Genomic DNA, 144,179 nt, shown 5'->3' on the forward strand with positions numbered 1-144,179 from the left:
TATTAAAATTGCTATGACGCATTTTATTTTTTCAGGCAAAATTATATTCCGGAGGGATAATGAGATTATAGATTATGAGATAAATTAATAATTGCGAATAGCCGAACTGACATCAAATATATTAATCTGGTATATTTGGGAAATTTCTTTTTTAGATAATTGATTTGACTTTAACCTAATATACTTATTGCATACATACAGAATTCATAAATATGATTATATCCTTTTATATAAAAAAGTACGTCCTCTAACCTTTTCAAAACGTTTGACATTAATCGTTAATAATTACCACATAATAATTAGTATATTTAAAATGTAAAAAATAATGATTTTAGACACATTAAAAATGCTTACTTTAGAGGAAGGAAAAAAATTCAGTCTTCCTTTTAAGTTTTACATTGTTATTTATTTGTAAAAAAAACTGCCGTGTCAGAAGCGTCGTCTGTTATAACTTTCAACATAAAGTACAATGAATAAAAGTTTGGTTTAAAGCTATACATCATCTATTTGAGGTATTTTTAAAACCATAAAATATATATCAAGAAGAAGATTTTAAAGAATTGCCAATTGAATATCTTTGACAAGGATGATAGGAATTCAACTTCAGCGAAGCATTTGAGAGAAATCGTTCCACCTACCGTGCTTCTTCATACTGTCAACTCACTGGTTTAAAGTTTTTCTTAAAAGAAATTTTTTGTTTTGTCTAAGGGTTTAAAATTTAAAATCAAACTTCCTACTTCATAGGAACCATCTGATTCCCGGCAGGGAGGTTTTTTGATGGAAAATACTTTAAAAAGTACCTCTCTGCATTTGAAACCATTTTAATACTTATTTTTATTCAGAAAAGATGTATAAATTACTGAAAAATGGAGTTCGTCAAAATTCGTCAAGTATTATACAATTACATTTTTATTGTGATATGAATCATTGAAGATCGCTAAGAAAAGTCACGAGCCTATTTTTAAATTTATTTTTTTAGCTCTGAAACCAAAAGTGTTGCCTGACTTCCTTGATTCAGTCGAAAGTGCAAATATTCAACCAAATTATCTGACTTGTGAAATTCCTCTCGAAAGCAGAAACATGAGTGAAATAGAAAGCCAGCTTCATTATGTTTGGTATAAAGACGAAATTCCGATCTCTGTGGACAGTCCCATCTTGCAGCTGGATTCATATCCCGATCCTGTGAAGCAGCTGTCTTCATCCGCGATTCGCCAAGGCACTTACCGCTGCGTCGTCACGGTTGAAGGAATGAATGATCGCTTCTCATCTCAAGACGTGAATTATTTTCACTCAGGTATGCCCGTCACTATTTCTGAAACATAACTGGAATAACAAAAGTACTGCTATTGAATGCCAAGAAGAAAATGTAAGTTACAGTATCCTCTCTGAAGCTAATTATGCTTTCTGTTAGAGCGGTTGGCCTGCAAACTTATTAATTTCATACGCAGGTGTGGTTCTTCCGCGAACATACAGCGTTTCAAAATATTTCATGACGTAGCTTGCAAAGCAGCCTTGTCTATTCGATACATATTTTTCAAATGACCTAGATTTCATTCATACTGAAATACATCTTCTGTATGCTAATTTAACTTGAGAGAATTCTATCATTAGATCCTCATTCTGAACACTTAAAAAAGATTTGATTATAAAGAAAATCATCTATATAATTTGTGCATTGCTGATTTTGTTTCAGTGTTGCAAAAGCTGTACAGTAATAATAATAATAAAAAAAGATTTTGAATCAACTACACCCTTTCTGTTAAAGGAAGTGCTGTTTCTAGTTTATATTATAAAAATATCATAGAATTATGTCATTCTAACAGTACTGCAATACAATTGAAAAAATTGTAAAAAGAATGATATCAAATGTTCATATATAAGATTTACATCAAGTTTGGAATATTACCTTTGATAACCAGAAAGATCAGTGTGGTACTGTTGCACTGTATATTAATTTTCGCGTTGTACTATATGCAGGGGTGGAGATAATAATGACATTATCTCCACCCCATCCCCCACATAAAATTGGGCAAAGCCCTGAACGCCACGAGAGCTCAGATTTTTATTTTCAGCACCTCCACATGGCAGCTGGGGGCTTCATAGTATAGAAAAGAAAAAAACCTTGTGTATTAATCGATACCATTAACGAACAATGGCTATGGAAACGCTTATTCGAAACAAACTGGCGATGAATGCAACTGGAATGCAATTAATTCACAAGAAGGACCCCATCTTTTCCACCCATTAAAAGCAAAATTTGGCTTAGAATCAAAATTACATATCAAATTTAATTTATTTTTGCGTTTTTGAATGGTCGAATCTATGAGTGTACAAAAGTATAGACTGAAAGACTTCTTGATAAAAATCTTCTCAAATCTTCTTCTTCCAAATCTGTTCAGTATCGACACTTTGGTAGTTAAATCCGTCTATCAAATTTTATCCTTAAGACCGTCTTTGTTTTGTAATTATTCCGTCACTTTACATTCGGACAACCAGATTTTTTTTTAATGAATTTCGTTCAAACTTCGAAAAAATGTACAAATTTGGTGTAATAATATGCGAAATCTCGTCCAACTAACTGAAAGCATTTTACAGTTATTGTGTTGTTCACAGACAGACATAATTTTTTTTAAAAAATGTATTTTTCTAATTCAGAAAGATCCGAAATGTGGAGATTCGACGAAATCTCAAGATGGATTTTATTCATAATTTCAATCTTTTTATTTCAGATTAAATAATTAGTAAAATTAACGTAATTCTCTGTTAACCAACTGATTTTATATTTCAGTTTGTTGCACAAATAATTTATTTTCGACCAGAAGATTGAAAGCATTTTCAAAGAATGTAATTCCATGATAATTGATCATGCCATTCAGTCAATCAATTACCATGGCCGAATAACTGATTCTCTAGTTACTTAGTATTTAGTTTATAGTCATTATTTTGTATTGTATTTATTATATTATTGTATTAATTTTTTATATTATTGTATTAATTTATTATATTATTGTATGTATTGTATTAATTTTTATTTGGAAGATATTGCAACCTACATCGTCTACATGCAAGCAGATTTAAAAAATGTGCTAAGCGTAGATTTTTCCCATGGGTACTTTCCGGCATTCAGGGAACTTCTCAACACATTCATGGCTGCTATAATAAAAGATACCATGCAGTACGTTCGTAAACCGAAATGGGATTATCAAATGTCTTGGTAAGTAGCTTGATTCTTTTCATCTTCTAACTATAAGATCTTTTCAAGGTTTAAGTCAAAATAGATTTGTGCAGTTCACAAATTTTCTATCATTATTAAGATGAGAATGATACACATAATTTTTCATATGTTTTCATTAGGCACATCTATATAAATTTGAAATACCATCTTTAAGAACTTCAAAAAGAAGTGAAAACATCATATTCGGAAAAAAAAAATTAAAATAATAATTTCAAAAATATCATTCATATATAATTCAGTATATGTGAAAGATTTTCCTTTATTCTCATATCGTTTAAGCATAACACATAACGACGGAAGGAAAGAAAGGCGCAGTCATTGTCCTGGCAACGTCCGTTCTGCGTTCGCACAAGAGGGGCTATTTAAGAAAAAATGAAGTTGCATAAAAATCCAGCCATTTGCACTGCTTAAGCACTGATTAGGCACTCACTTTGAGGCTTCTGACCGCTTGTACATTTTTTTTTTTTTTTTTTTTTTTTTTTTGTCTTAAGAAAAACAAAAATGCACAGTTAGTTAGGTTTGTTTCCATTTCCATGACTATATGAAGATGTAATGTTAATTCTTTGTATTTTCACCAAAAAAAGAATGATTTCCATTTGGATTTATATAAATATTTGTGATAATGTATAATAATCGAAAATGTACTTGTTCTTTGAGCTAGACAGCAAGAGCCAGTGTAAATAATGCGACGCTCAATAATCTCATACAATCAATTGCATCTTTAAAAATGATGACTGTTTGGACAATTAAAAATTTCTGTAAGTATTTAAACCATGTTCTACTTGCATTTCTACATTTTTTAAAATCTAAATTCGTTCGTTTCTAAGACCATATATGAAACTAAAGTTGGAAAAAATTGCTGTGAAATGAAGAAAGAAAATTTTAATTAGAAATTAAATAAAAAATTTTATCAATTAAAGTGCCCCCATTATGTGACCATAATTATAAGATTTTGTGGCCTTTAAATTTGTTAGAATCCTAACATCAAACTAAAATAAAAATGAAATAACATTTAATATATCAGGCGAATTGTCAAACCAGTCGAGAGATTCTCTGCTCTACTGACGAAATCTTCATTTTCACAGAGCATCACCATTAAAAAGACGCGAGTGCCGTTCAGAAGATTTGCATAAACTTCATGTAAGTGAATCGAAAATAACACTAATAACTCTTTTTAGTTTGACCACTATGTTTCCGTCGCATGAAATTCCATGGGGGTCGGCGAATAGTTTGAGTCCACGAATCAAAAAACTGAATCCATTATTTGATAGTGCTTCCAATTGATCAACATCAAATGATACCGAAAATTAAAATCAAATTCTGAAGCCTATGGACATTATCTTTAAGTTTGTATTTCGATTTGAATGAAGACGTGCATGCTTTCGATTGTGTAGCTGAAGTGGAAAAGTTACAGTTCCGGTACAAATAACCGAGTCAGCAATCCTCGTTACTTGCAGCGCAATATCTTTGTCAACTTGTTTAGTGAAATTTCTGCATTGAAATAACCAGTCTTCGTATAGTTGCATCTATCTTCTCATATGTAGAGGTGTTTCGCCCTCACATCGCGAAGACGAACCAGTGTGATTTCCAGAATGTCGCATTTTAAACGATTCAATACACTACATATATACTATACAGTCCACTGCTAACTTAATGGAAGAATACCACATGAAACAGAGATTGAAATAAAATCCAACATTAAATTCAAAGGTGAAGCTAATAGAAAATGGAAGCTCCTAACGATTGGCAAGTAAAAGCGCCTCTCAAATGAACCAAAAAAGTTGGGAGAGGCACACTTTCTGGGAGAGTAGGGAATTTCGAATATTACCAGTGCCGGTCTTAGGAGGCGAAGGACATTTCTTAAACGATACTCGAGGAACTTGGTTTCCAGTAAATTTGTATTGTAGTTCCAGCCCCCTTCCATTCTTTACGCATTTTTAAATGTGGAGGGAATTTTAAAAAATAAAATCTGTAGAGTTAAAAATAAAAAATAACTCTGAATAAAAATTTGTTGCGTGTATTTATTTTTATAATATTTAAAAATGAAATCAATCATTTTATTGCTTTATTCATCGTGTAATCTGTGCAAAGAATTTTTAAATTTTTCTTTTAACAATGCGCGGATAAATCTGAATCGGAAGAAATAGTTTAGTTAAACCAGGGACCAAGAATCGGCTGTAAAAAAATACTTTTATCTATTGCCAAATTTGGATTGAAATAAGTGTTAAACATTCTAAGCATTTTGAACTAAGAAAAGGAAGTAGGGAAATATAATTTTCCTAACAGTTTCGAGCCTCGCGTCATGAAAACCCCACCCCACAGGACTGAATCGAGATGCCCAGTCGGGAGACATCGGTTTCAGTCTGTCCCGAACACCATTCACGGATGTGGAATGACGCACATCCAAGTTGCACCCGAGTTCGGCATCTGCTCTATCAGTGTCCCCCGGCGATACATGAAGACTTCTCTATGTTCTATGCAAGTGTTAAAACCTCCGAAAATTATGTTGTCGATGCTTTCTTAATACTTGAGTATCAACCGTCAAATTTTAAACGACTTTTACCATTTTCTTTATAGACATTTTATGTACGCATGACGAACATGAAGGCAATCTAATAAAATAAGCAGATTATTATTTTTTTCTAAATTTGGGGGATAATTAAACTAATTCTTTCAATAACGTCACTATGAGAGACCTATTATATTAAACATGTGGCATCAAGATACTTTATTTTAATTGCTTTTTTAGAAACAAATCATAAAAAGTACAATAAAATAGTCAATGAAAACGTTTTGTAAAACGCTCGTTTCGAAGGCAGAATAAGAACGGATTTCTAACCCTTCAATGAACAGCCATTAATTTCATTTCAAATTTGATGCCCATTTCTACTATTATTTCATTACAAGGTTGAATTTTCATGAGCAAAACAACCGTTATCCTGTTGAAAGGCATATATAAATATTTGATCACGTATTTAATACTTCGCAATGGAATTAATTTTAAATATGTTGCCTACTCAGTTTATGGACTTTCTTCACGAACTGAATATCAATTATTAATCAGGAATTACTAATCAGGTTTTGATGTGTTCCAAGGTTTTATGAAGGTCCACAGAAATAACTTAGAAAATGCGAAAAAAAATAAAGGATGGTAAGCAAGAAGATATGTCAGCGATTAAAAAAATTAAGTCAATGGTTGTTCACCTAAATATTATTTTATAAGGGCAACAATATTCTGAGAAATTTAAGAAACCCGTTCTTCTTTTATTCTTTCTTTCTTTAAAATTCATAGAGAAAAAGTTTTAACTCTTAATTTCAAGAAAAAAACTCTTCCACATCAATTCTTTATATATTTGCTGTTAATAATCATGAATTTTAAAATATCAGTAGTTATACAAAAGTCATACACTGAATTATGCACCTATTAATGAATATTTAAAATTTCTTATAAAATTATCATTTAATAGTAATTTTTAATTTATAAAAGTATTAAAACGTTAAAGATATTTTTAGTCATTTTATAAGAGTAGTATAACGGTAATTTGATGTTTTGTACATTGATATCAAATGACTTTCGACTTCAAAATAGCTTTTGCCATACGAAATAACTTACGATAGTTGATATACTAAACTGTTTTTGAATTTCAACATTTATAAATTTTGAAAGAATTTGTCAGAAAATTCATTTCATATGTCATTTAATTTCATTCATTTCAATTATTTTAATGCTGTGAATTTTCAGAAAAAATTATTTTTCTTTGCAATTGTACGATTTCTTATAAAATACAATAAATTAGGCCAAAACAAAGCATATTGGTTCTGTATCTTCTGCTTTGTAAACAAAAAGAAAAAAACCCCATCTAAAATGGCAAAAAAATGTCATCGGTTTCGGTAGAGGAAATACAGCTGAAAAGGCGGTCAGCATTATTGTTATTCATCATAAGTATACTAATTAAGTAGTTCTGGTCATGAATTTATCGAAATACTTTCAAAATTTACTCAAAGTTTATTTGTTGAAATTTTACAAAAAAAATTGTTATTTTAAAATTTTATAAACAAATTTTATATCATTGATTCTTAATCTTTTGCCTTAATTTAGCTAATGTTAATATATTACACGCTATTTTAGACTTTTCAAACTTGCTTCTTTTTCTTCGTCCTCCTGATCTTTCTTTGAAATTTTCTTAAAAATATCTGTTTTCAAACATTAAAAAGTTTTTTCCATTTTGCTAATTTATTTTATTTAATTTATTAAGGAAAAATGAGGAAAATACAACTGTCCAATTTCTTCTGTACATCAAGAGAAATGCTGCTTATCATATATTCGGTTGGAATGAAACTCAGTTCTATAACAGGATAAAAAAGGAATTTAAGGAGAAAATATTAAAGATTTTAAGTGACAATTCCAGTGTCTCATTAGAGCTAGGCAGTGCGGGTGAGTCTTCATTTCTTTTTCCTTTCATATATCTGCACTCAAATAGAGAAAAAAAAATTGATGATGGTTTTTGACGATTACATCTTTACTGATACCTGTACTTAGATGTGCTAGTAATGTCTTGCTCTGTGGCAAGAATTTCACTCTCTGAAAGTTAGACCATCACTGTTTCATTACATAAATATAGATTATATAAAAATGGACCATAGTATACAGTTCAGATACTGTATGCTCTCAAATGAGAAATAATTCATTGAGAAAGTCAGTTGTTCTAGAAATCTTTTATCTAAGTGAAAGAATGGCACGCAGTTGTCCTTTAGTAAAAGATGCTATTCCTCTTATTGTAATGCAATATAAACTGTACTTCGAATTCCTCAAGCAGCTATAATTTTAGTTATTGTATACGTGTTGGGAGGTACGGATGTGCAGATTCCTTAGGGTAGGAATTCCACACATCTTTTCATTTTAAATAGGTAACGAAACGAACAATCTATTCGAATGATAATCTTAATTTCCGAATAACCCATCCATAGTGTGAATCTGCTATGGTATGACATTATCAAACATGAAAGGCAAATATTATCTAAAAGTAACTCGTAATAGAAGGTTACAGGTAAAGATTATTTCAGCGATTCTCAACCTGTGGGGCGCGAGAATATCCAAGGGAAAATATTATTTTAAAAAATTGATTAACTGACTGAAAGGGAAGCATTCATACACATAAAATACGAAATACATTTCGACATATTTAATAACTTATTAAAGTAAAACAATTTACTTAATCAAAATATACTAAATTAAAAACAAATTTAATAACTATTAGTGACTTCCTTGGGCCTGTCTTGCAGAGAAAAGTTTTTCCAAGGAAAGCCTAATGTTAGAAATAATCACTCTCAGCTCTGTTTCTATATTTAGCCTAGATCTATATTTTGTCTTCAAAGATGCTACAGCAGAAAATCCAGTTTCACTAAGGTAGGATGTTGAAAATAAATGGTAATGGAATGCGAAATACACTTGTTTTTAGTGCCGAAAAATCATCCTCTACTCCTGTCCAAAATTAAAATAGTGATTTATTACTAAATTGTCTTTTAGTTTCGCCAATGTCGTGAAGTCTATGAATTTTTCTTCCTCATCAATTGAGAGTCCTTCGGGAGTCTTATGAAATGGATCCCTAACCCACTCGTAACTTGCTATCAGTTTGTCGTTAGCAAGAAAATACTTTTTAAAATTCTTTGCTAGCATGGCTAAATGATTTTCAATGGTTACAAAAACAACTTTTAAATGTTCTTCATCAGCCTTGTAAGTTTTAGCACAATCATCCACATTTGCAAACATTGTTTGGATTTTTTGCTTTAAATGTCTGCTCCACAATTCCTACAATTCCTATTTTCTACAAAAAACATTAACTATATCACTCGTATCCAACATAAGTGTATTTGCTCCTTGGAGTTGAAGATTCAAGTTATTTAATTTTCGAATATGTCGACCAAGTAGCTCAATTTCATCACACATAAACCATCGTAAAAATTCTCGGCCTCCGTTCTGTTTTCTTCTTTTAGGAAAATGGAGATTTCTTCTCTTAATTCATAAACACATTGCAAAAATTTCCCACGCGATAACCATCTTGCCTCGCAATAAAATAGTAACGCTGAATGTACTGAACCCATGTCTTTACAAAGTGCAGAAAAGATTATCGATTTCAGGGGTCCCATTTTTATATAATTTACTACCGTTACAACCGTAGTGAACACAATATTCAGACCAGGGCTCATTTCTTTCGAAGCCAAAGCTTCTCTGTGAATCATGCAATGTGTTCAGACGCACTGGGGAGATTTTGGTTTTACAAGTGCTTGCATACCTTGGAATCTTCCAGACATTGAACAAGCACCATCGATGCATATTACGACGCAATTTTTCAATTTTTCCATTCTATGTTTGCCTCGTTCATAAAATCATTTAAAATAGCAAATAATGCGAGCGCTGTTGTTTTGAGTTCTATTGGTTTGTAGAAAAGTAGTTCTTCTACTACTGATATATTATCACAAAATCGAACATAGGCAATTAAATGAGCATCTTTATTACTATCTGTTGCTTCATCAAGCTGTATTGAAAACAATTTGTCATGCAACTTCGATAAAAGCTGATACTGTACATATTCAGCTATATCACCAATTCGACGAGCAACAGTATCATTTGAAAGAAGTATAGACTGCGATTATTTTGAAAAATTATCTCCAAACATAGTTTCTACAATCTCAATTGCTGCTGGCAAAATAAACTCTTCACCAATGGGGTGAGGTTTTTTACACCTAGCTATTTTATGAAACTTTGTAAGATGCAATTAAAGCTTTTTTATTCACAGACAAAGTTTTAAAAAATGATTTTTGCTTTTTATATGATTTTAATTTTAATTCGAAGAATTCTCTGGGTTTGTCGACGTACTCACTATGAAGCTTTTTCAAATGTCGTTTAAGTTTATTAGGTTTCATGCTGTCTGCGGCTAACATTTTTGTGCAAATGATACACAGGGACTTTTCTTCTTCATTTACTTCAGTACTGGTAAACCCAAAATTTATGTATTCTTGAGAATATTTTCTTGATTTTATTTTGGGAACCACGCTCGTCTGTGTACTTGTTGATGCTTGACTATCATCTATAGCTCACTTACTTTCGCTTAAAAATTTATCCATGAGTCTGCATAAATCTGCTGCCTTGAATATTTAATATGGTGAATTGCAATTAACAAGAAAAAATATATAACATACACATTCAAGATAGATTGGATAGAGAGAGAAGGATCTACTCGAATGAGACTGGCTGGAATTAAAGCTTGCATTATCGAACATTTTCATCGTTCCTATGAGAAAACATTTGCTCTGCGCATGCTGGAGACGGCATCGGTAGTGTAGATTCCATTACACAAACATTACTTTTTTTTTTCTTTTGTTTAGTCATGTTTCTGCTTTATTTTTTTTTATTATTCGAAAAACTGTATTCCCAGTTTCTAACCCCTCAGGGGCTCACCTACTATAGGTGAGTACGGGTGTCCCAATCCCGAGGTACCCAGGGATCTTTACTTCCCTTATGGTTTATTCTCCCCTATGCCTTCTGCTGTTTACTGTCGTTCTTCCTTCCCTCGACGGCAAGCGAGGGAGCTCTCCATGAGAAGCTGTCGCCGCTCTGTTTGCTTCTTGCTTCTCATGGACAGCCAAAACCCCACGTGTTGGCCGTGCGTGGCAACCCACTAGAAAGACGGGTGGTGCACTGTGGTCCCCTGTGCATCAATCGGCTGGTAGGTAGTCACCTTAGTGGCTAGTCTGCTAGGGATCAAGCGAAGGGGTTACTCCTTGGGCTTGGCGTTAAGGGTGGTCATTGTCCCCGGGGGTAACTCCGAGCTTATAGGTACCGATTAGCACTAGGGTGGATGCCGAGGCTGGGAATGACTAGAGCCGGTAATTGCCTTCCCTTGTTGGGCTCCGTGGTGGGCGGTGCCGTCGGGCCCGAATCTCTTTCAATGTCGTATGGGCTCTTCCAAACGTGGTCCATTCGGTGAGTGTCGTATCGTACCAAATACCTTAAATATTCCAAATCACGATTCCTTTTTTGTTGTCAAACATGTTTCCGAGAAAAAGGAAAATTTTAATTATGTGTCACCATTTCTCGTACAGAGGGCACTCACAGCAACCGTAGGCGAAGTTTTTTCAATCCGAAAAATGCATTCTGGTGACTTGCTGGTTGAAGTGAATTCAAAAAAGCAAGCCCAGCAAATATTAAAATTGAAAGCTTTAGCTACTATTCCCATTACAGTCAGTCCACACATGTCATTAAATTATTCTAAAGGCGTTATAACCTGCGGGGAATTGTTTAATGTTCCCCTTGAAGAAATATCTGCAGAACTAAAACATCAAGGTGTCAACAATGTACAACAGATCTCTATACGGCGGGATGGCCAAATCCTCCCCACTAAACATTATATACTCACTTTCCATAGTCCAAGTTTACCAGAATTTATTTATGCAGGCTACATTAAATTACCAGTAAGACATTATATTCCTAACCCGTTGAGATGTTTTCAGTGTCAGCGTTTCGGCCATTCTAAAGCCAACTGCCGCGGGACTCTCACTTGCGCCCGCTGTGCTGAGAAAGGGCACGATAGTCAGCAATGTTCAGCACCTGAAAAGTGCGTAAACTGTGGTGGCAGTCACACTTCATTTTCTAGATCGTGCGAACGCTGGACACTTGAGAAAAAAATCATTACAGTGAAAAAAAAAAAAAAAAAAGAAGCCTTATCTTACCCTGAAGCCAGAAAAAAAATTTTATCTCAAACACCAACTCCCGGTCTGAGTTATGCCTCCGCCGTACAGAAATCATTTTGCGTAAACTGTACGTGCCAGAACTGTCTCAAAAATTCTAGCAATTCGAAAACAAATACTAAAACATTGGATTCCGATTCTGAATCAAACACCAACACCACTTTAGAAATTCGTAGACCAGAAAAGACCTTAACAAAATCAAAATCAAAATCTCAAAATTCCCTGAAGTTGAAGCTTTTTAAACGGGGCCTCTCAAAAACAAGTTTGCCTTCTAAGTTGAAATTGTCTAAAGGTCAGAAATCCGTCTCCTTGGGACTTGCGACACAGGGCATAGTCCAAAAGAACTTGACATCTATTTTTGGTGAAGCACCCAAAAGTCCTGAACTTATCGCGCTTCATCCGTCTGAAGAAGAGGATGAAGAAATGATTTGCGATGTCTCGCAACACTCAAACACCGTCTCCAATACCTTTAAAACCAAAAGAACCTCTTGATGGGTACTTTCCTTTCATGGAACTGTCGCGGCCTTCGCTCCAAATTACCTGACATCAAGACAATTATTAACAAATTTCATCCTGTCTGCATTGGTATTCAGGAAACCTTTTTGACATCAGACATTCCTGTTAAATTGCGCGGTTTCAACTGTGTGCGGAAAGACGCAGATAATAGTCATCATGGTTCTGGAGGTGTATGTATTTTTACCTCAAATCTTTATCCGAGCACACCTCTCACTTTGCATACTACTCTGCAGTCTGTGGCTGTGCAAGTTCATACATGAGCTTTGGTCACAGTCTGCTGTATTTATCTGCCGCCCAATGATGCCATTTCTCAACAGGATCTCGATAATTTAGTGGAGCAACTTCCTTCGCCTTTTATTTGGTGATTTCAACGGCCATAGTACATTGTGGGGTGCAGATAGTACAAACTCTCGTGGGCGGCAGATTGAACAGTTTATTACTAATAACTGTCTCTGTCTGCTCAATAAGGACGAGAAGACATACTTTCATGCGCCACGCTGTTTCCACAGTATTGATTTGGCCATATGTTCTCCTGAGCTCATGCCGTTGCTGACTTTCGCAGTAAGTGAGGATCTTTATAATAGTGACCACTTCCCTGTTATGGTCTCACATGCTGATAGCGACGGTATGACATCTTCTCCTCCGCATTTTCTATTCTAGCGGGCAGACTGGTATACTTTCAAACATTTAGCACAAATCACTGAGAACATGATCAATACTTGCGACATCACTGAAGCAGTACAACATGTCGTGGAGAGCATAATAAATGCCGCAAATGCCACCATTCCAAAGAGTTCTCCACGTTGAGAAAATTTCGCAGACCATGGTGGAATGAAGCTTGCCGCGATAGTTACAAGAATCAAAAGATACTTTGGAACAAATTTAGGAGGTACCCAATGACGGAGAACTTAGTCGCTTTTAAAAAATCCAAGGCCCTTGCACGTCGTATACGTCAGAGGGAATCCTGGATTAATTTTGTCTCGTCCATTACATCTTCGACTCCAAGTAAAATGTTGTGGAATAAGGTCAAGGCTGCTAATGGGATTTATCGTGAATCTACCATTCCTATTTTAAATACAGGAAGTACATCATATTCATCCCCATTTGACATTGCCAATATTCTCGGCCAAGCATTTGCACAAGTTTCAGCAATTGATTCTTATAGTCTAGAATTTAAGGCAATTAAGAATCGCGCGGAAAGGTTGCCATTGCGTTTTAATGCCCGAAGAAACTTCCCATACAACTCTGAATTTAGGATGTCGGAATAGGAAACAGCCTTGTCTCGAGCCCATAATACAAGTCCGGGACCTGATGGTATCACTTACAACATGCTTCGCCATTTGAGCAAAACTTCCCTTTGCAGCCTTTTAAGGTTATTTAACAGAATTTGGATTGAACAGGCGCACCCTGCACAATGGCGGGAAGATATTGTGATCCCCATCTTAAAACCTGGCAAGGATTCATCAAACCTTCTGAACTACAGACCAATAGCTCTGACAAACTGTCTATGCAAGACTTTTGAGCGGATGATCAATGCACGTCTCGTATACGAATTATAGAAACAAGGATGCATCTCCCCGTTGCAGAGTGGTTTCCGTCGAGGTCGATCTACTTTTGATAACCTCGTTTTACTGGAAACCCAAATTCGCAACGCATTTGTAAGAAGGAACCACCTTGTCTCCATATTCTTCGATATTGAGAAAGCTTATGACCTTGCATGGCGGTATGGTATACTTTTAACACTTTTTCATCTTGGTTTTAGAGGAAACTTGCCCATTTTTATAAAAAACTTTTTGTCAAATCGCACTTTTAGAGTTCGAATGGGGAACTTTTATTCTAACAATTTTATTCAAGCTGAGGGTGTTCCTCAGGGAAGTGTCCTCAGTGTCACACTTTTTATTGTTCATATGAGCCAAATTTTAAATCAACTGCCATCATCTGTTCATGGAAGCCTCTACGTTGACGATCTCCAGATTTCATGCCAAGGAAGTAATATGCATTTAATTGAAAGACAGCTTCAAAATGCAGTCAACAAACTAATAAGATGGTGTGATGAAAACGGACACACTATCTCTCCAGAGAAAAGTCGGTGCCTTCATTTTTGCAGAAAACGTAATATTCACTCGGAACCTAATATTCATATTCGTAATCATGCTATTCCAGTTATTGATGAAATACGTTTTTTGGGGGTCGTATTTGACCGCAAACTCACCTTCATTCCGCATGTTTTGTATTTGCGAAGGAAATGCGAGTCCTTTCCAGAACTTCTTGGGGAGCAGATCGAGCCTTCCTAATCCGTATTTACGAGGCAGTCATTCTTTCCCGTATCGATTATGGGTGCATGGTGTATGGATCTGCACGCCCTAGTGTTTTGCGCAGACTGGACACTATCCATCATTCTGCATTGAGAATCTGCTCCGGTGCCTTTCGAACATCCCCCATAGAAAGCTTGTATAACATCTGCCACCAACTACCTCTCTATTTAAGGCGTAAAAAATTACCGCCTTGTATTACTTCCGAACGCAATCTCTCCCGAAGCACCCTACATCAGAATTAACATTTCCAGCTAGTCTTGAGAGAATTTATGATGCTCGTTCCTCTTGCATTCCACCATTCAGTGTGAGAATAAAAATGCTTTTGCAGGACTCGGACTTTAATTTAACAATTAAGTCTACTAATCTCTTTTGCTCTGCACCATGGGATAAGCCAGAATTTTCTTTTTTAAATCCATTTTCTGGATTTGATAAATCCACAACAGCATCTGTGGTTTTTCAACAGATATTTCTCTATCATCGTTGTCAGTATTCATCTTTCATCCCAGTTTTTACAGATGGCTCGAAATTAGATGGACATGTCGGCTTTGGCATTGTACTTCCATCTGGTACACTGAGCTATCGTTTACATACCTATTTTTCTATCTTTACTGCGGAACTAATGGCAATTTCCTCTGCCCTTCAGGAAATTTCGATGTCTACTTATCGCAGTTTCATTATTTATACTGACAGTATGAGTGCTTTAGAGACGCTTTCCCATCCCGACAATCAAATGCATCCTGTCGCCTTAGAAATTCTAATTACTTTACACCTTCTTCGAAATAAGACATTTAATATTTTATTTTGCTGGGTACCAAGTCACTCGGGCATTTCTGGGAATGAGGCAGCAGACTGTGCTGCAAAAGCTGCTTCTTCATTTCTTTCACAAAATATTCCTTACTGGGATGCGAAGAAGTTCTTTCTTTGTCATCTTTATTCCACTTGGCAGGCAAACTGGAATGAGCAAGTTTACAACAAATTGCATACCATTAAATCTTTCATTGGATTATGGCCTGTACTCCCTGTACGGGGGTTGGATGTTAAATTGACCCGCCTCCGTATAGGGCAAACACGTCTAACTCATAAACATCTCATTTGTGGAGAGAGAAAACCCATGTGTCCTACATGCAGTACAGATTTTACTATGAAACACATTCTTATTGAATGTCCTGATTTTAAATCCCATCGTGAGTTGCATTTCCAGTCATCGTCTCTAACTATGCAGGACTTGGTGGGTGAAAAACACCACCCAAATATTTTTAACTTTTTAAAAGCCTTTCGCTTTTTTACATGTATCTAATAAATCGTCATCTTTGATAAACTTTATCCTTTTTTTAATTGCACTCCCCTTTTTTATCAGCTTCTTTTTTTCCTGCATTTGAGTATTTTTTTATATTTATAGTTCCATTGAACTTGTGTTTTGATTTTTAAATCTTATTGCTGAATAAGATTAGTTTTTAACAATATGTTTGGTGCAGTTTAGCCAAGATAGGCTCTTGTGCCATTAAACTTCATAAACCTAAACCTAAACCAGTTTCTAAATTTAGCTCACCCCATTTAGGTTAACTTTCATTAACGATTTTTTCTACTTTCATATTCTTTTAACGTTATCTCCCTGTTTGGCTTTCATTTCAAATATAATATTTAAATTTCTCCACTTTCATTCGCTTCATCTGTTCACCGCCCGCTTGACAAAATGCCAAATGTGGTTTCTCGCCAACGTCGGCTTGCTTTTACTCTTGTATTGGCAGTTAGTTAAAAATAATTTAAAAACAGAATCCAAAATACTCAATATGCATTATTGCTGTATACATTTTATTGTAAGCGGGGGGGGCGATGAAAATTATGATTGAAAACTGGACCGCGAATACTGAAAGGTTAAGAAACGCTGGATTATTTGATATCAAGAGTCTTCGATGATGCTTGTGGGTCCATCAAAATTATAGAAATGAGTCACATAAAAATTCGAAAAGTTAAAATAATCTTTCTAACTATCTGTTCTCATTGAGATGAAATTTAGTTTTCCTTGACGTCCAGAATTATTCAGTTATCAGCTCATCAGAATTACACAAAATTATATTATTAGTTGTCATCCAGATACATTCGTTACCGAAAGGCGAATCTCATATAGGAATGCATCCAAGCCCTGTACACCTACTACTAAATCCAATTCGAACAGAATAAGGACAATTTTGACCATGGCACTCAATTATCGAACAACTTCGAGGGGGTATCGTATTGTTACCAATGCTGATAGGGCAGACTTCCGCTGTTGAGCAGACAGCAACAGCAACCACATCATTCGGAACTCCGAGCTAACTTTCGGAAGACTACTGGTCACAACAGGCTGCTACACTAGGTATACGGCTTCTTCGTTTACTGGCGATAATAACTTATTTTAAAGTTGTATGGAACATTAAGAAAGGAAAGTAATACCGAATTTAAATAAACAGATGTTATTGTACTAAATTCATTTTTCCAATCTGGTTGGTATGGCATATTCACTTGTGGAGATTTTAGATTTACAATAAGAAATTATTGCTGCTTTCAACGCCAATAGTAAATTTTTCAAAAACTTTTTGTTTTTAATTTCTTTGGTTGATTAAGGAATTTATGGGAAAGTTAGAGGATAACTCTAAAAATTATTTCGATTTCGGGAACTATTTGTAGGAAAGGATGCAAAACATAGTTGTGTAAGCGAGTTAGAAAGCACAGAAAAATATTTACACTAAAACCATAATGGATGCCATAGGATTACAATTCAACCCTTCAGAAAATATAATATACTGATTTTGCATTGAAATGTCAACTCAAAATTAAAATATAAATGAAAAAAGATTGCATAGAGTCAAAATGTGGTAGCAGAAAAAATTGAAATTCACTAACTAAAAGAAGATAAAAGGAACAGCAGCGTTATAAGACTCGATGATTCGGAACCGTTTTGGGAAGAAAAAGTTTAAGCGGAAATCTATTAATCTTACATATGGATGGAATAGCGAACTTATTGGTTTTCTAAATTAAAAGTTTTCTTTGACCATAAACACCCTTTCCTGGAGGTGGAAGAAAAATAAATTCATAAATTTGACGACCAAAAGCAAAATAAAATAAAGGGAAAGCGCTATATCTTATACAGGGGGTTATAATTAATGTGACCCTATTCAAACCCATCTAAAATCTGTTCTTCCTGATGAAACATGGTATATAAGTTATATGGACTATGGAGAAAATACACCTGCAATAAAAAAACAGTTCAAATTTTAAGCACCAGGGAGAATTGGGGCGTATAAAGAAAGATAAAAAAAATTCTGACAGAATCCTTAAAATTTACTCATTTACAGAATGTGCTCAGTGTGTGCTCTAGTGAAATCAATTACATGTTGAAAGCTCATTATAGTGTTCTCAATAGTAGCGCAAAGAAACCCTCGAGGGATCGCAGCAGCATGGCGTGTAATGCTAGCTTTCAACTCAGGTAAAGACTTAATTCCTCCTACCTAAACAGGGTCTTTTAGTAAAACCCCAACAACCAGAAATCCGAGGGATGTAAGTCGGATGAACGAGGAGATAGAGCATGTTTCAGGACATTGAGGAGTGAGAGTTTCAAAGAAAAATGGTTCTAGGATAAAATCAACATTAAATAAACACCATGCTGTCACGTAATCAGTTGTTGTTAGTGCCGGGAATTTGGAGGTGAAGCATTCCATACGAGGCAATTTTGACTATTCACAGCTCCATCTACAGAAAAGTACACGCGTCATCAACTTCCGTTCTTGCGAAAAATCGGCAAAGAAATTCATAGCATGTTTGGATGCAGCATTAGCGCCATGTGGATCGTATACGAATACCATTTTAAAATCAATCGCAGAATTTTTTGTATTGTCGAACAAGGAAGGATTCGTCAACTCACGTGACACCGACCGAGCACCTGCCGAAGAATAGCTGAAACGGGAGGCTCTTTTAATCACAACAGTAGCGACATCTTTGACTGTTTCCTTCGTAACCTGTTTTCACCCTCTTCCTGATAGTACACTCAAGTCTCTACATTTCATAATCATCTTCATGAAACCGTTATTCGACATGGGCCCTTTTCGCAATCCCTTGAAACCACGATTTTCACGCTAACATATCGCTGTTGTTTTGGTAAACCAGTTTTAAAAGTAGAACACGATCTTTCTTCTGAAATATGAAAGGATCATCTGTAAGGATTAATGATGAGAAAGGCAAGCAAAAAGGTTTTCGGCTTGTGAATGTAAGTCCCTTTATAGAATTCATTAATTTGTATAAGGAATTTTTGAAAAAGGTCCACTGGTGGTTAAAATTTGAACTATTTTTTTTAATTCCAGGACATTTTTCCTCGTGATTCATATAAAGTTTACCGGCAAACATTTTAATTTTTTTTGAATATTTTAAAACCTCTTCAGTTTTCACACTATAGACTTATATTAAATTAAAGAGTATAAATTTCCTTATATTTTCAAGCTTTTATTTTTCTGAAAGTTTTAATATATTTGAAGATAAAGGTTCTAAACTACTTTTTCGTTTTCAATAAATTACTACCCCCTGGTTCATCAAATCGGCATGTTACTTACATGAAAAATAGCTTTTAAAATGAGCTTTCACTTAAAAAATAATTCATATTTGAAACACCATTTATTATTTTTTTATTAATTTTTTACAGTTTCCAACAATTGTCCGACTCTCTATATTTTTGCAATTTTCACCCCCTAAAAGTCGTTTGGGATCCCATGTTGTATGGTGATTCTTGATTCTCTTGATGACTACTATCATCCCTCTGAGTTTGTCGGTCGAATTCGGCAACACCCTGTATATTTCAGGTGACTTATTTAAATATATTTATTGTGATATAGAGAGCTGAAAGCTTTAATCTTGCTGGACAGGTTTATAATATTTTTTTAATGGCAGATTCGATGGGAAGGAGATATTTTTCCATTTTTGTCACCAGAGAATCCACGAAAACTTTTTTTGAACTTTTTCGTATTTTTGAAAAGGACAAAAAATGTTTCAAATAAGTGAATATAATCTTGTTTTTGAAACAATTTTCACTACCTCATTCTTCATAGTGAATATCAAAACTGACTTCATATCCTTTGTTCTGATAGCATTAGTCAAGTAATGAGCAGCTACACTTTCCAGAAAATTCAGAGAACAAACGGTGTAAATTGGGCTTTCCTTCACTAGTTAATACCACGGTCATTAATAATTTAAGACTTTTCCTGTCTTCTGTTATCTAAAGTTCGGTTCTGCAAACTAAGTAAGATAATTTATCTCCTAATCGGGTCTCTCGATGGTTGCAAACTCCGTCAGTTTATCAGCCATTAAGAAATACCAGCTGTGTTGGATAATTTCCGCTTCTTATTTCGTGGGAAAGCTGCAAGTTGACTGACTTTCACATAATTCGTCAAACCGTTTGTAGAACTAAGGGCTTCAAATTGAATCTTGAAATCCTTCCATGATATGCCTTTAGCAATTGGTCTAGAATATACCAGTACTTAATTTGCCGTAAAATTTCCTCCAAGACCACTAAATTTCCTCTCAGTGTCATTGCACTTCTTTTGAATTTTACTTCTTATACCTCTTCACACTTTTGATATCATCGCCTGTTTTTCCAATTTCGACTTTTACTTCTTAAATCCATCCTTTCATCCACTGGGCATTTTTTTTTTTTTTTTCGCTTTTTCCTTCTGTGATTTTATTAACATGGTCTTTAATTCCTTCAATATGACTCTCGCCGTATGCTTTCATTTCCTTTTTTTATATCTTTTTTTTTTTCATACTTCAAGCAGTTCTTTATTCTTTCTTGCTGTGATCTCATTTCCGCGCATCCACCTTTCATTTTCTTCTTTTTTTCTGGTCCTGCTTCCACAGGTTTGTTAGCTCTGCAGGCAAAGCAATCAGATTGATGTTTACAACTGATTTTCTCGACTGACCTTACATCGACACGATCCACTCACGACGCCAATAATCACGAAATCGTTCGATGAATGCACGATAGAAGAAGCTAATCTCGTTGGATAAAAGAAAACGGCTCTTTATTCCCCAAGAACACTAGTAAGGAAAATACAATCGAGGCATACACAAAAAATAACATCTGTAAAAATTTACCATATAAGCAGATAATAGATCATTAATTCGAAAACAGTTATAGCGCCCAAAAGGCAAGCTCACTCCTCCATCAAGAATACTTCTTTTGTAACCACCTGGCTTTCCACAGGTTTTTGACAAATTGTTCTCCCGGAGTAATCTGCAGAATCTACTCCTAACTGAGCTGCAGACAAAACGCCGGCATTTTCCAAGACCTACATTTTTATATCCGAACTCGCCGACTTTGTCGTGGGATCATTGGACTGGAAGCCATCCGGCACTTATTAGGATTCTCTTGCCATTGTGCTGTTGTGGAGGCCAGAAGGAAGTAGACCATTTCGTATTTGATTTTGTCTTTTCACAATCCTACCAAATAACGAAATTCAGGTTTTGAAATGCTCTAAATAATACATTATCTTTTCTAATAATCAAAAAATATGTGTAATTTTTAAAAATATTCGCGAAGAAATGAAACAAGGATGAGGAATGAGCGTGTTTTTGCAATTATTATTATTATCTTTTTCTGTTTTCTTTTCTTTTTAACGCATTGTATTATTTGTATTGCTTTTCTCCTTTTCTCCTGGGATTGGCTTATTGTTGCTGCTGTACGGTTTACGGATATTTAGAAGAGATTTTTTTCCCCCTATAACGCTGTTTTTAAGCTACAGCGTCATTTTTTTAGTACTTCATCTATCTTCAAGTGAGTTGCTTGGGTAAAAGTCTCATTGCTTTGTATGCTGCTTTTCTACTTTGTTTACACATATTGCAATTATTGATATTTGTTTGATACCTGCCAGCATGAACGATGAACAGTTTTGCCTTTTTTATTGGTCATTGCATGCGTTATTTCATCATATTTGTATTTATAATTTTTATATAGTTGATATTTTGTAACATCAAAGTGACCTTTCTATGATTTCTTAATTTAATTTCCTAATGAACTTCATAACCATTCTTAATGTTTGTTATTTCCTTAGGTATGTAAGTATGTTTTGAGTTGGTTTTTTCCGCGTTCTTTGTTTAACAGCAAGTTTGTTCCACTTGTTTCCTTCTTGATCCTATCACGGGAAATTGTGTGTTGTACTTTGAATTTTATTATGTGACGAGGTATTTGACAGTATTTTTTTAGTCCCTCAACTCGAAATTTTTTTATCCTAGTGATGCTGTTTAAGAGAGATGGGTCCAGCTGCCCTTCTCAAGTTAAGTGACTGGTTCTCCGCTTGGCAATCTTTTTATCTCACACCATAACGGTGAAGTGAGTCGTAATAAATTGTGTAATATGCACATTTCTTTTTATCTGATGAAAATTATGCTTTTTTGTTATGAACTGTGAGCTAAGTATAATGTATCTCCAGCAGACGATTTATACAATCTTGATGTATGCCTTCCGACTATTTGTTTAAATACTTTTGAGACTTCCTATCAAAATTTTGGGATCGAAGTTCAATGTGTTCAAATCATGACATCTGATGATATTTAGAGAAATCGACAACAATGGAATATTTATTCTCCTCAGTCAGAATATATTAATTTCTTGCTTCATATCACCGATGGAAATAATGCATCTAATCTTGCAGTGTTTTCAATTCTTATGGTGATATATCTGACTCGGTGTCACTGCAAGAGAAAATACTTTACTATCAACCCTGAGAATTGATATTAAAGTATTCATTTATTATTTCGATCGTCATTCTTCATCTTCTCATTCTTCTTACATGGGGATCGAAATTTTATTCTAAGTATATTAATTATTGCTGGTCATCAGTTCAATCTCGAGTCTACCGAGTTCTAAAGATGCACCGCCACATTCGTTATTTACCAAACATGCGTCTGCAATTTGAGGCGCTTCCTACGGCAGGCTTTCAAGAATCTCGAATTTTACAGGTTTTTCTCGGACTGACGATCATTCAATTGATCGTCAGTCAGGTAGAAGTATCCTTTTTTAAAGGAAACACAAAACATTGGCTATTATTATGGATAAAGTCAATTTGAATTTTTGAAACAATTAAAAAAACACATTTTTTTAAAATAATTTTTTTTTTTTTGGGTTCATTGGTGTCTTTTCATAATGAACGCAGGTTTCATTTTTTAAAAACTCACATCTACTCCAAAATTTTATTTACAAGTAAAAATAATGTTTTACAATATAAAAGGAGCTCTGCAACTATTAAAAATGAGAGATGAAACTTTTCAGTAGTGCAGGATGTCAATCAAACTTTTCTTGAGGTCCTTCATTTTCAACAAATCGATGATAATTTTTATCTGATTTTCCTTGGCGGAAGGAAGTTTTAATTTTTTTCTGCCGTAGAAAGAATCAGTGTAAAAGATGTTAATGCTGACGCTGCATTTCACTTCACACTGATCTTTCTCAATGAACTTTTATGTTCCTGCAGATGCATTCCATCCATGAAAAATATCACCTAAGCCTAATTTTTGCAATCCTCTGACCATTAAGATATAAAAATCTAGAATCTCATGAGCAGTGCAACACCATCCCTACTTCCTCATTCCAAACCCTTCTGTCATTGAATGTAGAGAACTTATCATTACTAGAAATGTTTAACGAATTTTCTTGAGTTTTTTTTCCGTTTCAAACAGAGCCCTCAAATGCACAATTATAATACATCAAGTGTTTTGTTTTATTCCCGAATATAATGAATTTTTAGATATTTTCATCAATTTTGTCTTGAAAGAAACTCAAAATTATCGGAAAAATCTCTTTAGATCCTCTCCTTCTTTCATCTCGTTGGTTCGCAAAACGTGTTATTTTTCCATTATTTAGATTCTGACTGATAAAAGCATTAATGATCAACTGTCGAAAACCAAAAATAATTTGCACTGGTAGAAAAGCAAAAAAATATTTATTATGAAAACATTAGGGTTTATACAAAAACCGACTTTTTGAAAAATCGGTTTTCGAATTCTATACTTCCAAAAAAACCGGTTTTAGCCTATTTTCGAATTTTTCTAAAAAAATGGTATAAGGAAAAATATTTTATTTAATTTATATAAAAATAACAAAAAACAAAATCAATATCAAAGTCAAAATACTTAAAATAAATTAAGGATTACATATACATACTACTTACACAAAATAACGAAAACTCAAATAAAAATTTAATAATATTTATATTATTTCCACTAACTTGAATTTCTCCTAAGGAAATAGGATTTTAAAAAACATAAAATATCCACTGAATAGTAGCTAAGTCTTGTTCTTATTTTGGATACAACATTGTCTGAAATCGAAAATACTCGTTCATTAGCTACTCAGCTTGGTTTTAAAGTTTTCATGGCATCAAATAACAAATCTAAGTTTTTTGTAATTTTATTTATTGCCTTAAGCAATGAAAATTCAGCTTTCAGTGTCTTTGGATTTGTAAGTTTTTCTTTAGGGTTTTCAGGAAACTTATGAATTGATTTTTCCATGGCTACTTTAAAAAAAAGCCTTACTCTGATGAGTAGTTACTTTGATTTGCTCTTCATCAGAATCGGTTTCCCCATAAGAATTTGGAAATATTCCAGACAACATTTTTCCAGATAACTTCATAATTTCGGTGTTTGAAACTAAAGAAAGTACACTAGATTTCTTCGCTGAACTAGAAATGTTTAGTGGATTTTGCACATACAGCAAAAGAGTTGATAATTCTACTTGTCTTCTATCTTGAATTCGTTCTTCTAAAGCATATAATAATTTCAATCTTATTTCAATTATTAAAATTTTTTAGTTCATTTAACTGAAATTCAAATATACCTTCACTTGTTACTAAATTGGCATCTCGTCGCTTTAAGTCTTCAACTACTAGACAAGTCGGACACAACCGATAATGTTCTTTTTTTTTTTCTTTCTTTTTTTTTTTTTTTTTTTTTGAAAAGGAAGAAGAAGATGAATATCCAGACGTTCCGGAAAACCGGTTTTCTTAATTTAAAAACAGGTTTTCATATGTGACAAATTTACTTTAAAAAAACTGGTTTCCTCAATTTAGAAACCGGTTTTCAAATGTACCAAATTTACTTTGAAAAACCGTCCAACAGTGAACGAGTCCATGATTCGTTGCCATTCAGTTGTAAATACGAATTTCAACCTTACCTCAAGTCAAAACAGTTGATCAAACACCTTTATTTCTTGCAGAAAAAAAAAGTGTCTTTCTCTTTAGCAATTTATCTGCAAAGTAATTAATAATAATAATTTGTTCTTTTTCTATAAATAGAAATACATATATATTCTTAGATTTTAGATTAGATTAGATTCTTAGATCTTAGAGATCTTCTTAGATCTTAGATTAGATTCTTAGATTATTTTTCAGATACTTGCTTTGAAAAGTCTGCACCTTCCTCTAGTACTTCTCACAATGTTACCTTCCTATGGAAAACCACTCAGCAAACAAAGTCAGCTGTATCCGAACCTATGTGTCTAAATGGTATGTACAATTATTTTCTACATCTGATTTTATGACTTAATAAATATTACTGTTTAATAAAAAATAAGTTCAATTTCTCCTGGTTTTAAAATTTTTTATTGAAATATGAATAAAAATTTTGAAGAATATTTATCTAAATATTTAGAATTACCAGAAGAACAAATCAACTAGCACTATCCCTTGGTGTAATTTCGTCACTTTTTGTTTCATATTAAACTTATGGCCTCCGATTATTCCATAATTTTTTTTTTTTTTTTTTTTTTTTGAGGAACGTTTCAAAAACCTTACTTTACTTCACATTCTCTAAACCTCAAAACTTTGAAAGAATCTGATGATGACAAACAATGAGACGATTGCGAGAATTTTTGTTTCGTGGAATTTTTGTGATCCTTAGGTACATCATGAATAATAAGCCTGTCCCCACCCGCAAACCAGAGCTTTTCGAAGAGCTCCATACATTAATAAATGGATTGAGTTCGCCGATTTCATTTAATCTGTTTGTCTTTTTGCAAACATTGCTAACCAACGACGGTGCTCTATGTTTATTGCTCACTTAGAATGAAGCTGAAATAACGCTCTCTTCTGCTGTGATGAGATGTAATTCGTCAAGTTGGGTCGAAATGAACAAATTGATTGCTAACAATGAGTTCGGTGAGCTTGCAGTCCTTGAAGATGACTAGTGATAGTAACAATAATAATTTCAAGAATTTATACTTAAAAATTTATCTGCTGCTTTTTTATAGAAAGAATGCATTAAAAAAAATCAATAGAACCCAAACATATCATAAGCATAAATTCAAATTACGGTCCTCAAAAAAAAAAAAAAAAAGTCACCTAAATTTGTTCTGACAACGTTTATATTACAACATAATAAAGATAGTTTTCGAAAGGAATTGATGCACTCCTAAAGGTTTTTTTTAATCAAAAATTTTATAAGGAGTCATACAGATATTGAAATAGGAACAAACTTAAAAATGGCCAATGGCAATCGCAGTTTTTCTTAATCAAATTTCAAAAATTATTCCCTGAAACTAATTTCCTTAGTCTGGGTCTATTCCTTTCGAATTTATGAGCTAACAAACGTTGACCTTTCAAGGTTAAAATAAAGTTTTGAACCGTTCACATTTTTCAATATAAACATATGTTTTTTTTTAATTCATATCTTGTAGAGTTATACTGCCATTGACTTGAATTTTTTATAATGGTTCCATTTTTCTTATAAGTTGCTCTATGCATTTTTCACTCTTATTTATCGTTTAAAAGTATATATTCAAAATGGGATATAAATTTTAAGAATTGTAGTTTAAAATTTTTTGAATAGAAACACATCTATATGTGAGCATAAAACAATAACAAATCCATTCTACGGGAGCATGCAGATCAGTGCTGCCAGTAGTTTTTCTGTTACTTTAAACTTTCTGCATCACTTTTAATACCGTGCATTTTGGAGCGCATTCACAAATTTCTAACATTAGATGGTTTTTTATTTCTCATTCAAATTCATACAATTGTTGAATCAAGTATAAATCTCTGAGTGGTTGTAATACAAAAGTTTATTTAGAAAATTCCTCAGTGACAAAAAAGATATGAAATTAAAGTTTAAAAATGCTTTTCGTTGTCCCAATATTTTATTAATAATCGCTACTTTCATATCTGGCGGAGAGTCTCTGTTCTTCGACAAGATAAAATTTTTAATCGTGGACTCAAATAACGTCTTTAATATAATATTAGGAATGAAAGAAAAAGTTAATTTTGCTTCCTAATAAATACTCTAACAGTTTGATTCTACAAATACGTGTGCCAAATTAGTTCTCTTTATAATTAACGCGTAATGAATTCCAAATTTTTAACAGATTCCTTTGTGTTTGTGTCAATTTTTTGATCCTTGCTTTATGTGTTTCAATATTTCCATCAATTTCTCAGATTTCATATAATTAATCTGCCGCAGTTGTACTATTATAGCTTAGTATATAACAATAAACGGAGTAAAAAAATTCAGGTGTCAAAACATTATTAAATAGCACATTTAATATTAATTTTGAAATGCAAAAAGCGTTTCAAAATTCCTTTTTATACTTTGACAATTCCTTAATATAATATAATGCCGTTCACTGAATAATGGTTTCTTCCTAAGCAGCCGGTTTCAAATATTTTATCATGTGATAGATAGTATTCCCATTCGGTGCAGTTTCCTTTGATGTACTCGATATTTCACGGGATTGAAATCCTTTCAAGTATAGTATCCTTAACGCAGAAACTGCTTAATCTTACAATATATAGGATTCCTTTCATGGGCTGAAATTTTTAAAATTTGATTTTAATTAAAGTTAGAAAAGCAGTAGAGATAGACAATTTTTAAGAACCTTCGATAGCTAACTTTTTCCATAACTATTTATTATATTAATATTTCAAACTTTATTCAGAAAGGTTGTCGTCATTTAAGTGGCAGAGTGAAACTTAGTATGATTGAACCACTACTTTAAGACCGATTAACGCACTCTGAAACACAGACGTATTGCAATGAAAAAGAAAGAAAAAAAAAACAGTAATTGAGAAGTTTATAAAGGACAAGACTTATTCTTTAATTATTGTGCTTTTAAAAGTTGATAATATTATCTGTAAGGTCTTACGTAATATGTGTGCAAAATGTTATTGAATTCGGTGCAGTTGCTCCGGAATAGGTGCGCAACATGTGTGCATAGAAACGATGATTTTGAGATTTTTGAAAAGTTGATGTATTTCAATATAAATATAACTACTTTTAACCGACTTATAACTTTTTTTTCAATTTGTTGCTTAACAACTGTAAACCAATATAAGTGCTTTATTAAATTTCATTTTTTTTTTTCACATTTACCCCTCCAACGAAAGATTTCTATAGGATGAAGTCCTTATTATGTTAAATAAACTTGATTTAACAATTGTAAAAACAAATGTCCCAAATTTACACACTTTTAAGATGTTCACTTTCCGATCAATTTGGAAATGTTGTATCAATCCTCTTCCGAAATCCTGAAATTAAAACGAATCACAGATCTTCACCGCAATAGTGATTTGAAAAACAAACGGGGAGAAATCTGCTTGATCAGGCGGATTCGATTTGTTCGCTTTAACGATTTTGAATTTGAATTTACTTTCAGCTTCCGAGTCTCTGGGATTTCGAGATGTTCACTACTAATTATATTTAATATTGCAGAAAAAAAATATATTTCATATTTAACATGATGGAAAAGTTTACAGTTTTTAAAAAATGAATTTCTTTTTCAAAGTATTTTCTATAGAATATTATTTTTCAAACAGTCATTATATCTGAAAAATATTCTTTCTTGTTACATCCATCTGTCAGTTTTAAAAATATTGACAAAAGTTATTTTGCTCTGAAAATTAATGAACACAACGAAGAATATTATGTGGGAAATATATTTATCATAAACAACATAATAAACTTCGTGGAAGGAAGCCGATTATCTAAATTTTTATTTCAAAACAAATTTTGTTCCGAAATGACCTTCTTTTTGAAAAGTTGTGCATACGAATGTAAAACTCATTATAAAATTTTGGATTCATTTTCATTTAAAGTATTTTTTTGTTAAAAGCATTCTGATTTCAGATTGGAGACTGATTACCAGAAAATGCCGCCCTAGCGTGGTTTGGGGAGCGACGTGGGGACGTTTTGATGCTTCAAAATGCACTAAATACCAACATCAGGTTAAAGGTGAATCATTTTTACTTAAACGCTACCTATATAGAAGTAGAATTTCTCCCATCTTTTAAATCAAAATATGTTAAATAGCTTTTATTAAAAGTGCCTTGAATTTGTACATACAACTTTAAATGTATGGCCGTTAAAAATTATTCTCGAGATGACAATGTCCATGTATGATCATCATTAACTCTAATTTTTCTAGTGTTAAGTATACAAACCTTCATTTATTTTAAAATGAATGACGGGAAATTATATTTAAATGAATGCTGTTAACATAAAAATCTTCTGAAATTGCAATCTTGAATTTATTGGTTTGCCGATAAAGTAACTGCACTCATTTCCAACACTGAAAAGGATTTTTTCCCTAAAATGAAAGATTTATAATGTGACACAGTACTCTTTATCATTAATTATTACTATTATTATGTTTTCCCATTTTCTGAGAAAATTTCTAATTTGATATTTGCGACAATTCTTATTTCTAATTAGTAAAAATAAGTGTAACACGCTTGAGAATTTTTTTTTTTAAAGAAGGTTTTGATATTGTAGGGGATTTGCAGAGAATAGAACAGGAACACATTTGGCGGAATGCTTTGCCAGGATGTTCTTCCTATCAATTTTGGAACGATTTTTTATTTGATAACTACTCATTATATTAGGGAAAGGTGAAAATAAGAACTATTGTTCTTCTGTTCATCCGGCTGGCAACAATACTCTCGCACAATAAAATTTTTGAAACATTATTTTGAATCTTACAGCATGCTCAACTCAACATTAATTGGAGAAGCATAGCCGGGCTGACTCCGCGTTTATTGCTGCGAAAACCACAAACTTTTCATCCCATGAAAAGTCCCCTTTTCGCAATTCAAAAGTACATCAGTAGATTTTAGTTTTTTATTATTATTGATGTCAGTGAAATGAATGAGAAAGATTACTTTAGTAAATTACTAGAGTTAAGAGATTAGACTTAAATCAGTGTTTTTTTACATAACTTTAAAAGTTTGGTTTGGATAATTTAATATTTTTAGCAATATCTTGCTTCGTATAATGTTGATTCAATTAAATCATTTTTCCAACTTTGGGGATTCTTTCTCACAAAACGGTTTGATTCAAGAACAACAATTTCACTTTGATTCAATCGCAGTTTTAAATGATTATTACCTTAAAAACGGCATAACATTTTGCATGCCATTATAAAAATTTCGAATGATTTTTTTTATTTGAAATCGAGACTAAAAACGTCACTTCGAAATCATGCGGTTTACTTGGATATAATATGAAAACTTTCTTACCTATCACGTTTAGTAATAATTCCACGAATTGTGATGAAAGTTAAAATAATCGATTTATTATATGTCCTTATGTCCATCGATTAAAAATTGAGGCATTCATTTTGGTCAAACCAAATAAACATGACCATGCATTATGCATTTTCTTTTATTTAAATTCAAATTTTCCTTGAATGTCATTTCTGAAATAACTCATTTCAAATATGCCATATAAATGCTTTCCAAACTGTGAGTTGAATCATTTTAAACGAATAAAAGCTTCATGCCTGCTGCTCAAGAGATGCAAGCTAAAAGTAAAATAAAAATGGAACGCATGTTCCATCTCACTGATCAAAAATATGGTTGTATGACAGATGCGTACAACCATTTGCGTACAGCTCATAAAAAAGCCAATAAATCACGCGTAGCTCTTTGAAAAAAGGGGGTAGGGAGTAATTAGTCTAGGTTTGCTAAAACATACGTTATTTGTTGGCAAGAGTATTTGGAGAGAAAATGTATTGGTATTTTAACTAAATTTTGATGCTTAAATACAGGGAAAAAACTTTTGTCTCTATGTGTATATGCTGGCTCTGTACACACCTTGCCGTCTGCCTATCAAATTTGGCAAATATATATTTTGGAGGGTAGGAAAGTGATTTTTTGAATTTTTAATTAGAATTTTAATTTATCAAAAATAAGAGAATTATTTGATAACTTTCTAAAAATTTACAGTAAAAAATAGTTTTTACTTCCAAATCATATAAATTCTCTGCATTATTCATTCAAAATCAAAGTATGCTAAATATAGTTCTCATGAAATGAAAATCAATAAACTTTAAAAAAATCCGAAATAGAAATTCCATTCTAAAAAAAAAAAAAAATACACCTGAACTTAACTATTACCATCACAAACGATTCCCATTGTTTTAAAATAAGTGGATGATTTAAATGTGCATTTCAGCTAATTAATAGCACATAAATCAATAAGAGAATTTCACAGTGATAAATTTACTACTATTTGAAATTAAATCTGTTCAAAGCTTTTGAATTTCTGGAACTCAAATAAATAATTCAAATACACATAAAATAAATAATTTAAGAAGCCTGATATAATAAAAATACATCTTATCTTATATTTAAAAATCTAGTATTCTCTTTTATGTGAAAACTTATCTTTTCGTACGTAAATATAAACGGAAGATCTTGACTATAAAACATACATGCTATCTAAGATCTGTATTCTTTTTACAGAATAAAATTAAGCAAAGACTGATAAACCAATAAAATTAATGAATTTTTTTTTAAAATTTTAAGATAATTTACGTAAGACATAATATTTTTTGTATTAATATTTTTAAATGCACTGAATTGCATATTTTTTTCTTCCAAATATACGTGTGTTAAATTTAGTATCTCTACGTTCAATGGTCGATATTTTAAATAGAATGATAGACGCATATATATACATTCACTTTCATTCTTGGAAGAAAATCTTATTTTGTTAATTAAAAATTTTAGATTAAAGTCTGAATATTCCACACTTTAATTTTTGAATAATTTTAAACGAAAAATTTGGAGATATTTGTGAAATTTAAAATATATGCTTCCGTGTTAAAAGCCAATTTTTTCCACCCTCCCCCCATCCTTTGTGTGTGTGTGCGTATGTTATTAGGTAATTTTTTATTTAAGTTCCTAAAACAGTCCTTATTTTATTTTATGAATTAAAAATAAAACTCAGGATATTTTAATGGAACATTACAAATGGAAATGGAATAATAATACGTAAGAAAGCATTTTTCACAATTTTTAAACTTATCCCGCATTTACTATTTATTTGATTTTTATAATATTGCAGTGTATTGAATACTATGACCTAAGAAATCATTTAAATTATTTTTTTGTACATAGTAGCATTAAAAAATTCATGCTTTGTGAAATATTCCTTCAAATCCAATACAAACTCACCAAACTTTTAGCCTATATTTAGAAAAAAAATTATAACTGTTACATAAGTATTATAATGCAGTTTTTTTTTTATTTAGCAATATACTAATAGGAAATTATTTATTTTATTTTAATTACAAGATTGCAAATTTCTATAATGGAATACTGAAGATTTAATCAAAGTTTCATGTATTATGAATGAAAGTAAATTACAGAAATAGAAGTGAATGTTCACTTATATAGTTATGAAGAAATAAAACATCTCTTTAAAAACTTCTTTAATGTTACAGCAAGAGTTTCTTCAGCAATGTAGTAAAAGAAGTCTGACTTTATTTTTTTAAATAAAGAAACTAATGTTCTAAATTCATTTGCTCTTAAAATCTTATATGGATCTCGACTGGACTTCTGAAAACTATGGGCTCATTGTGAGATAACCAGACTTTTTCCATAGCAAAATATCTGCAAATTGTGCGTTGTTTTCACGAAAAAAATCGCTTAACAACGTCCGAATCAATGGTAAAATCGAAAGATGCCCTTGAAGCCATTTCTATTAAATATAATTAAATTCCCAAGAGATTTGAATCTACTATACAGGAGCTGTTATGTCAACAGTCCAAAAAAATTATTTAAATGATTCTAATCTGGGGGGGAGGGGACAAGATTTTTAAATAGGTAAAGTTGGCAATTGTCAAGGAACCCCTCAACTCTTGATAATTTTTAATAGTTGTAGAAAGGTAAATAGTTTTATACTTTCATTTAATGACAGTGGGCCGTGCAGTCAAATTTATTCAAGTTATAATCAAAATTATAAATTAATTTTGAGACTTTACTCTAGTAATATTTCTAATTACCATTTACTCGTTATGCTATTTTATAATTCTAAAAAATTTGAAGCTTTACAGTTTAAAGAAATATATTCCCTCCTTTTACAATATTGTTTAGAGTGTTATAGAAAGTTTTCTTTTGTTTTCGATATTTTGCTTAAAATTAATTTTACGTCTTGACAGTGCACTTTTTTTATTTGTACAATATTGAAATGGACTTTTTAGAAAGGGACTTGCGACTTCAGTTTTCAAAATTTACTACTTAAAATTGGTGAATAAAAATTAAATTAAAATCAATAAAAAATTTGGAGGGAAAAATTGGCTTTGAGATTTGCATTATCTCAGGGCCCCAGGAAGGTTTAAAACGGCCATGAATTCTTTTGAAATTAGAAATAATTACATTGTTTAAAATATGGAAAAAAAACGCATAGCTAATAAGTAAACATTTCAATAAAGGGGTAGATGTATATTGTTGAAGAGTATTTTACCAGAACTTCATTCAACACTATTTTTAATGACTTTTTGTACATATAAGAACGATCTTAATGAAATTAAAGTTTCTGAAGAACATATACTACATATATTAATGTAAAAATCCTTTTTCTTAATTTTGTTTTATATTTAACAGTAGATTTCGATTATAGTTTAATGAATAGAAACAGAAGAAAATTAAATTTGAATTCAGCTAATATTTCCTACAAATTTTCGCAGGTACAAAGGATCAGTTAGCAAAATATTAATATACTTCTGATTTAGTAAGCTGCTTATTTTACGCACCTTATACTTAAAATATTTCATACATAAAGTGCAAAGTCCTATAATGAACAAATAATTTATCTTTATCAGAGTACAGATTTTTGAAAAAATGTAACAACATTTAAATTAAATCTACGATGATAAACAGAAAAGTTTAAATTTTAATGGCGTTCTACTTTGGAAACTGATTTTTTTAAAACAAATACAAATCCCTCCTTACAAATCCTTCCAATTCCACTAACCTCATTTAATTGTACTTTAAATTTAAGAAATAATTTTTAATTGCCTATATTTAAATAACGAACTTATTGAATTAAATAAACGAATCAAGAAGAAATAAATCAAAAATTAATGAAACGCAAACTCTTTCGTTTAATGCAAAACGTTATATTTATGTAAAGTAATGCATTTATATCTGAAACCTAGAAAAAATGATTATTATTTCAAAGTGGGTACACTATTTATATGAGCAGAAATATCTTTCCCCAATGTTTTTATCTTACATTTTTAAATATATACATTGAAAAGCAATCCATCTTTCATAAAAAGCAAGTGGAAATTACTCCTATAGTATTAAAACGCATGAAATTATATTAATGAACGTATTGTTAAGTATTCGAAATTGTGTCAAACATCAGGCTAACTCTCGCCAAATATGACACTTTTAGATAACGTTTAAGATGTTGTAACCTCTTCTAGAACTGAACCTTCTCAGTAACACAACCGCATTGTAAACGAGACAACTGGTTGACAGTTTTATGATTCGTACGCAAATGGTTGTACGCATCTGTCCCACTACCCAAAAATATCTTCTTTTTCTTCATGTTGAGTCTCTTATAAGGCTCTCTGTCACGGCACTTATTTAACCGTGGTATCTTACGATGAGTCTTTCTTAGTTTCACAGTGAAACTGATTGCCATATACATTTTTATACTGTTTACGGAAGAACATTCCTCTTGCAGCGACGCTGCAATCATCCTTATTGCCATTTCCTTCTGTAACTTACATGTCACAAACGTTTTCTGTATCGAGAGAAATTTCATAAACGAGTTATTGCCCTTTATCAGTTTTATCCACGTGAATGAATAGGTACAAATATTCCCTGCAAAATATAACGAAATCATCATTCACAGTGACCGTATTTATATCAGTCCGGCTTCGCTGCGTCCAGAAATGAAGGCTACTCGAATAAAACAATTTAGTGTTTGGTGGCAACTGGGAAAAATCAACACTAAGGTCAAAAAACTCGTCTGTGCCTCCATTTTTGATGGAAACGTCGTGAATTAACGTGTGAATCCAAATCTCCCAACTTCAACCGAAACCTCAATTCTTTCGTTTATCGCTCAAGATGTATTCGGGGACAAAACGAGATTTTAGTGTCCTCTCGACAGAAGATCACACGGATCTTTTTGAATGTGCTGCCGATAGGAAAAATGCACATCCGCAGTCATGTGTAGAGACGGGAGCTCAGATTGGAAGAAAGGGCAGCGAAATTTCAAGGTATTGCAGTACGATTCAAGTCTTTATCAAATCCATGATTATGAAAAGGAATATTATTTCTGCAAAATATAATTTCGCAATTTTTTTTTCTAGAATTCTCATATATGCATAATATATTTTTTCATTGTCTCTTTTCCCATCTCTTTCAACAGAATGAAAGCTCTTGTGTCCTGAAGGCTTCAAAATCCTGGGCCCAAATCTTTGCTATGCTATTCATAACGAAGAGAAAACCTTTACAGAAGCAGAGGAAACGTGCCGCAATCAGTCAAGTCTCTTGGCGGATTTAAAACAACTTAACAAAGGAATTAAATTCTTACATTTCGGTAATTATTTATGCTTTCCTAATTGAAAATTCAGATATTTGAAAGAAATGATAATTCTTACGGTCTAATTTCTTTGAGGTGAAATCATACAGAGTATTTTTAAAAGCTGAAACATGATTCAGTTTTTTTTCTGTTAGAAACAAGCAGGTTTTTTTTAGATTACATACATTTATTAAATTTATAAAAATGTTCCATTATTAATTTTTGAAATCAATCAACTAAATTTCTGTGTAACTTCTTTCGGTAAATTTGATCGCATAAAGATTTTTCATAAATAAAGAACATTGCATAATAACTGTACATTTGTGACTTTCAAATAGACCGCATTGCAGTGATGGGGAGGATTTATATTACTTTTTCTTAAGATTTCAATGTTGATCTATTAGTAAAAATTAAGACAACGTGCGAATGAAAGATGCATTCCTTAAATAAAAAAAATCAGCCATTGTGTCAAAATATTAATTGATAAAATGTTATTAAATTTTTCGTAAATTTATAAAAATCTCTACCTTGCTCTTGCAAATTTATATCTTTTTTCAAATTCCTTTGCATGTCTATGGTTTATGAAAATATATTAATTGTAAAATGTATTAACTGAAGGAAGATGAATAAGAATTAAAGACAAAGATCGAAAAGAGCATTGCATTATTTATTGTCTATATCAACCATAAAAATGAAAGAAAAAATTGCATCAACATAATATGCAATGTATTTTTCAAATGAATCCTTTTATATCATCTTAAAAAAGTATTTCTTCAAAGAGCAATTATTCAAGAATTTCGAGTTAAAAGAAAAAATCTTTTGAAAGGTACATTTCTAAGTATTGTTTGCCCGTATACCTCGATGTTTACAGAATTTTTGCATCATTAACGAGAAAAGAAAAAATTTTAATATGTGAAATCTAAATAATCAAATAATCTGTCATGGAGAATCGTAGGAATTCACGTTGAAAATTCGATCATTGAGTATCTACAGAACTTAAGACGAAAGTGGTTTGAGCTTACCTCAATTTATAAAAAGTTGATAATGATTGATATAGGAAGTGGATAATAACTTTTATCCATCATTTTATTTTCCATGTGTATACACATATGAGAGAAAAATGGCGATTAAAAAAAATCCAAATTTTTCCACTCGTTTTTGGCTTTTATCACGCATAGCTTTCAAAACATTTGCCTTAAATTTACAGAATAGGACACTCAATTTTAGTGAAATTCGATATATTTACTTTGTATGTCCGAAAAAATATGAATGTTCACAGCAATAATTTTTAATTGTGAATATGTGAATCATAACAAAATATTTATTTCATCATTTCGAAGGCAGATATAAAGGGTAGCATATGTAAAAATTCGAGTTGAACACTTCTAATATTCAGAGTGATGCTAACATTGCGATCTGTCAGTTGTCAGTTACTGTCTTAAGAAGGATAAAAGATAAGTTTTGAAATCATTGGTGAAATTTACAAATAATTATCATCTTTCTATGAAACGGATTGAGTCCCAACCATTTTCAACTTCGCCTTTTCTTTTTCGGCCCTATAAATAAATTTCCTAATAGTGGAATTTTAAATGTGAATCCATGTAACAGCGCCCTATAAATAAATTTCCGCACAAGTGATTGCAAAATATTGCATCCATACTGTTATCAGATTTTTCGTACTTATGGAATTCGGTTGACCTTTAGTACATAAATGCGTATTTACACAAAAATTCTTTAAATTATTTGCCTCATGAGAAAATGCAAAAAACATGCAATCCTAATATCGTAAAATTTCAATCGGTGGTTGAAGTTTTGTATATTTGAGGATGCCAGAATTCTTTTCCTCTGCCTTGTTTTCTAACATTTAAATTTGACATTCTATTGAAATGAATGGTATTGAATTTTTTGATTTTCGAAATATTTTTTCTTTCTCTCATTGGATGATGAGCATTCGAGTTTGAAGCAGGTACATTCTTTGATGCTCACTTCATTTTTCTCATTAAACCAGACTACATAGATTCCAAATTCTATCTATTTAATTAAACGGTCGAAGAGAATATTTAGCTATTTCTAAATTGTAGCAAAATGCTTTGCTGTTATTTTTTTTAACTTCTGTAATGTGTTTCTGATATTTCTTTTCTGATGCTGGGTTACATCTGCAAATTTCTCTCACTGATTTCTTCCGTAAACTTTACAGACCCTTTCAAGTATTGGCTGTCGAACAGAGGGAATCATACAAGAGAACAATGGTAAATAATGCCCTTTTTTATGTCTTTTGGATCATTATGAAACAAAATAATTCGGCATTTATATTATTATAAATAAATCCCTTGTTTTCCTATTTAATGAGTTCCATTTCAAGCTTTTTCGAACGTTTCTTAAATTAAAAATAACATAAAATAAAAATTCATAGAAAGAAATAATTCAATTTCTCATATTCATGGATTACTATATTTATAAAGTTTTCATATCTGTAGTAAGAAATTCATTCCAATGTCTTGAAATGAAATGTGTGAAAATCGTTTTGTATCGAAACAATTATTTCATCTGTAGGTCCGGAAACAACGGCACAATAGAAAGAAGGAATCGGACTCTCCTCTGCGCATATCGGGCGGAATTCTTCTCTTGGTTCCTTCCGAGAAAATGCAGTTCTGCTGAAAATCATCCCTTCGTTTGCATTTATCAACCATTTTTGCTGTTGAATAGTAAGCATTACGTCAAAACTTAATTGAACAAACGCGCATATCAAGTGTGATATATGCAATCTTATACAAATTCTATTTATTCTATCCATTTTTTTAAAAAAGTTATGACAGTACATTAAATTTAAGAATCTAATGAACTTTTAAATTCTATTCAAAAGCAATTTTAATTAGGAATTAAAAATAATAAATTGATTTAAAAATTTAGTACATTTTTTATTTCATGATTTCAATTTTATGAAGTAATTTTAATTTAATTAGTAATAATCGTTAGAGGCATTGAAATCGGCAGATGTGGGTGTGTGTTGGAGGTTTTTTTGTGTGTGTGTGTGTGAAAATAATATTGCAAGGTTTAGAAAAGAACCAATATCTGGTTTTATAACATGGAAAAAAGTACTTATAAAATCGATTTGGAGTTATATTCTGTGTGGATTAAATAATATTAAAAATCGTTTTGTAATAATCAAATAAGAAAATAATATGAGAGCGAATATAGCAATCAATTTTCAAGTATATCTGTCTTATAAGTATAAAAAAGCATGTATAGTTTATATCTTGCACTAGTAGAACCATAAAATACATTGATTTAAAGAAAATAGGAAAATGGACAACCAACATTATGACTGAAGTTTACTCTAAAGTTTTATTGGGAAACAGAATAAACGAATAGATAAAATTTCTAATGTAAGTTCATCGGGGAAAAAAATCACTAAATATTAAAGGCGGATAATTTTTCAAACTAAAACAGAAAGAAATTACAAGAAAATGTTATATTACAGTTGCAGTTATGGCATTTGCTTGTTATAATTGCAACTGCAAACGTGACAAGCAAGTAAACAGATGATTAGCGTTGTACAGGAACAGAAATAAATGAGCTTGCCGAGCAGGAAGAAATATTTTATGCACAGGCGGCTTCGATTACTCATAAAAAGAACACATTTTTCACCTGCTGCATTTTATGGATAGAAAGGAATATGTGTTAAGGATAGTTAGAATTACTAATTACTTCAATGAAGTAGCGCCTTCATTTTCCCTTTTTTGAAACAATTCCATACGCCGCATTTATATCATTGCAACCTGAGTTGCCTCTTCTACAACCCAACTATTTGACAGAACTGAGGTTGCGACATGCGGTCCAATCTGGGCGAACGGCCAGAATTCGGCAACTTTTCCCTACAGAATAATCATTGTCAAAGATGAAGTGTAAAGGCCGATTATGAATATTTCGCAGCATGTCGTTCATCACAGAATCTTTGGTATTTATTTTTAAAGCACAAAGTTATCTGCTTAGTTAATTATTATGAGGACACCCTTAAAAATAATTTTTTGGGTGGGTGACAAAATAAAAAAACATTTCAGGTACTCCAAATTATTAGTATTAAAAAAAATTTGAGTGAATGTGTGAAGGAGATGCTAAGATTCATTAAAAGTGTACACAGCTGGCGATTTTAATTCCTTGATATTTAAAATGTTGTATTAAGTATCTCTAATAAATCTTTTAATTTTAAATTATAGCCTTTACTTTTTCAAAACCCTGGTACAAATACTCTCACAAGCGTGCGAGTTATTATGTTGAACACTTTGAAAAAAATTGGCACGATGCCAATATATCTTGCCATTCTTTTCCTGTAAAATCAACACTTGTGCAAGACATCAGGAGTTTGGAAGGATACTCTTTATTCAAAGTTCTTCTTCGGCAATTGGATCAAGACTCAAAAGGTAACTGCAACCTTGTTGCATCTGCTTATCGAAATCTATCAGAATCTCAAATTATTACCAATCATTTATTGTAATCATAACAACATTTCTAGGATTTCGGTTAAGCTTGCACAAATTTTTTTTAAAAAAAACCTTCTCTTTACCTACAAATGAAGCGGAAGCACTCCATCAAGCAGTCATATTTCTAAATCCGCCATTCAATTCCCGAAAAAGAAATGAAACAAGACCAATTAACTCAACTCTTTTCTCTCACATCTGTGAATTTCATTCCTGAAGAAAGCAATCACAACTATTGATTGATAATTGTTAATAAAAGCATGCAGTAGGAAAATATTTGCATTAATATTAAAAAAGTGTTATAAATTAATACGTGCGGCAAACAACAACATAAATCGATGTAAAAAAACTATTCAAATAAAATGCTTGTAATACAAAAATTTTATGTAAGCACACGATTAATACTATGTAAAAATCGTTCAAAGATTTACGAATAGCGTCAATGGAATATGACTTTAGCTTCATTGTCTGAATTAGCATTACAACAGCCATCAGTGCCAGTATCTTTAAAATATGAAACAAAATTTATAGTATTTACTAATAACCCGATAATGCTTAGAATCCAAATTTCGTCGTGTGTCCCTCCGCTTCTTTTTCGACAAATGCTGTCACTAAATTTCCCCAACAAACACAAATCCTCTTTGAGTCCCTAATTGTTGCATTAAACATTTTAAATCTATGAATAGATTTTGTTGTTTAATGGTTTATCAATAAATAGACTTTTAAAAACTTTAGGTTATTCTAAATGCACTCTTCCTTTCACTGCAACTGATGTCAGATGACTCAGGAGTTATTTCTCCCCATCAAATGCAAAACAAATTCTCGACATCCACCCATCTCTCACTCACAAAGATCAACAATTGTTATATTCTGAAAAATATTTCGTTGCGCCTATAATTTGTCAAACAGTGTGTTAATTTCTAGTTTTAATCTTATACGATAGCTTTATAAAGAGAAAAATGCATTTTTAAAGCAAATATTACATGAAAATCAGTCAAGAATTTGATAGTTATTGATATTTTTCTATTGACTCAATACGAGTTTAAAAGAACTTTATCGGTGTTAGACTTAACGGTCATACTGAAAATTCAGCTGATCGATTGTTTTCCTTTGGATTGCTTTTTCAGCGTTTCCCCCCTTTGATATTTGAGCTCTAAAACACAGTTTAAATTGCAAACTTAATTATAAGCATTACTGAGCTTTAAACATTTCCCTGTGAATTGCTAATTCTTATACTAATTTCAATGAAACTGGGTTGGCAACTAAGTGATTGTAGATTTTAAATAAGAAGAAAATTCAAAATATTTACCTTCAAGTATAATTATTAAATTAAGTATTGCCTGTTTTTGAAGATGACCCTTCGCCATCTTTCAATCATGATCACAATTCCTTGTACATGAAACTTTTGGTTTTATTCAACAAAAAATTGAATCGAATGATCAGCAGCCTTATTAAAAATCCTAACATTAAGAAATTCCAGCTTTGAAACAAATAAATGAAAAAAGCATTGTTTTAGTATCATTAATTTAATCCAAAAAGACATCTTAAGATCAAGATTGCTGAAAACATAATGCTTAAAATGCACATCTGCTTGCGATACCATGTTGTTTGTAATTTTTAATCAAGAAGACTGTGATTCGAGCCCCACCCCTTCCCCCGCGGGTTACATCCTTGTACTGGTTGTCGTAAAAAGAAGAGCAGATAATTCTCAGATTTTGCAAAATAACTTCATAAAAAATATATCAACTGAATACAATTTGAGGACCGAGTACAAAATTTGTGTATTATTCAAATACTCACACTTGTTTTTAACTGAAGCAAATAGCTATAAAAGAGATATCATCTCGAACTTATGTCTTAAAGCTCTTGATTATGCAGCACTTTAAAAAAAATGGATGTGTGAGATGGTTCTTCTTTATGGTGAATGTGGGCATAAGTTTACGATTGGCAGCGCGGTTGTATCAGCAACTTTCACATCCAAGCCTCCCAGAGGTTCCAAAGTATTTAATAGGCAGAGTGATTATCAGACCTCCGGTTAAAGTAGAACGGGAAGCACAACCGGAAGATGTATTATCTACCATTTCTCACATATCCAACCAGCAGGGCAAGAGATATGAGCGAAAGCAGCGGCGTCTCAGAGAGTCCCATTTAAAAAAAGATCTAAAAAAAAAGTATTTATCGTTTTCTCCAACAATTCATTAGGCAATACTAGACAGGGAAATGTTATATTTGGTGAAACGTTATCATAAATTAAATAGAAGTCCAGCTAACATTGGTATAATGTGGACGAATGAAGCACACTTTTCGCGGAAGGAAATACTCAGTAGATTTAATACCTATTACCGATTAAGTATTAGAAAATCCAGCATGCTGATGTCCGACATTAAATGTGATTTTCGGTTAAGGTTTGTTGCGGGATTAGTAATAATTGATTTATCGGCTCAGTATTTCACCGCAGTGCGTTAATGGTCGCACGATATTTAGAGCTTCTAAGTGGTGCAATTCTATAATTTGTTGTTTCAGCTCCGAAACACTCGATTCCGACGTGACGATGCATTTGCTCAAAATATCTCCAGCGAAGCAATACGCAGTGAAGGAATCAGGAGAACAAATTATTAGTTACTGTGGCTCAAGTTCATCTGACACGACTCCATTTCTGTGGGAATGTCTCCAACAGCATGTGTTCCACCAGCAATGCAGAATCTTCAGCCACGCTTTACGGATGCTTGTGCCAACAGGAGATTCGCTATGCAACATGACAGAGAGAAGTTTGGCCTCTTGTGATAACTAATTTTTTTTTCTCCTTTCAAAGAGTGTTTTGTCACGTGTCAGTGCAGGACATCACGAATAAAGAATTCTGTTCTAAGCATTTATATCTGCAAGATGTCTCTCTGTACAAGATCGATCATGCTTTACGACGTTGTATTTCATTTTTATCCCTCTATTTCATGTCGTTTCAAAAATAACAACTCCACCGTTTTCCACCAGGTGACGCTGTAAAGGGATTCATTCAGTTGGGCGTAGCCACGTTATCATACTTAGACACTGCTCTTATGAAGATAGCTTCAGCCATTCGTAGTTATAAAGGTGGTAATGAACCCGAGTGGGTATGTTGTGTGGTTAAGAATAATATATCTTCCTACCGGTCTATTTATTCCAAAATTAGTCAGCACACGAAAATTCTATTTTCTTGCGTTTCTGAATCATCGTATTCTTATAATCATGTAAAGACAGGCACTTATTCCTTTCACGAATTTGGTCTCTGATTTGACACTGAACTACAAATCTAATGCTCAGATAAGATACCATATTTCAAAGATCTAGATCGCTCCATTGTCGAATCCATATCACATTGATCAACAGAATTTGAGGTGGTTTTTTTTTTCTGGACTTAGGTACACTTAAAAAGTGTACATAATCTCAAGGCGAATGTTTTGAGGACTTATAGAATGGAAAAATGAAGCTTTTTTTAATCATGGCCAATCACTCCGTTACCACAAAATATGCGCCGACTGGTAGATTGGTCAATCAATCAACTAGCCAGCGCACGGTACTTATAATTACGAAGCTAGTGGCATTTAAGATTGAATGTTAAGTGAAAAGTTAAATCAGTGCTAGGAAAAGTGATTTTCAAAGAAATTTTTATATCATCTATCAATACCAATTTTTGTATTGATTGATTTAATTACCATTACCTTTTAAAACGATAAATCATCAAAAACGTAAGCGTGGAAAGCTCTGGCTTGTCTTCGACTGGTGCTCACACATGATTTTCAAACCGAGGCACTTTCAAATTTTATGATAATGTTTAGTAATACGCCGATAGTTAGAGAAGGGTATTTTTTTAACAGTGAATTGTCATTCGACAGAAATGATAGTCCTGGGAATTTAATAGTCTTGATTTCATAAGAGAAATGCGATATGGTAAATAATTACAAAATAAAGAAACTTGTTGCTGCAGTTGCTAAACTTACTTTGAATGTCATACTTCCAGAATTCTCTTGGTGGATGAATTTGTTCCAAGATGGAGATTCTTTGAAATGGCTCACCTCACCAGGAGAAAGCCCCCCTTTCGTAGACTGGGAAAGGCACACAGATTTCAGCATGAATCGATCTGCCGGCGTTCTTGGCGTTGCTGAAAAGAGCTTTCGGTGGTCCCTGAGGGATCTATCTTCGAAACAAGGCTCTATATGTGAAATGCAAGACCTCAAGGAATCTCGTAAGTATGGAAGTTATTTAATTAAAAAAAAAATGATTTTTTCCAACTTATTATGAACTATTTATCACATGAGTTTTGGGCCGGATGAATTGCATTGTATATGTTTAGTGTTTATTAATGTTATCTGCCTTTTCTGATCAGATAATTGGCGGGAAATATTAGATATTTGGGCATTGGTTTAATTTAAAATTTTCATTTTCATTATTGATTTATGTTGAATTTACAACATTTTTCTCCATTATATATATAAAAAATATGTAAATGATGCTGGGTTTTATTGACTTTTTTGCTTTGTGATTGGTAGATAGCGAATCCAATAACCCATGTCATTTGAGGTTTGTGCTACGAATAGTGTTTTAAATATTGTTACAAACTTGTAATTTTGCTTCCCAGCGCGAATAGTATCATCATAAGAAAGACCACTTTACAGTCATCTGTATTGTATGCTGTCGGATGCCGAGCCAGTAATCCCAGAGCTTGGTGACCATTTGGTGACGGATTTGGCGACTTTGGCGACAAAATGGATAATGCTTCAAACTTCGAAGATTTTGTCGATCCGGCCATTTGGAAACGAGATACACCTGATTGGTCTAGAAGCTTCCAACCTCGCCACCCGCGAACTATAAAAGACCGGCACTCTCAAGCTGTGTCGTCGGGAATCGTCGTCGTGAATTGAAGCATAGTAACGAGTCTTCGAGAGGATAGCAAAGCAACAGCGGAGTGCCAACGTTACGTGGAGCTATTGCTGATCTGAGCTGTGAGCATCGAGTCCTGTTGTCTACAGTGGAAGCAGTGTCGTATCTTGTGTGTAGTAGTCAGTTGTGAGAAGTAGGGAGTTGTCAGCTAAAGCGAGGAGACAGTGAGAAGTTCAGCTGTTTCGGAGAGACCGTGGAGCGAAGCTCCGTGGATCCCCTCTCCTGCTGGATTCTGTCTGGCCGCTTCGTGTGCTGTGGACGATTACTACTTGTGGACTATTGTCGTCTGTAGTGTGCTGTCCTGTGTTCGTCTCGGCTGTAAATATTTCTCGTCTCTGCATTCGTCATCTTTGTGTACTCGTGTCTTCATGTAAATAAACGTCGTCGTCGTTTTCTACTGCCGCCTGCTGATTGTGTTCTCTTCACCATACACCCACTATCTAAACGAACCTGGCGGTGAGGAAAATCCGTAACAATAGTTAATAATAATTATTATTGCTTCGTAGAATCATTTTACATTTATATTGTCCTTGACAGTGAAATGGTAAGAAAAAAAGAAAACACAAGGCATTAATTAAAGCCAAATTAACAGCAATTGAATTTAAAACAATATTATTTGTTAATTCTACTTCCATACACACCGTTTGTGGCATCACTAATGAATAGCTTTCCGGTTTGTTTACCATTTTCGAGTAAGGGAAAAAAAATTTCTCTCGGTTAGCATTATCTGAATACCTAACCAATGCATGTAAAATTGAAATGCAAACAGGTAAACTAGCATTAGTAAATTTAGGTAAAAGTAAAGGTACTTTTGGTGAAAATAAAGATTTTAACAAACGTTTTGAAACAATTAATAAAGTAGTTACTTTTTTATTAATAAAAAGAATAAAAATAAATTACATCAAATGTTTTTCTTGATAATTTATAAATCATTTGCTTTTAAACTTTTTTTCTTATGCTCTTCCTGAGTTTAGCTAATGTATACTGGCAATAGTTCTTCCTATGTGTTATTACTGTTCAACAATAAAAACTTTTCTTACAAACTATGTATGAAATGAATTTTTAAAAATGAAAAAAAAAATCGAAGGGAAATAAAGGGCATTGCCAGAAACTATTTTTTTAAAAATAAAGTTCAAAAATAAAATAATAATAATAATAAAATTATTAAGTCTGACTCTTTCCTAGCAACAGGGCATCCGCAAATTCATTAAAAAATCGCTTCCATCTATTTAAACATTAGAAAAAAAAATGAAAATTGGCGAACATTTTTCGGAAATTAAATTGATATCATTGAAAAGTTGAAATGTGGTATTTTAAGGCGAATAGAAATATTTTTGTGAGTTAATGCGGCTCGAAGTTATTGTGAAAAAAAGACAAAATAATGATTCATTTATTATTCTGCACTTCGAAAAGTTCGTAGTTTTCTTTCTCTTATTTTAAAAATGTGTGCGTAGTGTTTGATAGATTTCGAACCACCTGTTTAGGAGGAACATGCATGCGTTGTCATTGTGACTTTTATTTATATTACGATTGTAGGCGACGAACTATGCGAGAACGATAAACTCGATCTAAAGCGATTCGAGCTCATTTGAAATGATTCGAGATCTCAGTTTGAGTTGCAATGAATGCTCCAAAATTCTATTTTACGATTATTTCATCCAAATACCGTCCCACTAAATTTTGCTTTTTTTAATAGATCGCACTGTTGTTTATCTAGAAGACAGGACAAGTGCGCGTGGAAAGGAATCCAATGACGTTTATGGAGTAGATCTGCAATGCATACCGAGCGGTTGGTTTGTATGGAGCAGTGTATTTTGGTTTAAAGATGGTACGAATATTTATACAAATACGTCTCAGAAACACTTACATTTGACTCTGGAAGCCCCGATTAGAATGGCAGAAGTATCCGAGTTTCAAGGTTATTATTATTGTTCGGCTGACTCAGTTAATCCTGCCGAGGAAATTTATTCTCCTAAAATGCTGATCAAATTTCCAGGTACGCATGACTTTTGTAAAATCATCGAAAAATTTTATCAACATCTATAATAAAATAAAAATTGAAAAAAATGTGTTTAATAATAGACAAAACTCTGGGAAACCGAGCTTCGCACGGCATTTTTTTTTTTTTTTTTTTGGTAAAATCGTATTTTTTCGGAGAAAATATTTAGGTAGATTCACATACTGATTGCATATGAATATAGAATTGCTCGTTTAAATTTATAAGATAATTAATTTTGTTTCAATTTAAAATAAATTTATTAATTTATCTCAAGTAATATAATTCTGTAATAACGTTTTATGGTACCATTTAGAATTTTATTAAGCTAGGAAATTGCTCCTTTAACTTTTAAATATTTTAAATTCTTATTTTAGTAACTGAATAACTAAATTAACAAAGCATTCTTAATTTAGAATTTAATATTAGTTCATGATTAACGAAAAGTGGCGTAACTAGGTTGGAGCAGGCAGTCAGGGTATTCTGTGCAAAAGGAGCAAAATTAAATAATCTGTTTGTTACGATTATGAGGAAAGCGCTTTTCTTCTTTTACTCTTGCTCCTCAGATTCTTAAAAATTAAAATGATCAAGTGAGAGAGAATGGAGAGAATACAATTTTTTTACAGCCTGAGATAGAATTCAAGGTGAGTTTCGGAAAACAAAATAACATCGAAGTATTTTTAGTAGAGATAAATTTCAACTCTGAAAAGGTGATCCTATTCAGAGACATGACTCTCAGTGGAAAGGGAAAGTAAATTTGACCATTATAAGAGCTATTTAGGAAAGGAAACGTAATACTTCACCTTTAGAGTTATTCTTAAATGAAAAAAAAAATGCAAATTTTCAATGGGTTACCCTGGTCTTTTGATTTACTTTGTAAAAAAAGATGTGGTGCTTGATGTTTTAAGATTTAGAAGCAGATACCACAGATAAAAGTTTTTAAATTTCAAGAAAAATAAAAATTTGTCTAACTTTAATTAAACTCATCTTATTTATTAAATATTTTGTAACAATCTGGGAGAAATTCATCGCATATTAAACAAACCTATGAAATTAAAAACATTAGTATTTATTATGTTTTAGAGCTCTGATATTTGCTTATAAATTGCCTTACTAACAACTGTATTATTTTTCACGTTCTTCGTTTTCCATGTGACGCTTATCATACTATTCCATCGATGCCATTGCATGTCCATCATTTTCTACTCTTTATAAATCAAAAATTGCTTTGCATTTCTGGCAGGATTCGTCGTCTTACCATTTTGTCACGTTTTCGTGCAAATACTCTAATAGTGTGCCTAAGATTTTAAAACAAACAAAAGTGTTATTTGATTTAACCCTCTGAGCGTTTTCATTTTACGTCTGAAACCTCTAAAAAGGGAACTAAACTTGACTAGTATTCTCTCTCACAATCGGTTCGGTTTTCCTAAAGAAATGTACAGCAAGCGCGAGCACTTTTTTCTTTCCCCTCTTCTTCTTCACGGGTGGTCGACACACCCTGGGGTATGCGCAAATTACCGCTCAAGCTTTCGTTTATGGTTAGAAAAGTCAGATGGTTTCTAGGAATAGTGTATGGGGATCCAGTTTTGTTGCTTTTTAACTCCGATAGTAGATAATATCGCTTTGTAAAAAGTTGTACAGAGCAAATATAAACAGAAGGGTTTTCTCTTAATTTTTGCTAGGTATTTTAAGCACAGAAACTGTCATCGGTCTCACTATATATATATATATATATATATATATATATATATATATATATATATATATATATATATATATATATATATATATATATATATATATATATATATATATATATATATATATATATAAGTAATTAATGAGGATTCAAATTCCATTCATATTCCTTTATTATTCTTTCAAATAAATCATTGCAATATTTTTTACTGAGTAATCAATATTTGAATAGCATTTGTCTAAAATTAGGACTAATCACAAATAGTTATGTCAATCAGATGTGTATAAATAACAATATATAACAGATTTATCATTAAAATAGCATTATCTTCTATTATAATAAAATATGCAAATCATCAAATTGATTGAGTAGCTTAAAAAATATACAAATCTAGAGCCATATGATTTGCTACTTATGTATTAATGATCCAGGCTCTAAAATATATCACATCAATTTTTTTAAAGTTCAATACTTTTTTTAATCATTTTTTATTGAAAAATAATGACATATTCGCTTTTAAATGTTTCAAAATAATGAACATTTCAATTAAAACCTCATCAAATATATCAGGGTAAATGCAGATTAAATGACCTTCTTTAAAATTTATTTTTGAAATTATAGACTGTTCTATTGATTTTAAAATGTTTTAGAAATTTATTAAAATTATCGACTTTTTTTGCTATTTTTTCCCCATCTTTTTTCACTATTTTGTGTGCATATTCAAAGAAATTGCTATCTTCAAAAATATTCAAAGGAACAAACAAATGATTCTTTTAAAATATTATGCAGGAGTATTTCATTCCTCGTAAATTTCGATACATTTATGATGTTCTTTAAAAAAATACAATGGACGTAATAATTTTCTAATTTTCGTACATTCTAAAAAAGAAAACACTATTTATTTATTGCTATTTCTGCTAGTTTTATCAAAAAAAAAATTTAAATGACAAAAGTTTCTATTGTGCTTACATATTTTTATAAAATTTACTGTGGAAAAGTAATTGATGATTTAAATATGTAAAATTAAACTTGTAAAGCATATGTTGCATTAACGTATCTTTGCAACATTCCATTTTCTTTCTCTTTCTAAAGCGGCGGTCCAACGACCTGCCACCTCACGGATTTGGTCATAAATCTGACTTCCAACCCACTGGGGGACCACACTCCCCCTTCGTCCGTGGTACGCCTGTAGTACGCCTGTAGTTTCCCGCAAAATGTCGGTAGATGGATAAACATCAAAGAACCGGAAAATTTGTTTGGGCTATGGGGGGGGGGGGGGAGTGAGTCAAAGAAACTGAGGGTTTTGAGAGGTCCAAAGGGGAACGCGTACCGTCTGAAGATTTCTCTGGTCGTGGGTCCGCTGCCACAGGCGGGGGTGGCACCACGAAGGAAGGGTGACAGTTTTATGACCACATCTGTGAAGATCATCCGGCCTTTGGACCGCGGCTTAATGATCGCTAGGAGTGAAGATAACAATCACCGAAAACATTTTTTTTAACAATAATTCATGACGATGGATTCAATAAAAGAATAAGCGTCTTGCTTTGGTAGGAACCGCAACAATTCCACAAATGAATTAAGAAATTTTATGTCTTAGAACTGTATTTGAAACAAAGTTTGGAAGTTTTAATTGCTTACTAGAAAAGTTTTTACTTTTGTTGATTACCTCCATAGACATAGTAAAAATATCAAACTATATAAGTAAATGGATTGAGTGAAGAAATAGTGATATTCTTATTTCAGTGAAATTGGGATGTATAAATTTTACAAATATTTGAGAGCATAGTTTGAAAACTCTCGAAAACCAGCGTAAGAGGTAACTGGTTCCTTATTTAGAAGTAATTACCGGTATAAGCAATTACTTTCATTTATGAAAGTAGCCTTGTTGTATCCAGAATCATTGACATTAGCCTTGAATCGGTTTTGAAATACACAAAAATAAAGTTTTTTTTCTTTTGTTTCTCTTTTTTTTAATTAGTAAAAAAAGGTTTAGTAGTTGCGCGTAGGACGTAAACACTTCTTATTTTGATTATAACTTAATAAACCGTATTCTAAATTATATTACAACAATTAACATACCTGAAAATCATAAATAACATTTACATCTCCTGTTCTTTCCTCTAAATAAATCAATATTATGATGTTTGTTTTGAAATCTGTTTTATGATGATTTATGTCATGAGTGCTATGGTGATTTATGATATGATTATTCAGAGCAATTCAAAATAAATCTGAAGATCGCATTTAGTAAATAAACACAACGTTAGAAGGAATATATTAATCGCATACCTTAATTCATTAAGTATGAAGTTATCTTTTACCATAACTAAATAATCACTCTTTGTATTTCGTTATTGAAAAGAATAATTCACAGATTCTCGAAATTTGATACTTACAAAATATGCCCAGTCTTAGAACATCACGTCATATTATTATCAAAAGTTGATTTTAGTTTTTAATCATATTTTTTGTCGAAAATTAATAATAGTGTTTAAACGATTACATCTACTGACTTAATTTCACAAACTTATCAAATTAAATCTTGATTAAAAAAAAGCCTTTATAAAGCAGTTACTTTCTAATTTGTAAGCTATTCCATTGATTTATGGATCCCCCCCCCTTTAAATCAGAAAGACCATGTCGCGATTAACCATCCGCGTGGCCTTAAGGCTCGTCTCACACTATACGGATTCAAATGCCACCCGTGTCTCTATGAGTTTGGGCCGCCGTTTTTCTACAGACCGAACATTTTAATCAACTCAACATTTTACTCAACAGAACATTTTACTTACTGTACTTCTTGATAACTTCCAAAAGAACTAACCAAAAATTGAAATCTTTTTCACAGTTGTGTAGGATGTTGGATTTAATACAGGAAAACGCATTTTACTTTATAAAAACTTTATATAATTAAGTAACAGACATTTCAATAAAAAAAAAGTTGATATACTTTTTAAATATTTTCAATGTGTTGCTTATTGTTGCATTGTTTCTATATCCTCACAATAAGGACAATTATGAACAGAATTCAACAGCAAAATCCATTAAAAAAAGTAATAGAATGAAAATATTTTAAAAGAAAATACTTCACGTGACAACAAGAATAATAAACGCATTACTAAAATGCACAAATTCAGTAATTTTAATTTTTTTAAGAGGAAATACATATATAGAAACCAATACTAAAAAGGAGCCAAGTAAAAGGAACAAAAGAATAAATTAATGGCCGCAGTATAAACTCATAGAGGAATCATCAAGAGAAATCCATTTCAACCTCAAATTCCTGTCGCTTTCTTTTGTCACTTTATAATATATATTATATAAAGAACAGAAAATTTTTAATATATAAATTATTAGAATAATTAAAATATTATGCAGTATAGTTATACCGAATTATAATATTCATTTAACTAGTTTTAAGCATTACAATATATATCTGCTTCAGTAAAATATTTATAAACTTCAAGTATCACAGAACTGGTTTTCGTAAAATTTATTATATAAAGTTATTCGCATGTTTCGCAGAAATTGTGTATTCACGTTCCCCAGCGCGCAGAGAAACATGGTTACAAAAAAAATGTTTGAAACAAATTGTACCCATCCACAACGCTTGATACTTTATTTTTATAATTTATCAAATATATCTCCAAGCGGTAGAAAAAATTAATAAACTTGATTGAATTGTTGATGAATCATGCAGCCAAATAGGGGAAAGAAAGAATTTATTTATTTCAAAATGAAAATACATTAAAAAAAGGCGTTTTTTTCTTCTTTCGAAATTGAAAAATTATATAGAGCAGACGATCATTGATGATATATCTAATGGCCAATGGTTTTAATATGAAATATAAATTGACAGATTTGGTCGAATGACTGGGGCAAGTAGAATACCAAAAGGTTTTGGAAGTAATTCCGCCAAAGACGTATCAACTGAATATACTGATATATATATATATATATATATATATATATATATATATATATATATATATATATATATATATAGCCCTCATATAAAAAGAAAATAAATATATGATTGACAATATTATTTATATAATTGGTTTAAAAAATAAACAATTGTTTCTCAAATTTCAGTTTAATATAGCATACTGGATATGGCTTAATCCCTTTTTTCAACCCTTTATTAACTTTTTTTTAACCTCCCCATTCAATAGCTTGGGTTAAAAAGGCTGAGCATTCACTAGGAATCATTCCAGTCAAAGAATTTGAGGAACGATTTCTTTCTTTATCGTAAATCAACATATAGCAACCTTTCTATAATTAATTGTAATTAATTTATATGTAATCTTATCTTCAAATATTAGATAAACTGACTGATGAGAAATCTGTATGTAAAAGTCATGTATGCATGTACATGATATCCCAAAACGGAAGCATCGAGATAAATTAAATGTATCATGCAATTTTATCAAAATGTAGATTTGTATTAATTTTTTTAAATGTATTCTGACAAAGGATTTATTACACATGAGTGTTTAAATAATTATTTGAAATCACACGCACACATACAAAATAGATAAATGAAGTTTGGTAAGTTGGTTTGATATCGTTATTGCGAATGTGTCGAATTTTTGCTCCAGTCTGAAAGGATAGGAAGACGCACCAAATTCATACTTGATTCTATTCAAAATGTGCTAAGAAATATGGATAGCGCTACACTGCATAAGCATATGAATAGGAAAAAGTAAGAATGCTGATGCTACCATTGATCTTTACCTTGATTCTAAACCTTGGATTGCTTTTAATAATAATAATAATAATAATTGTTTTCCTGTTTGGGCCCAACAACCTTTAAGGTCGATCCTGCATTAGTGTGCAGTTTATGAAGTTTTCTTCCATAAGTAACACCAGCATCAGTAACAAAATCTGAATAAAGTAATGCAAAGTCATTTATTTGATAGGAGAAAATAGCAGGTTGTGATTTCAAGGCATAACTATGAATGCTAAGCTTTTGAATATTCAAAAATAATTTATTATCCATGCACCATTCAGGAATTTATCTGCACCATTTTGTATTAGAACATCCTTAAAAACGTATAGTTAAAACTCATTCTGTACTTCGCACAAGATTAAAAAAAAGTTATCTCTTTTATCCACTCAGATTTTATTCTATATTGAAGAATGCTCATTAACTTATCTACTAAAAAAAAAAAAACTGCTTCAAAGACCTGTAAAATAAGAACAGAATTTTTGAACTACCTACTTATTTTTTTAGAAGTGTTTTAGAGATCTATAATTTTATCTAAGAAATATATCTTCTTTGATAAACTGTTGAAAAAATATCTTCAGATAGTTTACAATGTTAAGACCTTTACAATGCGATTCGTTTCTTAATATTCCTAACAAAATAAATCAAACCCTAAATTAAATTAATTTTACTATTTGCTTTCATCTACATCAATGTATATTAAGACTAAATATTAATAATTTTCTGAATAGGCATAATTCTTTAAAAAAATGCTTTTGTTTCTTTTATGAATTTGAATGAAATTATTCTATTCAGTTCTTAAAAAAAAAAAACTTTGAAAAGGAGTCGCATTATAAAAAACGACACATTATTCCAAATTTTTACAAGATAAGAGAAACAATATAATAATATATTTTATTATATTCTGTGAAATTTAGACTGCTTAAAAACGCAAAATTCATTTGCATCTGTTTACTTCGTGAAAAATAATTGGAGGTATAGATTAGCATAAAAATATAAATTTGAATCATAATAACAGTTGAACTAAGAATGAAAAATATATTTAATATTTTAACTATATATTGATGGCAATTTTTCAAATATATCCCTTTCGAGTTGCTAGTACTTCAATGTGATGTTTAATCACAAGTAAGCATAAAACTGCATTAAGAAAAAAATAACTCAATGGAACTTTGAGGCAACGCTTAGATCAAAGAAATCCTATCCCTATCGATATCAAACAAAAACTATTGAAACAAAATGCAATTTAAATTTAAGTCCACATAGAACCATTATGGGAGACACAATTGTGGAAAAATTCCTGTTTCTCTTTTCTTGGGCGAGCCCTTTCCTTTCTCACCCCTCATTCCTTCATAACGCCGGCACCATCACAATGCCCTATGCCTAAAGGAATCTTCGGGCTCTCAGATCCTGTGACTTCCTTAAATGGTCTTAAAACTTCATTGTGTTGTCTCCCCTCCAATTCATCAAGATGTCGAAACTGGTAGGGGGAAAGAAATACGTTAAAATACGTCGACACCATCTGCGGTGCAGTAACACCCCTACGTGATTTTCAGTGCAAAACGAATTTGCATCGCAGTGCACTTTAAAGACATCTATGGGGCTACGTCGAAATACGTGTGGAACCCTTAGAGGGTTAAAGAATCACACAGGCCTTTTCCTAAGGACTAAATCTACATCAAATTGTGCACCCTCTCAAAGCTTTTTTTTTTTTTTTTTAAGTATTAACTATTTTTCTTTTCATCTCATAGTTGTCAAAAGGCTCAAGGGCAGCAAGTTCTTCTGTTGGGTACCTCAAATGTCCAATAAATTTGTTCGTTGCACACTTGAAAATTTCATAATTTATGTATTCGTAATCTCTTGGGTTTTTTTTTTTTTTCATGAGCTAAAAAACATTTTTGGGACAAAACAAGCTGATGTTACTTAAATCTGGCTATCGGTATAATATTTTACTACAAATAAAAAAATTACAATAATTCCATTTCCTTTTTGTTTGGACTATTTATATTGATTTATAAATAAACATACATTTTTTAAGGGAATAAATTGCTTTTCCCATCCATCGGACTCAGTGCAATCCTTTTGCACCTTTGAAGCCGGTTCCCCTTTCCGGAATGCATCCAACGAATGTGAAGGTGAGCTCTAAAAATTATTCCTAAGCTAAACTCCTAGAGTTTGGAACTCTTCCGGCCGTATTCACCAAACCGGTTGCTAAACATCGGATCGTTCAACCCATGATCAACGATTAATCATCAACCAATGATCATTGGTATTCACGAACGGTAATTTCACGACTAAGCATCAAGGTTACGACAATCAGCTTTTTCTGCCTTTTTCAACCGGAAATGGATCTTCATTGGTCTATATATATCACATGATTATCAGCTGATGGGTGGCGCTGTTTCGTGTTTTTGTTGTTATTTTGTTTCTTTCCCAGATGTGTACAAGGATCAAACGAGAAAACGAAGGTGATATTGCCTACTGATAATCTCACCGATTTGCTTACATGATATTATAGCTTTTCGTAGGATTGTTTCTCTGACTATACATTATTAACCAAGTATATTTTAAATTTCCACTCTATTATTATGTAATAAAACATTTGAGCATTTGCTCTCTTTTGAATTGAGAATATGCATATTAGCTGTGCTTTGAATAGTTTTCCAATGAATTAAACTTTTACAAAAGGTCTATCTGAATTAAATTTTTGAAAAAAATGCATATTAACCTTAAATTAGTTCATTTACTTATGGAAATATTTAAACATTTTTTATATAATTATAGAGTATATACATAAACAATAGAAATAACAAACTGCTGCAAACTGATTTCGCAAGTGAGGAGTTCATTGAAGTTTCTTCTAAACAATGAATTTAACAAAAATTGTAGTATCCTGTATTTTTAATATAATAAAAGAGGAGAAAATGTAGTGTATAAAATCTTGCTTACAAGTATTATGACTTTCATATTAGTAAATAATTTTCATTTACACAAAATATTTCAATTTCCAAAGGTTATTTAAATTGCAATGATATCTCTGGCAATCCCATATAATTGTTTGCATGAAGTTTATAGCATATATTACAAACTTCTCTTTAAGATTGTTATTAGACTTTCAGCATTTATTTTTAAACAAATAGGTTTTAAACTTCCACAATATATTATATTTAAAAAAAAATACTAAGATTGTTTTTGGTGTCAATATTTAAATATGTATTAGCTGTCTACATATTCAGTAGTGTTTGAGATAATTTTTTTCCCTCAAAGCGGAATAAAAGTAAAAAATACTTATTCTGTGGTATGCTTTTATTTCCATCGAAAAGCAAATATGGAAAAATTTTCTTTTATTAACTATCAGAATATTAAATTTTTACATATATTTTGTTAAAAAAGATATAAATTTATTGTTATAAATGTCAGAATATATACATATAAGAAGAATATATACATTCAGAATATATGCTGCAAATCAGAAAATTCAAATTATAAACAAAAGTCAGTGAAAATTGTATATGAATATTGAAGAATTCTTATGAAAAACAAGAGCCTTTTTTGCCAAAATAAATATTCATGCAATAATTTTTTATAATATTTTATTATTGTGGAAGTGAATTAGCTCATTTGTATCTCATATCTAAAACTTTTTATAAACAATGAATTTAACAACTCTTTAAATTTGAATGAGTTAATTGTCAGTTCGACAACATGTACTTCACAATCTTGCCATTACAAATCTGCATAAAAATAATATAAATATTGATGACAACCATACTTATTTTAGAATTGCTATCCTTGAATAAAAGAAATGATTAATTTGCACATCATAAGCACTCACCACTCACTTTTGTACAAATAAATTGAGTGGCAAAACATCTACAATTAACAATACATTTTTTAACACTTTCTGCTTGATGATTCAAAAAGCAATCAAAAAGATGATTCAATCTTAATCAAAAAGCAACACAGTTTAACTTGATTAGCCTGTCAGAAACTAGTAATGATATTTTAATTCTTTCAAGTTAATGTGAAATTCCATTTGTTTCAACAAGTTTTTGCCTTTTTTTTTTTTATTCCCAGGATTTTGTACCAAAAAAGTTATTAATTTTTTGATATTTTAACATTTAGTTTCTACTCATACTTGAATAATATCTGTCACTTTATTATATTAATTTCCAACGATGTTTTTAATTATTCATATCTTCATGGCAATCATTACTTCCTGAAATCATAAACCTATGAGCACAACATCTAACTAAATACTGTTAAGTCAGCATAATTTCCTTTGTTTAATTGTCAAATTTTTCAACTCAGGATCTTGTGTATTTAAATAAGGAATCTCTTTCTATATTTAAATTTGATGAAAGATGATCCAAATTGAAATGTTTCAAAAAAGTAAAAGAATTTTTCACAAAATTTTTTTTCTTGAAATCATCTTAAATATTATTCTAATAGGTTACATTAAACTGTCAGTTAAATTAAGTTGAATTTTTAAAATAAAAACCTCTTTTTTAAAATTTTATATTTGCATCATAATTTGTAGAAATTTGAATTAACTCGGATAAGTTATTATCTATACTTGTTTTTCAAATTCCAAAATTTTCAAATCACAATTAATCTATTTTCTTTGTTTTTCACACACTTCTCAGAATGTCTTAAAATATGCAAAATTAAAAAAGGACTTCTGTATACAAAAATCTATTTTATTCAAATTTGACTCGAAAAGTAACATATATGAATTACAAAAGAAAATTCTGACAGAGAAGTTACAGCTTCTACAAGCATTAAAACAAAGTTCCATTAAAGGTACTTTAAAATATAACATTCATGCTGATTATTAATTCAAAATTCTTCTACAAGAATTACAAGAAAGTGTCAATAGAGGTGCAACATTAATGCTGATTCTTAATACAAAATTCTTCTATATGTGTCTTTTTATTTCTCTAATACATATACATATTGTAATAAGATAATGAGCACATAAAACCACTAAAAAATAACTACACTGATATGAGTCATACATGCATGTCATTTTCTATAAATCATAAAAAGAACAACATCAAATTAAAAATACATTTGATTTTCAAAGATGGGAATAAGGAATTATTTAGTCATTTCTATACAGATAAATTCAAAAAATAATCAGGTAGAGAATACATTAGAAATAATGTTAAAATTTGTTATGTAATGAGAAGGAAAACATTAATAAAAATTGGTAATCATTTTCAGCAGATAACAAAGGTCAAAATTTGATTTCTTTAAAAAATGTTAATTTTATACACATTGTTGAAGATTAAAGCTGAAGTAAACTGATATTGTAAAAGAGATTAGCTATATTGAGTAACTAAGCACATTATTATATCACACAATTTATAAGTAACAAAAGTAATTTCTTTAAATTTCTAATTATTAATCATAATAAAAACTGCAATAATTCTTTTTCTATAAAATAAATAATAACATAAAAAATCAATTTACTAAAAAAAAAAAAAAAAAAAAAAAAAAAAAACTTATATACCCATGTGAAAACAGTGTACAATCATGGAAATGAGTCATACAGGAAAGTTTCAAAAATACAAAAAGCAATCCTGTATAATCATCACCAGACAGATGAAAAAGATTTTTTTGTTTGTTGCTTTTCTTTATTTCTTTTTTTTTTTTTTTCAGGAGGAAAAGGCTGTTCCTTATTTCTTCCATATCTTTGCAAGTCTATAATCTGAGAAATGTGAAATAAGAATTAATTATATTATAAATAACTAATGAAAAAAATTGCTAATTTAACAATAATACTTACATGACATACTTAAAAATTGATAGTATAAACACAAATATTATAATTTATTTGATTATAATATTAAATTTTTTAAATATTATAATATTTGATATAAGACAAAAATTCCATTTTTTGTAACTAAATTTAGAATTCATTTATACAGTACTTTTAAAAACTTTTTTATATATATAAAAAAAAAGACATAAGATATTCTATTCTCAATCACTAGAAATGTGCATTCTAAAATATTTGTAAGTGATTGCAGATAACTTTGGAAAATATTCTACAGAAAGAATATTTTTTTTCCTAATCTTAAAATATTATTTGTTCAACGAAAACATATTTATTATTTAGGTGGTTGTTTCTCAAAAACCCTTCTTGCTTTATTCATACAAAAATCTGCCGTAATCTTTGATATACAGTGGTATAATGGTAGGGGTAGAAGAATAAGATTTTTCAATATGGAATAAAGCATAATTAAAATGTTAAGTTTATATTGCAAATAATCTTTAATACTTGAATTCTTTATTATATTTTTTCAGATTTACAAAATTGAAAAATAAAAGGAGCAAGGTTAAAATTGATTAACATGTACACTGTCTATGTAAAGAATGGGAAAATTTTCTTATAGCATAACAAATGCAAAAACTGTTACAGATGAATTCTAGTTATAAAAGTAATATTAAAAGTTAATTAAAAATGATTTGAAAAAATATTACATACATACATTATCAATTTTTAATAACTTATATCGCCATAATAACATAATTAAAAAAAACTATAAGACTACACAAATGATATGAATATGTATAGATATGAAATAACTTATTTTATTAGCAAGTCATTAGATTAACCAGATAGAAAATATGCAATAAAATGTTTTTAATGGAAGTATTTTAAGGAACAAAAAACTGTAAAACAGTATTGACAAAAAACAGTATAATCGTACTAAACTTGATGAGTTTTCTAAAAGGTATTAATAAGTTTAGAAAATTCTTTTAATTATAATTCCTTTGCTTCAAAAATTTGAATGTTCACGGAATTATACAAATGACAGATTCTAATTTTAATTCCAGAAAATAATAATCAAAAATCAACTCGGATATAATAACAATAAAAAGGGATTCCCATATGAACGATGTAAAAGGGATAAATGTAAACATACCTCAAGTCGCTCAGATTCATTATTTGGTAGGTAAATGAATCTTGGCCTCATTTCAGCTATACATCTAGATACTTCATTTATAGCCCGGCAACATGATGACTGGATAGTTTGATTGAAATCTCCAATTATTTGTTGATGACTTCCTGAAGCAAAAAAACGTAAGGCAATACACAATTTCTCTTCAGTAGTTACAGCACTGTTTCGTAAAATATTGATGCTTAATTTCTCCTTCTCAAAGATAAAATGCATTGGAAACAAAATCACATTCATCTAACAAATCCAAATCAGAAACTCTGTCAGTGTAAATTATTCACCTCCTATCTGATATCAACTGCAATAGTTCCAATGTATCTAAATCCTCCATGTTTGTTTGAAAACTAATGTAACAGTTGTCCTTCTTGAGAACTGCGCATGCGGAAAACCGTTGATCAAATGTGATCATCGGAAGTCCATGAATCAAAAAATGGGGGAAAACAGGGGGAAATTGACAACGGGTTTGGTGTGGTGAATACCGATTTGACTGCTGAACAGCGTTTAATCATCAGCCGATGTTTAACAACGGTTGGTGAATACGGCCGTTCAAGTTGGTTTTTGGCAAACTCAGAGAATTGAAGCATTATTTTGGGGCAGCATGAAAATCACTTCGAATGACTGAGTTCAGCAAATTCTTGAACTGTTTTAAATGACAATATGTCAAATCCTGTTGAAATTTCAAGTGACTTAACAGTGATTGCTTCGAACATAATTTTGTAGACATAATTACGGTAAGACATCCAAAGCATTTCTTTGTTCATCTTTTCTCAACTAAGAACAACACTTCCTCTTATGAATCTGTGTGTAACTGAAATTGCCTTATTTGATATTGCTTCAAACGCTTTATTAGATATAATTTTACATGTTAATTTTTAGAAAAATCTATTTTGTGAACAGAGTTCTGTTCCTATTGAATGTTTTGGTATTGAAATTAAATAAGACTCGTTTTCTGAAGCATTTATTCGTAGGCCATCAACATTTTTCTGCTTATGATGCATTCTAAAAATTTTCCAGTCCCAATACACAGCCAAAGGAAAATAAGTTGAGAACTCTGTTTATTAAAACTTTAACTCTTTTTTCTATATTTTTCATTGCTCGATGACAAATGAATGATTTGTTCACATTACATTCCAAAGCAATGCATCCTACACTTTGAAATGTTTTCATAGAAACAGTAATTACTTTTCCATCTGTACTGTATTGAGATTCTCAACGGCATTTATTGTCAAGAACATTCTTTCTCCTTTTTTCTCGGTCGGTTAACTACTAGATGCACTTTGCTGCTCTTTATTTGAGCAATAATTGTTGCTTACAGACGAGCTAGTTTTCTCTTCATATTCGTATGGAAAAATTGATAGCTTGAATTAAAAAATTGATAAGAATTGATAGAAAAATTGATAAGAATCTTTTATTTTCTTCTTCATGACCTGCCGTTTTTTTCTTCAATGAACCTTTTTTTTTTTTTTCCAAACAAACTTTGTTTCTTTATAAAATGTTCATATCCATTTCCCATTTTACATTCTTTTTGTTTTTGAAAGAGAAAAAATATATTGTATTTTGATCATGTTTAGGACATTAGATAGAGAGATATCATACATGTCTTCTAAAATGTTTTTTCAATCCTTTTTGTAGGTCTTTTGAAAGTTCGGTTTCATTTTCCTTTTTTTTTTTTTAATTCTCCAATTTTATTATAACATTTTATTTTATTTAGCAGAATCCATAGCCTTTTCCCAAGCAAAAATATATTAGTAGCAACGCAATGAGAAAAATCACGACTGTTAGTTCATTTTTATAAAAAAGCAAAAAAGCTAATGGAACTCTTAGTAGAGAGAGAGGAGAGAGTTTCTCACATTCCGCATTTCTTATTCATTAATATTTATCTGTTGATATAAAAATAAATCAAGTTCTGGAAAATGTCTGCTGTTTTCGAAACTTAAAAACTCGAAAGCATATTTTTAAATCAGAAATTTTTATGGGAATATTTTTTTTGGCCGTATTACAAAATAGAACGATGGCCTATTAAAATTTCAAGTTTACTTTTAAGCCTACTCATCCTGCTCATCATCCTATAAACTGCATAAGGTTTCTTAAGTATATCTCTATAGTTTTATAACCTCCATATTTGTCCATATTTATAGCCTGCTTATTTGTACCCATAAAACAAATTGATGACGAATTACGAATAATGTATTATACCAAAATTCAAGAAGAATGATAAAAAAAAAAAAATAAAAAAAATAAAAAAAAATTAAAAAAAAAAAAACGTTTATTTGTTTGAAATGTAAAGAAGCCCCCTGTAAAGTGTGTGTCCTCTTTTTATTACATTTCCAAGAACTCATGCTCAAATTTCATTCATAAACTTTTTCCCCCCAATGATAAGGAGGAACAAGTTTCCAAGAGCATTCAATGGATATTCAAATTTATCATCTTTATTTTTTTATTTTTTTTTACGAGCATCACCTTCTATCTCAGTTGGTCTCGCGCATCTGGATATTTTTGGGTCAGGTTTCAAATCTTTTGCGTCCAACTGTCTTGTTGAATGTTATATGTCTGTCCCTGCCGGCGTCAAGAGAATATTAGGCTACCTGGTTTTCCCGAAATTCCAGAGGGCTCTTAGGGTATGCCTGACTCATTAATCACTCCACATTAGCAACTAATTCTTAAAGACTCTCTTCTAGATTCTGTTGTCTTGTCTTTGGTTCTGTCTTTTAAACTGGGTGCGATATCAGTCTCCAGATTGGAATTATAGATTTTTCTCCATGGTCGTTAGTTTTGTCAACTTACCAGCTGCTCTTCCTTGTAGAATCGCATCGCTTATCCTTGGAGAGAGAATACAAGTTGGGTGACCTTCATAAAATCCATCCATACGTTTCTATCACTCACAAATGAGAATTGAAAACAATCCAGGCTGTTTGTCACACGAATGTTAAGGCCTTAATAGTTACTTTGGAATGTGCAAGTTCTTAATCTGATAGGAAATAATGCCCTCAAAATCATTAAACTACTATTTATCCTTTGAGTTTTACTTTGAATTACTTCATACCTTGGGTATCTTCTAATTTTCCTGATATTTAATTCCCTGGATTTGGATTATCATCTCTACTTTTGAAAGTTCTGTTCTTTCTGTTCCTTTTGCCCTTTCTCAATTTTATTTTTTTAATTCGTCTAACTCAGAACGCATCTCTTCACATGTATTTTTTTGTAAAAATGGTATTTCTTACATTTTATAATATTCCAAATCTCCATCCCCCTATTTTTTAGTTTTAATACTTTTAATAAAATTCTAGCTAGCTGAGCAGAATAAACTAATTTTCTGACTTAGAACACATTATTATGAGCTTCTTTTCGTCGTTTTAACTTACAATACAACATCATCTATAATTGACAATCTAAATGAGAACCTTTATCCAGTTCGGTTAACCGCGATTACATTTTAGATAGTGGCTTTTTTCATTTAATGATAACCACATTGTAATGCCAAAACTCTTCAACATGCGGTTTCGAAGGAATTGCATTCCGCGGAATAACGGAATTGAAGCAGTTAAGCAAAACGCTACTGCACATGGAAAAATATAGACAAAGATACAGAAAACAAAATAATCTCGTTGATTTCAAAGAAAATCTTAAAAATAAATTTAACTGCGCCATGAGTCGAATGTTTAATACAAAGCAATTTATTTTCAGCATTATAATCCACACGCCCATTTATTAATTTCAGACACCAAGCTCGTATTGCTGTGTACTCTCGCTATTCTTTCACAAGGATTCCATTCATTTCTTTCTATTAACAAACGCATTGCCAAAAGCATGATTCTAACTACTTCATATGTCACCACTTGTGCATGCGCAGTGATAACCCCAATTTACAGCAGTTGGGCAATTAAAAGATGCATTTCGCTTCCTTTCTGAGATGTTTAAAATTTCTAATTAAGTTCCGGCATCATATGTCAGCTAAAATTTAAATACAAGTTGCCCCTCATTGAGATGTCACTAAACTGGCGCGGTTATTTCCGTGTGTTTCACAAGCGCATGAATTCCTTCGACGTATATCTACAAATTATAATGCATATTGAGTATTATTATGCGTATCAAGCATGTGCTTATTTTTAATTAATGTTAGAATGATTTTTTTAATATTTCTGAGTGTTAACAAAATTAAAACTCAGAATTACTACAAAATTGTTTCATTTGCAATCTATTAGCGCAGAATAAATTTAAAAACTTGTTCGTAAAAAATGTCAAAAGCAGTGTTTTCTTTTATGATCTTAAGTAATTTTCTCATTTTTTTTTAGGTGCGCACACATTTGTTTTGCACATGAAATCAGAAATAGCAGAGAACGGTACCTGTTCCGATGTGATCTCTCTGAAACTTCCTTTTATTGAAGAACTTAATAAATATTTGGATGCACTTTATAGCGATGGATCGGGGCTTTTTTTGAAGGATGTCACCTGCATTTAGTGAGTAGTTCAATAACAACCAACTACGAAGAAACAACTGATGTTTGCTATTAATTAACACATATTTGTATTAGCGGAAACGCGGGGTTGATTCAATATTTTATTCTATCGGTCATGGTCGTTCGTATGAAACAAAAATTTGAGAAATAAAAACAGTGGCTGAGACTGTGCGACTGGTTTATTGGTTTTCCATAGTATCATTTAAGCAAATACACTAGCCTCCTCAGATGACCATCTATTTACCCCTTATTTATATGCTTGAAATAATTGACAGAACTAAAGAACCAATCCTCCAGCTACAGACCTGCGCCCATTTCGTTGATTTTCATTTCATATTAATGATGAAGACAGCCAGATATGCCAGCAGTGATCACCTGTTTTCTATAACTGTCCACTTGCGACAGAAACATAAAAAACATCCTTTCATTGCCCTGCCTATGCGTGGAAACTCTTGACTGAATTGGCACTCACAACCACCTGCTAAATAAAAATATTTTGTACCGATTTCGTTAAATTTTATGCCAGATTAAAGTTAGTTTCACCCCTTGATATGTCATCAATAATCATCTGAACCTTCGTCTCCATTTTCGAGAGACGATGCCGATGGAACCCTTAAGCTGAACAACTGGTCAAAGTTCGTTAATACCAGTCGATAATTAATTTTGCCATTTTATAAATGTAATTGTCAACATTTTTATAAAATAGTAGTCTAACTTCGTGCGTCCTTTTGTTTTGATAATATGTATTTCATCAAAACTGGTTGTTATCTTGGTGCAGCTTAAAATGCTTTGGAATTCCCATTTTACTCACATTTTGCTAGATTTCACTTGAAAATGTCAAGGTAGACATATTTATTCATTGTGCAGCCTATAAATTCTCCACATCAAAGCTTCCCATGCAACCACAGACAAATTGGTTGCCATCTCCATATTTAGTACTGCAAGTACTGCAAATTTTCGATATACAATGTTGTATTTGGTAGAGCCAAATTTTTTGCCATGGTATTTGATCAAGAAATGTTATATTTGTTTTCATCCATGAAAATGACATATTCCCTTTTTTTTTTTGGCTGCTTTATATGTAAATTTTAGCAAATGTTAGTCTAGCTTTTCAATTTGCTTTGCTGTTATAGGGTTTTCTCCGAGGTACTCTACCATGATGTTTATATTTCTTAAAACATTTCTGACAGCTTCAAGATTTACAGATTTCAGGAACATACTTTTAAATTTCAGGATCAATTTGACTGCTCCAGTTCTTGGACTAATGTGAACTTAGATCAGAGTCCACCTCTCTTCACGTTCATGAAATGTTTTAGACACTCTGATCTTTTTGCTTGTTTTCAATATTTGTTTTCTTGGACCTACAAATAATATTAAAAACATTAAGCTTATTGAACTTCAATATTTTCCTTATACAAAGAATTGAATTTCCATTTTGGCAATGATTTATGACTGGATTTTGCACATCAACCAAAATATCTTTGTTTTTCGCCATTGTTCCATAACAACCTTTATTGCTGATGCTTTGTGTCTAAAGTTATGGTCTAAAAAAGGAAGAATGAATGGAACTTTATATCGATGTTCTATATATTTTTTTAAATTTCTGATTCCAAATGTGTTCCAATATTTTTTATAACTGTTTGCATTTAAATTGTATTTGAAAGGGTAAGTCACATTAAAATCCTAAAAGTGTAAGAAAACTTTCTTTATATTCTATACACCACACGTTAAAGTATTTATTGATTAATTTTACTTCTGTTTTAATGATTAATATTTTTATATATAGCTTTACATGTTATGCATGCCGAAGTCATTAACCTCAATTTGAAACAATAACTGGTGAAATCGGACCTATGATTGGGGCTGAGTGATTATGTATTTGATTTTTTCCTTATTATTTTAAATATAAAAATTACCCAACATTTTTCATATAAATCGTAGGGGTTTTTTTTTTTTTTTCCATTTTCGATTAATAGTGAGCATGAAAAAACAATTCATATTTTAAAATAGGCAAATTAATAAAATAGCAATGTTGTTTACAGTGCACACGCCTTTTTAAAATTCTTATTTAAAAACTATGATTAAGTTTTTAAAACAAAATGAACTTTTTTGTACAGTTCTTCTTCAAATGAATAAATTAGCTTTGATCTTACATAGATTTATTCCATTCTGCAATAATCTTCCTTATTTATCACCCATACGTGATGATATTCCGCCATTAGTTATAGAATAAATCTCAAAAGTCGAGAGAAGTGTGTGTGTGTGTGTGTGTGTGTGTGTGTGTGTGTGTGTGTGTGTGTGTGTGTGTGTGTGTGTGTGTGTGTGTGTGTGCGCGTGTGTGTGCGTGTGTGTGTGTGTGTGTGCGTGCGTGCGTGTTTTCGTGCGCGCACGTGTGCGTTTCCTTTTTAATATCATCAATAAATCTATTTCGATATGGAAATAATATAAATGTTTCGCCTTGTTTTCCAATGAAATTGATTCTACTTATATATTAAAAGCATGAACCGAAATCAATCATATTTTATACAATATATCTTACCTGTTTGCGCTGCTATATAAAATTTTCTGACTGTATAGGAATTATACAAAGAATATCTATATATATTCAGTTGAATTCGACATGGAAGATATATGTATATACAAAAAAAAAACACCTTTTTTTTATGTTCTTAATTTCCACAAATTTGATTTGAAATGAGTTTACGCCAAATGCGTCTCAGAATTTAAAAAATTAAAATTCCAGCCGGCTTGTAGTTTGTCGAAAATTCTTTGACCGTAATAATTAAAATAAAATTGTACGTTTTGGCTCATAATCTTAAGGCATGGTTACCGAAGCCCTAATTCTTAAAATAATAATAATAAGTACAGTCCTTCCATATCATCATAAGTGCAATCCTCCCTTTTATTCCATTTTTTGTTAAAGTTTTTAATCAAAATTCTGTCTTTTTAATGATATAATGAATTATGAAGGCTATTTTGAAGACAATTTTTTGAATAAATATGCTCCGGGCAAATAAATTTATTGACTTCTAATCCAAAAATTTCATTTTTTTCCCTTTATCTGAATATTTATAAGTATTGATGGGATGGCTTGCCCTATTCTGCACTGCCCTGCCTTGCTCAGCTTCCACATGGGAGTGAAGGAATTTGTTTAATATACCATCTTGTAAGGCACCTGCTAAATGTTTTTAAAAAGGTTTGCAAAAAGGAAGAAAGAAGTAAAATTAATGATGTTGACTCAGTTCTTGACACTCAGACGCTTTTTTAAAACCAGCAAAAAGAATAGTCTATCTCAAAATGTTTCAATTAATCTTCTTGCAATAAAAACAATGGTAGAATGAACCATACAATTAGATTCAGTCAAAATTAATAACTCGTTAACCTTTAAATCATCTTGCCATCTTGCGAATGAAAGCCACGAGCTACTTATAATTTGGCATTTAAATTTCAATCTGCCCTGAATTAATGGCAGATTAAAACATTAAATTTTGCCATTAATTAAATCTGAAAAACCAATAAAAATTTGAAATTTTAAAAAAATTGCTTTGGAGTTGAATCAGTTATGTAAAGAGAAATACCAAACAAATTTATATAAGACGTAAAGCAATAATATATATTTTTGTAGAAAGTAGATACTGTATTTTTATAGTATCTACTCTCTATCTCAATGTTAAAAATTCCATTTATTTAAAAATCTTTATGATCATCTTGCAGCCCTGTAATAAATATCTATCATCACGTCTATATCATTAAAGATAAAGGAACTGAGAAAGAACTACAGAATTTCTTAGAACATAGCGTCCATTCCAGAAATGTCACCTTATTCGAATCACCGAGGAAGCTCGACGTATCTGTTAAGAGCACTGGTGAGTATTTTCTTCATGCACCTGAAAACTGAAAAATTAGCTTTAGAGATTTTCCTAATAGCCACCCACGACTGTACTGGGTTCATTGAGACCAAGTTTCTCTTTATCAGGTACATATTTTTTATACTGATGCCCGACTGTACTTGATATTTTTTACCCAATAATTTTGTACCTGATATAGCCGTTAAGTGATTCTTTTCCCGTCGGAATCAAACCGAATACTCAATGCTCTAAAGGTGCCGGCTCTCGCGTTTGCATTCGAGACACTTAGTCTGAATCCGCTCTGTGTTCCTGATACAAAGTATGAAGTGGATGTAGCGTCACTGAACCCTACGGCATAATAATTCATTCTCACACAAACTCCTATTCTTAAGATATATGGAAGCGATAAGAATGGTGTAGAGTTTGATCTCAAAAACAAAATACCAAAACCATAGCCATAAATGAATTACCTCCTCCTGCCATAGTATTGAATAGTTGGGTAATCACAAGAAAGGCGCCTCACATTTCGAGAAATATCATAAATGCCTATTTATCATTTCCAAGGCAGTCACATAGGTACCGTCGTCAAGCGTAAAACGACTATCCCCTGCTCTTGCATGCGGTGTGTGTGTACGAGATTTCACCCTCATGTTTAAAATGCTGGCTAAGGGGATAAATAATCCTAACATAACCTTCCTGAATATATTAGCTATTTTATTTGTCAAAAGTGGAGTTTTCTAAAAGACGAATCGGAAGAAATTTCCAATCTTTGTTGACTGATACTCCATTTTAAAAATTTAATACAGATACGGGCGGTGACTTCCTAATTTTTAAGAGTAGTCAGATGGCGAGAGTTACGTCTAAGGTAATGCCATTTATTTAATGTGATTCAGAATACTTACGAAAGCTTAAAATCTCCGTCGTGGTTTGATTGTAATATAAGTAAGAGTTCGTTTGGATCGCATATATATATATATATATATATATATATATATATATATATATATATATATATATATATATATATATATATATATATATATATATATGCAATCGGGTATGTGTAGTCCACTTTAAAGAAAATTGTCACCAATTTATTCTTTATTGCATAAGAAATTTTATTTCTTAAAAGGTCTCATCCATTTTTAATTCAAAAGAGAAAATAGGTACAAAAGCTAGAGCAAATATCTCTTAAATGTAATTAATTGTGTTTCGCCTGTCCATCACTGATTTGAAAATAAAGGTTCTAATAAAACTTTTCTCGTCCGTTTCTTAGTTTCTTGCTCCAAAGAAACGTCGCATTCTAATGGACACGTCCTCACTTGGCCCGAGACTCCACTCGGACAGAGCACTTTTCCTGAGGAGATGTGCGTTACAGGTGAATTTTGAAATAAATATTCTGAGTTGTCTCTCCTTTGAAATTTTGAAGTGTTATATTTAATACATTTTATTTTCCCTTTTTTTTTATTTATTTATTTCTAAACGAATATCTATTAAACTGTGTTTTAGCCATCCGATATATAAAAATAACTGGGAAAAATATCCCTAAATTTAAATTCAAAAAAAAAATCCATATTAAGCAATATATTTTAGGCCATACGGCTTTTCAAGATAAAAATAAATCTTTTTATTTTGAACTCAATCCTTCTTTTAAGTTAATTAAAACTGCATGACGATTCATATTCAGATACTTATCTTCTCACGGACTCGCCCGATATTTGTGGGTACGGGTGTCCCAAATCCGAATTCGCAGGAATCTTGCTTCTCGTGAACAGCTCGATCTCCGTGCGTTGGCCGTGCATAGTGAATGTTAGACGCATGGAGCACAACGGTGCCCGATGTATCAATCAGCCGGTAGTTAGGGAGCGGTTAGGCTGCTAGTGATCGAGCGAAGGAGTCGCTCTCTTGGTCTTGGCGTTGTCGCTGTATCTGTAGGTGGCTTTCTAATGTGTAGGTTCTGGTAACTTCAGAGGCTGGAATTTCCAGAACTGGTGGCTACCATCTCTGGTTTTTGTTCCGTAATTGAGCAGTTTCACTGGGCAACCAGTTTTTATCTTCTACCTCTTCAATGCTAACTCATTTCCCTAATTTTTTTCCTTATCATACAAATTTCTTATACCAATGAATCATTTCATTGGTTCCACTTTTTCTAGTTGAAAGCAGCATTACTGGTAATACTGGTGAAGTGAAAAGAGTTAAAAAATTTCGCTTTAGTTATTTCCTGGTAGAAGTATATTACTGAAAATAATCTCGGTAAATTATCAAATTAAATTCCTTTGTGAATATATTGTCTCTCTATATGCCTCACTGAATTCCCCCTGCAGAAAATGACTCAGAGTTCTATTTGAAGAAATCACTAAAGAATTGCAATGGCGAGAGCTATGCTATGTACAGTTTATTTCTGTACAGAGGGAGAACAGCTTCTAATGAAATATCTGAATCTCACCTTTTAATATACCAAAATATATTAAGGAGAGGTTCAGTAGTCTCTGTATTAGATCATATATTTCCAACCCACTTTTTGGTTTTAAACGTCAAAGCTTCGGGCATACAAAATCTTCTTGCCGTAGAGCCCTGACCAGCGCATGCTATGTGGAATCAGGCCATGACATTACTCATTGGACATCTCATAGAAAGGTTTTAATTGCAAAAACTCCCAGGCTTCATTCTCTCGGGGCTGTCCAGCATGGCAAGTAGAATAATAAATAAATAGCACACACACACACACACACACACACACACACACACACACACACACACACACACACACACACACAAACTAATTATTCAATGCCGAAGCCTTAAAGCTTTTAAAATCTCAAGCCCCTGCACCCTTACTAGCTACTTTTTCTTATTTTTTAAAAAAAATCCCATAAACAACAATTGAAACGTTTTAAAATAATTGAAAAAATATGCCATATGGTACCATTTCCGAATCTACTGCAGTAACACTACAGCCAGTATCTCTTCTTGTTAATACTGTCCTTCAATCAACTGTTTCTGCAAATCAGACATTTTCCACCTCTAGCAAAATAGAAGATCCAATGTATCCTGAAAATGAAACATCTCTACCTAATGCTCTGTTTAGTGAAATGCCACAAACCCTTCTTGAATTTAAGGCAGTTTCATACAAGGAAAGATATAAATCAGGTTCCAAGCAAAATGCTGACGAAACATGGAATACTATATTTTGGACAATTTTACCTCAACAAATCTCCCAATTTATGCTAGCTAATAATTCTACTTCTAAACAGATCTTTGATTCTACTAAATTATTACATAAAAAGAATGAAAACAGAACCACTTGTGAAGCTAGACTCATCACTGCAGGTCATAAATCCAATTGAAGCATTGAAATAAAATCAGATAATGCCGTAAAATACAATACCCATGAAACAATTGATGAAACACTGATTTTTGTTGAAAAAAAAACCCTTCAACTTTTTCAGTCAAAATTAATAAAGCTACTTTTAAACAAAGGCTTAAAAATGTCCATTTCGATGAATAGATTTCAAAATAGCTTATAATAAATGCACTTGTTAAAAGCAAATATTTAAAAAAAAAAAACGAAATAAAAGGACAAAATTGATTTTTATTTCACTACACTTCATGTAGAAATGTTTGCTTTTTTATTTATTCTGTTGACTTCTTACATTTTCACCTTTTTAAATTTTCATGGGTTTTATTCTTTTAACACCGTTGAAAAGTTCATTTTATCATAAGATTTTATCATTTTAAATTATGTTGGGGAATTAAACAAACATGATTTATTACTACCTAATGTTTGGAGCAGCATAGCCATATATGGCTCCTGCACCTTTAAATCCTCCACAATAAACCGACCAACTAGCCATCTGGGATAATTATTTAACTATTTTGAAATCATATAATTTCTTCAAATTTTGTTTATAAGCGATAATGATGTGTTGAAAAAAAATAGCTTTATTTGCAAGAGCTTTACGATTGTCATCCCACATCTGGTTTCTTTCAGATATATTTTCTTGAAATAATGATGTATTTTCAAACATGTTTTTTCTGCTTTCTTCGCAAGACTTCAGTTATATTATTTCTGATTAAAAATTTATTATGATTTCCTATTAACTGAGATCTAGACTCATGTCATAGAAGTTTTAGGCTTTCTGGTGCTTATTTTTCTACTATAAATCAACGGAATAAGCATATTATCGACTATGTAATTTCGCAATTAAAGAATCGAAAGGTCGCATGGGTCTCTTTGCGACAAAACATGGAACATCTATTGGTGGCAAGCTCAGTGTTCGTGGCTGTGACCATCATTTCGCCACCCGTCAATCAGACAGAAAAGTCATAACGGATATTTTCCGTCCTTTCCTCAATAATGAGGATGAGAAAATTCAATATAGGCTGCTCCAGACTTAGACGCGAGTGGCAAATGTTAGCGGAACGACCCCTTTGTGCAATAAACGTTCACCCACAGGGATGTTACAAGATCTTCTGAGTAGAAACAAATTTTCTAACTACAACGGTGCATTTTTCCTTAACTCCGAATTCTCTGGGAAATTTGCAAAGCTCTCTGACGAATTACATCCTTCCATTGGAAAGCCTTAAATTTGATTCCACATACTTTGTGATTAATAAATAAAAACGTGATCAAAACCAATTACCAATGTGTTTTGCTTATCTTCAGATGGCAATCTCTTTTATAATGATACCTATTGATGTTCCGATCTTCGAGGTTTTTCACGATGTTAATTTTTGAATTGGATACTGAAATTATTTCATTAAAGCTATGATCACTCATTCCGAAATGTTTGAAATAATATTCTAGATATTCCCTTATATTGGAGTCTAATTGTGTGCCCCTAGCTTTCAAGTTGTTTTACAAACTTGTTAAATGAAATAAACAATAAAAATATTAATTTTTTTAAATGTAATTTTGTTTGAAAAATATTTAAAGAAATTGCATTTTCTTCTAAACTTTGCAGCAGAAGACAATGTTTTAGAACGAAAGTGCTTAGGAGATTTCTACACCGGAGCGCAATGGAGTCCAGTGGAAAAGAATTGTACTGATGTTCAATCCAAACTTATAATGACTCTCCATAAACTGTCTCAAGTAAGTTTCAGTGAATGACATGAATATTTTGAATCAACAAGATGAAAGAAGTATGCGGACATTTTTCGACTTAAAATATACTATTCAATATGTATTTTCTCCCTATTCGATTTTTAAGTATTTGAGATCTTCTTTCGTTTAGAAGAATTTTATAGCAGTTTGGAAGAATATGTTTCCATCTAGTAGTATAAAAGTAGTAACATTTATTTTTAGAGTAACTAGTAGTAACATTTATTTTTAGAACTGATATAATTTTTAATTAATCATAAATGAAATGTTTGAAAGAAATTTTCACTATTTTCAATCATATAAATCATTATTACTTTAAAACTTTTGTTATCTGTTTATGTATGTCAATTATTTTTTAATGTGCACACGTCTTTTTAACGGTTGAACACAAAATTTTGATTGAGAAGGGAAAGCTGAGAAACAGCTATACATGAACTTCAAAATTACTGCAAGGTAGTCAAATGAAGCAACACAGATAATTTAAAGCCAGCCCAAATATCTCTGTATTCATAGCTGCAACCTCCTCCAAGTTTTCTCCAAGAGATTGCTAACAGTTCATGGATAGACAGTAGGCACAGACATTTGGTGCAAGTATCAACGTGCAATTGCCAATGCTATAAAATTCCAAAATAAAACCAAAGGGTTTCCAAAGATTATTATGAATATTGTAAAACCTGCATATATTAAATTATATGATCGTGACTTCTTAAGCAGTGTTTATATAGAAATGCAAAGCAGAATACAAACAAAGGAATCAATGGGTTCATTGGTAAATGCATTCAGAAGGAAATGTTAGTGAAAATAAAAGTCAGGTAATTATGATTATATAATTACCTGCCTGACTTTGCAGTAATTGTTTATAAAAATTAAGATTATATAATTTCAAAAGGCTTTAATGGATATAAAGCGTTTATCTTAATGTTAATATGACTGTAGGCAAAAAACTGTATTGAGGAGCATGCTTGATGAGGATCGAACCATTCCTTCGTTAGATACGAGTTGCTCGGCTAAATGAGTTAATAGGCTAAAAAGAGAAATACATACATGTTGAAAAATATAAATATATAAATAGTGAGATATATAAATGCTGCTAATTTTAGTTAAATTATTACACAATTTTATGCATAAAAGACGTGTTTTTGTACTTTATATGCGTTTTTTTAAACTGATAAGTTCATAAAATTCTCATAAATGTGACACATTTTTTCAAAATCTTTATGTGCAACAGTTTTCAAACTTACTAAGTAGATTTCACATGTAATTCTCTAATAAGTATACTGGAATAATTTCAATTTATTCATAATTACAGCCTGTTATTCTGTTGACAATTGCGTAAATATTAAGAAAATTCTATAATATCACATAAAAAAATTTATAAAGATATGTTTTTTTAAATATTTTTTTTATTTTTAATCCATTCTCTACACCTTCTTTGCAACTTGGGCAACCCTATATATGAAGTTTACAATCGGCAACAACTGGCATTAAAATTATAGATATTTTTTTTCAAGCAATGTTGAAACATTTTGAAAACAGAATGGAGTTTTAGTAGGTCTTCTCATTCTTTTCAGGAGAAAACAGTTTAAAATTAAATGTTAACATTAATAAAATATATTTAATAAGTAATAAAAATAATTTTACTAAGTAATAAAATATATTTAATAAAAGAATAGTAATAAAATATAATTTCAGGTGAATATCACTGATGATAATATTTTAAAATCTACTCTGGAAATGGAAAGGCTGGTGACCACTGATGAAGACTTAAGTGCAGCGGATGTGCAGTACGTGGCACAAATTTTAAGAAATGTGGCGAGCCTTCCTGCTGTTGAACCTGAAGTTAGCCACCTTTCAAAATAACATTTTTGTGAAAATAGTGATAATGGATGAGTAGACTATTATAATTTCTGAAATTTGCTTTATTAATCATTGTCATTAAAAAGGGTGGTTTTGAATTAGAATTCCTGACTGTCTACTTTCTTAAAATCTATAATCTACAATGTTTAGATTCATTATTTTCACAAATTTTGTTTTTAAAGCAACTGTAAAGAGGTTAAATATAATAGACTATAATTCATTTACATTCACATTCTTTCAAATTATGGAAGAATGCAGAATATTTTCTAGTATTTTTGCTTATAAATGCAGACATTTATAAACAAGATCTTATGCAAGCTGTGCGTAAAACATTTACTTTAAAACGTACTTTAAAACATACTTTAAAACTCTCTAGACTGGTACCCCTATCAATGGCCACTTGTATTTTGTCCAGAGATACTAAGTTAAAATAACCTTCAAATAAACTTCAATGATTAACTGTTCCCATTCCTTTTCTCATTCTGATGGAATCGGTAAGATCAAAAGTTGGAAGAGAAGAGGAAAAACAGCAGCAGAAATCAACCCAAAAGTTGCTCATCTCCTTTCCAGTGAGAATTCCGCCTTCTATCGGATTGGGACATCAAGCAGTTAAGGTTATTAAACATGAAGCCCGAAAGCATCTTAGTCAGAAAGTTGTCCTTTTGATGTCCATAGTTTTTCTGAATCGAAAAACTTTTCCATAGAATAGTGTTGTCTCGTTATGATAACGTTCGGCAAGAAAATGTGTCGAATCTTAGGAGAAATTGATAAAAAATATTATTAATTCAACCTCTGTGAACAAAATTACTTCCATTCCACTAAAAAATGCAAACAAATCGATCAGATGCTTACTTTTTCAATTAAGAAAAAAAAAAAACTTCTGAAAAGTAACTCTGAATATACTGAAAAATCAAGAAAACGCAAATCGTATCTTTCCCTGAATAAAATATCTCTTCTTTAAATAAGTCTTGAAATTCACTGAATCAAAAGTAGAGAATGAATAAATTCTACTTTTAAAAAGTATATTGTCTTCCAAAGCTAAAAATCCAATAAAGTATTCAACATTTCCGAATGGCCGAATTTGATTGCAATGGAGGGTGTCAGCAGTAGAGGAGCTTCACTGTGGTGTTGAGAGAGAAAAAGAACTCTCATGTAAGGATTTTTGAGTATAAAATCCTCTGAAGAGCCTCTTCGTAAAAGTTTTGGAGGGAAATTCATTGAAATTCCTTTCTTTCTGCTACCTCTTTCATCTATTAATGCGTGCATTTTAGATTTGAATTCTGATATTTAAAGCTAATGTGGCTGAAATTCATTGTTTGCAACGAAGCGTATTGCTGATCACGCTGAAATTTACCAGCAAAAAGTATGCATGTGAACGGCGCGACCTCAATAATTTGTGCTTTATCATGTATTCATAAGAGGAACGAGAAGTCGAAAAAGGAATCTGCTTTCCAAACTTATACACCGAAGTATAAATGAGTTTTTATTAATATTGAAACAATTATAGATATTTTGCTGTGAATTTGCATAAAAATATCAATTATTTTTACATCCAGTATGTATCAAAGGGCTGGCGATTCAGTGACTGCGGATTTCAAATAAATTTGAATTCTTTATATCAAAATAAATTTTATTAAATTGGGTATTGCCCGTTTTTGAAATCTTTCCTCGTTTAATAATCATGATAATTCTGATTTTTGTTAATAAAAGACTGAATGAAATGAAGCTTTGCATCAACAACGTCGTTAAAATTTTTACCATTTAAGGAGTTCTGCATTGGAAAAAACAAAGGAAATCTGAAGGTGGGATGTCAGAACTATATGGTGGATTCGATAACACATCCCAAACAAGCTCCAATAATTTTTGTAGAAAACCCAAAAATCTGTGGGGCTTTGCATTACTTTGCAAAAATCTGTGGGTCTTTGTATCTTATGAGTTGCTAATCTTGGTTGCTTTTTTTTAACTACATCGTTCAGTTTTGTTGAACGTCGTTGTTTGAATCGACCATTTCTTTCTTTGGTCAACGTGCAGAATTCCCTGGTAGTCCCAGCAAATTGACATCCTAATTTGTTTTAGTGAATTTCAATTCTTGATGCTGTCTCGCCTTGTTCAGTTTCATTTCATCCACAAATGAATGCTGTTGTAATTTATCCAATTTCCGTAGCTTGTAATTAGTCGTTCTAGAAATGGAAAGTTTTCGTTGCGCTTCAGAAGACAGTCGCGGGTATTAATGCTTTTCATCAAATGACTTTCCTTAAGCTATTGAGCAACTCATAACACAGACGAACTGTTTTAATATCCGTATGCATTAAGTATTTAAATTTCGCATGAGTCAAATGAATTTTCTGAAGCTGATGAGGAACCCATAAATAGAGTTCCTTAACATAAAACTGTTTCAACTTTTTTGTAATACATGTACATAATGCATTAAGCTTTTCTGCAATCTCACGTGCTGTACAGTCGTCAGCAAAAACAATGGGACACCCATGAAATCGACACCTTTGTTATTGATTACCTCATTTTCACGAAATTGGTGTCGACGGAAATTGCTCAAGAAGACAGGTTAAACTGTTTTGATCGAGAAACTGATTATAGGAGTTAATTAACATTGTTTATTTATCAGTATCTTGACAATTTTCCATTATGGCAATTGAAATTTTACAATAAGTATGCTTTTTTATACATGTGTGTCAAATTTTGTTTCAAATTTCACTGTAGGGTTTGAGTTATAATTTATTTTATTTGCTTAAAACGCCGCCGAAAAGAGCCAACCACTTATTTCACTGAGATTCTAAAAAAATCAATCAAACATATCTGAGATTGATCTTTAAATTTTAATATTAATTTTTAAATTCCAATTAATATATTATTTTTTAATTCAAGCATTTAATTACATTTTAATAAAGATTATTGCACAATTTTGAATGAAAAAACATCCAGAACGAAATTTGGCAAACCAACTTTGATACCGTCCTTCATTCCTACATATGGCACATAACTTCTTAATGCTTGTTATGTTTTCCTGCCTTTTTGGAAACAATTCAATCAAATATGTTCCGTAAATCTCGCTTTGTTTATATATTTTAAAATTCGAACTAAAACAAAACTAAATAATTAAATCGATAGAATTGCCTTTCTAACCAAAAGTGCTGATCCAAATAACAAGAAAGCAATGTAGACTAAGTTCTTCGAATACGTTATCGAAACAAAAGAATTATAGACAGTATCCACAATAATTTAATTGCCAGACCAATGCGCTGAAAATCTGGATTATTTAATTCAAATCGGATATTTATAGCTTATTATCTTCCCTAATTTTTAAAATAATGCCGTATTCGCCTTTCAGTTTATCTGAAAGTTCTCCACGAGTAATCAATACACAAACAAGAAAATTTTCCAACAATTTAAAACTGTTTCGCTAACAAAAGCAGAACGAAATATAATAATAATTCAAATAATAAATTATGATCCAAGATCATAAAAATCATTATTTTAAATCGCAACCAAAGCGAGCCGTCTCCCTAAAACTTTCTCGCGTTCTCAGTAGTAAAGGTGAATTTGGGTTTTAAATGATTCCCCCCACCCAACCGATTAAAATCAAAATTTGTCACAAGCCACAGTTAAAAAAAAAAAAAAAAAAAATCACACTTGACACATTTAAGTCACGGCGTTCACACGCTCCCGGAAGTGCGACGTCGGAACTGGCTCCAAATCTGCCTGCACTGCGTATCCTAAACATGCACACTGAATTACATCCATTCATCTCTCTTCGTTTTACAGTTAACTTATATTCGGGCGAACAGATTCCCAGGAATAGATTTTTCTCGACAAATTTGATATAAACATACACGGAATTTTATCCGCCAAGCTCAAAAGGTTTTTCAGTTGCAGTCACAGACAGCCATGACGCCAAAAAAGTGTTTTTCGAAGGAAGTTTCTGTGGAGGTCAAAAAACGCGAAGATTCGTCAAAATCTCGAGCTCGGATTTCTAGATAGTTAGCAATACTTTTTTTCATGCTTCGAATGCGATAAAGTAAAAAGTAACTTTGATAATACTTTCCTTATATTCCTTATTGCGTCACATCAAACATGAAACGAGTTTGAATGGTAGTTTTAAGAACTTTCTCGTTCGTTATTTCATAAATTCGGAAGATTTTGTTATTCTATTCGAGCATTTTCAAAAATAAAGCAAATGGATTGTATAACTGTAGGATAATTTATATTAAAAGATATTTTTATTCAGATATTTATTAAAAGATACTTTCATTTAGATATTTTTATTCAGATATTTATTAAAAGATATTTTCATTTAGATATTTTTATTCAGATAACTTATATTCAGATATTTTTCTTTGAGATCTCCTCAATATTTTTTATTTATGATATAAATTTTTGATATAATACTTGCGTGTGTGAAATGAGTTTGAATATATCAACCTCAAATCATATTTCATTATCGAATTTGCTAATACTGATATGTACCGGTATTTGTCGATATTTTTAACAAAATATAGAGGTAATTGAAAAGAATGTTGTGACTTCAAAATAAAAAAGTCATACAAACTAAAATTTTATTAGAAACACAGAATTTTTGTTCATAGGTGGTTATTATATGGCATCATGGTTTTTGCACTCACGGTATTCTTTTTCGGTGCAGTCTGTATTACGAAGTGTCAGCTTAGCTATCATTCTAATCTTTCTGATGATTCCTCCATAATAAAACGGAATTTTAAATTAAATCTATTTAAGAAAGAAGTGTTTCAATTTCTAAGACATGTTTTCCCGATATTGATAAAAACCTTTGCCTCTCATCACCTGACGCAGGTCCTGACTTCTGCAGTTCATACCGTAGATGAAATAATAGATACTGTTTCTTCAGAGAGCAAAGGTATCTCACCGAAAGTATCCAGGAAGTAAGTGATATATTTCAATTTAACACAGTAGTAATATATGCAATAATTCAAGATTGCTTAGATTGCGATTTTAAAATTGAATAAATAATCATATATTATTTACTGATCTCGTTTCTTTCTGATTTGGAAATAGAAACAGCATTCTAAAAATTCAATAAAATTTAATGGAAAGATTTGCAAGCATTCCAGTTCAACTGCTCCGCATTTGATAGTAATAAAGATATATTTAATGCAAGTATTTTACATTTCACTGGTTCGTAATCTAGTCAGTTGTAATTATTTGAAAATATTAATATGAGACTAAAATAATTTACGATTTGCTGCACAAAACTCATAACAAATTTTTAATAAGTATAGATAGTATAATTTATAGACTAACACTATTGATTTTTCACCTTTTTTTCGCCTTCTGTTTTTCATTGCCACGAATTTTTGGAATTTAATCAAGTTAACTTTTTGTCGAACTAAAGAAGTGTTAACTACAATAATTAGAAACCTGACTAACATTGCTCTTGAAGCCTCGTCAATTAACAATAAATTCATTACATTTCCATAAATCCCACACACTGTATAGTCAAAATCATTAGAATCCAAACTCACATCATTCCCAGAATTCTCATTACAATTCGATAATTGCTTTATTGTAGCTGAATGAATTCGAAATTTTCGTCTTCGAAAATTTATTTCTGATTTACTACTTTCTCAAATTCCTGGTTCGTAAAAAATATTTGAAGTTTGCTTCAATTAAACGAAACGCTATTGTAGTTTCAATATTTCCAACGTTTGGATTTTTTACATTAAACTGAAAGTAACATTCTATTATTTCCCAAAGAAAATATCGTTCTGAGAAAACAAAATTATCATAAGAAATAAATTGTTTTTTAAATTTTTACACTTTTACATCATTTTCCAGCATTAAAATATAAGATAACTTTGGTTAAAAATGAATTGATAAATAAAATGAAGAATGGAGCTCGCGCACAAGCATTTACAGATCAAATAATGATTTAAAATGCACTTCCTCGTAACTGCCATAGAATACCAGATTTCAATTTTCAATTCCAGTGTCTTTGTAGAAATTTACAGTTTTAGAAGGCTTAGCTCACTTTTAGTGCATTCATTTTTTTTAAATAAAATTTTCTACCATTGTATTTTCATTTATTTATTTATTTTTGCGGAGAATTATTTATTGTACTTATATAAAATGGGATGCATTAATATTTACTGAAAATATTTTCTTGTGCCAATACTCAATAAGCTAAAATACCTATAATAAATTAATCTAATGATACCTAATGAGCTTAAAATATATGATATCTGATAAAAAAAAATATGGAGTTTCTTTGACATTACATACGAAAGGCATTAAAGAGATAATTTCCTTGAAATGTAAATTTTTCAACAAAGTAGTCATTTCTATAAAATTAAAAAATATACTGTCTCTTGTTTTTTTTTTTTTTTTTTTTTACTTTCTTTTTATAAGCTAAAAATAGTTTCATGTAATTCAAATTAAATAAAATTTCCCTATTTTCCACCATCTTTGAATTTTTAGGTTTTATCAATACTTGAATGACCAAGGTTTTATTTTTCGTTTGTTTGTTTCCTTGTTTTTGCTATTTCATTCACAATTTCTTTTATCTCTTCCGTTTAGAATCACTCGTGCTGTGGAAGATATTGCACTGAATGCACAAACTGATGGCCAAGCTATCAAAGTGGCCGGAAGAAACATAGCCGTGTCTGTGCTGCCTTTAGCATTCATTCCTCGCGGAGTAGTTTTAGAGAACTGGGGCTCCAACGTGACAGTATGGCTGAATGACAGCAGCAAAGGTCCCGACGAGCGGCTAGGGCGGCTCAGAGACTACGAAGTTGCGGTTCTTTTACCCGAGAACGTGTTCGCAGAGAAGCGGAATAATGATCGAACGGCCATGGCGATTGCCTTTCGCAAAAACTCATTGTTCCTGAAGAATATAAAAGTTATTAGTCCTGTGATAGATGTTTCCATGGAAACCGAGACTGTGTATGATGTAGATCCACCTCTTGAAATGATTTATAAAGTTTCAGAGGTAAATCAGTTTTGTTTTCCATGAAATTGTACTGTCTTTCATGTGCGTATCATCATTTTCTTTACATATTGCTGTTTAAAATGAAAAATTATCTTCGAAACTGAAAAATATTTATCCTTTTTTTGTCTAAAACATGTTCCATCTTTAAAGTTAATCTGTTATTTGAAAACATGTGAGCAATATTATTAAATATATGAATGGGATTCAAATGAGCATAAACACTTTTTTTTTTACATCGGCACTGCCTGAATCTCTCCGGACAGCTCTCAAACACGTTGCAACCGCCTTCGATTGTTTGACTAATGAGGCAGTGCCAGACCCGACAGTCGGAAAGATGCATGAATGTTAGAAGGCACGTGTTTTAAATTTGCTTTGCTTCTGTTTTATAATATTTTCTTTTTGCCATCATTTTTTATAATGATTCCTTGCAATGATTTACTGGCCACCAGTGCTTAAACAGGCATTTTCGGATATCACTAAGAAAAAAAATGCTTATATTTGTGCCCTCTAGCGCCCTCTCAAATTTCGTAGAGTACTTTTGAAATGTTCTTTGGCCTCTAATGAGATTCTTTTATAGCGCATTATAATATAAGGCTTAAACTTGTAAAAACATACTTTCAAATTTGACCCTTTCTATGATAAGCGAATTGTAAATTTAAATTTATTTCGGTGACCATCTGAATGAATTTCGGTCTCTCTTGTTACCTGCACCAGTAATTAAAGAGAATGTATCTGTGCGTGTTGTGCCCTATGACTTCAAAGTTTGATGCAGCTATAATTTTGGGATGAGGGCTTCGGAGCCCTTTTTAGAGAAATTTTGATTATGAAATAAATGAAAAAATAAGAAAAGTTTGATATTTTTTTCATTCTGGAATTATTATGGAGCGAAAATTATTTTTTTACACATTCTGAAAGTTATCTTTCCAGACACGCAATGATGCTGATTTAATTGTCGCGCCATTTTCTTTTTATGTTTTGGCATTTCTTAAAAATTGTATACTTAATTTGCAACAATACTTTTCATAGTTGTAATAATGTTAAGCTCGATTATATATATTGAGGTGCATCTCACTGAGTTCAGTGCGCACTTTTTTCGAAATTCTCGCTCTCAGTCAACGAAACAATCACTCTTGACACAGATCGTGCTAAACAGACGAAAGTTAGCATGTGAATCAAATTTATATATTTCTATTAAATTTTAGATTGAATTCGGGCATTCCGAGTCTGCATGGGAACACAACTCAAATACGCAATGATTTAGATATTTAGAAATTTCGAAATCATAACTGTATCAAATTTTGTTTCCAGTTCATGCAAAAAAAGGAACCCGAATGGCATACTCGGATTCCTACGTGTAAATTTCAAAACACAAGGTATGCTATATCGCGGCGTTCTACTCGGAAATCTGCGGTCATTTTCTCTTGCGGACTTTCTCATGACTTTCGAAGGCTTCACACTTCCCATAAAACATTCAGGAGAAACAGAACTAGATAGAAAGGAGAATATACTTTCTAAATACAGGAAAACGTCAAGGGGGTGACAAAATGGTCTATAAAAACGGTTAGTAATAAATAATGGTACTTTTGTGACTAACCGTTGATTGCAACTGTTTTTCGAGTACTTTGAATCCCAAAAGATACTGCATTCTCTATTCTTTCCCCCATTTAAAACTCTAGAATATTTCCCCTTTATTTTCTTTTTAATTCAGAGTTACGTTTAAAGTGATTCGTTTCCAAGTCAAAATTTTTTACATCGTGAACATATTATGGGAACAAATAACCACAAAACGAAGTTATCTAAATTTATCTGTTATTATTAGCTTTTACTATTGATTTTCATTAGATATTTTTCTGTTAATATGATTTTTCTGTTAATTTGCAGATGCTACCACGGCCACGAAAAAGGAACTGGGGATGCGTCTCTTGGGATGAAGCATTAGACAACAATTTTGGTGGTTGGTCTTATAAAGGCTGTTTCTCTGTCTTAATCGATCCCACGCATGTGCGCTGCTACTGCAATCACTTGACAAGTTTTGCTGTTATTTGGGTAACTTAAATATTTGATGAAGGAACGTATTAATTCTGTCATGATAATATTCACGTTCTCTAATGTGTAATATTTTATTAGTGGGCACTCCCCAATAAGGGGATGAGAAATTCACCGTATAGTTATTGGTTATCACTTCCCTGTTGTATAAAATAATAGTATGGGGTTAACTACCTTCATATGTTTTGCGGGAAGAGTCGCACCATGGGCCGGAGATGGCCGTTAAGACTCAAATTTAGTTTCAGCCTGATTGATAGTTGTGACGATTGGATCATTCAGTTCTCCCCAGGCGCAACGGAAGGGGGGTAGCTCTTTTGCGATTACTAGTGAGCAAAATGTCGCTTCTTTTTTTCTGCTTCTGAAAAAAATTTACTATGATAGCTTTAGAAATATTTTCTAATATTTAAACCAAATTTCTCCTTAATAATAATCTCAATTCACTACAGTAAGGTCTTTTTCTTTATTTACATTCTTAAGATAACACACTGTTTTTTATAAACCAGCTTTAATTTTTTTCCATGAATTTCTTCAAATTATTTGTATTATCAATAAAATGGGCTATTTTCTATCTCCTTCTTTAATATTCCTTGCATGTAGTATTTTAAAAAATAAATTTTGATGTAATCATTTCCCATTTTAAATTCTTAAATATTTAATTAAATTGTCAGTTACAAATAATTTAAATAATACAAATATTTTTTGTTGTTTATTTTTCCTAAATTTTAAACATGTATTTCAGGAAATAAACCCAGAATATAAAATGCCCAAAGCTCATGCGGGGGTATTGAGTGTTTTAACATACATCGGCTTTTCCTTATCGATGTTTGGACTCGGAATAGTTATTCTGACTTTCTCAATTTTCAGGTAAGATTTTCCCGAAAATTCTAGTCTTTCATATCCAGTTTCAGCAATATCTGCTGGTACTCCAACTTGCAGAAAACTTAATTTATGCAGAGTTCTAGAATAATCCATAACAGAGCTGCATATATTTCAGCAAAGATCAAAATTTTCTTTCAAAATTCTCTGTGACTACCTTGAATTAAAACGAATCAAAGAGACCATCAGCAATAAAAGTCACGTCATCTATAACCTTCAGATGATGCACTTTAAGTAAAAAATGCTTTCAATAAATACATGCACATTGTCTACGCTTCACAAAAATGGTGGCACTACTTGACAACATGAATGCAATTTATTCCTTTTAGAACACCGGCGCTGTTGTTCTGCTGCATTGGGCAATCAGCAGAATCATAAAGAGGGATGAAGTCGTCTGAGCTCCAAAATGTTGCAACATGTACTAGTAAGGGATGGTTTCGAGTGAACGTCAGTCCCTCAGGACACTTCATGATCATTCCATTCCCTGAGAGAATAATCGCCGGCATCGACTGCATTCTCCATTTGTCTGCCTGGGTAGCAATGGCGGATACTGAGGGCCTGCCGTTCCTTAGACACAAAGACAAAGACCTTGTTACTTCAAATATTTGGATCCATTTGTTCAATGCGTATTGACCTTTCACAATCTCGCGCAGGAAACTTGGCCACGATGACAGCACTCTGTGGAGAGTGGAAATGCACACCACAGAACGATTGTTTTGAAAATTTAAATAATTAAAAATCAAGCTGAATGTTGATGTTTTTCCGCGATCACTTGCGAAAATAATGCTGCATAAAAATGATTTTTACACCATTTTAAAATTAAAAAAAAAATTATCTTATTACTGCTGTTAATTTAGCTGTAGTAAAATTCTTAAATTTAATTCACTCTTAAGCATATTGGTACGTATATTTCCCGGCGATATTTTCATTGTTGTGAATGCAATCTAAATCTTTTTCATTGTTCAACAAACACTGGATCGCGTGCTCCCTGCCTTTATTGAAAACTAAAGAAGATTCTGCTTAATCACTATGTGAATTAAAGGACTAATAAAAACAGAGAAGTGAAACTATGCTGTTAAATTGAAGTTAGATGACTCGGACACTTACGCTTCAATAACGCTCCGATATCATGGAACTTATCTTTTTTTAGAAAAGTTCATGTACCCATAAACGACTCATATGTGATCCAATTAAAATAACATGTCTTTATTGTCTAACAATTTAACGGAATCATGGATATGAAATGACATCAAAGCAATCGAACAGAAATTAAATATAACCAATATTCCGGTGATCCAGATGGTCACCGATGGCAACTAATAATAAAATAGGACTAAGATAACTATTGTCTCAACTAACGACAAAATTTCCCAGTATGCAACTAATCTGTCAGAGATACTCTTTTTATACTATCTTACTATTTTTAAAGTTTAAACAAATTTTCAGAAAAAAAGTAAGTTAGGCACAATTTTTTTCAGCTATTATCTGTAATAACTTGTAGCAGAAGGTCATAGCTAGAAAAGTTCCTGTTGACTCAAAACCAAAGGAACGTCTTTTCTTTGTCAAAATGACAGTCAATGGAGATCAATGGAGAGTCCACTGTCCTGGGGGAGAGGGTGAACACTCAGGAATTCAATTCTTTAAATGAATAATATGCTAAAACAGTAATTATACATTTTGTAATGGAAAGTTGATAAGGCTTCCTTTGATTTTTTTGTGACTAGCATGGCACTTGGACCCGAAATTTTGAAATATTAATCTTTAATTTCATCTGTTTTGATGCTGCATTGAATAGTATGAAGAAGCAAAAGCTCGTTTCCTTTCTTGATAAATTCTTACTTTAAAAACGATTTTGTAAAAGTCTCTCTCCCCTAAAAGCGTACCTTTATAAATGTATGAAACTGAAGCCTTCAGCGAGTTCAAAGACTCGTACTGAATTCATTCCAGCAAACGTTGCAATAACTGAAATTATACTTTTGGGCGTTAAAAAAGTTTTAAAAATGCTATTTAATTATAAGAACTGACAATTAACGTTTCAAAAAAAAATATACATTTTTATTTCATTTGTTTATATTGTACTTAGTGTAACTGTAATTCTTTTATTAAATAAGTCTTATTCTCGCTTCAACTCTTTGCTTATGTGAAATGCTTACAAAAAAACCCCCTTTCTTTTAGGAAATGGCGGGAAGATGTGAGGCACCAAATTCTGTTCCATCTCTCTTTCTCCCTGATGTCCTTCCTCCTCGTATTTTCAATTGGAATCGAGAAGACAGACTGGGAGTACGGCTGCGAGGCGGTCGCTGTGCTCCTACACTTCTTCATGCTGGCCACGTTTTTCTGGATGCTCGTGGAAGCCTTCCTGCAGTACCTGTGCCTCGTAAAGGTCATCGGGACGTACATTCCCCACTTTCTGCGGAAAGCGATGCTATTTGCATGGGGTGCGTTCTCTATAGAAAAATGCCCATTTCATTGAATCCCATTAAAATACTTAAACTGAAAATTTAGTTATTTCCTGTTCAAATATAAAGTGATTCATACGATAAAAAGTTTTAATCGATAATGATATGAAGGTAAAAGGCCTACGTTGAGGGCCATTTTTAAAGCTATTTTTTTTAATTTTTGCTTGATGTTTTTTTAAATAGCACATAAAATAATAAAAATCTGAAAAACAAATTTCTGTATATGTCCTATTTTTAATTAAGAAATTCTAAGAAAATTTCAAAATTCTAATGGGATAATCATAATTTTCTTTAAACACAAGACAAATAATATAGTTATCTTCAAAATGAACTAAAATCAAAGAGGTAGATTGCAAAAATATTATAAAGATATATACGTTACAATATACACGTTATTCTAAATTCTCCACTTATTTTCTAATAAAAAGGGCTATTAATGAAAATGTCACATCATGAATGAATGTGATGTACTTCAAAACATCAAAACGTTTAGTTCAATTTATTAAAAATAATGTATAAATCATTCCCTAAAAAATACATTAAAATATTTTAATTAGTGTTATATTATATTTACGGTAGATAATTTATTTCAAAAAATTATTTTGAGAAAAACATGTTTGTAGTTGCTATGAGAAGGTATTTTCTCTTTATAGTTAAAAATTCTCCCCACTTATAAGTTAAACCTTATTTTTCTTCAAACATTGAGCATTTTTTTCTTTAAATGAATTCTTACTTTTTTTCTTGTGAACGTTGGTAAGGATAATGAGTGTCTTTCTGAATAGCGGATGCGTTCCTAATCAAAAGGCTGCGGAGTGTGGTGCCAATATTCACAAGCAAATCATTTAGTATACTCAGCATGCCAGCCCCACCTTCATTAAATTTAAAAATACCATAACGAAATGTTGTTTCGGAACCATATTCAGAAAAAACAACCCTTATTCAGCTACATTTGGAGTACTATGGGAGGCTGGTGGTAAGATTTTCGGCTTCAGGATCGGAGAGTTCGAGGTTTCAGACCTCATTTCGCTGAAGAAGTAAGTGGATCTGGTGCATTAAAAATCTGTCGGGGACAACTTCCTCCCGTTGGTGGAAAACTATAGTAAGTTCAAATGTCATCTGATCAAAACTCAAAACTGTGCGGTTCATCATAGTAGCCTTAGTGTTGCTTTAAATGGGAAATATGATTAAATGTTTGGCATTTTCCGTCATTCTGTGTAGGGGATTCTTTGACGACTTTTGAATACAGAATTTCATGTCATTATAATTAAAGCGATCCTATTCAGATCCCTTTGAACCCGTTCTATCCATCGGAATTCGATGAAACTTGTTATACACTTTATATGGACCTTGGGGAAAAGATTTCTGCAATAACAAAATTCAAATTTTGGCCATCAGAGGACACTTTTTCCTTATACAAATTAGAGAAATCTATATATATAGATGGACTTGCAATCAGAGCCCGAAGATCATTCTGCGTGCCATTATAATTGTTAATCATGCCCTTATAGAAAAAGGATCGAGCTTTACGTGTAAAACTGGGTAACCAAAATGGCAAAAATAGCTCGGCTCAATGCATGAAAATCGTCGTTTAAAGGGATTCCGAAAAGGGCCAATGTCGAAGAATGATTTGATGAAGATGATTATAAAATTTGAAGAGACTGGAGGCAGGTGTGCTGCCAGGAAGAGGACGGAAACCAGTTGCGGATGAAACTGTCGAAGACGTCGCACTGCTGTGATTAAGTCTCCAGTTTCAGCTATTCTTCTGCAAGTGCTCGATCGGTGTCACGAGAGTTGGCAAATCCGTGGTCGACAATACGAAAAATTCTGCGATCCATTTTAAAATGGTATTCATATACGACCTACGTGGCGCAAGTGCTGCCACCAAACACGCTATGAATTTCCTTGCCGATTTTTGGCAAGACCGAAACTTGATGACGCGTGGTATTGACAAACTTATAGTCAGATGAGGGGTAGAGGGGCACTTTTCTTAAATGGAGGTATGAATAATCCAAATTCTCGCATACGGGATGCTTCACCTCCTTATGACCTGCACCAACAATGACTGATTATGTGACTGCATGATGTATATTGACTGCTAATTTTATCCTCAGACCGTTTTTCTTTGAAATTTTCACTCTTCAAGGTCCTGAAACATGCTCTGTCGCGAGTGCATGGTACAGTAAATAGCTTTTCCAACGGCAGTCCAACGGCTTTTGCAATAAATGTTTTTCCCCGTGCCTTACCTGTTATATTTGCACGAGATATTGGCTCCTGCTGACATTAGGCGTGCATAAAATGCTTTAGTGCTGGAACAGCAGGGACAAAATGTTGCAATCACTCCAGATTGCATGCTTTTTTAAGGTTATCAGAATCGCTACGAGTAGCTATCCAATCCTAGTTTTGCGATTTATAGATGAAATTATCCTTTATTTGCCTTTACCTCCCAGTCCCTTTGAGGTTTTTTCTTTGATTTTTTTCATTGGAAATTTACATGAAAATAGAAATGAAAAACGGAATGTGAACAAATGCTAGAGAGAGTGAAGATGTTGCCAATTAATTTTCAGATATTAAGAAAATAGATTCAAAAAGTTATGGCTCTGCAATAACTTTAATTTTTATTATGTGTCACATTATAAAAATATATTTATGAATTAAAATTAAGTGAAATGGTAACAAATAAGTTAAAAACTGCATTTTACTGCGACTTCTGGTTGTAGACTGAGACATCTCGTTAACCCAGTAGCACGTAGTGATTTTTTTAAATTAACTATATATCAGCTTCTAGATGACATAAAATGAAAATAAAATCAATTTAGAAAGAATAAAGTTTGAATTAAATGTTTTTTGCAAAACAATTTTTGACTTACATCGTCGAAAAATGCATTCTTAACCTAGGCAGACATTTTAAGCCTACAACTCTCCAATAATTATCGTGTTACATTAAAACTTGATTTTTGAAATTCAACTAAGTACAATTTTTTTGTTTACATTTGAATTAATTATTTTAAATACAAAGCATACATCAAAAGATATATTTCACTTATTAGTATATCCATTCGTTACGTCTAATATTGTTAAATGTAGCTTTTGTGTGCGTAACTCGAAAGATATTTGTAAAAAATCTCTGGTTTTAAAATGAATAATTAAAGAAATATTTCACTTGTCTTACATTTTCTTAGAAATCCACTATATCAAATTTATTCTAGTTAAAACTTTCAACCCGTGCCATCTTTATATTTCATGCTGAAGAAATATCTCAAATTATAATTTTTTTACTCTTCTGAATTCTCAGTGAAACATCGTTTCAGACGCGTGCACTCAAGTCAGAAATTCTTCAGCCTCCCCCCCCCTTTTTGTCCTAAATTAATAATCTTAAAAATTTTTCCTATAATAATTTTTTATACAATTCAGAGTTATATATTCAGGCAATATCTGTTTAGAAATAAAAACTTAATATTTATTCTGAAAATTTATTCCTTTTTTAAAAAAACGTCTTTAATCAAACAATTCTAAAATTAAAATAAATATTGTATCGCATTTATATTTGAGATATCTTCTGTTAATAGAATTATGTTTTTTTTTTTTTTTTTCAGGAACACCCGTTATAATCGTAGGAATCGTCTTGGCTGTAGACCACAAATTATATCACAACGGAACTCCATTGTAAGTATGCATTTTCGATCATTTTAACTTCGTGTGGATAGCAATAAAACAATATTATTTAGCACTGGGACGGGGAATTTTTTGTTTTAAGCACTATTTTATTGAACATTTGAAGACTGGTTTTTGACAAATTCTTATCTTCAATATTTGATTCATTCATTGAATTGTTTGGTTTCCTTTTCAGTTAACTGGACAAATATTATCTTTCTAACGAGATTTTTAAAAGCGGAGTAAGTCTGTTCTATTTATAGAAATAGTTAAATTTCTAAAAATACATAAAAAATGTAAAATGAAGTTGAAGATTCCTCGAAATAAGCTGATTTTGAGTGAGGAAATTGTGCATTCCGATTCTAAAAGAAAGTATAAAAAACACCTGATTAAGAATAATATGTGCAACGATGTATCTATGTACGCATGTAAGTACAGTATATGCTAGCAGCACTGGCAACTAGTTCGTCCGCCATGATTAATTGTTGCGAATACATTTCAAGTCTCAATTGAATACATTGCAGTGAAAGCTTATAAGCCAGTTAAAAGCTATGCTACACAGGCAATTGCTTTTGTATTGTGGTCATGTTACTCGACTGCGAGCCACAAGGTCCCAGGTTCTCTCCTCGCTCATATCAATCCGCTCCGCTGCAACATCATCAAAGCGTTTTTGAGCTTCAAATTTTGATAAGAATATGACTCACATTATTTTAAAAACTTTACACTCAGTTCATTGTGCCTTCGACTTCCCAAATTCAATCACTATCCCGAATATAACCCATTATATGACAGGAAAGAGGAAACAGTGTTTACAAATAGGTATTATTTTAAATGTGCTTCATCACTGCTTGATTCTGATTTTAAAACTCAGTTTTAATTACAATTAAATATCAAGTAATTTAATAAAAGCATGATTTATATTCAAATCTACTCAGGAGAAATAAACTGAATCTTGCTATGTTAATCACAATAATGGAAAGAAACAGGATGAAATATTAGTGGCAACAATGGAAAACTCATCGAGTTCCATTTCAATAATGAAATATATTGCTGTAAAATGAGCAAAAAATATTTTATTACAATTAATTTATAAACAAAAAAAATTAGACCACAAATAATTTGGCATCATTGAAAAGGTAATTTTTGGAATTTAAGATGCTGTAAAAATTTTTTTTTACAGTAATATTTTCGGAAGTTATCGCGGAAAAACGCCAAAATTTAACGCACTTTTCTTTTAATTAATTAAAATGCTTTTAAAAATTTCAAAAAAAAAAAATCACTCCGAGGTGCATATCTCCCCCACCCCCAAATGTATATTTCAGGTTTGGTGTCATTCACCCTGATTTGCAGAACACCAACACACACACACACACATATAAACATAGCTTTTATATTTATCACTAGCTGGTACCCGGCGCGTTGCTCCGCAGATGAAATAATTTTGAAAATATCGTTTGAAATTTAAAATAGCTGTCTTGTTTAGTGAGAAATGATATAAAGAATGATATTTATTTCCTTGTCGGTAGTAAATACATTCTTTGAAATTGAATGATATATAAAGGAGAATTATAAATAATATTTACTCTATTTTTTGACTTAATTATTCAAGTGCTTTAGGGCGGACAATATTTTTTGTTTCTCCATCTTCAGAAAAACAAATAAATTTCTTGGCTGTCCGTAATCATCCAATATACAACTGGCCGTGTGTAAAACATGGATTTTTTCGGTTCAATCCGTACACTTGAAGTGACTGACCTTGCTCCTTTTTGATGATCATAAAAAAATTAAAGTTGAATGGGGAACTGCAGTCGTTTGAATCAAAAGGCATGTCGGTGGGAATAATGGGAATGCGTGGTACGAGCAAATCTTCTCCAATCGACTTTCCGTTAAGAATAGTTGCCTCGCTTCTTGTCGCATATTGGTCTTTTGATTCTGATGCTCGTGATCAGGTAGCATATAAACGTTGTCTTTCCATTCATGCCGCATGTTGATCTTGAGATTCTGAAGCACATGAATTTGCAATTTGTAAACGATTTGCCTTATTGCTCATTTGTCCCTGGTTTCTTTGAGAAGCTCTAATCGTCTTATTTCTACGTCATGCGCTGGTAGATCTATCAAGTGAAGAAATTGGGGGACATTTTTTTTTCCAAGCAATCAACACGATATACGCTTGACTGAACTATCGTTTGTCGATTCACTGAATAAATATAAAAATTATTTTTTGGAGTGAAAAATTTCCTTTATATATAACTTAACTTGATCTGCATCGATAATAAGAATTCTATTTTGTATGTGTGAGATGAACTCTGAACAATATATGCGGTTTGCTGCAGACAAACTGTTATGCACGCTGAATGACAATATCCTGTGCAGATTCATTAATGAGAAGAAAAAAATAATCGCTTGCATTAAATATTTTCAATTTTATTTCATTCACATTGATTGGCATCAATAATAATTTTATTTTGTTTGGTGTATTGGTGTATGTATTTGGTGCGATTAATTCCGAATGACATGTGCCGTCTACTGTTTATCTTTTGTCAGTTGTCAACTTCAAAATATAACCTTCGCTCGGATGTAAGCAATAAGTTGACAAAATTTCATCGCAGTCCGTTAAAGGATACGACAGTGCATAAAGTACCAACAAGCAAAATTGATATTTATATATTAGAAACGATAACTGTACTATGCCTATAACCTTCGTACAGATGCAAGCAATAGATTGACCAAGTTTCATCCAATCGGCTGAATGCTACGACATCGCATTAGGTACGAACAAACAAAAATTCATTTTTATATATTAGATTAAACAATTGTCATTTTCTATCCGTTGGTACGCCGGTGATATTGTCTAAAATGTTATTTGAATCGTTTATATATGACTTCGTATCCATTATTTGTCAAACTACAAGACATAAAGTATTATTTTAATTAGTTTGCTTGAATTCTGTTTATTTATGAATTTCGTGTAATGTATGTAACTTCACTCTTTCATTCGTCTCGTAAGCTGTGCATGTAGTAAACAGAATCCTTCTTCAACTTTTGACAAGGGAAGGAAATCATGCGATTAAATATTGAGTGAAACAATGAAAACAGTTTGGATTTCAGGACAACAATGTCATCTCTTGTTGGAAATTAGGCAGCAAAAAAAAGATTAATTACTGACATACATACAGAAAGAATATTAAATTAATGTTGTCAAAGAGAAAATTCTGCAAATTTTGAATAGGAGTTATTACGTCATGGCATGCAAGAGCGCCACCTATAACAATTATGATCTTGTACATCCGAATGATGTAGGCCGTTGAGAGCGGTGCACAAAATAAAGCCTTAATAATTATAACGTCATCCGTATTTTCTACTGCTATACATCCATTCTTCATCGACGGTAACATTGGTCAAAAGCGAGCCGGAGCAAATACCATGAATAAAATAAGTTGAAAAAAACGATGACCAAGATGCGGTTTCAGAAAAGAAACTAAATAAACTAAAGGCTCGATAAAAAACTACTCTGAAAAGAATCGAAATTTTTAGTGCCGAAAAGTCAGCTCCCAAGGACATTAACGCAATGGAATTAGAAGTGAAATTAAGGAAACTTGGACAATTGCGAGCACAGTTGGACAAGATATCCGAGCAATATTGTGTTATTGAAACATCGGAAGATATAGAAACCATGCTTGAAGATATTGTAGCGAAAATTGCTCTTTCCGACCAAGCGCCGATGGCTCAATCGGCTGAACGACGCATCTCGTAGCGGAGCGGAAGGTTGCGGGTTCGAACACGAGCGAGGCGAACAGTCAAAAATTGATTTTTAATTTCAATTTGCTTTATGTTAAACTTATGTTAGTTATGCAAATTTATGTTAATTATTCTAATATGTTATTTATGTAAATTCCTAATTTTCAGCGGGCTTTCTTTTCTGCGGGCCTTCAAATTCTAGAAGGTTCTTGAACTGTATATAAGTAGTTTCCCAATCGGTTAGATTGGTATTAAACTCTTCAGTTGATCTTGAGTGTGTTCATTTCTATTGGACTTTCTACATTCAACTCATCTACGTGACAATATTAATCAAATACATATACGGATTGAAGAACCAGAGGTAGTCTGAAAATGCTATTAAATTTAATTAAAAATGAACTGAAAATAAACTCTGATTCAAAGGATAATGCAGTAACTGAAATCCGACATTCGGAAATTCCATTACCAGAATTTTCTGGAAAAATAGCTGATTTTGCAATTTTTAAAAATTTTTTTATTTAATTAGCAACAATGAGCAATTAAATGATTCTCAAATGCTTTATTATCTCCCTGCATGTTTAAGAGGAGAAGCTAAATTATTAGAATCATCTAGTGATAGCTTTCACTAACTCTTTAAAACATTTTCAGATCGTTATGAGAATCAACGTCAATTGATAGACTCTCATATACTAGAAATAATAAATTTTGAGGAAATACGTAGCGAATCTGCTAATGAACTGTGCACTTTAATGGGCTGCGTTAGTAAAAACATCAGAGCGTTAAAGGTTCTTAAATTCGAACAAAATAAGCTACCTGAATTAATGCTAGTAAACATCATTCTATAGAAAGTAGACAAGGAAGCAATTCGAACTTTCTCTAAAAACGGCAGATATTCCTACATTTGAAAACATGATGAAATTTCTAGAAAAGCGAAGCTCTTTGTTAGAAAGTATTAACCGTATTCCGAATAAATACGAGCGTCCACAAAATACCAGCGCATCTAAAATTGAGCGAAAACATTTATAGTTAATAATAAAAATTCCAATGCTAAAGATTGCATTTTATGCAAAACCTATCACGCACTGTTTAGATGCTTTACTTTTCAAAATATGTCTATCGAGGACAGAAAGAACTTTGTTAGGAATAACAAGTTATGCATTAACTGTCTTAAACCTCATCCGGGAATATGCAAATCAAAATATTCTTGCAACATTCCAAGTTGCAGTAAAAGGCAAAATTCGCTCTTACATGATGAATCAGCTGAAATTCACGCTATCACTTCAGATTCAAGGGCACAGGCGAGCGAAAGCCAAACAGATGCTGAAACGAAACCGAAACTAAACATACAAGCCGAAGTATTTGTTTTGACATTGAATCCGAGAGATACTAAACGGGTGACAGAAGTGAATAAATTGGTTACATCAAACACTCTCCTTATTCATGTGAAAACTGCAGATGGTCACAGAATTCAATTAAGAGGGCTCTTAGACAATGCTTCGACTTTTTGAATTCTTCGAGAAGATGTAGCTAGAAAATTGGGAATCAAATTAAAATCCATAAAGCAAGGTGTAACTGGTATAAACGGAATACTCAGTTTATTACACACACTGCTAACATTGAAATATCAATTCGAGATTATTCATTTTCATACGTGGTGAAATGTTCTATTCCTCCTAGAATAACCGATGAGATTCCAGTATCGAAATTAAATATTCCCTCTTCAATTAAACTAGCTGATTTCAATTTACACACACCAGGTCAAATTGATATACTATTAGGAAGTGAGCTATTTTTTGAGATTTTAAAACCCGAGCAACTTCGTCTGCAAAATGGAGATGTAATATTACAAAATACAAAGTTTGGTTATTTAGTTACACGCATTCTTCCTCAGTTACTTTAGCAAGCCAATTGTTATTTCGTAAGTGAATCAAATTTAGATGCAGCAGTTAAACAATTTTTTGAATTGGAATCATTGCCGGTAATGCTAAAGAAATAACAAGGAGTGAAGAAGAAATTTATTGTGAGGGGCATTTTGTTAAAACCTATAAAAGAGATAAAGCGAGAAGATTTATAGTTCAGTTACCCATAAAGGAAAATGCCGAATCACTGTTAGGAAATTCCAAAGAAAATTCAATCAAGCGCCTAAATGGTATCTGGAATAAATTAAACAAAAATAATACTTTGGAAACCTTATATAAGGAATTTATACGAGAGTATGAGAGTTTAGAACACATGGAGGAGATTAAAATTGAAGCTGATAGCAATGTGAACTATTACATTCCCCACCATGCGATATATAAACCTGAGGAAACCTCAACTCCCTTAAGAGTGGTTTTTGATGCTAGTGCGAAAACAACAAGCAGATCTTCTCTGAATTCCATTTTACTAAATGGAGGCATTATTCAGCAAGATCTTTTTATCCCATAGTAAGTAGATTCAGAAAACACAGGTACACATTTAGTGCAGATATTAAAAAAATGTACAGACATATACTTATCGATCCCACTCAAAGAGAGTTACAGCGTATTGTCTGGAAAACAAGTGCTGATGCTGAAGTGAAGATTTTCAAACTGTCTACAGTAACCTATGGAAAAGTTTCTGTACCGTTTTTGGCTACCAGAATCTTAAGGGTTTTAGCAGATGAGGAAAAAAAAACTTTCTTAAGGCTGCAGATGTTATTTGTTCTGATTTCTACATGGATGACATTCTGTCAGGTGATGCAACGCTAGAAGATACTAAAAATCTTCAAACTAAGATTTCTGAACTCCTCAGAAGAGCTGGATTTGAGCTTCACAAATGGGTCGCTAATAACTCTAATTTACTACAAAACCTGTCTACCACATCCTATTCATTTCCGAAAGAACAAGGTGTTAGATCTGTAAAGACATTAGGTATCTTTTGGGATTCAAAAGAAGATTGCTGTACATATAAGGTAAAAATCCAGCCTAAGGACTCTTTTTCAGAAAGGGAAATCTGTCAGAAATATCGAGTCTTTATGATCCACTTGGACTTTTAGGCCCTCTCATTACCAAGGCAAAAATATTTATCCAAGGACTTTGGAAGATAAAATTGGATTGGAATGAAAAATTATCATCTGATGCAATGACAGAATGGAAAAAGTTCTACATAAAACTCTCGGAAGTAAACAACTTCAGAATTCAACGGTTTATTCTATTTCCTGATGCAGTTCGCATTGAGATGCATGGATTTTCTGATGCATCAGAACATGCTTATGCTGCTGTTGTCTATTTAAAGTGTTTCACCCAATCTGGACAATTTAAAACTAGTCTGGTGTGCAGCAAATCCAGAGTGGCTCCATTAACCCTCCAAGTGGCAAACCCGTCAAAAGACGGAATATTTTCTCCCCTCAAAATGGCGGGCCTGTCTATAGACGGAAACAAAAACTCCCTTAAAACTGTCACTGCCCGTATTTTTACGGGTTCCTGTTTTTCTCTTCCTCCAATCTCAAGCTGTGAGATAATGAGAGGGAATGTGAGATAAGGAAAAACGAATTGTTATCAGTGGAAGATAGGATTGACGTCTTCCTGCTCGCGTCCTTTTATGCATTTTAAAAACTCACTTACGTTCTGAGCCGTTACTTTTGAGATTTTGATAATAAATACGTATCCAAAATGAGTTTTAAATAAAGGGATTTAAATTGAACGTATGTAAATATATACCTGGAATGAATAAATATACGTATTATTAATAATAATTTGATCAATAAGATCTTAAAGCTTTCTAGCATAAGAAAATAGTTAATCTAAAACATAAATAAAAAAAATATAAAATTAAAATTTACGAGTTTCTCTTTTATGGCGTGCTTTCATTTAAGGGTTGCTTATGCAATTTATTTTTGAAAATAAGACACTAAACCTATGTACAGAATGTACTTAAAGAACGAAACTTTTTATTTTTTAATGAAATATTTTTTTTATTTTTCATTAATAAGTATAAAAACGGAGAGATATATAGAACCAATATATTACAGTGGAATTTTTGCGAAAGATTAGCATTCATTATATTAAATCCTTATTTTTATAACGTAATAATCTATATATGAAAATTGAATATTTGTTTAATTCTTTAAACCTTATGGAATTTCACACTCCTTGACGAACTCGAACAAAAATGTAAGCATTGTAGAGATATAAGTTTCATTGTTTATATATATATATATATATATATATATTTGGTTTTTAATAATATTTTCAAAGTTAATATAAACGCAGTTTTTATAGGTTCCATTTTTTTTATCTAAATATTAATAATATTTTACTGCTCAATCTCATACATATCGAGCGATTTTGTTAATGTCAAACTGCTTTCTACTGACATTTTTACTTATACGCTTAATGTTCAGTAATTTAATCCGCGTGAAAATAAATGAATAAGTGAGTTAAAAGTCACAATTTTTTGTTAATTTAATTAAAATGAAATAATTATACTATGTTTTTTTTAATTGTTGCCATTTTTTTAACTCCTTGATCTAATTTTATCTGTTATCTTAGCATTTTAAAAATTTTTAATGCGAATAGCTGACATTTAGTTTGTGACAAAATGTTTTTAGAATTAAGATTGACCTAGGTAAAGAGATTCACTTATTAGATAAATTTAATCTGATTTATTAATTAATTTTGTCAATTAATAATTAAGAAACAATTCTTTGTTTTACTGAAAAGCCTCTTTGTCTTATACAAAAATTCGTAAGAATTTATACCAACTTACAAACTTTATTCAAATATTAATGAATTTGGTGATGAGCGTAATTCCCAAATTTCAAAGAAATGAGTTCCACTGTCCAAACATTGTAGTTGGTGATTTTGGTAATTCTATTTCAAACTGTGAGGTCTGAAGATCAGCAAAACAAACAGACAAATAATGACGCACACACTCATCCATCTTTATTATTAACAGAGACAAATGTTTGTGCGTTTTGGCACTCTATTAGAGCTTACATATTTATCTCAGTGGAATAAACATCTGAGAAAATGAAACTGTAGATATCATTTTTTTTTTATTTCTGAAAATTTTAAAGAATGATTAATTAAAAATTAAATAAGATTTTAACGAGTTTTTTATTACATTTTTCACAATTATTACAGTATAAAAAGGATTTTTTTTGTATCATCTTAAAACTCAAAACATTACTTTTTCAATGATTCATTTGTTTTGTACTTCATTTTTTTATTTATTTGTAATAAATTCAAGAGCATATATTAAGCCGTTTTAACAGCAGCATATTTCACTGTTATAAAATAATTCAAGCCGTTTACATTATTGCTACACATATTTGATCATAGACTTTTTTTCTATTGTTCAAGATGAAGACATGGCTTATATTTCCATAATTAGTAATTTTCTGTTAAAGCTTGCTTTTAATATACTTTTAGTAATTTTTTTGTAACTGAACTAAAGTTTTATTTTACTGCTTAGTTGTAAGCAGTGAAGAAAATTTTTCAACTTTGCATTCATTTTTAAAATATCTGCTCTATCCTGTAATCTATACTTACATAAAGCTCAATGTGTGTGTGTGTGTGTGTGTGTGTGCGTGCGTGCGTGCGTGTTTGCACTCTACAGGCCAGACCGTTTGACCTACAGCTACCAAATGTTGGTACATGTATACCTTGGAGGTCGAGAATGTGCACCAGGGGTTCCTTTTTTTGAATTTTTAATTAGAATTTTAATTATTAATTAAAAACTAACTTTCCCGCCAAAAAAATCTTTTCATTTTCCCCACCGCGAATTCAGTAAGGCTTCAGTTTTTTTCCCACGCTAATGAGGCTATGCTTACCATTTTTCGGCCGATTATTTCAAACGATTCTGTTTATTTTCTTAATGTTTGATGCATTTAAAATTAAACATTGCTAATTAATCAATCTTTCAAATTCATTCTGAAGTACTTTTGAATTAAAATAAAACAGAGTAAAGGAAATTAAAAATTTCTAATCTGCATAGCGTTACCCCAACTGGCGTAGAAAAATTCAAGCATTTGCGTTACCGTAACTGGCGTTGAAAATTCACGCATGCGCATTGGGTTCTGATTGTTGAGACTGATTGTGGACTTGATTTAAATTAATTTTAGGTTAATTGCACGCTTTTGTAATTAAATTGCATTTATGTTAGTTTTATATTTTTTGTATATGCTTATAATCTTAAGTACATCGTTTTTTAAGTAGTTTTTTTATCCTGTTTTCAAATGATTATTTTAAACGATTCGTTTTATTTTTTTAGTGTTTGATGCATTTAAAATTAAACATTGTTAATGAATCGATCTGGTCATGATGAATCTGAGAAAATTTTGTTGACACATTCTTGAAATATTACATAAATTAAGAAAGATATTCTTTAGTGCCCATAAAGTTTAAACGCTCAGTGACTGTTTTCAGTAATCAAATTACAAAAAAAATACTTTGTTTCAGTAAAAAATATTATTATATTTATTGCAGTTTAATCCTTTCCACTTTAATTTAAAGCATAAAATCTACGGGAGCTGACAGAAAAGTAGAGAGATACATATTACGTTATAACTGAAGGGCTTTATAATATTATATGACTATCAAAATTTGGAGTTTTAAAATATTTTGATGAAGAAGCTATTAAAGTAGGAATTGCATAAAATATTTAATTATTAAAATTTTAACGAACATTAAGATTGGCGAACCGGCTGGTCGCCAAAGGCGGCTAGTATAATAAAAAATATAATATATGATTGTTTTTATCACTTGAAAAATTACATTATTATTATAATCTGAATTGTAGTTGAATCAGAGAAATTTTCACTGGATAAGATATATGATAGATCATCTGAAACATTTCAAAATTTAAAAAGAACTATTCAGTAGCATACATAAAACTTTATTGCTGAATGATTCTATTCTCCGAATTTAGTAATTTAATAAGCCTAATTGGTTTCAACAAAAAAGGTTTTGCATTAATTGAAGTTTATTCACTCCCGTTTTAAATGAAGGATTTACTGTCGTGCAGCTGAGAGGAAATTCAAACATTATGTAGTATAGAAGGGTGCATGGCGTCTGAAACAGCAGGAGTTATATGATTATTCCAATTAAAAAATTAAAATTCCAAGATGTTTTGCTGAAGAAACCATTTAATTTAAAATTTTATATTGACCAGCAATCTCGGCACATGTGTTGGTCGCCAAAAGCAGCTCGGAAGAAATAAGTAAAAAAAGATCAATGCAACTGCATTTGCAAAGATTTTAAATTCAGAAATTGTTTTTAACGATTCGTTTACCCAACGATATGTCGTTATCCAATTGTAAAATAGTGAGAACTTTGATTCTAACCCGAAAAACTTAAAGTTGAATTTTTTTTTTTTTTTTTCAATTGTAATTTATTTTAAAATGGTTCTTAATATTCTGTGGGAGCTTTCTTTAGAAGCATTCGAAAAATTTCAGTTGCAAATGGTTAATTATAAGTCTAAATAACCTGTATTTAGGGATTGCAATACCGGTATTTTGAGTCATTTGTACAATTTTGTATTACCGGTATTCACAAGTTTAAATACCGGTTTTTCGGTATTTACTAGAAATTTTTAAAATTGTCTCCACTATATGTTCAGGGATCGCGAACATAGCAAAATAGTATAGGTTTTTTTTATATCTCTCTAACGGGCGAAATTAATTATCTAATGAATGGATTAATTAATTGCTTAAATCTAAATTAGTGAAACATGCATTATAACTGAGAGAAGATATTGTATCCATAACGACTGATAACAGTTACGAAAAATGTTGGAAAGTTGATTGGTGAAAATCAGCACATGGAATTCAATTAGGAGTAGCAGATGTATTATACCAAAAAAATAAAGAACAGAAGAATCCAAATACTATGGTTATAGAAACTTCGGACTCCAACTTTGAAGAAGTAAGAGTGATATTGACCATGAAGACAATGACAATGTAAACTGTTGAAGAAGATATTGCTAATGATGATGAAATATTAACCCATCAAGAATTGTTTCCAATAATTTATAAAGTTCGAAAAATTGTTAAGATTTTTAAATGTTCCTCTATAAAAAATGATATATTACTAAAATATATACTAACTGAAAATAAAACAGAATATATGTTAATATTAGATTCTAAAACACGTTGGAACAGTTTATTCCTAATGATGGAACGATTTTTGAAACTGAGAATAAGCAAAAAGCAATAATCGACTTAAACCTGTAAATTAATTTTTCAGATAGTGAATTCGACTTAATATCCGGAACTGTATCAGCTCTACTTCCAATAAAACTGGCTGTTGAGGCATTATGTCGGAGAGATTCTAATTTATTAACAGCTAATGCAACATTAAATTTCATGTTGCAGTCACTGAAAGAACTGCATAACATCACTATCTGAAGAATTATATATTACATTGAAAAATCGCACGGAAGAAAGGCATGCTGAAATAGAAAACGTCTTATGGTATTTACATAATTATAATGATTTTAAAAACGAAAATGAAAAAGAAGAAAAGAAAATAACCAATTCAAATCTGATAAGGTTTGGATAAATTTTCTTAAAATTTTTTACCCTCAAACCTATCCACATTCAGAAGAATTCGGTTCAGTAACCGAAGATTATGATGACACTAATGTTAATAGTGAAAAGGAATTGTCTCTTGAACAAAAATTAGAATTAGCGATTAAAAAAAAATCAACGAACCAAAATGCAATACAGAAATCAGCTATATCCAAAACCATCCGACGAGAAATCGATTTATTTGAAGATGAGGGATTTAGAGGTAAATACTTGGAAAAAGTATTTATAATTTATAAACTACAAATTATTTTTTGTGATATTTACACTCTCTATTAAAACTGGCAAATAAAGCAAAGAAACACCTGTGTTTTCTTCCATTTTCTAAAATTTCTAATGCCGGTATTAAAACCGGTATCCCGGTATTAAGATCTAAAAAATACCGAATACCGGTACTGAAATTTTGGCCCGATATTGCAATCCCTACCTGTATTATTTAAGTCATTTTTGCAAACCAAGTTTGTATCATGGACATTACAAAGAAATATTTTGACAATTGCTTTTATTTGCTGCAGTCATAAGGCGCATCAGCTGCATAATCCAGTTATTTCAGCATTACTGAATTCTTGTAAAATATTTTTAATTACAAAATTTTAATCATGCAGATAAACACTAAAAATCGATGTCTCGGAAATTGAAATATCGTATGAAATTCCATAATTATATAATTATTTTCTAAATACTGAAGAAGCAAAATTATAATTTGATGTTATTTATTGCAATTAATATTTTAAATACGCATTTTAAAATATTAAAATACATTGGCAATGCGCTGAAACGAAATTTTTTTGTTAAGAGTTAAATCGCTTGTACGTAATTCCGAGAAATAATTTCACAGTAAGAGGGGATTAAAAATTTTGAGAAACATATTACAATGAAAAAATATATATATATATTAGACGAACATTTTCAATTTATAAAAATTAGATACTTATCAAATTAAACATAACAATAATTTATTCCTAATGCAAATTTTATGCGGTGTTTAATGAAATAATCGAAAAATTTCTAAAAAACAATCACACTTTCTGCATTTTCAATCTATGTTATTGTCACCCTCTTCGTAACCACTAAAAGAAAAATGCTCTTAAAAATCGAAAGACAGCGATAAGCAACACCTGCCACTCACACCATGTGGTCGGCTAATGACTCGGACCCAGCAGCGCTGAACTGACCGCAAAAGGGGAAAGAAATCCCTTTGTCAAAATCCTGACACTTTTAAGAATAAACCTGTTTGGCCAGATGACCGTACTTAAAATTAGGATCCCCCATCTGGCAATTGGAGACACTGTGGGAGTTCCGTTGATGACCGGGAATGCCAATTATCGAGTGTGGGGAAAAGGAATGTCACCAGGGTTTCAGGGCGATTGAGCTCAGTCTTTACACCCTCGTTCCTCCAATTTCGGAAGTTTATGGGAGGCAGGAGTAAAATCATTTAAACACCACTTTTATGGAACTTTAGCTAATAGTAAGATAACTATTGAAGAATTTGAAACAATAGTAATTCAGATTGAAGGTATACTTAATTCCATTATCAGATTACATTAATGAATATGAAGTTTTAACTCCTGGACACTTTATCATTGGACGCCCAATTACTTCAATCCCGGAAATTGTGGATATTTCTGATAATAGGTTGTCGTGTTGGCAATATACTACCAAATGTGTTCAAACAATTTAGAAACGCCGTAAAATTGACTATTTGAACCACTTACAACAAAGAAAGAAGTGGCAATTCAAAAAAAATAACGTTAAGGTCGGATGTTTAGTGTTGTTAAAGGATGAAATTGAAAAGAAAAATAAAGCAAATGACCATTGCCCATTTGCTTCGTTGCAAATGGGCAATGGCTAGATTTTAGAGATAATTTATGTTAATAAGGGCAGAGTAAGAACTGTTAAATTAAAAACTAACGCAAGTCTTTTTTACATGCCCTATTTTAAAAATATGTCTCTTACCAATAAAGGAAAACTTTCAAAATTAGATTAGTTAGGAAAAATAGTTGTATATATTGTATATACTTAGTGTATTTATATAATGTTCAGTATACAGTTTGCATATATTTTGCAATTTTGATGTTCATTTGTAAATATTTCATCTGAAAAATTTTACTTATTTGGTTTAAGCAAATGTAAACTAAATGAATAATTACATGTGTTTTGAAATCTTGCATATTTCAACACCGAGCGGAATGTTACGTCATAGCATACAAGAGCGCCACCTATAACAATTATGATCTTGTGCATCCGTATGCTGTAACTAGGGGTTGCTATACCGGACCAAAATTTCAATACCGGTATTCGGTATTTTTAAAATCTTAATACCAGGATACCGGTTTTAATACCGGTATTAGAAATTTTGGGAAAAGAAAGAAAACACAGGTGTTTCTTTTTTTTTTATTTGCCAGTTTTGTTAGAGAATGTAAATATCACAAAAAACAATTTGTAACTTATAAATTATAACAGTATATAAAAAAGTAAAGAAGCATTTTATTTATTTAAATCACAAAAAAAAGTGTAAATATCACTATTCAGTTTGTGGTACTATTACAAATTTTTGAAATGCGATCTTATAAAACATAATGCAACAATTGTACTGTCATTAAGCCTGAAAAGTAATTTTGTGCAAAAATGACCAGCTATCGAAAACGCTCTTTCGGCATCTACGCTAGTTGGTGGTACTGTTAGCAATGCGCGATATTCTTTTTCCAAGTATTTACCTGTAAATCCCTCATCTTCATAAGAATCGATTTCTCTTCGGATGGTTTTGGATATAGCTGATTTCTGTATTGTATTTTGGTTTGTTGAAATCTTTTTATTTATCGCTAATTCTAATTTTTGTTCAACAGACAATTCATTTTCACTATCGACATTGATGTCATCATAATCTTCGATAAGTGAACCGTATTCTTCTGAATGTGTATAGGTTTGTGGATAAAAACATTTAAGAAAATTTACTATAAACTTAATCATATTTGAATTGGTTCTTTTCTTTTCTTCTTTTCATTTTTAAAATCATTAGAATTATGCAAATACCATAAGACATTTTCTATTTTGGTATGCCTTTCTTTTATGCGATTTTTGAATGTAATATATAATTCTTCAGATACTAATGTGTGCTGTTCTTTCAGTGGCTGCAACATGAAATTTATTGTTGCATTAGATGTTAATAAATAGAATTTCTCTGACATAATGCCTCAATAGTCAGTTTTATTGGAAGTAGAGCTGATATAGTTCTGGATATTAAGTCGAATTCACTATCTGAAAAATTGATTTACAAGTTTAAGTCGATTATTGCTTTTTGGATTGGATTTCTCTGATCAAAAATCGTTCCATCATTAGGTGTAAACTGTTCCAACGTGCTTTAGAATCTAATATTAACATATATTCTGTTTTATTTTCAGTTAGTATATATTTTAGTAATATATCCTTTTTATAAGGGAACGTTTAAATATTTTTAAAAATTTTCGAACTTTATAAGTTATAGGAAGCAATTCTTGATAGGTTAATATTTCATCCTCATTAGCAATATCTTCTTCAACAATTACATTGTCATTATCAATCTCACTCCTACTCTTTTCAAAGTTGGAATCCGTAGTTTCTATATCCTCAGTATTTGGATTCATCTGTTCTTTATATTTTTGGTATAATACATCTATTACTCCTAATTGAATTCCATGTGCATAGTACTACTGCTGATTTGCACCAATCAACTTTCCAACTTTTTTCATAATTGTTGCTTCATCAGTCGTTATGGATACAATATTTTCTTTCACGGATAATCCATGTTTCGCTAATTTAGATTTAAGCAATTAATTAAGCCATTCATTAGCTAATTAATTTCGCCCGTTAGGGAGACATAAAAACAAATCGTATACTATATTGCTATGTTCGCGATACCTGAACATATAGTGGAGACCATTTTAAAAATTTCTAGTAAATACCGAGAAACCGGTATTTAAACTTGCGAATACCGGTATTACAAAATTGTACAAATGGCTCAAAATACCGGTATTCGGTATACCGGTATTGCAATCCTTAGCTGTAACCCGTTCAGAGCGGTTGCACAAAATAAAGCCTTAATAACTATAACGTCATCCGTATTTTCTACTACTATACATCCATTTTTCATCGACGGTAACAGGAGGGAAACTTATTCTTGCAATGTAATATGTTCGGAAATTATCGCAAAAAATCCACCGATTTCTTTAATTTTTTAATTAATTAAAAAAAATTTAAAATTTCAAAAAAATCGATATAAGATATACATTCTCACAAAGTATGTATAGGCTAAATTTCGAAGCTGCATGTCAAACGGTCTGGCCCTTTTAGAATAAAATCACACGCACGCACACACACACATATGTATATACATCCACACATATTTATCTTTATTAGTAGTAGTATTAGTAGAGATAAGAAATGTCTGTACTAATAATTTATTTTTACGCCTGAACTTTCGAAAGTATTAGAGAACAAAAATGGTTTTCACTTCATTCTAAAATTCACAAAATTAACTTTCAATGATGCCAATTTTTTAATAATATAACTTTGTTTTTCTATTTTTAATCATTTTTTAAAAGAATTACATGTTTCCTTATTTAGAATTCAAATCGTTTGAATTCTTGATACTAATATCTCATCCTGATTTTATTCCCAATTTGATGATGAAAGTATGGAATTAGAGTTTATTTTTCATGTTAAGTAGGTTTCTGTTAAAAAAAACCATAATATACTTTTTGAAATTTTCTGTAATTCATTAAAGAGCAGTAGTGAATTATTTTTAAGTATATTCATTTTTAAGCCCTGGTACTCTTTCTTGCGATATAATTCGGTGTATAAAGACATCTATAATTAGAAATTGTACATTTTTTTTATTCGAAAGCTGAAATTACAGCAAATAATTATGCACCTTGTAATTTGAAGTTTAAAAGCATGTAAATAATGTTTAACCAGCACCTCTATTTTTCACCCGAAAGAATTCTTTATGGAAAGAAGGAAATACTGCGCCTTTTCTATCCTGCTGCATTGCGTATGTTTTCGTTGTTTCCGAACCATATAAAGCATCCGAAAAATTAACAGTTTTAATGAGAATTTCATCATCGATTTCTGCATCAAAATCATTATTTATTGGTTCCAATAAATCAACAGTTTCGTTAACTTCAGCTGCACAGACAGACAGTCAGTCATCATAAGTGACATGTTTGTTAAAGCCTATACCAAGAGCAGCTTCTTTCTATATGCCATTTTCTCAAGAACTTCCTTTTCTCACTTTCCTCTTGTGGGCCTGAAAATAAGTATTGGGTATCCAGAGCATTGACTTCACATGCTCATCCAACTATGCAATAGTTTTTCTCATTACTAACTTCCTGCAATTAACTTTTACAGAACGAATGACACCACCTGTCCAGTGACTAAAAGACACTTTGTGCAATTAGCTGTAAAAAACAAGATTTTGACATTTTTTTAAACTGGAAATTAGAAGGTGTGTGGAACATTGATAGATAAACAAAAAAAAAATTCTTTTTTACATCCTCATAGATTTAGAGAGATCCTTACAATTTATAAAGACGTCAGAAGTTTAAAAATAGAGAAGAAGTCGTCCAAGATCTTTTGTTTGCTTCGTATTTTGTTGGTAAAGTCTTGCCGTTTTTACAACATCGCAACTTTACAGTCTTTCCTGTCACAGATGGCTCCATCTTGTCAGTTTCATTGGCCTTAATCACAAGCAAAGCCGTAATCAACACCACCACCCCTCACTCCAAAGTATTTTTCATCGCTATGGCAAAGCGTTTGGTCGGGCCATAAAACAATCCCGTTTCACCTGCGTTATAAACGTGGGACGGCGAACATCCTTCCATCAGACAGAACCACTTTTCTTTCCAGCCTTTCATTGCATTCTCGTTGACGTCCGCTTTTACTTCTCGCATTCTCTTTTATGCGGCGAGGTATCTTGTCTTAAAGCGATCGATCCGACCATTCGATACAAAAAAAGTTTTTCATCGAAGTGAATTCCTTGATCAGAGGCCTGCTAATGGCTGTTTTCTTGGGACGCAATATGTTGAACCATTCCATTTGGTCAGACTCAAGAAAGAGGAGTGGCTTTTAATGGCTTATTTATTTTCTTCGATATTTCCCCAGATTCTGCAGATGTTTTCTCAATGTCTAAGACCTGTTGGTTCTGTCAACATGCAAATTTCGAGGGATTCTGTTAAAGCATTTTGTGGTCGAACATTCTTTCAAATTCGCGTCAAATGTTATATTTTTCTCACAAAGAAGAAAAATTTTGTTTCCAACAATCTGTCATGCTTCACAATGTTTCAAAAATTAAATGTTCTGCAAAACCGAGGGTCCAGTACATTTCAGTTCTCTGCATTGTGGAGCGCGGAGCAATAAGAAAAAGGAATTCCTATTCCACCTACTTGAAATTCACGTGATAGACTCATCTAGCAAGCACTTACTCATTACTCTTCTGTTCCAGACAAGAGGATGTGATCATTTGAAAAGAAATCCAATGTTTTTTATAATCAAACTAATTTTTTTTTAATTTTTTTTTCTTTTGAAATATTTTGTTTATTCAGGGTTTAACATTCGTTAAATAGATCCCTTTGCTTTCAATTTAATCGGGGAAGAAGAAAAATTTGTTAAATTGCAAAATTCGGTAAATAGGAGCTCAGTAAATTGGGGTTCAACTGTATATATATATATTTTTATATAATTGGTAGTGGTGGAAACGGCTTAAAGGGATATGTGTGTTTTGACTAACCGAAATGATTAACTGAATAAATTAGCATAATTAACTAATTAATTAGTATCTCGAAATTTTTCCATTATGAAAATGCCGATTTTTTAATAATTCAATCAAAGAGAACTTTTTACATATGTTTATCATATTTCCTTCCGATATTCTCAGCAATTAATTGAGATTACTTAATTTCATTTTCTCAAAACTTTGCCATAAAAAGAGCCAATCTACACAGAAAATGAAATGAATCTCATCTGGAATAGCACGAAAAAAAAAAAAGATTATTGTTTTTGTTTACATGAGTTTCAAAAAAAAGTTTCAAATTTATCCTAAATATAAGCACATTTTTCAAATTATATATATATATATATATATATATATATATATATATATATATATATATATATATATATATATATATATATATATATATATATATATATATATATATATATATATAATAAAGCTCAATGTGTGCGTGTGTGTTGGCGCTCTACAGGCCAGGTCATTTGACATACAGCTATCAAATTTGGTACATGTATACCTTAGAGGTCGGGAATGTGCACCTGGGGTCCCTTCTTTTGAAATTTTAATTATAAATTAAAAGTTAACTTTCCCGCCAAAAAAATCTTCCATTTTCCCCACCGCCAAATCAGTAAGGCTTCAGTTTTTTTTTCTCCCAACAGTAATGAGGCTAGGGTTAACATTTTTCGGCGGATTATTTCAAACGATTCTGTTTATTTTCTTAATGTTTTATGCATTTAAAATTAAACATTGTTAATTAATCCATGTTTCAGATTCATTCAGAAGTACTTTTGAATTAAAATAACACAGAATAAAGGAAATTAAAAATTTCTAATCTGCATAGCGTTACCCCAACTGGCGTAGAAAAATTCAAGCATTTGCGTTACCGTAAATGGCGTTGAAAATTCACGCATGCGCATTGTGTTCTGATTGTTGAGACTGATTGTGGACTTGATTTAAATTAATTTTAGGTTAATTGCACGCTTTTGTAATTAAATTGTATTTATGTTAGTTTTATATTTTTTGTATATGCTTATAATCTAAAGTACATCGTTTTTTAATTAGTTTTTTTTAACCTGTTTTCAATGATTAAAATTATTTTTAGGTTAATTGCATGCTTTTGTAATTAAATTGTATTTATGTTAGTTATATATTTTTTTGTATATGCTTATAGTTTTAAGTACATCGTTTTTTAAGTAGTTTTTTTAAACCTGTTTTCGACCGATTATTTTAAACGATTCATTTTATTTTCTTAGTGTTTGATGCATTTAAAATTAAACATTGTTAATGAATCGATCTGTTCATGACGAATCTGAGAAATTTTTGTTGACAAAGTCTTGAGATATTACATAAATTAAGAAAGATATTCTTTAGTGCCCATAAAGTTTAAACGCTCAGTGACTCTATTATCAGTAATAATATTATTAAAAAAATGCTTTGTTTCAGTAAAACATATTTTTATATTAATTGCAGATTAATCATTTACACTTTAATTTAAAGCATAATTTCTACGAGAGGTAACAGAAAATGAGAGAGATACATATCACGCTATGACTGAAGGCCTTTATAATATTATGAGTGAATTATATGACTATCAAAATGTGAAGTTTTAAAATATTTTGCTGAAGAATCTATTAAAGTTGGAATTGCTTAAAATATTTAATGGTACGACCTGAGTTTAACTCCCTGCTTGGCGCAATTTTTAAAAATCGCCAACAACGGTCTTGCGAAATGATCAAAAGCAAAGGAGCAGATGTTCCAATTATAGTGCATAATAAAGATTGCCAGCTTTGGCGCGTTATCGCAACTTGGCGAAGAAGGGGGTTAAACTCCGGTTCGTCCTATTTAATTATTCAAATTTAACCGAACATTAAGATTGGCGAACCGGCTGATCGCCAAAGTCGGCTAGTATATATATATACAGTGGTGGCCAAAAGTGTGGACATTTTTTGAAAGTTTCATGTTTTTCAACTTTGCGTGCTTCTAGAATATATTAATTTTCACTTAAATACAAATGTTTATATATCAAATTGAAGGTAATTTAATGTAGAATTTAATAACAAAAACAGTATTACAATATCTGTATTATAAAAAATGTTGCGCTCATTTTAGTAGAACAAACAAACACAAATCGTTTTGAATAATGACGGGTTTTGTAATAAAAGCGTACTAACTAAACACAAACACTGTTCTGAGGATCAATCAAATGTCTCTAACTATAGTTTAGGTTATTTGGATGGTAAAAGAGTTATTGTTGTGGAAATATTTTGCGGAATAATGCATACTAGTACAATTAAATAGAGTATTGTTGTTTTTGAATATTTTAAGTCCTTTTGTTTTAATTAAACCAATTTTAAACAATGTCACCAACAAGAAGAACTGATTGGACATCTACAAAAAGAAGCCCAATTGTCATATTGAGAGAAAATGGCCTCTCTTATGCTGAAATTGCAAGACAAGTTGCTGGTTCAGTGACTTGTTTTGGTGTACGAAAGTACTGTTTTCGTTATGAAAAAACGAAATCAGTGAAAAATAAGGCCAAATCTGACCGAAAAAAATGCACAAGTGCCTCCGCCGATAGAAAAATTAAACGGCTATGCCTTCAAGATAGAAAAATTTCATCAGATGCTATTAGATGTTAAATGAATGCAGCGGGTATTGCAGTAAGTTCAAGAAGAATAAGAAGAAGGTTATCAGGATTTTTACTACAAGCTAGAATTCCAAGGAAAAAACCATATTTAAATCAAAAGCAACGCGAAAAACAAGTTAAGAGGGCAAAAGAACACATTAAATGGTCAGAAAATCAATGGAAGCTAGTAATCTGGAGCGATGAGACTAAAATATCGCTCTTTGGTAGTGATGGTAGAAAATACGTGAGACGTAGAGTAGGTGAAGCGCTTCATCCTGATTGCATTGAAGCAACTATAAAAACAACAACAAATGCCATGATTTGGGCATGTATGTCTGCAGATGGTGTGGGCCGAATTCAAGTGATTGATGGCATTCCGAATGCCAAAAAATACATCGAAACTGTCCTGGAACCAAAATTGATACCTTCCATCGGGGATTTCTTCCCCAACTAATCACCATTTATTTCTCAGCAGGATTCAGCTCCATGCCACACAGCAAAAGTATGCAAAGCATGGTTTCAAAATAAAGGCATAGATGTATTACGATGGCCAGGAAACAGCCCTGATCTCAAGCCGATTGAAAATTAGTGGCGACGTTTGAAAATTCTTGTACGAAAAAAACGTCCATCCAATAAAAGTCAACTTATTGAATCTGTAATTGATTCTTGGCACCATGTGATTACGAAAGATGAACTCCAAATACTCGTTCACTCGATGAAAAGACTCTGTGAAGCTGTCTTAAAAAATAAGAGTTATCCTACTAAGTACTGATTGTGTAAGTATCACTTTAAAAAAATGCAAATCTAAGATAGATCTTACTAAAATGAGCGTAACTTTTTTTGTAATACAGATATTGTAATACTGTTTTTGTTATTAAATTTTACATTAAATTACCTTCAATTTGATATATAAACATTTGTATTTAAATGAAAATTAATATATTCTAGAAGCACGCAAAGTTGAAAAACATGAAACTTTCAAAAAATGTCCACACTTTTGGCCACCACTGTATATATATATATATATATATATTGTTATTTTTTGGCTTTTGCTTAAATATTGATTGAAGTATTTCCTTTTTTTATATATCAAATCATCATTCAGCCTGTTTAATTGATCCTGCTCTAGTCAACTAACAACTAACTTAAGTTCGATGGCGAATGCGATACGTTGTTTAAACATTTTTAAATCGCTGTTTGGTGAGATACGAATGCCGTAAAGACATTTTAAGCTATTATCGGTGCTTATTAAAAAGAGGAAATTTTATTTTCATGCGGAAATGGTTGTTAATCGAATGGGAGATTTATTGAATTTCATGATTCTAATAAAAATATTGCACATTTGATATCATTTGATTTATTGTAACAAAAATATAGTACATTCGATTTATTGAAAGTATTGCAGTATTGCCCAATAGAATTCAACAATATTTTAATTATTTCAAATCTTTCAGCAAATGTTAAATATTTAAATATTTACCACTAAAATTTTAAATCACGGAAACATTAATCAAATCAGCGGGACGAAATATCACTTTTTTTGCTTAGAAACTGCATGACTGAATTTACTGAAATGAAATAATATTTGGAACAGACATTTTTTTATTTGCCCGTATGCAAATTATACAAGAAAAAGAGTTGTCTTCAAATAAATTGATCCCCTAGATTTTAGAGAATCTTCATATTTCATGCCACTCTGAGTTCGGGATGGGGGGGGACGTATTTGAAAATATATTCGCTTCTATGCCAGCTTCCTGACACAAAAAGGAAACATTTCAGAAGAATCAAATTTGTATGTTTTTTTTACATCAAAATTTTTAATTTGTATGAAGTTTTGAATGAAATCTTTTCAACGAAGCCTACGAAATGAAAACTCAAAATTTTTATTTCACGTAAACACAATTGCGAAGAGATTACTTTCTAGCACGGTAAGGGGAGAGGTCATTTTAAGGATATTCTGAGATAAGTTGCTAGTTTCCTTAAAATTCTATTTCATTTACTTGCAAACGATAATAGATGGTAAAGAGTAAAAACTGATTATACGTTCTTGCAATCAATCGTCCTGCAGTCAAAATTTATATCATTTGACTAAAAAAATTACTTTCTTAAAAAAAAAAAATCGTTTTAAATTGAAATAACTTGGTATGAAAATAAATTTAAAAATTGTTTCCCTAAAAATGGTTCGATAAATATAAATTTGAATAAATTTCATATACGGTCCTTCAAAAATGGGTGTTGCACATCAACCATGGAGATTTTACAATTTTTGTGATTATTTATTTAGGGTGGTATTCGCATAATTTTAGCATATCAGCTTTGTTCCCATGTAAATATTCTATTACAATTCATGTAAATATTCTATTCTATTCATTTTTCCCCCAAATTCATGTTTAAAAATTCATTAAATTATAAAATTTACTTTATTTAAGGTTATTTTACGAACCAAGATGGTTTTCTTTCAGTGAGTGAAAACAAATTTTAAGAAATATATAATAATGTTCGAGATATCGTCGAAAGATCATAAGACTCACTTAACAGAGGAATTTTTCATTTTCAAGCGTCATTTAAAAAAAATATTAACTCTTGAAATTATCATCAGAATTCCACGAAGTTTCATCAAGAAGTTAATTTCATAATGATAAATCGATTCAGCAACAACTGTAATGGAAAAAAAGGTAGTAGTTAATTAATTGGGTTAATCCGTTTGTTGACTGGTGTAAACCTGTCCCCTCAGTCGATTTTGTTGTAAACAACTAAGTTACTGAGATGTACTTTTTTTTTTGACGATGCCTTATATTATATCTTTCTTGTGTGTGTGTGTGTGTGTGTGTGTGTGTGTGTGTGTGTGTGTGTGTGTGTGTGTGTGTGTGTGTGTGTGTGTGTGTGTGTGTGTGTGTGCGTGCGTGCGTGCGTGCGTTACGGCTAATATTAATTTTATCTTTAATTTTTCCATTTTACCGTAATTCAAATGTCAATAAGTTACGAAAATTTATATGAGACAATTCAGAGTTGCTGCAATATCTTTTTTCAGCTGCTGTGTGTCCGGAGACGTCTTCTACTACGCCGTAGCTTTTCCTGTTTCAGCTTCGCTGGCTTTTAATTTCATAATGTTTGGACTCATTTTTTGTTCCATCACTTGTGTACGATCAAAGCAGAGGCTGAGGAGCAACCAGGACGAAAAGAAACTTATGGTGGCTCGTGCGAAGGCCATGTTTTGTGTGTCAGTGTTGTTCTGTAAAAACGAAGCTCATTTTCTCCTACATTTGTAGTTATTTTTTTTAGGAATTCCGAGATTTGAAATAAAAGGATTAAATGAATTTGTAAAAATTCAGTTGTGAATCAGTTCAAAGAAAGTAGTGTGATTCATTCTTAAAAGTCATTGTGGCTATATATGCAGGGTGATCGGTAAAGTCCTTTTAAACCCTTTAAATACAAAACGACAACCAGAGTAGCAACATGCCTCTATAATAAAATGACTCCACTGAATTTTTTCAGACAAGTTACAAGTTACTTATTGGCGAAACAAGGAAGTTGCAAGGGGCATTTCGAAAAATAAAACATGTTAAAAAATTCAGTTAGAAAAATGTATCTGATCCATAATAAAAACACTGGGAAAAGTTTAATGGGATTATCTATAAAATTGGAAATGATATTTGCATTTTGAACTTTCCATGACTTGAAGAAGGGTTCATCTTAAATTAAAAAATTTATTCTCCGTTATTACCACACAGTTTTTTCTAATTAAGTAACGACGAAGTAGAATTTCAGCAACGAGGAAAGTAAACACAAATTAAAAAAGAAAAGCAAAGAAAAAAAAGAAGGAATATAGGGAGGGAAGAAAAAAAGAAAAAATCCCACACTCAGCAAGAGGAGGGGGGTACCGGAGAAAGTATTTTTTAATTCAGAACGAATCTCGTTTCAAGTTTCGGAAAGTCCATAAATTTAATCGCAAATACCTCCGCTGATTTACAAGATGCAAGAAGATAGGATTTCAAAACATGATTTTTGAATAAAGATGAAATTTAATGAGCAATAATAAGATTCAATTCCACCATAGAAACGAAGACTAATGCAGCACTGAATTTACAAATGTACAACAGGTAATTACGGGATTCAACTGAATTGGAGCATAGAAGATCTTTCATCTGTTCGTGATAGCTCGATAACGCTAGCAAACACACCCTGCCGCCATGACAGTATTTTGCATACTTATTGAAAGTATTTACAGAAATAGGCCCCATGAAACTCGCCAATTTCTACTATGGTTCTCTTCTTGCATCAATGCTCAGAATGCATGCAAGCACATGGTGAGGCAATTGACTTCTTCCTGAATGCCTCTGCCATATACGGCGTGATCTTGGTCGGTTCTTGTGCCATTAAAACCCAAATTCAAATCCAATCAGTTTTTCCTGAGCACCTTTCAGAGCTTTCTTCAGCTAATTTAACTTCTAATTCTTTATTTAAATTTTTTTTTCTACGAAACGAATCTTAAACGCTTGGAGCGTCCATAAAAATTACAGATTGCACAAAACTATGTTTAAAAAAACTTCAGAAAGCTAATTTCTTCTATAAACTATTAGTAATTTTTAAAAATGAAATAAAAATTTTACTAAACATTGTTAATGATAGCATAAATATATGCTAGAATATAAAGGTATTGTGTATTTAGATTCTCGGCAGTTAAAAGCAAGTATTCAAGCCTTTAATCATTTTTAGGTAATAAGACAACTCGAAATATTTGCAAATTGAAGAGACTTTTTTCAATGACAGTAAGACAGGAGAAATTTTAGTTGATTATCACTCATTTCCACTTTTTGGTCAATCTAAATTCAGTTTGTTGAGCAAATCCTTGGTGCCGACATGATGCTCGTTTGAGCGAGGAAATAATAATTTCGGATGAATAAAAAATCAACTTCTTATTTAATTGAATGAAATATTCACTGTAACTTCTCTTATGCCTCCTGGTGTTTGTGAGGTATTTGTAAATTTGGTTGGAAACAACTGAAGAAAATTTATTAAACAGTTTACATTTGTAAAAAGTTTATGAAATTTACGATTCGATTATATTTATACGGTTTGTTTGCGTTTCAGGACTTTCGTGGGTTTTTGGATTTTTGGCAGCCATGGAAGAAATAAAATTATTGTGTCAGTATTTATTTGTTATCACAACTACATTACAGGGATTCCTCTTCTTCGTCTTATTTGTAAGTGGCTTTGTATTTTTTCATCTTACATTTATTCACTTCTATCTTAAAATTTAAATATGAAACACAAATTTAAGGAGACTGAAATAATTTGAAAGCAATCATAGCCTTATTTCTATCTCTTCTCTGCAATGAAACGACATATTTCACTGGTTAGAATTTACTCATCATCAGTTAGTTCGATCATTTCACGTTTCGTTTAAGGATTCGTACATTCAGTTCGTGTGTATCCTTAAAAACTTAAATCCGATCCTTTTCTTAAAGTATCTAATCTTACTTTTAAAGCAATTTCATTATTCCTTTTGAAAATCTGAAATGGTTTTTTTTAATTTTATTTCAATCTATTTAAACACAACTTGAATCAATGACATTTCCATTGTTATATTCCTGAAATTTTGCTCATGACACCTGATGCATTTTCAGGTTCACCGCCAAAAGAATACAAGGGACCTCTGGCAAAACTTGGTGAAAGCGTCTCCTAAATCCATCTCTACCGAATCACTTAGGTTAAAGAAGTTTTGAATTTTGTTTAATGAGATATTTTCATGACTTTTTACTTAAAATAAAGGATGGAACTTCATTTGCATGTATTTATTCCTTGTCACTTTGCTGTTTGTTTTTTTTTCGTTAAAAAATGACCATTATGGAGGTGGTATTCGAAATTTTGACAAATGTTAGGACTTTAGTAAGTAGAGCTACACAACTTTGCAATTATGTTTACCGCTCCGTGAACAGCAGATGTGACGGATGACGCAATCTTTGCGTCGGAATTACATATTTCTCCAACATTTAAAGAAATCCGTGAATATGATAACTCACAAAGGAGCTGATTAGAGGGGATTCGGCACATGACATTTTTCAACTAAATGTTGATCCTAATCTGGTTTCGAGCCGAAGGGGGGGGGGGATTGACTAACAGTCGATCTGCTTATCACCGAGAATGTGAGTGCGATAACTGAAAAATTCAACAAAATAAATAGATGAATTTTAATGCTCCCAACAGTGTCAACTAAATCATTCTTCCGGAAGATTGCCGGTTACCACAGTCTCAAAACCGCAAAGAACAAAATAAATGAGATTTCGCTTATGGTTTTGGCATCAAAGCTATGGATTCATATTGATTTTCTGCACTGAGTGAGAAGATTCGAAATGCTCTTTAAAAAGAAAACTGCTGATAGGGTGAGTGACGTGGAGAAGATATTCCTACTGGCCAATGTAACACTACTAATGTAGTGAATGAGTAGTATTTAATTAAAATTAAAAATCTCGTATAAATTATCATTTAATAGAGATAAGAAACCTGTACAGTTATCATAATGTGCGATTATTTTAAAGCATAAGAATGGATAAATTTTACTTCCATAACATTCTTTTCAAAAGAAATGCAGTTATTTTCAAAGGAAAATATTCATTTCAAAATAGTTAGTGAAAACAGTTCCTCTTAAAATCAAAATTTGACACATAATTACAGTTGCAGTCACAAGGTAACAACATATCGAATTTCTTTGTCTTAATTCACTGAGTTTAGGATTTACTGTGCTTGCATGTGTGCTAAAGCGCAGACGGTCAGTCCTTCGACGGATTTGACTCAAAATTTGACAAGAATCTAAATTTTAAATGCTGAGTTCGTGCACCACATTTTATCTGTCCATCTCTTCGCTTTTGCGGTTATCGTGATCCCTGACACTCGATAAACTAACTTTTCCTGAATGGTCTCCGTTCAAAATTGGAGAAATAATTAAAATTTGATTGTAATTACCTAATTTCCTCCGTCTAGCTCAAAATGCTTTGGAGCTTTCGTATTCACAGACGTATTGATATAATGCCGAAAAAGCCTTCTACGGATTTAGGTACGTTTGAAATGTAGACCTTCTTCAAAATCTCGTGTTCAAATTTTTAGAGGAGGAATTAAAAAATTCTACTTGGACTCTCGAATCAGAATGTGGTTGTCTGTAAAATAGGCAAACATGCAACTCATCAAACCACATAATTGTATGCGCTTCATTTTACAAATTTTTCTTCTTCTATCTTCCGCATTTAGTATAAGTATCATTAAATTTAAAACACATGAGGCCCAAATAATGAAATTAATTTATAATTTTATTTCACATAGTTTTTTAAATCTGGATAGAAGAAAAAATCATTAGAAGGCAGAAGGACAGTGGGATTAACTTAACTAAAAAATTAGGAGAAAACAGCAGCAATGTATTCATTATAATTCCAATTACTGGAATTATCTTAAATACTGAATGAATCATATGATTTAGTTTTGAGATTTAGAAAACGCTATCAGTTTTGGATTCTTTAAGTTTCTTTCTCCTTCCAATGTGAACAAAAATTAGTTTGCTGTAAGAAAAAATAGATTTTAATTTTCAAAATTTTCAATAACATTTTCCAAAAAAAAGTCCATTTTTTATCTTATCAGAAAAAGTTGCCACATTGGTCTATTATGACTGTAGATTTTTTCAAATATGTCGCTAAACTCGGAGCCACATGCGTGTGCACGTGGAGTGAAGCAAAAGTCTTTTGGCAAATACATCATAATCAACACGGATAAGTGGTTTTCTCCTATTTGTTTTCCATGGAATTTTTAAAAAAAGAAAGAAAAACTATTTTCGGAAATTGAGGTTAGAAACGACAAAAAAATATCAAAAACATTTTTCTAGATTTTTTCATGTATTTTCATTCGATTTTTTTTCTTTGATAATACGTAAACAAAATGATTGTATTTATGTGTTTCAACCAAACAAACTTCAAATCTCAGAATAGAGCAATAGTTCGTCAAAAAGATTCGTCCAGATTTTGACGAATTTCAAACCTCTTTGAGTCTATTTGAAGCTATCTGACTAAAACAACTGATTTAAAACAAAATTCAAAACAGTATTTCATTAATGATACAATTTTCACTACTTCCTCTTTTTCCTTGATTTCCAAAATATATATACGTATATGTTTATTAAATATGTGACGATGCACTAAAGTCGGCTATATTTCTTTATAAAATTTGCAATTTTGGTTTGAGTTTAAATTTTCTTTTCTTTTAATGACTTTAACAACTTTTTGTCATATTGTATATATATGTATGTGCGAGATTAGGGATATACGAATAAACTGCAAATTACTTTTTCACTTGTTTTTCCTTTAGGGTTACGTTTTCGCTTAGCAAAACACTAAAGTTAAACGTTTGCAATTGTGTAAGGAGATAAGATGTAACTCCTCGTTCACCCCAAATACTGGCCATTCGGAAAATTCTCGGGTAGTATCATCTTTGTCGGCAGCGTATTCTCTCTCTCCTTTCGTTGTGAGTTGTGGTACCCAGAGTTGGAAAAGGGAGAGCCTCATCCAACAGATGATGTTGATATTTTGACGCTGCATCGAAAACCCTTCCCTTACACAGCAATAATGTGGAGTTGCGCTTCAATTAAATTCAATTACATTTTTCGATTGCAGGGTTTATCAGGAAGGCATTAAATTTCCTCATGCAGTGATTGTTCTCGATGAAGATGCATCTAATTATGTTTCTGATCTAATTATATATATAAAGCCAATGAGAACTCTTGTACTTAGTTAATCCCGTGATTTCACTTGGCGAATGAGACTCGCAATGCTTTTTTTTTTTTTTTTTTTTTTTTTTTTTTTGCCTAAGTTTAGAATGACGAGTATGTCATTCAAACTGGGATAAAATTAAGCATATATATTTTTGTTCATGACAAGAGTGGTTGGTATCAATTGTACATAACTTTAATTCCTGTAACTATATCTTTAAGGTTTTTCCTGCAAGCGCATCATGTTTTTGTGTAAGCCATTTTCAATTTATTCCCGCTTTTAATCTTAACTTCGTAAGTTGCAATCCTTTTTGCTTCTTGTTTTTCGTTGGATTTTGAAATAAAGTTTACTATATATTTTCTTTAATTGCGTTTTAATCTGTATATTATACCATTTAAATAACTACATTTTTGCATGAAATCCACTGCCTCTATATATTATTCGGCGCATCAACAAATTAAATCCATTCTGAACAAAAGATTTTTTCAAAGAAATCTGTACCAAAGGGGTTAAAAAATTGTTTAATCATTTAGTTTGTTGGCTCCTATTCTGACCGTTTAATGCAATTTGCTCTCTGATATGCGGTTAGTATTAAAGTTACCACAAGGAAAACAAGAAATCCCAGTTTCTGCATGAGACGAAAATTGTTTTTAGATGAAACAGAGGAACCTGTTTTGAAATTGCTTTGGTTGCAACTTCTTTCGCTAACGATCCGTCAAACTATCTTCTAGCGCTGAAAAATTTCAGACTCTGGCAGCTGCAAAAGAAAAAAATCTCTGCTATATCTTAATATAAATAAAAGTCATAATAGATATGTATGCATGTTGCTCATACCCTTTTAAATAGCTGCGGCGAATTCGCACTTGCTATGTAAGATTAGAGAAAGAATTCTACCAGCTTTATAAAAACTATTTTTTAAATTAATTAGAAATCAAGCACAGTTGTACTCATTTCCACAATAAATTTTATGAAAAATTTTCCAGAAAAAAAATGCTTTTACACCATCTTAAAATTCAATGTTTTTTTTCTTTCTTTCTTTTTTCGAGGATACTAATTTTATTTCTGAGAAATTTTTTTTCTGCAGTTGTTATTGATTTTTAAAACACATTTAACATCAGATAATTTGTAAATAAGGAAATATGATTTTGTTAGGCAGCAGTAAGACTTTAAATTACTCTAATTTTTATTTCTCTCTTTTATACGTATTACCGTTGACAACGTTTTTAATGACGTTAATGTGATTTAACGTAGACTAAAACCACAACTGCTCAAAGGAAGGGAAGAAAAATGAAGTATTTTCGAACGAATGAAATAGATATTCAATGACAGCAGATATTTCAAGCTATGAGAAATTTATCAAAATTTTGTCTTTTTCCTGCAGAAACCTCGGAGAAATTTATCTCAGAAAACATATTTCTATACTATCTTGAAATTCTAAATTTTATATTTTAAACAAATTTAGTTCTGTCCTTATTTCTTTCAATCATTGTTAGGTTTAAAAAAATTAGCAGAGATGATTCTAAAGTGAGAAAATTTTTAAGCAACTGTGTTGCTGACTTCTTTCTATACATTTGCTAGGAAACGTTAAGACGATGGGCTTTTCTTTAAAATTTCACTTTTTTCACATCTGTGTCATATCTGTTGATAATTTATTTTTTATCAAGTGTGATTTTTTTATTTATTATTCTTAATGTTTTAATTGTTTTATTTCTAAAACCATTTGAATTTTATTTCGAAGTCCAGTTTTTTTGCGAATTTGCACTGATTTTTATATTTGCCTTTATATATGTTTTATCGCTATTTCACATCTTTAAAAGCTATTTTCTCAAATTCTTTGGTGGAAATTTCTTACGAAAAACCTCATAAATTAAAATCTAAAACCTACATTTTGAACAAATTTGGTGTAATAATTTCTCATCATGTTTTGCAGTTCATGAATTAAAGAGTAATTAAGCTATTCATTTCGAAGTATTCTATAGTTGTTTTAACCCTGCGGGAGGCTAATTATTCTGAGTGTGGAAGCGGCGGTCCAACGACCTGCGACCTCACGGATTTGGTCATAAATCTGACATCCAACCCACTAGGGGACCACACTCCCCCATCGCCCGCGGTACGCCTATAGTACGCCTGTAGTTTCCCGCAAAATGTCGGTAGATGGATAAACATCAAAGAGCCGGAAAATTTGTTTGGGCTATGGGGGGGGGGAAAGGGAGTCAAAGAAACTGAGGGTTTTGAGCGGTCGAAAGGGGAACGCGTGCCGTCTGAAGATTTCTCTGGTCGTGGGTCCGCTGCCACAGGCGGGGTGGCACCACGAAGGAAGGGTGACAGTTTTATGACCACATCTGTGAAGACCATCCGGCCGTTGGACCGCGGCTTAAAATGTATCTCTATTCGACAAAGGATTACTTCAAAAAAAATATCAGTTTCATGTGAGTGTTCGAAAAAGAAATGGGCATTTTCACTCCCTTCCTTCCCAGCTGTGGGGGGTGGAAAGCAATTACAACAGAGGGGAGAATAAGTTTCTTCTCAGTCTGATTATCTTGTCTTATTGACTGACCACCTCTCTCCCCCACTCTTGACTCCCCAATTTTTTTCTCTAATTATATTGCGTTCCAACGACATGTGGCCTTTACGGATATGGTCATAAATTTTCCAACTGACCCGGTATTCAGCCAACCCCGCCAGTGGACGCGATCCGGAGTTGTAGATCCTCATTTCCTTAAAATCCGATTCATTAAAAAAAAATTTTTTGTTTTTTTATTTTTTTCCCTCAGTATTTCAGAATGAATAAGTATTATTAAAAAACAGAATGAAATATGAATGCGGTTCTATAAAAACATATATCAATAGATTTCTATTTCTTTTTATAAAATATTCTCATTGTGCATTTATTATTTATTCTTCATAAGATATTATGGCATTACTGAGGAAAAAATTAATGTTTTTTTAAAGTTTTATTGGAAGTGAATTTTTTCTCTAATTCAGTATTGAAACGCATTGATATTTTAACACATTTTAAATTTTAAATATAACTCCATTTCTTATTCTCTCCAAATATTCTCCATTCTTCTTTCACCATTAATGAAGCAGAAAAATTTCTTTCAAGATTTTATTCAGTATTTGAAAAGGAAAAATAAAGTGGAGAAAATCTTGCGATTTTTATGCCAAAATATAAATCTAACAAAACCTTCTTGAGATCTTAACAGATGCAAATTTCTGTTTTGTGCAATGAGATTTCTTTCCAAGCATCTGTGTTATGGATAAACTTTGATGCAACGCAGGGGATTTTTAGTGTAAAAGAGAAAGAAAAAACAAACAAATTTGTTGTTGTTATTACCTTGATGCCAATCGATATATTTTACGAATGTTTAATCACAATTTTTATAATAAAATATTCAAAAATATTTTGTTTTACTTTTGAAAATATGTACTTATAAAACTTTGCATACATAATAATAATTTAAGAAATATTTTCTTCCTTTCCGAAAGAAACACTCTGCCATCCATCCCTGCCAAAGAAGTCATTAGTGTTCAGGGACAGCAATGGCGAAAAAACACGTCTTTTCGGGTTCGATTTGCAGTAAAACAGGTTACGTTGCCAGAGCGGACAGTGGCTACAGCGGACGCGTGAGAGGAGCTGGGTGGGCAGAGTTACAATCCCCGATAGACAAGGCCTCTGCCGTCTTCCGTGACGTCACAACGAGACGGTACACTTCATTCCCTAAACGTTAAGTCTCTGCGCGCTAGAGAGTCAGGGGAAGTTACATTTCACTTGTTAATATCATTTCAAATACTTCCATATCATGCAATTCAACACACATATATTGTAGAATACATTAATAATAAAAATGCAGCCGCTTTCCACATCACCCTGTTGGTACGGCGCTTGGTATGCATTACCTTTTTTGCATTATGTGCAGGCAGGTTTCCCAGTAGGTGTATCTCCCCTAGATTTAAAACTATTTATTTAGCAAAAATTGAATGAAAAAATTGTTGATTAATTTCAAAACAATTCCATACAAAAATGGTTTTATGAATATTTGCCGTGGCGTCAACTCCAAGAAAGCAATAAAAACAATATTTCAGGAAACAGTATTCTATTCTATTGACACTTCAAAAAATATCCAATAAATCTTTGAAACATTAGAAGAGCTTTCTTATTTAACTAGATATTTTATCATTACTTTGTTAGAAATATCTTTATTAAATTTATCAAATTTTCTTTCCTTTCCGGTTTTAGAAGATCTTTTCAAACTATCATGTAATTATTCAATAATGCATTGACTGCAGACCAGATTACCAATCTATAAACATTTTCTAGTTTATGTCCTGAAATGCCCTTGCCATAATCATGTACTTGTTCTTCATTCACTACATCATTAAAAATTATATCTGCTGTGAAATATTTTTGATTAGAAAATTTCAAAAATTCTTCTTCATATATGGTGCATAAGTTCTGAATTATAATCAGAGCCGGCCTTCTCTATAAAGGAGATTGAGTGCAAGAAACCATTTGGAGCAACAAGTATTTTGTAAAGTAAAAAAAAAAAAATACAAACATAATATATAATACTATTGCGTGTATATCTGTTAAATGATTTTGTTTTTGCTTTTAATTACTTCAGAAAAATCACAATTTTGTTTCGATGATTTGTACAGCAAATACTTGTAAGCTTCTTCACACCTTGACCAACCACAATTCTTCTTCTTGATTAAGTTGACATATTTTTAAATCTATCTTCTATCTGTATAATGGCAGTATCAATTACTGTGATATATTTAATACCCAAATTCTCTAACGTCATCTTTTATTTCGGAATATAATCTTTTTCTTTTTCGAATTCGTGTTTTAAAAAAAATTTCTGAAATATTCAAATTGCATTCTATCACTTTTGCTTCGTCTGAAAATGTGTTGAATTTTGTACTTAAATTATGAACTTCAGTTTTAATTTTACTGATCAATTTAAAAGCCGAATAAAAAACAACTGCTTTTATTTGAAATAGTTCATTGCTAGTGTTAATTTTGGGCAATATTGAAAGCTATATTATTAAGTATAAAATAAATGGCATTTCTTTGATTGAATCCAATATTTTAATTTCGGATACCGCTGTACTATCTCTATTTGCTTCAATAAATTCTTCTAGGACAAATTTTTTCAAACTGTGTATACATTGTTTTAACTAAATATATTCTGACTTCCCGAAGGGTATAAAAAAGCATATAGAAGTTGCAATATCCAAAAAGAAAAAAAAAATACAGTATATACTGCTGGAAATAGTATCACAAATTAATAAATTAAAAAAGTATGATGTACAAGACACATAAATTGCATGTGGATTTAGAGCAACTATTCTAAATTGCAAAACTTTGTACTTCCCTTTCATGTTGATATCTTTGCCTTACGCCTATCCTCTACAATTCATAATATTTAAATCCAGGTCACTTAATCTTTTCAAGAGACGTTTGGCTAGTCCTTCTCCAGTCACACTGATTACTTTAATAAACCCTATAAACGACTCATTTGTATTTAATCTTTTCTCTTCAATATTTTCATACCTAATAATGGCTGAAATGCGTTTGTTCTTAATGGGAAAAATCAAGATTATAATCCATTTGGATACTGCTGTAGGTGGATGATTTTGAATAGACTTTCATTTTGCTAAGGATTTTTGTTATATTTTGTTCATTTGATCGCAGTGCTAAATGATGCCCAATTCTAATTTTCGAATTTTTAAACTGTTTATATGATTTATTAGCACAAAATCGTATTTACTAAATTATTCGATTAAACATACAAAAATTTCCATTATTAGGAGTTCCTATTATTTTTATGGTTTCCACGAAATGAAAGGTTATTACATGATAAATATAGAATCATAAAAACAATTCTTTAAGACAGTAATTTAAGTCATTCCATTTTTTATTTATATTTACTTGTTTGGTTTTCATCAACAGTAAAACATAATTTTAATTTAGTTAGTAAATCTTTCCAAGCAATAAAGGAATTAAAGTGACAAATAAAACATTCATGATTTTGAATTACAATTGACAGCTCCAGCTATTATAGCCACCTTTAAATAGCGTAGATTGTTCATATCCTTTTTTTATTTTCATTTATTTATTTTTTTGAAAATAGTATACAAAAAATGTCGAGTCCTGCGTTTTCAAATAAATTAACCTGCTGCAAATAAATTAACCAATTTTCCCTACTTGGCATATTTTTTAATGTTGTGTGGTGGAAATTGATCCGCCTTCAGCACTCTTGACAACAACTTCTTTCTGTTGCACACGCCCGTTTTTAATGCATTCTAAATTTATCAGTTATAATTCTTGGTAAAGGAAATTATTCGTAAATATTGACTTCTTTTAATGTTTAATTAAATACAGTAGCAAATATACAACATAAAACAATATATAATTATAAGTACGGCAAGTTTTTATTTGGTTTACTAAGGTTTTTATCGTTATGTTATATAATAAAATTTGACTATGTAAACGTAATTATAAATATAATAGTAAAAAGCATGTAAACGTAATTACGGCAAATATTATAATTATTAGTGACTATAATACTGCCAACATTACAGCATTTTATGAAATAATTCTTTTCATAATGCACCTGATTAAAATCACAAATAATGGATATTACTGAGCTGTTAAATTTCTAACGTGAGAATAAGTGATTTTTCATTTAGAAACATTAGGCGTTACTTTAAAATAATTAAATGAGCTTACCCTAACTATGCTGCATCGGATAAAATCCTTCACGATATATGGCACACTTAACCATTTCTTTTTAAGCTCTTTATTTTTAGGAAAGGTAAAAACATTTACTCTTGGGCCATTCCTGTAATTTCGATTACAGTTTGGAATACAGTTTTACAACAGATCAAAGGCATTTCTATACCTTATTTTTAGTAATCCAAATGATTTTTCTTGCAAATAAGCGCCTTTTCTTGCGCTTCCTGTTTACTCAAATACAGAAGGGCCACCGGCTAAAACATGGCGTGGGAAGCGAAGAGTTCGTTTCTTATCAGTAAACTTGATGAGGGTGAAATTCCTCCCTCGGTCCCCCAATTCACACCCACTCGTGTAACCTCTCGGGGCGACGTCATTACTTTCTGCGACGTAAGTGTTCCGGCCTTGTCTATCGGGAGTTGTGGCAGAGCGGACATTCTCGCACCTATTGTGTTGTTTCCCTAGTCAGTCACATGTCATCTTTTGTGTAGTTTCGAGCTTTGCACCTGCTGTAGACATAAACCGATACTTTTGAGAGAGAAGGCTTTTCTCCTTTTCTCAGTAGATGTTTGATCCTTATGAAGTGTGCATGTCGTTTTATATCGTCGAAAAAATCTGTGATGGAACCCATAGCCATTTCGTCAAAATTACTCTCTACAAAAAAAGGAAAAGAATGTTTAGTTGTAGATGATTAGCCACACCGTTTACACGGAAAAAATAAATTAGGAATTAGTTGGGTATGTGTAAAAGAAAAGGCACATCATTGTAAAGGGAATATAAAGACAAATTTTCAATACGAAGTACTGAAGAAAACTGAACATTCCTGCGTGCCCAACGTTGCTGAGATCGAAGTTAAAAGGTAGTTAGAGACTTACAGAAAAAGAGCCCGAGAAGAAGCGTCAATTCCCGTTCCCCAGATATTTCAAGAAGAACTTTCAGAATTATGTCAGAAAGTTTATGATTTCGTTACAAAAATACCAGCAGACTCCAATGCCAAGACTGTTTTATGTAAGGAGAGGAGAAAGGATTTTGGGAGTTACACAAAATCCCCAAAATGCCAAAGACATTCAGTTTGCAAACGATACACTTATGCTTTTTAATGGAGAAAACTTTCTTCGTTTAGACTTTCAAAATGACCAAGATAACAGGATTTTAGTATTTGAAGGAGAAGAATATCGGTTACCTTTTGGAAAATGGAAAGACCTTTTTCTTTGATGGAACATTTAAAAGTTGTCCGAAACAATTTTCTTAAATATATACAATACATGGCGATTTAAGGAGTACAGCAACTTTGATCAACGTTTATCCATCGCTTTTTGCATTTCTGCTCGATAAGAGACAAGCAACTTACATGGAAATGTTTCAGGAAGTGAAACTTTGGTGCCCTAAGTGGAAGGCGGACATTATAAAATTAGATTTTGAAGCCGTAGCCATCAATAGTTGTATGTTAAAATTTCCCAGTTCAACTATTTCCGGTTGTAACTTTCATTTTAATCAGTGTTTGTGGCGTAAGATACAAGAAATGGGTCTAGTAAAGGAATATAAAGAGAACGAAGATATAAGAAATGTCTGTGGAATGATTTCTGCATTAGCTTACTTGCCAATTGAACACATAGTTGATACTTGGAGCATAGTATGTGAAAAAGCATTGATCATTGACAAACTTACCACATTCATTTATTATTTTGTCGAGCAGTGGATCGACAATCCAAATATGCCCATTAAAGTATGGAATGTATATGGGCACGTCATAGGACAAATAATTCTGTTGAAGAGTGGAATTCCAAATTAAATGCAATCACTGACAGAAACCAGCCTAATGTCCACTTATTAGTTAAAATACTAAAAGAAGAAACACAATTATGAAATCCAGAGAATTAGGCGACCCTATAATAAAAAGGAAAAAAGCATATGTAAAATTGGATGAAAGAATTGAAAACATCCTAAAAGAATTCGCAAAATCAAACAATTTAGAAAAATGTCTCAAATCTTTAATTTTGTAACTAGGTTGGACTAAATCCAATTTGAAATTATATTTATGCCTTTATAATAAAGATTAGTTAGTATTTATTTACTTGTATTTATTTTTCTTTTATTTACTTGTATTTATTTTTCTTTTATTTACTTGTATCTGTTTTATATATTTTACTTCTAGTATTTATTTTTTACTTACATTATCCTTGTAATTCGATAATCGAATGCAAAAACTGAAAACTTCGGTACAAAAAACATTATCCCATGTGAAAGAGATTTTCCACTTAAAATACTATTTTAAATTATATTTGTAATTTTTCAAAGTATTTATTTACTTATTTATCTGCGCCCTTTATCTGTTCTGAGATGGGGGAAAATGTGTCCGCTCTAACCACGATGAGTTTCGGAGTGTCCGCTCTGACCACGAAATCTTATGTGTCCGCTATAACCACGTCCGCTGTAGCCACACCAGCCCTGCGCTTGGAGGGTTAATGCTTCACACTGAGGAAAAACTGAACATCTCATGTTATTTATCATTCGAACCCCAATATTTAAAGAATAGATAGAAATTCAGTTTATTTTGTTAATTCAGAAACCAGGAAATCGATTTTTTAAATGTAAAATTTTGAACAAATCATTCGATAAACCGCTAAACTGAAAGATTTGTGATTCATACCTCCTTTCAGCCAAAAAAAAAAAAAAAAAAAAAAACAACAACATCAGCTTTTCAAATTTTACATTTTTATAATTTAATTGGCATATTTTGGTTTCATACATAATTTTTCATTTTTTTTAACACAAATTCGAAAATATAACTATTTTGGAGCTTCTTTCAAAAAAATTCATCCCAAACTTAGTCACATACCTTAACAATAAGTGCAGCGCTCAGATTCAAACGAGTGCCAGGAAAGGAAATATATGTGAGCAAATGATATATTTTTATTGTTGACGAACAAGAACGCAGGCAAAAACTGTGTCCAGAGTAATTCTAATAGAAAATGGTAATTCTAATAGAATTGGGTAAAATTCTAATAGAAACTTCTAAAAGCAGATGATTAAAAATTTGTATGAAAAAAAAGCATCTGTCTTTGCTCATTATCAAGTTTTTATTAATGAAAAATTAAACATTTATTTGATTATCTCAAAATATTCTTTAAACCTTTCTTGTACTTCAGTATTTGTGAACAAATTTGCAACACTAATGTAACAAATCTTCCAAACTTATTGTGAAAATGAGCAGCGTTGAAAATCATCTGCTTCAACTGATATTCTAATTTAAATTTTAAAAATTTTCAGATGAGAATTTTTTTTTTGGAAATTATAATTTTTATACGGAAGTAGTCTTTAAGTTAAAAAAATTATACATGAAAGGCTTTTAATACCGGGCAGTGCCGGGAACGGAACGTAAAGATCACATTACCTTTGTACAAGTTTATTACTGGTATTAGTTCCTTTTAAATTTAGAATGTACTGCTCTTTTTTGTGTTTATTTACGGGTGTTGTCACTTAAGCTTTCTCCTATTTTGATATATATCTTCTAATTTAATAATAAATTGCGATTTTACATATTACTGTTGACGAAATATAAACTTGCTAAATGCCGAAATTTGCCGGTGAAAGTGAAAAATAACAGTCAGAAAATATTTCAGACACACACCAAGCGAAGACTAGAATGTTCACAATGCTATAGAATATTGACATAGATTAAATATCTGTCTTTCTTAGTATTTATTTACAAAGAAGCTCGAATTAAATAGAGGTATTTAAACTCTCTGTAAGGAAAACTGTCTACAAATACTTTCCTGAATCTGCATTTTCGATATATAAAAGAAATTAAATTTATTCATGTTTTAGCCGCTAGGGAAGTAAATGGCACTGCGGTGCGGGCAATTTACATAGCATACGCTAAAACCTTGAATTATACGAGGAATTATACGGGGTACACCAAAATGAAGCGCCTCCTTCCTACTCTCAAAATGGGGGAAAGAGATCATATTGAAAGAATAAAAGACGGAATCCTCAAGATACGCACTCTCCCTGATTGTGCCAAGCATCGGGAGCAAATCAGCGGTTCTTGATGAAGGTTTTCAAGAAACAGACCCTAAATATTAATGTAACTGCACTTGTGATTGCTATAATGTTATTGTGCAAATCCTTTTTAGACATAATGGGTAATTAATTTCATGTGGTTGCAGTGGAAGTTTAAATATGTTAAAACATTTTTTCAGCATTGATATTTATTTCCTCTCCCCGTGATAGCGAGTATTAATGATCTAGAGTTAGGCCAGTTAATATTTATTGTTAAGCATATTGAGAAATATATAGCTGCCTGCTTCTCACCCTTTTCTCTCCTAGCGGCAAAAATATGAACATTTTCCTATCTGTAATTGGAACTACAAATCCAGGAGAGCATGTGCACAAAATTTGTATAAAATTGGCCAATTAGTTTTTTCGGTTTAATTGTTTAAAATTTTCCCTTTTATTTCCTAATACAGTACAGAGAATTAATTATGCATTTTGTGCTTATTCCCTCTGATTGGCAGGCCGCAGTGCTGGTATCAAGACTGTGTAAAACTTTCATTTGTCCCTTTCGGTGCAATTTTGAATCATTCTATTCAATCTTACGGATAAAAAACTCCCCAAAGGAATTTAATCTAAAGTTAGAACGAATCCATAGACTAAGAACAGAGACCAATTACTAAAATTCATTCCTCTAGTTATGGTATTATTCCTTTATGCTTTATATTGGGATTGACAAACAAATCGATAAATACTCAATTCTTTAATTCTCAATTCTTCTCCAAAACCCGATTTAATTTTCAAGTTTTAATATAATTGCAATCCATAATTCATAAATCTTACTCGATGCATTTTTGAACTATTGCGTCCAGTTGGGCTGACAGATAAACTTTCTTCTGGTGAATTGCGCCCAAAATCTGTGATTGAGTCACAGTTTTAATGCAGATACTGCAGTCCTAGTTTCTTTCATCTGCAATTTTTGGGTCCAAATACACTGGCATAATCTCGAACCTGGGATATCTTAACCAATACGTGAACAATAAGTTATACATGAAACAGAACCATGCGATTTTTTTTTTTTTTTGACAATGCTTTCTTTCTATACCTTTGAGAAAATAATGGATTACATTCTGAAAGAATACTTTCGCTTCAAATTTTTGTAATTGAATGAGAAGAACGCTCATCCTCCATCACATGTATCTTTGTACAGGGTGCTTGTAATTAAACTTCTCCTATAAACAGCATCATACAACACAAACGGGCGACCGGATTGCAACAAAATTTGGTATATAAGTTGAACATGAGGTGCTCACGGAATTTCGAGAAAAAAAAATTAGTTCCAAAATGTCCACCAGGGGGTGCTTTTCCGAAAAAACATTAACACATAAAACGACCAAAAAGGAATACAGAAACAATATTAAGATTTATTGACTAGTTTCTGATCACCTCGTCATCGAACCATATTAAGTAAAGATTAAAAAAAAAAAAAAAAAAAAAAAACAGCAGTCCGCTGTGTGAGAAAAACAGTTCAGTTTGCAGAAACAAGAACAGATTAGGACGCAATCGCACAAAAGGAGCAGTTATTAATCATGTCCAGGATGATATAGGGAAAGGTGCTCCATGTGAACACCCTCATTCACCTGCAAAATTTCAAGTCGACGGACAGTGTATTCAACAGCAGATCGTAGCTGACCAGTTGTAATGTTTCGCACATAAAGCGTCATGGAGTTCTTTATGTCGTTCAAGATACCGTCATCACTACAACTGGAAATATTGACAAAAAATATAACAACGAATCCAAACGTTTCTTATCCTAACCTATTTTGTTAAAGCTTCCTTTTCTTCACAAGCAAGCAAATTTCGACATTTTTTTTTTTCCTAGAAATGACAGCTTTTCCCGGTTTTACATTTTATTACTCATAATTCTTCTCGTTTGTTAATATTGTTTCTGTATTCCGTTCTGTATTTTGTTACATTAAATGTTTTTCCTGAAAAAGCGACCTCTGGTAGACATATTGGAACTATTTTTTCTTTCAAAATTCCGTGAGCGCATCTCATGTATAGACTATATACTAAATTTCGTTGCAATCCGTTTGCCCGTTTGTGTTGTATGATGTTTTTTATAGGGCAAATTTAATTATAACCACCCTGTAGTTTTGAATTTTGTTAATACAAAATAATGTCATGAGACAGACAGTTTGAATTTCTCCATACATATTCATTATTTATTGATTCAAAAATTTAAATTTTTACATATATCCTGTTACTTTTTGTAATATGTAATGGCAATTAACAAAAAAATTAATTGGCTGCATGGCAAAGTGATGGTATTCTTTTTTATCATTAGACCTGTACCACATTTTTCACTTTTCCTCTGAGTTTGCATTTTCCCTTTTGCTTCAGTTGATCCAAAAGAGAGAACACGCATTGCTGAAAAAGAAATAGATTAAGAAATTATTATGATTCAATGCACAAATAACAACATGGAACAAAATTTAAGGCGAATACATAATGCAAGAGACCTAAATCCAAATAATCGGTTTGAAGATTTTTAAAATAAATTCTCATTAGATAAACAAATTGCATCGTTAATTAATGTTACAAAATATTAGAAGTTTAAAACAAGTAAATTATTAAATCAAGAAGAGTATGAAATTCAAGATGCATCATTAAAAAATATTGTGACTAATTTTGTATATTTTATTTTAAAAATTTTGAAGAGAGTTCAAAGGGATCCCTGAAAATTATATTTGTGATAAAAAAATTAGGAGTCAAGGAATGCGTTCTTTTTCGAACGGAGAAAAAAGCGAAATGGATTTTTTTTTAATATGCGTATATTTGATCTTTATACTTTTAATCAGATGGTTTTTAATAGTTTATAGAATGGCTAAAAATATGCTTACTCTTTGTAATCATTAACCTTTGTATTTATACCTAGCGACAGTGTAATTTCAGGTTGTTTGATCTTTATCTAATAAATTAAATAAGCATTAAAAAAAATCAAATAATCTTCTGAGATTCTTTTTTTTTCAAGTTAAATAAACTGAATGCAAAATTTCGAACGTCTCGTTCTCTTAACGCATCTTTCACTAATTTTACCGTACGTTTGTTGTTATAGATTTGACATTAGCATTTAACAACCACTTTTCACAATACTTTAAAACATAGGAAGTTTTCTTTATAATCTTAATTTGATTTGATCCCATCCTACTAAGAGACTGAATAATTGAATTACTCTTTTTTTCTAGGAGTTTACTTTTCAAAGCCTATATTCATTCTGTTGTCTGATGCATGAAATTAATTTCCTCTAACTATTTTTGCTTCCTGAAAATCATCCTTAACAACAATTAGGTGTTGTACCCAACGAACTGGAAATCAGATGCCCTCTCGAATTCGATGCGAAGAACATCACGTGAACAAATTAAAATTTTTCTTTATTATTATATTTGAAATGTGCGCGATGGCATAGGGTGAAAAAATATGATGAATGGTAGAAAAGATACAAAGATGCATTTTATTGTAGAATGACTGTGTTTGTGGTTATAGGTAAGTATTGTAATTATTTTTATAAACAACTATAAATTCGTGTCCAAATCGAGACTCAAAATAAGATTTGAAACAAGTCTCATTGAGACAGCAAATCCTTGCTAAATTGTAAAGTGAATCAATCCTGGCTTAAAGTACAAAACTTATCTGGGAATTCTGACTGTTTGTTTGACTCCCATTTGAGTTTTTACAGTGGCAGTCAAAAGTATCGTACACTTAAATTGCTCACCTCAGAAATGTATAAAAATTGAAATTGCGTAGCAACTAATAAAACTTTTAAAGGCGTTTAATGTCATTGCTGTGAAAATTATTTGCATTTTTTGAGAGAAAAACCTTAAAATATGATCATAATGAGTCGCCCGTTGGAAGAACCCTTTCAAACTCACCACCAATACTGACAAAGAGACAAAATGATTTTAAAAAAAGGAAATGGAAGAGAGAGAGATCGTTCACGGTATTGCGAATTGTGATTCATAATAGTGACGATGTACAATGAAATTAGTTTAATGAATGCTAACAGTGATTTCATTTCTGAAAATATCTCAGGAAATAGGTTCCTAGATTATGATCCAAAGAAAATGTGATTAATTTTGTGCGGCTCTGTTGAAAGGCAGACGCTTCTTTTGAAAGTCCCACAAACAGAACGGAACTGCGTGTTTGATCGGCTTCCTTCCAAGTGATGCAGCCAAATTAATTGCTAAAAAGTCAAGTGGAGATACTCTAATTCTGAATATGTTAAAGATTTTGTTTTTAAATGATTTAATGAAATATTTCAAAAGTTTTTCCATAGCATCGAAATAATATTGACAGTTTTTGGTACTACTTTTACTTTGAATGGATAAATTCAAAGAGATATGGATATATTCAAGGGGATATGGAAAAATACACAAGAGCCAACAACCCTTAAATCTCCTGGGATTCATACTTTTGAGAGTATTCTCTCCCAAAACAAGATTTTTTAAAAAGCGGCAGAAGATCGTAGAGAATTTTTTCACAAATTTCTAACGTTTTTAAGAAGTTTTATATGTAAAGCAACAAGGATTATAGAAACAAACCAACTTAAATAAATTTATAACTTTATTGGTTTCGATCAATGTTTTTTTAATGAAACAATCATATATAGCTAGATCAACTTATCAAATGCGATCTCCACACTACAAAAGTTTTATCAGTTTTTCCAGACTACCACTTTAAGGTATGGGGGAGATGCCATTCCCCCTACGACATTGTTCCCCCTCCGGTAACCATCCTGATTCCAAAGTGATTGATCGATTTCAAATATAAAGAACAGGAGCTCTGAAATAATTTACTGATGAAATGCTTAAACAGCATACTTTATAATCACTGTTTTTTTCTTTGCAGTGTCAGTTCCACTTTACACTGATTACTTCTGAGTTGATTCAATCATGATTCCGATTTTAAAATCCGGCTTAAATTTAGAGAGAATCAGGTTTAAAAAATAATACAATTAGTACGGGAAATCATTGCTTGTCGCAGAAGTAGCTAACAAGGAATGATTACTTAAAAATTATTGATTGGATAATTTCATTTTATCGTTGAAAAAACATGAATAGACTCTATTTCTCAGTACACTTTTTCTCTTAGTCACTGAATTCATAAATTTAAAAACATATATGTATCTTACTAGTGTTTCTGCAACTCTTGCGCATCTGCCTGAAGTACTTGGATCTTCACAGGTTTTCTGTAAAATGAAGAAGTAAATTAATAATCTTTTACGAATGTCAGATTCTTTTTATTAAACACGGTGCTGAGAAACGTTTCGTGTCATTCCTGTTCACATTAATATTTTGTGAAACTATCATTTTAAAAAAAAAGTATAATAAGTGATAAAAAATAGAACAAGTATTTTTAAAAGAACCGAAATCATTTGGTGTTGAAATCGTTCAGGCTACAAAACTGAAGATATGCAGAATTCACAATGTTTCAAACTTTTTTTAAAGTTCCATATGGCCTAATCCTTGGATTATTTTTAATATGAATTTGAACTAAAATATTTTTCAAAACAGAAATAATCAAATCTTATACTCAAAAAAAGGAAATTTTTTTATATGCAAATTGAACTCACTAATCTTTTATCCGAAAGTAATTTCTTAAACCACTGAAATCAGAGTATCGAAACAAAAATTTGCGTTATTGATTCGATGATCTTGTGATTTTCACTTTATTTAAAAAGATTAATTAAAAAAAAAAAAAAAATATTGTTTTTTAAAAAAAAAAAAAAAAACTTGATTATACTTTCTCTTATTATGCGAAAAAAAATGTATTTATATATTTTTAACTTTATGCGCAAAATCAATTCAGTTTTTATGCTAAAGGAATTCTTTTCGCAGAAAAAAAAAAAAACTTTGGTCAGAAACATGCTTTACCCTTATATTTTCTTAAACATTAATTTTAAAATGGTGAATTCTTTATTTCATGGGATTCCTTGATATACTTTTGATTTTTGTGACATTCCGATGACACATTTCTTTACAAAGAAGTAACTTGCATAACCAGTTATTGTTGTAATGCAATTAATCATGTAAAACGAAAGTAAATTGAAATTCGAATTGTGATGAAGGCTGAATGCATATTCTTCTGATGTATAATTAATTTTTTTAGCTTTAATATTTTTTCAATATTGCGTAAAAAGGCTATAAAATTTTTAGAGCTAAAGGTGTGACAGCTTTCACGCACATTGCAACCTAAAGCTATCATTTTTTTTTTTCTGACAGCATAATCCGTTTTCTAATCCAGGCGACAATTCACAGATTGCGGAATAAACCAGCGGGAGGGGTCTTCCCAAAACTTTCAAGTATACTCTCGAATGCCAGAGAACGACTTGGAGGGCACTGGCGTACAATAGTTACGAAATATTACATTTTGGCCTGAATTGAGAGATTTATTTTACTGAATCTATCGTGCCATCCTTGGCGAATTATGTGGCAATTAAATCCAGTGATGCGTTAATAGTATCTAAACATCGATTTTGTGCTTTAGGCACGTTTTTCTCAACCGATTCAAAAAAAAAAAAAAATTGACACAAAACTGCACTTGTAGTCACAAAATAATATACTAAATTGGATATATTTAAGTCATTGCGACTTTGAGTTATAAGGTTTATATATTTCTAAAAGTACAGACGGTCAACCCCATGTTAGATTTGACTTAAAATTTGATAGGTGGCTGCATTACAGATGTTAAATCTGTGAGCCGAATTTTATCTATCCCGTTTTCTTCTTTTTGTGACTGTTGTGTTAACTTATGCTTAAGCAGCCGAACAGACAGATTTACTCTGAAAGGATTTGGCTCAAAATCTGACAAAAATCTACAAGCTTGGTGTAAATACTGAATTTCAGCCATCTAGCTCAAAGCGTTTTTGAGTTATCTTTGTCACAGACAGACGGACATTTTCTAAAAATGTGTTTTTCGAACCCAGGTAGGTTTCAAATGTGGAGATTTTTGAAAATTTCAAGTTCGAATTTTTTGAATTCGAGAAAGTAAAAAAATGGTTCCTACATATTAATTAATTTTATCGGTTTTAATGAAGGTTTATAAAATCCTATTTGATGTTTATTAATTCAACTGAACAGCATTACAATATTTTAAAATTGTTTGATCCTGTAAAACCCAATTTCCTTTGCTTCTCAGCATTAGTTTTATATATTCATGTAATTGAAAACGGGAAAAAACTTCGATCTTAATATAGTTTTACACATACTTGAATGACATTTTATTTTTGATAAATTTGAGGACCAAAAACGTTAATTTCTTAAAGGGAAATTTTCTTTGCATCGATTCAAAGTATAACGAAAAAATAAATTAATTCTTCATTTAATTAAAAGATTTACCAGAGTAAATGAAAAATCAGAAATATCAGCTGTCGAAATGTATATCAGAAGGATTAAATTCATTGCTCAAAAATGTCAAAGCGTTTTAAATTTCTTTTCGGTTTTTACATTCTTGGATAAAATGTATTTAGTTGAATAAAATAGTGTCCTATTCTCAGAATTCTACAAGCTAAAAAGAGGTAAAATGTTTCTTAAGTAATTTGGATATCCATCTCTTTCAGATATTTCTACCATAAGGAATGAAAAAATGAGCTATTCATTCATCTTCTTTCTAAATATTGAAAATTTAATGTACTTGTCGCAATAGTTCCATTTGTCTCATAAATCACATCCAAAGCAACATAACCACGTCGATCCATTCGTAGAGAAGTAATCTCTGTGGATCTATTTATTTTTACAAGAATATTATTCTTTAAATTTCTGTGAGATATCTTATTATTGCCACTACTAAAACAACTCAGTTGAAGGATAATCGTGAATAAAAATTTTCATATACTATCGGAAGGAAAAAATTAACACAAGATTGCGACTTGCAGTACTCGCTGTTTACACTCATTCGCATGATATAATTTCTAAAGAATCATTTCAACAATTACAATAAAAGAGAAAAATATAGTTTTGTACTTCTTACCTTCTCATAATCCACAAAACCATCTATTTGTTTATTATACATTTCATGCTGTAAATCAGAAGAAAAAAAATCAAAGTCGTTTGTTATTAAAATATTATTATAATATAGTAGTACAGAATAAAAATAATCGTTGCAGTGAATCTATGGAAATCAGTGGAAAATGATAGAAAGGATTACTTTCCGCTATTGGTATTTTTAAATTTTTGGAACTATTGATTCATGTTTTGGAAACATATATTCTAAATAAATATTAAATCGTGAACAAATACGTTGAATGAATAATTTATTTCGAGACTTGTAGATGTTATATCAATTAATTGTATCTGGGGTATACCTATTGCCCAAACAATGGCGGATTTTCACCTCGGCATGCTTGACAGCTGTCTAGGGCCTCTGGAGTAGAGGGGGGAGAAAGTGGTCGGACGCAGATTAATTTAAAATGAATTTAGCCTAGTTGAAAGAAGTTTAATCTTGCTAAAAAGGAGTACAAAATTTACGAATCATAAAATGAAAGGAAAATTTGCGTTTGCAATAAATTATTTAATTTTTTTACACAAGAAAATCTTTTCTCCCTTGAAATTGCAAGTTTATTTTGCTGCTTAATCGCACCTCTCTCACTAGTGGGCATTTTGAATTAAATTTTTTCTTCGGACATTTTCAGTTTTGATTTTATTTCTTACCACCCTTTAACATGTGGCAGCAATAATTGCTACAGTACTTGAAGTGAACCTTCAAGTATTGTCGCTTAAAGTAGATGCAATTTCTTCTTTACTTGCGTCTCATAGTATAATTCAATTTGCATCATCTCAATTGGCGTTCCGTATTCCTTTCTCAAGGATGTTTTTTACCTTCATATTTTTGAATATGGTTTGTTTCATTCCAAAATTTCTGCTTTTATTGTATTATTATGTATTGTATCGAACCAGTCTAAAAGTCTTATTTTTTAATGGATCAATGGACACTTTCTTTTAGCTTTTTTAGCTTGAACAAACCACCTTGTTGGCCTCTTTCGGGAGGCAGAGTGACATTAAGTAGTTTTCAATTAACTATTTTAACCTCAATTCAACTTAATAATTCAGGTAGATTCTTTTTCCATTAATTATTATCATCTGGTCAGAAACAGATTGTGGATATTTGGACAATAACAATACTGGATTGTGAATATTTGATTAAATATTACAAAAACAAAAATTTTGAATATTGCAGCTGCTAAAGTATTATAGATGTGAATTTTGGTTACAAAATTTACATGGAAACAAAAATATTTCCATAAGAAATAAACTCAATAAAAAAGTTTTTTTTTGTTTTGACATTCCATTTAGTGCACATGGCATCTTGCCCCATGAAAATTATATACTTGAACTAATCTGAATCTTGTAACTACTGGTATTCTATTTTAAATAGTAATACTGTTAATAAATCTTCATGTATTACTACATCAAGTATTAAATTAGAGAAGTATTAAATATTTAAGAATCATTTAGGTGCATTTCCGAAAAACTGATATTTTGTTATATTAAAATAAGAATCTGCTGTTTTCGCTTTAGAAACATCCTATTTCTCTCACTACCAAATGAAAGCAACTCAGCTCTACACCAGGACTGCCAAATAAAGCTTCACATTTATGGCAAGTTAAGAAAGATTGTTTATCCAAAATCTTCTATATTAATCAATTAATTGCTCAAATTTCGTGGATGGGTTCTAAATCATTTTAAAGATTCGAATATAAGAATTCCAAAACCATACGATATAAAATTATTCGCATTTTACTTTTTCTCACGTGCATATGAATTAAATAAACAGTTGAGGAACCGCATATACAGCGGCTAATGTTCCACAATAACTATACGCTTATATTATTAGTTAGTAAATATATAAATAATTATGATTGATTTTCTGAGAATTTTATTTTATTTTTAAATAAATTAATAAATAATATTTTCACAAAGTTACTAAAATAAAAACTTTTAACTAAAATAAAAATATGAACTAAAATAAATCCTTTAAGTTAAAAAGATCTCGACATAAGAAACTAAATTGACCAGAGAGGAAACTCATGATGCGTATTGCCTGAAGCCTCAAATTGCCTGAATCCACTTCTATTCCCAAAGCAGTCATGATTTTTTTTAAATTAATTGTGAACGATATTTGGTTTTATATTTAATAATTTTATTGTACAGGGTCGAAACGCAATTCCAAATAACAAGAGGGAATACCATATTCCTTATATTTAAATCATTGCGTTTTTTATTTACTGCGTTTACATGCTTTTGAGAGTACAGATCGACTAATGGTTAACCCTTTGTCAGATGCGGTTAAAAATTTGCTACATATTTACATTTTAGTTGATAAATATATGCACCAAATTTTATTCATCTAGCTCTCCGCTCTGTAGTTAGAGTGTTGACTAACAAACAGTCTTGCTTCCAGACTGAATTAACTTCGTTCAAAATTTAACAGAGATTCAGAAATTCGATGTATTCGATTTTTTATTTTTATTGATTTAGCTCAAAACATTTTCGAATTATTATATTCACAGGCATAATTCCAAAAATGGGATTTTCAAACTCCTGGTGGACTGAAACGCGGGAATTCGTCAAAATCTCGAGTTGGAATTTTGTGATGATTACAATAATTTCTCTTCGCATGCGAGAAAGTAGAAAGGTTGGAAACTTAAAATGAATCGGAGTGATGAAACCGATGAGATAAATTTACAGCTACAATGTCTTCGCAGATCAAACTGCAGACTAGCTAACATTTGTAAAAAAAAATTAAAGGATTCAAAAAGCCTTTTTATAGTTTGTAAAAAAGTTTCTTTTAAGAAAAATAGTTAATGTATTTCTTTTATTTAATTAGTATCACTCAACGACATTCAATAAACTATATTTACCACTTTTATTTGCATTTATTTAAAGGTGGGCTTTAAAAAATATTACTCCTTATATTAGGCCGGTTCGCGAGTATCCGGCTTCCGTACCATCCGTTCTAGTTTCCTTTTATCGCAATCAAATCAGGAAGGCAAGGCATTGCATTGATAATATTGCCAAGGTATAAGGTAGCCAAGGTAGGTAAGGAAGCGGGCGTCTGCTCGTTGTTTCTTCAGTGTGTAACAGACCTTAATGGTTGCCACTGTTCCAGATTATAACTGCACAGTGCGTACAGTATTCGTAATAAATTCTTGAAATGTGCAGTGCAGTATATAAACATATATTAACTATCAATAGAAATCCTTCTATTTTAACTGGACACGTTACCGGCAGCTGCTTCTATGATTCACCGAGAAGCGCTTACATTCTACT

The 144,179-nt window shown here is 31.5% G+C and overlaps 2 protein-coding genes and 1 long non-coding RNA gene across 4 annotated transcripts in view; 2 read left to right on the forward strand and 1 right to left on the reverse strand.

Annotated features, from left to right (window-relative positions):
- The first annotated feature begins 18,882 nt into the window (after positions 1-18,882).
- LOC129971447 (uncharacterized) lies at positions 18,883-28,956 on the forward strand. Its single transcript, XR_008784802.1, has 3 exons — positions 18,883-19,057; positions 25,218-25,331; positions 28,942-28,956. It is a non-coding gene; the product is annotated as an uncharacterized LOC129971447 (long non-coding RNA).
- A 6,002-nt stretch (positions 28,957-34,958) lies between these two features.
- On the forward strand, positions 34,959-119,154 carry LOC129971446 (adhesion G-protein coupled receptor G4-like). Of its 2 annotated transcripts, XM_056085217.1 has the most exons (21): positions 34,959-35,329; positions 35,482-35,652; positions 37,832-37,883; positions 38,188-38,339; positions 39,852-40,055; positions 44,107-44,331; positions 46,723-47,022; positions 64,711-64,876; positions 68,590-68,741; positions 70,000-70,101; positions 73,688-73,815; positions 75,517-75,663; positions 80,506-80,594; positions 82,246-82,657; positions 84,539-84,703; positions 85,443-85,567; positions 87,755-88,017; positions 91,632-91,701; positions 116,402-116,590; positions 118,462-118,574; positions 118,998-119,154. In XM_056085217.1, the coding sequence occupies exons 6-21, from the start codon at positions 44,121-44,123 to the stop codon at positions 119,054-119,056; spliced, it is 2,691 nt and encodes an 896-aa protein (XP_055941192.1). In that variant the 5' UTR covers positions 34,959-35,329; positions 35,482-35,652; positions 37,832-37,883; positions 38,188-38,339; positions 39,852-40,055; positions 44,107-44,120; the 3' UTR covers positions 119,057-119,154. The 2 variants fall into 2 exon arrangements, with proteins under 2 accessions (XP_055941192.1, XP_055941193.1); XM_056085218.1 differs by lacking the exon at positions 116,402-116,590 and having other exon boundaries at positions 34,960-35,329.
- Positions 119,155-135,055: 15,901 nt separating this feature from the next.
- LOC129971114 (uncharacterized) overlaps positions 135,056-144,179 on the reverse strand; it is a 16,965-nt gene continuing 7,841 nt past the window's right edge. The window contains exons 4-6 of the mRNA XM_056084599.1: positions 140,881-140,928; positions 138,044-138,100; positions 135,056-135,282 (exon numbers count right to left, since the gene is read on the reverse strand). Of these exons, the coding sequence (XP_055940574.1) occupies positions 135,196-135,282; positions 138,044-138,100; positions 140,881-140,928 (192 nt within the window). The 3' untranslated portion in view covers positions 135,056-135,195. The remainder of the gene's footprint in view (positions 135,283-138,043; positions 138,101-140,880; positions 140,929-144,179) is intronic.

Source organism: Argiope bruennichi, chromosome 6 (genome assembly GCF_947563725.1).
Source record: "Argiope bruennichi chromosome 6, qqArgBrue1.1, whole genome shotgun sequence".
Taxonomy (NCBI): Eukaryota; Metazoa; Arthropoda; class Arachnida; order Araneae; family Araneidae; genus Argiope; species Argiope bruennichi.

Bases quoted from the DNA above. Each gene is read 5' to 3' on its own strand.
- LOC129971446 (XM_056085217.1), top strand. From the start codon at position 44,121: ATGAATTTGTTCCAAGATGGAGATTCTTTGAAATGGCTCACCTCACCA. The intron at 64,877-68,589 runs GTGAGTAGTTCA...ATCATCTTGCAG, and splicing joins AAGGATGTCACCTGCATTTA to CCCTGTAATAAATATCTATC. The intron at 75,664-80,505 runs GTTAGCCACCTT...CACCTGACGCAG, and splicing joins TTCCTGCTGTTGAACCTGAA to GTCCTGACTTCTGCAGTTCA.